The sequence below is a fragment of the Balaenoptera acutorostrata genome, chromosome 10 (assembly GCF_949987535.1).
Source record: "Balaenoptera acutorostrata chromosome 10, mBalAcu1.1, whole genome shotgun sequence".
NCBI classification, from domain to species: domain Eukaryota; kingdom Metazoa; phylum Chordata; class Mammalia; order Artiodactyla; family Balaenopteridae; genus Balaenoptera; species Balaenoptera acutorostrata.
Window position 1 is genome coordinate 53,687,762 of NC_080073.1, and position 144,179 is coordinate 53,831,940.

Genomic DNA, 144,179 nt, shown 5'->3' on the forward strand with positions numbered 1-144,179 from the left:
ATCACACCAAAAGAAGGATTACTTTTTCATTTCAGACACCTGCCATTTCTAACAGACTGCTGTTTCTGCATTCATTCATGACTCCACATACCTCAGTGAGGCCTGGGTAACAAGGCAGAGGGTCTGACAGCACCCACATCAAGCAGCACCCATTCCAAACGAGGAAATTCTGGAGAGGGTTGCACAACAATGTGAATGTACTCAACACTACTGAACTGTACATCTTTAAAATGGTTAAGATGGTAAATTTTATGTTATATATTTTACTACCATTTAAAAAAAGTGGGCAGAGTCTCCAGATTTCATGATCTTATGACCTTAAGCTATGGAAACGATAATACCCTATAGGCTGCTTTTACACCATCTAGTTCTCTGGCCTTTTGGTCATGGCCTGGGGACTCAAAGTTAAAACTCTACAAATGCAAACTCAAGTAAGTAGGTAAGGACGTAAGTTTGAAAAATGAATTTTATCTTTGGACTTGCTGCCTCACTGCCTTATTTATACTACAAAGCACTCAGCTTGTTCAATTCTAAGATGTGGAATAAAAATAAAAGCTGTTTTACTGTCTATAATTTCACTTTTCTGCTACAATAAAATCTCAAGTGTGGTTACAATATAGTTTTTGCTGAGGCAATCCACTGAACCAAAATGGGGTTCCCTAAAACTGGAAAAGGTGAGAGATCATTCCTGCTCTTAATGAGAAAATTATACAAGACTTGGCTGATTAAATGTCGGAACTTTACAGAGCAGGGCTTTTGTTAAGAGTCCTAGCCTCATTTACATGGAGATTAAATTCTTATTTGGCTAGGTGTCTTCCCCTCACTCACACATAAAAAGTCAAAATGAAATTTTCACTCTGGGGTGGAAAGGAAGGCAAAATAAATAATACATTGGTTCAACTTAGACCTTAGACCTAAGTTGAACTAATCTAGCACTTTTTTTCCTACACGTGTTCTCTAAAACCTTTGTAAAAGTGAACAAGAAGTATGTGTTCAATACTGTTAGTCCTTTCAAAAATAAAAGATGTATAAAAGACAACACTTAACACAAAATTTGAATTAACTTTATTTTCCCTACAGTCAACAACTTCTCTGCATTGAATTTTAAAGCAACAAAGTAAAATAAAATCCTCCAAATGACAAGGTATCAGAAATCCAGATTTAGTTACACTTTATTTGTGAAAAGGTTCAACCATTTTACTGGTATGTAAAAGAACCATCATCTGGGTCAAAAATGGAGTCTATGAATCAAAGAATATTCTACACTTTGGAAAAGGAAAATCAGCAGTAACATTCTCAATGAATATTGTAAATTACACTCTTCTTCATAAAAGTTACATACTATTCTGCACTTTTCCATCAAAAGCAGTGGTGTAAATTATGCTTGTTTATATAAAAAAAAGATATCCTGTGGCAGGAAAAACCCTTCTCTTTCACTTTTACTAAACAGGAGAAAATTTTCAAGTCTATATAAAGTTGCCTATGAGATGGAAAGTGAACATGTTCAATCTCCATTTATATTTTAGTGCATTTTTTTGGACAATTGTCACATTTTTAATAAAAGTAAGAAAATGCATATAGCATTAAAGAGTGTTTCATCAAATGCTTAAGGGATTAACAAAATATGGAGCAGAGGACAAAATCACTGTGATAGATGAAACTGTTATAAAAATGAGAGAAATCCAGGCGAACTTTACAAATCCTTTGTCATTTTGAAGAATCACACAAAATGAACTCTGGCTGCCTGTCCACTTTAAGGGTTTCTTCCTTAATCTTCTGCATGTAAACAAAGTGCTAACCTCAGGACTAAGATACCAAACCCCATCCTGGTAATAAGCAACGTTCGGTGCAGTTGCCATGATTTCCAAAGGAAACAAATTTAGCCCTTGAATGAACAATGTATGAGATCTGCTCTGTAAGTACCTGGTGAAAACAACTGCTAACAGCAGCAATAATGTTTCAACATAAAAAAAACTATTTGAATCGATTAGTTAGAGGTCCATCTTTGAAACAGCAGCTTCTTCTCAGAGCAAACAGTAAGCAATAGAAAACGTACATTTGATGAAACATTCTTTGCACTGGAGAAACATGAAAATAAATATAGTTCAAGGAAGTATCATTATTTTTCTAATACCTCTTTCTCAGACCGTACTAGTTTACTGGTTCAAGAAGCTTGCATCACATTTTGTCATTCATATTTTACATATTGCTATCTGGGTAATTCAAATAAAATTCAGGTCTTGTAAAAGAATAAAAACATTGACAAGTATGCATGTGCCAGGGACCAAATTAGAGGGTTCTTTGGTGCGATTAGTCCAAATTCTCAGATTTGAAGGATAACATGTACCAGTAAAAAAAAAAGTCTGCTGTTAGACATTTACAGCAGTGCTCTGTCTTGCTTCACATTACAAATCAAAAACAGCTGTTCTCAGTAAGCCAATTTTATTTTTTAAATCAGGCATTGCCAGAAAGTTTTGTACATTAACCTGGACCAGTGATGGTTCCAGTGATGGTTCTGTACCCTCCATCGCTGTGAAACATGACATGAGCTAAAGGCAAAGACCGGTTCTCACAAGGACATCTGCTTCAAGTTAGGAACCAGAACAGTATATTTAAACAGTCTTCTTAGATATTTTCTTGCCTTTCTTAAAAACTAGCTTATTTTTAATGTAGCCACGCTTCCTTTTCGCAGTCTAAAAAGAAAACAGAACACATGGCGTTAGTGCAGGTTTCCTACGGATTAAAACTACAGATACACACATGGTTTACTGCAGAGTGATGAAGACTGTCTTAATAATCCCTCAGATCTTCCTAGGGCTGGACTCTGAAACAGCACCACGAACTGCTCTATGCCAAGGACGCCGAGATCCAAGATGAACTGCACTAGGGCCTCACCTTTAAGATGAAGGACAACCACAGCAGTCCTCAAACGTCTGTCATACATTCCTCACCATCAAGTGAATGGATCCTCACCTCACCTCCCAACCACTGAACGCTTAGGTGTAATAATTACTCACATTTCCAGGCATGATAGCATATATAACTAGACTAAGGATTCAGAAAATGTTAATGGTGCTCCTAGTTTAGTTTCCAAGAATTAGCTGTGTCAGAAATACAAATTAACTTAGTAACTTTTGGAGCCCCAATTTTCTTATCTGTAAAAAATGAGGATGATTATACCTATCTACAAAAATAAAGAGAAATAAAGTTACTTGGCACGTTCTCCAATTTAGGTAGGAAAATAAGCACTTAAATATTAAAACAAAACCCAAACACCAAGAAAAAAACCCATAACATTTCTTGAGCATCACAGATCTTTAAAAAACTAAGACATTTTTCATTTTTGTTAACACTTCAGGATTCCACTTAAAATACTGTCAACTGATGTCTGTGGTATAAGAAATAAATTACTACAAATGTGGTGGTAGAAATTACTGCAAAAATGTTTGCTATTTTAGAGTCTCACAAAGATAAATCAATATAGGACATGGGTCTGACAATCTGACATATTCATAGATACTGAAAAAAGCAAATTTCTTGGAAATTAGTTCTTTAAGGCATCAGTCAAAGCACTGGGTTAGCAGCAGGTGAAGACTCAAGAGATTGACCCCTCAATTCAATTCTCACATTTAAATACAACTTTTGGAGGAGGTTTCAGAAACTCTGGCAAATGCTATGTCATGTACATATATATTATGATGTTCAGTTTAAAACAATTTATAGTTTTTTTCTAACAGCGACAAAAATACAAGGCAGAATGCAATCCTTCTTAAGGTCACAAAAATTAGCTACTGCTAACTTGCCCACAATATATGTTACCTTATTATTAACTTATTTTATTAGGGCAAAAAGTAAAGAATTTCAGAGGGCACAATTTATAAAAATTCAAACCAGGCCAAGGAGTTGGTTTCTTTATCATCATCACCTACATTATTTCTAACTTGAATCCTTTTCTATGGGATCCTGTAAAATGCCCCAGGTCTCTGCACGTATGTATCTAGGTCCTCAGGGTGTTTCTCTCTAGGAGCAGGTGAGCCATGCAGCCCTGGACTACAATTCCCAGTGCCTCAGCCATGTCAGCTTGGCAGTGGCAGGAAGTGGCTGCTGTACTCACTCACAGCCCCTTCAACACCCGAAATAAAAACCGGGTTGGAGAGAGGAAAACTAAACAAATAAAAAGCATTCCTGCTAGTACAAAACTGAGTATAAAGCCATGGAAACCAGAAATACTAGATCCATGTTGTTGGCTAATAGAATATGTTTTTGGCATACAAGACAGATGGATTTTTATTTATCCATTCACTTATTTGGGGGAAATGATGAGAAGACAAAGAGGTCAGATTAAGAGACTTCACTATCAACAGTTATACAGCAAGTTCAATGCCTTGTTTTTCAAGACTGGGCTGAGACTTCTTAGGAGTGACTGCCTTCAGACGGGCAGCATTTGTTCTGCCTTCTGCACTGATGTGACTCACCAGTTTCTTCTACCACGTGCCTATGAGACACCAGATCACTTGATATGACTGACACAGTGAGTGCCAGCTCTCTGTGACTTATTTAAATACGTTAGTCTAGATATGGTAACCTATTCCTGGCAGAGAAAGTATTCAGTTAAAGTTTCTATTTACATACCATACAGTTAATATTCAGCACTTTATAGTACAAATTGAAATAATCTGTATCCTAAATATATTTGAAGTATATTTTAAGTAATACAAAGGGATAAGACAATTCCTTCAATGATTTAAAATAACTAATCTGAGCAATGTAAACCTAAGTATCTTTCAAGACTTAAGACTGAGATCAGTCTTATAACAATTAGTATTATAAGGGTAGTACCTTAAAATACAATCTTAATATTTCTTCTGACTGCTCATTATTTTCCATCTCCCACAGAGGGCAAACCATATAAATACTCATTTTTCAGCAGCTTTTATAGGAAAGATTAGATCTATTTGGTTTAAGTGAGCCATAATGACCTCCAATAGAAGACTTCATTATCTTATTAAATATTTATTACAAAAGGACTGCAATAGTCTCATCATCATAATTCTACCTACAAGCTTTGTCATGACAATTACATTTAAAAATAATTATCTTAAGATAAATGATTTTTTAAAATTCAAGACTCAAACCAACTCAAGTTTACTTTTTATTCAATGAATAATACAGTAACATCGTACTGAGAACGGAACATGAAAATGCTACATAAATTTGCTTTGACCAAAAGATGATGAACGAATCACAACTGTTATTACTTGTTTGGCATTTTTACTTTCACAAAGGTTCAGAAGCCACAGACACATCTCACTTTACCAACAAGTCTTAATAATGGGAGTGGCACAAGCTAAAGCCAGAACGCCTCTGGAAAATCTCAGCTTGGTTCACTGATAACCACTCTTCCCTATTGAGAACTATCCAGAACAGTTGCTGCTTGGGGTACCTGAAGTGCTCAGTTTGCAAGGGTTACCCTCAGCAGGCTGGCTTTATATCTCCTTTGTATATAAGCCTTGGTCTTTATTCATCTGGCAAATGAAAATTTATTCGCAATTTTCAGTAATTATTTATCAGTCAAACCAACCAATCTTTGAGTTACCCTTTTTTTCTCTTCTTTTTAAATTTTATTTATTTTTTATACAGCAGGTTCTTATTAGTTATCCCTTTTATACATACTAGTGTATATATGGAGTTACCCTTTCATAAACATGACTTCATTTGGCACCCACCTTCTTTGACAAATACTTCTGTTTTGGGAAAATGTTGGTTACTCGAGGTTTGTGGTCTAGTGTCACTCTGTTATCAGGTGCTTTCACTTTATATATCCTTACAAGCCAGTGCTCTGATGTAAAGGCCTCCTCCAAATGCTTGAATTTAATGTCCTTGTTTCCAATCTCAGCATTACGTGTTCGATCAAAACCTGGGGGTGTACGGAAATCCAGCTGCAAAAGTGACATTAGTATTGGATGTTAACCATATTGGAAAGCTTGCAATATTAGAAGGTAGTAAATGTTAGCAGCAGAGTAAAACTTTCTCCTTTTAAACTAGGAAAACACAATTAGAGCAATATATTGTAACAGTTCTTGTATGTTGCTAACCAGATAGGAAGAAATCTGCACGAGAGAAACTAAATACATCAGAATTAGAGTTTCACTGAACCCTTAAAGTGGATGAACAGCCCGCAGGCATAAAAAAACCAAAATAGCAAAATGAAATCCATTAAAGCCCTTCTTATAGGTATTCAGAGAAAACACACAGAAGGGCCTGCTTTTCTGCCCCAGGGCCTTGCACTATACCATCTACTCTTTCAACCTCAAAGTTCTTCATTCAGTGATTTTGCATGGCTGGTCCCTTTCTATCCTTTGGTCTCAGCCCAAATACCATCCCTTCAGGAAAATATTTTCTTGAGATTGATGGTTGAGAAGTCTCCTCCATTGATTCCTTATTCTTTTACTCTATAGTGTTTGTTGCTAAAGGTTTTATTTATTTTTAAAATTACTTATATCCGCCAACAGGATGTAAGCTGCATGATGACTTTACCTTATTCAGTGTGGCTCTATCTCACCAGTACTGCTTGTTAAGTCAGTGCACAAGTAAAGCAGTGACGCTAACAATCCTGAAATTGGGAACCACAAAGGAAGTCAGACAAGCCACACCATGGGAAGATTAACCAAGAATGAAAGGAGGAAAAAATGGGGGGACGCAAGAAGATTTTAAGAAATTCTCAGACTAAGTTTATGTGGCCACACAGAACTTAAATGAATTCAACTTAAAAATAAAACCAAAAACCAAATCTCCTCCAGTGCGAGAATAACTTGTTATTGCACATCTATACAAGAGCAAAGTTATATACTTCATGTCTTAAACATACTATTCTTGAGTAGGGAAAGGCATCAAAATGAATGCATGCTAGACGCACAGCTTAGAGCTCTTGATAAACGTGACAGAAAAAAAAAGTCCTTCAATGCTCTCATTAGTGAACAGAGAAACTAATCTTTCACCCATTTTCTGAGGTAGCTAATTATTATGGCTTAAGTTGCTTCTTTCTTAGCATGAGTTTAGAGACCAGGCAGTGGCCTTCAAAGAAAACACAAACAAAAACCTAAATCTGGTAGTAAAATTTTTGTCTGTTTTTTCAGAGCCACCTGTAGAGTAATTCCAAGCGAATAATGCTGAAACATGATCTTGACCCCTGGTATTTGTATAAAATTAAACAAGCAATTTTTCCTCTGCCACTGATGTAACCTTAGTATGAAGGTGTAACTTGGTGTGACAGTCATGCAATCTGAGAGCTATGAAGAACCACAGAAGCCATCAGTCCAACCCCATTATATACAGACAAGGAAAAAAACAAGTCCAGAGAGAATGTGACTTGTCCAAGGGTTACGTGACCTGACAGAGCCAGATCTGGAACCCAGGTGTTGTGACAGTCCGTTATCTGTTCTTTTTGCCACGATGCCTCTTTGCCCATTCACTCATTTTTGTCGACTCAATCTTTTGTACCATATCATTCCAATTTTCTGGGAAAACTCTGACCCAGAGAGTCCTAGCTCTCTGTGGTAATGGAGAACAGGGAAACAGTGAATATGTGAAGTGACTAAATAATTCATCTCTTTAATTTCAGGCTTTCCCCTACCAGGCAGTGAAGTTAAACTACTTAAGATCACACTGTTTCCCAGCTGGAAGACCTCTCCCCGGTCTTCCAAAAGCATGAAGTCAAAAAGTGAGATGGCAAGCAAAGAATGGATTTGAGCCTATGTTAATTAACAATTTTGGAAAGAAATCTTCGATCTAAAAAATATTTCCTCATTTTTTACATACAAGTTTCAGAAATTAAATTTAACAGAGCAAAGAATCTTTAGATGAGCACATTTTTCTTTACAGCACAACCAAAACATCATTATCCTGTTTTTTAGAGTCAAACAAGGCTACTTAATATTCCTTTGAATAAAGATTATAGAAAAATTGATGTAACTAACCTGCATTTCTCCAAATCTGTAGTATGACATTTTATACATAAGGCAATTCAACAAAGTAGGGGATCCTGCTTTGTCTACACGGAATTCTCCTTGTGGGGTGAAATAGTCACTTTCCTACAGGAAAGAATCCAGAAGTTTGTGTCAGTTTAATATAACCAATTCAAAGCTACAGGTTCCCCTTTTCATTTCCCCATAAGAACTAACTTTTGAGGTATCTTCATAAAGCCATATTTAGTTACATCTCAAAAAAACATAGTATCAGAAGATGAATTTATAAATTTAATGCCATCTCTTAAAAAACCCACAAAACTATCATGGGTGTTTTTTAAAGCTCAGTATAGAAATCATTTATAGAAAATAAACAAGAGCATCCACGAAAACATAGAGAAAAAGAACAATAGTCTGTTAGAGTGAGGGAGGGCAATTATTAATTAATTCTACCAGATTTTAAACCATGTTATAATAAAACCTCAATAATTTAAGAAAAAAAAAAAAGGTACCAATACCATGATTTTGTATCAGGTAGGCCGACTAAATTTGTTCTTTATTTTTCCATATGAACTTTTAAAATCAGTTCTTTAGTTGAGAGGGGAATGTTTAGAAAACTTCTGTAGGAATTTTTATTGGGAGCTCATCAAATTTATGAATTAACCTCTAAGAGGGCTAATCTGACACTATCGATAGAAATTCCTCATCTAGGAATTTATCCTACAGAGATACTTATATGTGGGCAAAATGATGAGTGTAGAAAGTTATTTATCGCACCACTGTTTATGAGATTAAAAAACTGGAATCAACCTAAATGTCCATTAACAGGGACAGGTTAAATAAATCATGGTGCACACACACAATGGAAGACACTATGCAGATATAAAAAAAAAAAAGGAACGAAGGATCCCCATAAGATCTCCACAACATATTGTGAAGTAAAAAAAGCAAGAACAAGGTGTATATTTTGCTACTAGTTATCTGCTTCAATAAGAATCATAAGAAAATAGTAAGAGACTACCATGGACTTTTTTCTTTTCCTTTTCTTGGGGTGGGGGTGTAAACTTTTACTGTATATCCCTTTATATTTTATTTTTTGAACCATGTGAATGTGTAAATTACCTATTCATAAAGCATAGGAATTTAGGATTTTTCTCTATATAAATGGTTCAAAGCATATATCTGGATCTACCACGTCACAGTTTTAACACTGCTAAAGCAAATGCACAAATGAAAATTACATACTAGGAGGATTAAATTAAGACCAATTTAACACAAGGTAATACTGTTTATTAATTGTAGTTAAGGGGAAATGTCACAGCATTTACATTTAAACAGGGAATCTGGGGCTTTACTCGACTTCATCCCTGTCACATAAAACACATTCATACATTTTCCCAAAAGGTTCTTTTATTCTGGATCAGCAGTGAATCTTACTCTCATCTTTTGTGCCTTCACCACGTAAACCACAACACTGGGTGCCCAACCTCTCTGAGCTCACAGCTGAGTGGGAGAGATACAACAGAATCTACCTACAAACCAGGCTGGATGTGATCTGATGATGCACCAGAGAAGGGCTTTTGGAGAGGGGACAAATCTGTGGTAGGGAAGGTACTCCAAGAAGAAAAGAGTATAAACACGTGTGTCAGATGAGCCAAGGAAAGAAACCACGAGGCAAGTTTCATGGGCTAGAGTAGATCGACAGAATGGGAAAAGGTGACAGAAGGACAAGAGGCCAGCAAAGGAAAGTGAAGTATTAAGGGGTTGCATTCTGAGCTAAAGCGTTTGGACTTCATACCACTGCTTCCTTATTTCAATCATCATTATGATTATTTCAAACCAGCCTCTAGGCTGAGGCTTCATCTATGTTACTATAAATTCTCATAACAGCACTACAAATGAATTATTCCTGGCATCTGTTAGTGATCAACTGAAACAGCCGTAATCACCATTATAACTCTAGAACCTAGAACAAGACCTAGTGCTCGAAGCATATAATGCTGACTGGCTGAAAAACAACTTGCCCGTAGCACCAAGCTGACAGTGGCAGGGTTTAGTTCCAACTCATGTCTGTCTGGTTTCAAGTCCCCTTTCCTTAAACTAATGAAGGCTTAAAAAAAAAAAAAAAAAAAAAAGCTGGAAAGTTACATGATCAATGTCATGTTAGACTGGGAGAGGGAACAAGAATAAGGCAAAGATAGCAATTTCAAGGCTACTGTCCTATTGCAGGTTTATGAGCATAGGGGTCAATGCCAGAGTGGAAGCAATGAAAATGGAAGGAAAGGGCAGAAGTGACAGGCTGTAAGGAGTAAAAGCAAGAATTTTGACATGCGATTGCTTTGTAGGGGAGAATGGAAGTACCAGGTATGAGTTTCCAAAGTTTTAAACCTGGGAAAATGCTTATGGTATCTTTAATAAACAGTAAAGTCAGACTGAAGAACTAATTTGGGGGATAGGATAATGAAAACAAACATGATGCAATTAGCGAGGTAAGAGGGCTACTGGGAGCTGTCTTTCACACACCAAGAATGACCTAGTTTCTTACCCGAATGTCTTTTGGATGTTCCCCTTCAGCTATCCTAACCATCCAGAGAAATTTGTTGATATCATCACCAGAATAGCCAATAACCCCTCCAAAAATAACCAAAACATAATCTACATCCAGACTCCTCATGATTTTATAGGCTGCTGTTTCATTTGAAGACATGGCTTTTCCCACCTACAGAATAAAAAAGGAGAATGTGTGTACTTAGTCCCAAAATACACTAAAAATAAAAATGAACGCACATTTTTACTTTAAGATGGAACGCATCTCAAGAGTTTGATTTACATGGAATTCTTTTTATAGAAATGATTTGCTATGAATTCAACAGATTTACTGAGATTTATAAGCACCTCACTTACTACAACCAATTATAGCAGAAATGTCAAAATCAGAAATACATGCTCTAATATTCTGCTAATAATTAGGTCTCATGAAATTAACATTTTAATATGAAAGCAGGCAAGCTTAAAAGAAGTAGAACTTCTCATAACCTCAGGCCAAGGATGACCATCCATCTAGCTAGCACAAATATATCCTTTTCTTCAGTTTACTAAACATCTAATGATTAGCTACAACACTAATACAAAGAGAACTCATTTGGCTAACGCCCAGATATCTATTTAAAATCTTTAAAGAACAGAGAGGTGATAACTTTAATTAACGTAAATTAGTTATTTAATAGCTAGAGCAAACATAATTTGCATGCCCATAAAACACAGTGCATTTGTTTTACATATTTGCAAATACTTTTCTTAACTTATGAAATGGAAAATACAAGACAAATATAATATTTTAAGTTTCAGATTTTGCCTAATTCTCCAGCAAACAGCCTAGAATTCTGAATACTTAAATAAATTCTATTCTTAAAAACAAAATAAGTAAGCATACCTTGAACTCACTTTATTGAATAAATATGTAGAGAAGTATGTTCAAAATTCAGCAAGCAAAGAGTACTTTCACCCACATTTTTCCTACTTAATCACAAGTGAAGTCTGATTGCTAAGTAGTGAATAAAGGTTTGTAACTTTTGATCTTTTGTTGATCAAATTCTTACCAGTGCTATGTGGCTGTTATTCCAGGTGTTATTATCCACCAAAGTAGTTCTATTAGCCATCCCAGCTATTTGATAGCCATAATCCCACCAAGACATCACTCGGGCATGTTCATCTGTATTTTGCCTCAGCCAAAAGTAAGCTTCTCTAAAATCATCTAAGATATTCCTGGTGCTGAAAACAATCACAATATTCTTTTAAATGATATCTTAGAAGTGTGAAGATGGTAACTTAAAACCTTGAGGTGCCAGGCCACTAAGTAATTTCACATTTTAAGGATGGTAGTTAAAAGCCTCCATGGTAGGGAGAAAAAAAAAAAAAATCAATGAGGAGCTAGACTAGTGCTTCTTAGACTTTAATATGCATACAAACCACCAGGCCATCTTGTAAAAAAGCAAATTCTGGTTTAGTAGTTCTGGGGTGGAGCCTGATACTGGGCAAGTCTAATGAGCACCCAAGTGAAGCAGAATCTGGGGTGGGAATGTGGGGTTGCAGTACATAAACCAGCTGTTCTTAAACTGTAGCTGCATCAGAATCACCAGGGGGGCTTATTACACCACGATCGCTGAGTCTCACCCCCAGGTTTCTCATTCTACACACTGAGGTGGGGTCAAGAATTCAGATTTCTAAAGGATTTCCTGGTAATGATGATGCTCTGTGTCCAAGCACGACACTTTGAGAAAGACTAATGTGTATGTTATATATGCAAAGATATTTTGGAAAATAGCAGGAAATACAATGATTATTACCTACTTCTACCAAAGGGGACGGGCAGGGGAAAGGTCACAAGAAAAGCACAGCAGATTCAAATGCAGAGCCTCACAAACATCTCTGAATTCTCTCTTTTGAGGCAGGAAAAAAGGGTAGGCATCAAATCGTTTTGCAGTCAAGCTGTCTTCTTACCCGTCATGATTGTAAGAGGCCAGGACCACACTTGGGCTGGAGTACGCGTTGCTTGTGACCCAGGTACAGTGGACTGCAAACATCATCAACAGCATCAGCATCAACATGGTAACAATGCTTTTTATATTAGGACCTAATCCCTCTTCAGTTTTTTCCTGTTCAGTTACATGCTTCCTCACTTTACCTGCCTGAAAATGCAAAAAAACTGATGAGACAAATTCATCATTTGACTTGCTTTCATTAAGACACTCAAAAGGGAGAAGTTGGGAGAATGTTATCTATCATTTTAATTCTTTCAGAAGGAAAATGTATAACCATCAGGAATTCTCGTGTGGGTCATACAACATTTTCTAAAAGTTATCAAGGTGGATTCTAAAGTCAAATGTGAATAAGAAGGCTTCCTGGAACTAAACCCAATCCAGGAGCAGGTTGCAGAGCAAAAAACCTCCAGTAAGAAGCTGCTTCAAACTCAACTGTCCTTATGTTTTATGTAAATACAAAGGGGATAACCAAATGGTCTCATGCTGGCCACCTTTTCTTATAAAAAATCTGAATTCCTCACCATGAAAACAGCAATGTCCAGCTATAATCCAGAATTATCAGAATCAGTTTTCTAATTTCCAAGCCCCAAACCAACAGACTTGTTAAAATCAAGATTACATTTTTGAAAACAAAACAAAAACCTCACCGAACAGAGAACAGAACAGAGTCAGAGGTTCTAAATTGCAAGGCTAGTTATTAAGAAACCACAAAACAAAACATAACAAACACAAACACAAAAGCAGGTATGTGCCTTATTAGCACTAATCTGTATGAATAATATTGGACCTATCATAGTAAAGAAAGAAAATTTCAAAATTAATACGTATACTGCGAAGCTTCATTGCTTATTGCTACTTAAAAATCTAGTTAATAAAGTTTACTATGTCATCCAAGACAAGTGCTCTGATTCTAAGTCTTTTCCACACTTGCACCAAATATAATCCTGCTCTGTTAGCTGAGAAGTTAAAAGTGAATTACAGTATTATATGGGCCAGCCACCTAGTGCTAACGAACTGGAGACTTATTTTTTTAAGGCACTTATTCCCCTCGTGAATCACTATTCAGTCAACCAAATATTTTAAAAGTTTACAGTGAATATGGACCTCAAGGATAAGCACTTTGCACATGGTTTCAGAAGGATTTATAGTGCTAAATTTTATGTAATTTAGTAGAGCGCCAGCTTTCTGAGTGAAAAGACCAACCAGGATTCAAAATTTGAGGCAAGCAGTAAAGACCAACTGGAAATGTCATAGTTTGCCTAAATTCTTATTTAATCACACTTCATAATATATATATAAGTTCTTACTGTGGTGGAAAAATAAAACACGTAAAAATTTTAAAGGCCTTACTTTAGATTTCCCACCTTATCATACAAATTTCCTGGGTTTCTCTTGTCATCCTCATCACTGCTGTCCTCCACAGGTGGGTTTTCCCTTTTCATGTCATCCCCCAAATAATGCTCAAAAACATTTGAGAATGCAATTGCAGACAGCATACAGACGACTGGAGTCAAGGTCAACATCAGCCGCACCATCACGCCAGCAAAGTAGACAGCACTGATGGCATACAGAGCAACTGCAAAGACAAGTTCTCTCGTAACACTTCAGAAGAGAAAAGGGTTCCAGGAAACTCCACTGACTATTTAAAACTATTTAAAACAAAATCTAAAAACAGACAAACATCTCATAAAAGGGCTAATTGTATGTATGTATGTATGTATGTATGTATGTATGTATTTATTTATTTAAAAGAGGAACTTTTTAAAAAAAATAAATTTATTTATTTTGTTTTTGGCTGTGTTGGGTCTTTGTTGTTGCACGCAGGCTTTCTCTAGTTGTGGCGAGCCGGGGCTACTCTTTGTTGCAGTGCACGGGCTTCTCATTGTGGTGGCTTCTCTTGCTGCAGAGCACAGGCTCTAGGTGCGTGGGCTTCAGTAGTTGTGGCTCACGGGCTCTAGAGCGCAGGCTCAGTAGTTGTGGCGCACAAGCTTAGTTGCTCCGCGGCATGTGGGATCTTCCTGGACCATGGCTCAAACCCGTGTCCCCTGCATTGGCAGGCGGATTCTTAACCACTGCGCCATCAGGGAAGCCCTAATTGTTTTTAAATTGATAATGCTAACCAATTTAAAAGTCATATTTAGAAATTATAACTAGTGTTGACCAAATGAACACTGCATATCAACAGTTTAGAGAAGCATATCATGATTCAAGTTTAATTATAGCTACTATGGGGAATGAGACAATTCATTATTTGTCAGCAGCATCACATATTAGAAAAATATGTAACTGACAGGTGAAAACATGTTTGGTGAATTGTATTTATTAGGCACAGTAAGTTTATAGAATCAAAGTCTATGAAAAGTCTGTGCCAGTATCTGGCATAAAGCCTGCTTTAAAGTAAGAATGGGATGAGAAGAATATAATTTATTACCAAAGGAGGAACTTATAAAGTTATTGCCAAGAAACTTAAAAAAAAAAAAAAAATTGGAAGCAATTTCCAGTAGTCAAAGCTTTCCAGGTAATGTGCTCCCCACAAGGAAAGGCTCTATCATTTCTGTCTAGAGGCTATATGACTTCACAAAGTTATTGAGTCATTTGAGTGCCTATCTCATTTGAAGCTAATTCACATTTTTTTTCTTTACTAAAAAATACATTTATTATACCATATTGTTTATCTCAATGGATTTTTATATATGTACACACCTATGTAATTAGCACCCATATCGAAATACAGAACATTTGTATACCTCCTCAGCAGAATCCCTCATGCCTCTTCCCAGTCAATAACTGCTCCCCTCACCACCCCTCCCCAAAAAGGTAATCACTATTTGGACTTCTAAAGCGATAATTTAGTCTTCCTTATTCTTAAACTTCATAGTGATGAAATTATATAAAAATGTTCTCTTTTGTACTGGTTTCTTTTAATTACCCATGCTATTCTTTTATTAATTGTTGTGTTGTATTCTACTGTACAAATACACAAAAATCTCTTTATCCTACTGCTGATAACCTTTGGAATGTTTCTAATTCGGGGCTATTATGGATAAAGTTGCTATGTATACTCTTAAACATGTCCTTTATGGGACACATGCACTCCCTTCTCTTGGGTATATACCTAGGATTGGGACTGCTAGGGCATGAGTGGGCAATATGTCTAAGCTAAAATCTTTTTGAATGATACAATATTAACATGGCCTTATCCAGAGTCCACTGACCTATACAGAAACCAGAAAAGAAGGAGTGTCATCCTTTGGTTAGAACCTATGCAGATGCTATTTTATCTCTCCTGACTTCACTCTGGAACAGTAACTTCTGAGTGTCTCTCATGGTACAGGACCCATACTTGCACAAACTATTTGCTTGTGTGACCCTGTGCATATTATAAAGCTTTTTCAGTTTCAGATTTTATCAAATGCAAAACAGCCACGGCATACTTCTTGTGATGACTGAATTACATAAAAGTGTTTGGTATCTGTTTATTTTGTCCATTTATATTTTGAATGTCAGATCCTAAACACTGGCTTTAAAATAGTTTGTATCTCTAAGTCTTATAAGTTGGAAATTACACAAATCTATCAGTCAAGAGGATGTTTACTTAAAGGTGATTCTTATTCCATTACAAAATGTACTTTTGCACTGAAATTTGGATCATGGATGCCCCTGCAAACTTCCTTCTACTTAATTGGATTTAACTGAGAAAATAGTCAAGTCTATTCTGTCAACAGTTATAATTTCCAATTCTCAGCCACAGACTATAATTGCATTAACCTCTCAGAAAACAATAAATTGAATGAAAAATTTATATATTAGTCCAAAATGAAAAGTTAATAATTAGAGTATATATAATGCAAATTCACTGAATTTTTCTTGGTTAAGCACTTATGCAAAGTAAAAGAGGAAAGTTTATCTTAAATATGCATAGAGTCAAGCAAAGAAAAACAAAACTTTAAAGTGCAGTGATAATGTCAACAAAAATAAATAAATCAAAGTATTTATTAAAAATCTCTTACCAAATACTCTTTCATCGTTGATATTTTTAATGCAGAACCATAGGCCTGCTGGGAAGGTACACACAAGAATATGTAGATCAAAGAAGAAAGATACCCAAGTTGTAGGTTGATGCTCAGACACTGATGCAATAATTGGAATGTGTATTTTTGCATACCTGGTATTAAAAAAAGTTAACATTATTTAAAAGTAAATGATAAAACAGGAGTTCCTTTTAGATGAATAAACTTTCTCTGATTGTAGATATGGTTCCTATCCCTACCTCTTCTTGCTTAAAACTATATTCCAATGTAACCAGCTAGAGTGGAAATAAATCTGATACACACTGGTAAAACCAAAACCAATATGCCCCTCCTAAAATCAGAATTATCTAAGGCCAGTTATAAAAGTGTTGGCTCTGACTTCTAACACAAAAATCTTTGCTCAAATAGGAATTTGTTTTGCAGTTTTAACTTAGTACTTTTCTAAGTTTGCATCAACGAGTTTCACTATCTTCTGGACTTATTACTAGCAGAAATACCTTATCCAATAAGATATCATATTGCCACAATACCTTTCTTAACAAGGAGATGGCACAGAGGCTGGTAAGGGAAATGGAAAAGACAGGACAAATTTTCCCTGTAATTCCAAAGTGGTCAGTTAAAGTCTGAAAGCAAGAATAAGTATGACTAACAAAAATTTAACCTAGGATTTTAACCTAATCAGAATAACTAACTTCTACAACTGGGGTTTTCCCTCAAACTGTGGTGATGCAAAGGCTGATCTCTGGAAGTTTGTGTCTGTTAGCTTCAGCCATTCATACATAATTTGCTTATGCCCTTTAATTAGTCATGGGCAGGAGCCCTTTTGGTATCACACCAAAGGGCAGGCCTGTTCAATAAATTGTGGTAGGATTTTTATTGGGCCCACATGGGGAGTAACAAAAAAGATGGAATAGCAGAATCAAGGGAGAGAAGTAAATTAACACCAAGAGGTATTTTCTTATCCTTAGGAAAACATTTCTAGAGATAAAAAATTATTCAGCTAATTTAAAACTAAAACTTTTTTACTAACTCTTTTTATAATAGCACTCTTAAAAAGCACAACAAATATTCTCTAGTATATTTGATAGGTTAAAAAATATCAAGAAACTTAGATAATGTGGTATTAAAAAGAAAGTTAAATTTTTCTTCATAGCTACGGCATATAGATGCTATAACATAGCATCTATCCTTAATGATTAAAAATTAAATATTACTAACAGATGGAAACTTTGAATACATTGGTAAAAACAAAAATCAATTACTAAAATGGCACACGTTACCTGAAATGTATTAACAAATAAAACTAAAATAAGGAGTTGCCCATGAACAGAAATGTGACTTACATATCACACTAAAGGTGAATTCCAAACAGGTATTATAACAGACAAAATACAACATTTACTAAACTAGTACATGCTAGATACTTTAGAAATGTTGCCCAGGTATTGACAGAGATACTAACAATAAAGAACAGATGACAAAAGGGAAATAGCATGAGGGCAAATAACTTATATGCACTTACCCAGTATCCCACAATGAGTAAAACCTACCACTCCATGGTGCAATGTAACCTTGGAAGGAAAAACGTAGAGGAAATTAATCTGCCTTTTCACTGTTTTTATGTTTATTGATTATTATGGATTAATTTAAGCTAATATTAAAAGAATTCTTGTTTTTAAAAAAATAGGTGACAACGTTATTTCACACAGCTGGCAGTCAGATAAAATAAGGTTAGGGATCAAATAAAAAAAAATCCACAGACATTACATTTCCAGAGAAATACAACAAGTTGATAGATAAAATTGCAGAATGTTTTCCAATTCTCTCTTAAACCTCTAGTTGACTAGTAAAATAAAGCTAAGATATTAAGATAGCATTGGATAATTTTAAAAAGTGAGAGGTGTCCAGTATGCCAAATTTAGATAAATTACAAAGATGATTTTAATTTTTAAAAAAATTTATTTATTTTTGGCTGCGTTGGATCTTCATTGCCGCGCGTGGGCTTTCTCTAGTTGCATCGAGCAGGGGCTACTCCTCGTTGCGGTACACAGGCTTTTCATTGCGGTGGCTTCTCTTGTTGCGGAGCATGGGCTCTAGGCGCAAGGGCTTCAGTAGTTGTGGCTCACAGGCTCCGGAGTGCAGGCTCAGTAGTTGTGGCACACAGGCTTAGTTGCTCCGCGGCATGTGGGATCTTCCTGGACCAGGGCTCGAACTCGTGTCCCCTGCATTGGCAGGTGTACTCCCAACCACTGTGCCACCAGGGAAGTCCACAAAGATGATTTTAAACATTCGTGCCTTTTATTCCTGTCAATTAATTCTTCATGATTTTATGATGTAGGCTGGTACATTAATTTGGCATACCTTCAGAAAGAATTTGACCTGTTTCTAGGGACTAGTAAAGTCAGGATTAGAAAGTAACTCGGAATCCAGAAGCAGACTGAAACTGATTTGGTTGACTGTTTAAAAGCAGGAGATAGAGTATACGTACACAAGGGAGGGTAAACCTGCACTGTTAACACTGGAAGCTTTGAATTTTATACACTTTGGGCCTATTCATCCATCAAGAGAAGGATGCTTGAAAGTGGATTTATCAGAACCTGAAGCAGCAAAATTAAGATACTGTTAAAAAATCAAAATTTGTAGTGCTATTCATATTTTACAGAACCTCTGACTATTATTTTCATACAGTTTGTAAAGAAACCACAATATTTAACCTACTAGGATAAATGGAACATGTACAAAATTTGAAAAAGAATTACCTTTTGCAATAACCTAGAGACAAGATTCATATCCTACAGGGGATGACACCTACCTGTATAAGTCAAATAGATGACACTAAGGAACACAGCACCTGCAGCTAGTGATACACCCAAAAAGAACAGGGTCTGGAACTCTTGTTTTGTTAATCGGTCTCTCAGATACTGCAAGAAAGCATAAGCTTGCAGCAATGCAAAGACACCTAATTAAAGAAAAGGTTCATATAAGTAATCAACAAAGCATTTTTACCAAGGACATTTACAAACGTTAATTTGGAAGACCTTCTTAGAATACCCTGTACCATTCATATCAAAGACTAGTCATTTGATCTGACATTACCTTTGTCAAATGACAGTTAACCAATTAATACATCCAAAAAATTCTGTTACATATTTTTTTCAAAATGATCAGACTCCCCAAAAAAGGACCAGGCAAGAAAAATCTCATTTCAATAACTGAAGCCTATCCAGCACATTAAATTCCACCCTTTGTCCCATATTTTAGCAACATGTTTTCTAGGAAAAAAAGAAAAAAAATAAAGAAACGTCATTAAAAAAATAATTCTCAGATTTACTGAAGGATACAAATGACCTGGATCAGGAGAATCCTGATATATGGTTACTGTTTATAGTTGGGTGGGGGGTAGAGATGGTTCAAGATTCTTACTGAGAATCTGATGATAAAAGCTATGGAACATCGTCTCAGAAAGTTAAATATACTGATATTTATAAAATGCTACAAACAAAAAAACTACCCACAGACTTCCTATGGATCATGCACCTTGTGTGAAGAATCTCTGATAAAGTTTTATTCACAGATCTCCCATTGTATCTTGTTATTTGTGACCGAGATTAATGGTGGCAAAATGCTCTGCTTTAGGGAGAGGAATTATATTACCTTATAATCAATATGAAAGCCATTAATTCCAGTTAGTAGATACGGATAAAATATTTTAGTGAGATGTACGGAACATAAAAATGAAATGTTCCATCTAAATTTGGTAAAATGAAAACTCAGTGATACAGTAACTCAGTGTACAGATACACTATTTAATTTATACAAAGCAAATGTTATTTAGTGTTTGCAAAAAAGGATGTTTTGCTTTTTCAGAACAGTCACAGCTGGCAAGATAGGCACTTTTAGGCACACAATATCAGAAAATCTCCATAAACTCTATGATATTTGTATTTTATAGTGGTGATGTTTTAGAACCAATACGATGAAAATTAAAAACAACTACAAAACCCCAAAAGAACCCTTCATTCCACTGAAGATTGGCCAGGCATACCTTCACAGATTCTTTAGAAGAAAGAAAATAAATATTTTTCATACCTGCAGCTGCCATGTGTTCACTTGTTCTGATTGGCTGGAATCCCACAAAGGGTATCTGCATGGATAATATTAAGCCCACAATATAGAAAGTGCTATATGCTATAAAGACAAAATAGGAAACAAGGATAATTTACTACTACCAATAGTACTTCAAACAGAAATATATACGCAACTCATATATTTTTAGCAAAGTTTTAACTGAACTTATTTTAAGAATAGAATACTGAAGTGACTATTCTATTTGATACATATTTGATGGTTAATCATACATTATAAATCGTGAAATTCTTTCTGCCATTTTAAAAAATATTATTTTAAGGAGACTGGTGCTGTTTTACTCTCCTGAAAATGGAATCAAGTTTTTTTTCAATCTATCATTAATAATCAATGACATAACCCAAGAAGCTATGTAATATATAAGTAAACACCATTCCTATTGGCATTAACCCAAAGTATGCATGACCAAATGAATACTTATCATCATATATGAATAGCTGCTATTGTCTCAAAAGCTTTTAAGTATTCACACCCTATTTATAGTCTCCTAACACTTTTGTACAGTACTTAACCAGTTAAAAAAAAAAATCTTACGTCCATCCGCTAAGTTTTCTGTGATTAAAGAACAAAAGAACACAGAAGTCAAGCCATAAAACAGACTAGTTACTGAATTTATTAGGATCTAATAAAGGAAACTTATTTGCTCTTGGCACTGAATATACTATATAGTATTCTTGGCTTATATCAACCTAAGTGTATAGGTAAATTGGGGAGGGGCTACAATTTGTATAACAGACTTATTTTTGCATTTAGGTGTTCACAGATCACTACCAGACAAGCTGATTACAGCGAAAGTATTTGGAATCACTGTAATTAAAAATTATTTAGAAATGAAGTTAAAACTCATGTAAAATAAGTTAATGTGAAGATTATTCCATTTATAAAGCTTATTCACATACTTTATGAAGTATAGTCAATATTTAGCTGTTGGCAAATAAAGTACTCTATTAGAAAAAAAAGACTGCAAGAGAACTGTTACAGCAGGCATATCTGTATGCTACACATTGTACAGCACAGCATATGCTTCCCTTCACTCAACTCAGCTGAGAAAGAATGCTTATTTGGGGCTTCCCTGGTGGCGCAGTAGTTGAGAGTCTGCCTGCCAATGCAGGGGACACGGGTTCAAGCCCTGGTCTGGGAAGATCCCACATGCCGTGGAGCAACTGGGCCCGTGAGCCATAACTACTGAGCCTACGCGTCTGGAGCCTGTGCTCCGCAACAAGAGAGGCCGCGACAGTGAGAGGCCCGCGCATCGCGATGAAGAGTGGCCCCCGCTTGCCACAACTAGAGAAAGCCCTCGCACAGAAACGAAGACGCAACACCGACAAAAAAATAAATAAAATAAATAAATAAAAATACCCTACAACTAACTTAAAGAACTATTAAAAAAAAAAAAGAATGCTTATTTGCTTTTAAAAGAAACCCATTTATAGAAGGTAAATTATGTGTTAATGGTTCAAATGTTAAGTTGTCTTCCAAGCTGTCTGATGAGAGATGACTACAGTGTTAGAAAAAGGATAAGAAGCTTAAGTAAATGTAATAGGAAGGACCAATGTATAAAGTTTCTGATGACCTCAAGCTAATAGAGAACCAGTTGTCTAGAGGACGCTGCAGAAGTAACCCATCCAACAATGTACTTTCCAGACATATTAGTGTTGGAATACAATTACCCTCAATAAGACAGTTGAACACAAATGCAATAAGAGTTAAGTAAATATAAATAAGAATTTCTATGTCACATATATTTGAACTGTCAACCAATTTGGTTGATGGGTTATCTAATAACAGTATGTTTCTTTAACAAATCAGTCTGTGTAGACACCCAGACGAAGAGTCACAGAGGCAGAATTAGAAAAAAAAAATAGGAACAAGGTCATTGTGTAACCTTGAGCTACTACTTAAAAACAAAAGTTTGTTTCCTCGCAACAGAATGAGGAGTTTGGACAAGATTTGTAGATCCCTCCCCTCCTCCGCCCCAATAATAATAAGCTAAGATTCTATGATCAACAGGCCTTTTAGACACCTAGAGCTGAGAAATTAAACCCTGGAGAAATATTGAACACACAGAGCACAATTAGAGGGACTTCCCTGGTGGCACAGTGGTTAAGAATCTGCCTGCCAATGCAGGGGATACGGGTTCAAGCCCTGGTCTGGGAAGATCCCACATGCCATGGATCAACTAAGGCCGTGAGCTACAACTACTGAACCTGTGCTCTAGAGCCCGCGAGCCACAACTACTGAGTCCGTGTGCCACAACTACTGAAGCCTGCGTGCCTAGAGCCTGTGCTCCACGACAAGAGAAGCCACCACAATCACAAGCCTGCACACCACAACAAAGAGTAGCCCCCGCTCACCGCAACTAGAGAAAGCTCGCGCGCAGCAATGAAGACCCAACGCAGCCAAAAATTAAAAAAAAAAAAAAAAAGGCACAATTAGAAAGGCCAAGCCTGAGAAAACCTTATGTCATTGATGTGTATTAATTACAGTTAAGTCTACTTACATCCTGAGGCTGGATTTCTCTTTCTTATAAACACAAATGAACACTGAATATTATATAACACTGCCACAGAATTTGGATTAGATATGACAAATGGCACACACTGAACAAAAAAGTAAAGTCTTTTAAAAAAAAACTGAGGTCAAATTCACATATAATCATTTTGAAGTGAACAATTCAGGGGCATTTAGTATATTCTCAATGTTGTACAACCACCAAACCGCTCTAGTCTCAAAACATTTTCATCATCCCAAAAGAAAACCTCATACTCACCCCATCCCCTCTATCCCAGGGCAAGGCAAACACAAATCTGCATCTGTTTCCATGGATTACTGGTTTGTTCTTTTTTGTTTGTTTGGTTTGTTCTTAATTGTAAAGGTAATGTATTGTTTAGAAAAAAAAAAACACAGTAAAAAGTGAAAGTCTCTAGCCCATTTACTTCCCTTTAAGCCACATTTTCCAGAAATAATCACTAGAAGGCATGGTCGGCACACATATACATGATGCGTACACACATCATACTGTCTTTTCAAATGGGACTATACTGTGCTTGGTAATATAAACATTTCAGCGATCACTTGCCTGGAAACTATCAATGAAGTTTCCTCTCAGGGATTTGCTCAAGTTCATTTCCAGGCATATCCAAAAAGAGCAGACTAAACCTGGTAATATTCTCATTTCAGCAGTTTTATGCAACTTCACAGAGGTATTTATTGTCATTAGTGAAGAAGAAAACATTTTATAAAAAAGTAGGTGCACTAGGGCTTCCCTGGTGGCACAGTGGTTAAGAATCCGCCTGCCAGTGCAGGAGATACGGGTTCGAGCCCTGGTCCAGGAAGATCCCACATGCCGCGGAGCAACTAAGCCCGTGCGCCGCAACTACTGAGCCTGTACTCTAGAGTCTGTGAGCCACAACTACTGAAGCCCACACGCCTAGAGCCCATGCTCCACAACAAGAGAAGCCACCGCAATGAGAAGCCCGCACATTGCAACAAAGAGTAGCCCCCGCTCGCCGCAACTAAAGAGCACCCGCGCACAGCAACAGAGACCCAACGCAGCCAAAAAGAAATAAATAAAATAAATTAAAAAAAAAAAAAGAAGTAGGTGCACTAGAGTTCAAGTTAATAAAAAGATGGAGATGAGTTCAAGAAAAAGAAATTCAATCTCGGCAAACATAAAAAAGGCCAGGTGGGACTTAAATTTGTAAACATTACTTTGTAAATATATATTAATGTCAAATAAATCTGAACTAACAGAAACAGACAAGTTCTATCTAAACAATATTTTTCCTATAAATATTCCTCTATCCAAATTAACCTCATTTATACCTACTTACATGCACCAATGATACAAAGCTGATAAATGTGCTATATGCAATAATCCAAAGATAACCATTTCCTTTTCAGAGAACTGGATTCATGTCTTCCCTATTTTTATCTTTATTGGATCACTGATACTGAGATGTTTACATAGGGGGATATATGTTCTACTTCACAGCACTCTTTAACACACCAATATTTCCATTGTTAAAGAAATGACAGGCCCCAAATGGAGTCACCTGGGCTAAAATCAAAACTTAATTCATAACCTTAATTGCAGTCACAACCTTCCCCAGGAATGCAATCCTAACTGGTCAGTGTGGAATTTTTTGGTCAGCACCAATGAGGTAATTCTTTCTAAACCCCCATCACCAAAGAAAGATGAGGTAATCTGACACACAGACCCTTCCCTCCCCAATAGGTAGGTTACCTAAGCCTGAAAGGCATTTCTGTTTGTGAATTTCCTTGTCTTGCCTATGAAAATCTTTCCCTTTCTGAGGCTCTTTGGAGCTCCTTTCTACTTGGCTAGATGTGATGCCGCTCAACTTATGAATCATTCATAAAGCCAATTAAATACTTAAAATTTACTCAGTTGAATTTTGTTTTTTTAACACTATTAAATTCAGGATCGCCTGCCAAGTAATATAAAATGTCACAAGCTCATCTTGCTTTTAATACTGCCCTTCTTCTTGAACCTGTAAAATTAGATATACATCTCCATACCTCAATTTAAATCCCATTTACAAACCCATGTTTTAAAACAATGAAAATAAGAATTAGATATACTTGAGTATTAAGAAATAGTGAAGTAACTTTCAATTCTTAAAAATAAACACAATCTCCACTGCAAAATGAAAACAAGTTTTTCTCCATTCTTTATACCAGAGCATCAAACAGTGTGTTTAAAAATTATCTCTTTAATTAATTCATTCAAATATTAAGTTTATGTCTATCATGGTCAAGACTTTCTAAAAATACAAAATCTTATTAAGATCAATCCTATCCTCTAAGAGTTAGATATCTAATTGGGGAAATCAGAGATGTACACAAATAACCACAATACAATGAAGCAAGTACATGTGACATTAGTGGAAAAAACCCTGGCTCTATAAAAACTTAGAGGGAGAGAGCTCCTCTTCTTGACATGGGCATTGAAGAGGCAGTTGACAACACCTGTACCATTCTCTAATGTTCTCAAAAGACCTCAACAACACAAACACATGGCAATCATTCTCCACCAATTCTTCCTCCGGACTCTTTATGAAATTTGACCAAACTACTATCTACATCTATCACAACCTTCTATCCATCCATCTTAACCTACTTTTCTTACCCTTTAAACCAGACGAATAAAGCTTTCCATCAAAGTAGTAAGCTCTAAGAAAACGCACAAGACCAATAATGTAGTAAATCATTTATTACATCACGACAATGTTCATCACACTGCCATCCTGTGGAAGTACAGTTACTGGCCTTCACTACTGCAGACCACACTTCCAGTGTGTCAGAATTCCCCCCAAATTACCATTAGGAAGATACATACAAAGTCTGTTATTCTGTTTGGTTATTTTTTTTTTTTTTTTTTTTTTTTTTAAAGGATTTTCTTATTTATTTATTTATTTATTTATTTATTTTTGGCTGTGTTGGGTCTTCGGTTCGTGCGAGGGCTTTCTCCAGTTGCGGCAAGCGGGGGCCACTCTTCATCGCGGTGCGGGGACCGCTCTTCATCGCGGTGCGCGGGCCTTTCTCTATCGCGGCCCCTCCCGTCGCGGGGCACAGGCTCCAGACGCGCAGGCTCAGCAATTGTGGCTCACGGGCCCAGCTGCTCCGTGGCATGTGGGATCTTCCCAGACCAGGGCTCGAACCCGTGTCCCCTGCATTAGCAGGCAGATTCTCAACCACTGCGCCACCAGGGAAGCCCTGTTTGGTTATTTTTAACCAAAGAAAATCTCTTTGGTTTGGGACAAATAGTAATCTTCTGAAACAGAACCTAAACATCTTTTCACTCTTAAAGTACTTTATTTGTTTTGGGACTTCCCTGGTGGCGCAGAGGTTAAGAATCCGCCTGCCAATGCAGAGGGCATGGGTTTGAACCCTGGTCTGGAAAGATCCCACATGCTGCGGAGCAACTAAGCCTGTGTGCCACAACTACTGAGCCTGTGCTCTAAGAGCCTGCCAGCCACAACTACTGAGCCCGCACGCCACAACTACTGAAGACAGCACACCTAGAGCCCGTGCTCCACAAGAGAAGCCACTGCAATGAGAGGCCCACACACCGCAATGAAGAGTAGCCCCCGCTCGACGCAACTACAGAAAGCCTGTGCACAGCAACGAAGACCCAACGCAACCAAACATAAATAAATAAATAAATAAATAAAAAATTTTAAGTACTTTTTTTTTTTTTAATCCAAGGGTATGGGGTGGGACCAGATTGATACAGAGAAGAAACAAACCACTGTCCTTGACTTAAGGTGTACAAATGAATTGTTCTATAAAATAAAAGGCACTGAAAGGCCTGATTCGAGTTCCAAAAGAATGTCAAGTTTTCAAGAAGCTCCTGCTGTTCCCCAAACTAACCTTCAAGTACCTGCTTAAACAACTTATGTTGACAGTACCCTTCATGCGTTTAAAGTACTGCTATACTTCCTTTTACTTAAAGTTAGAAAAGGTTTTGTGAATATTATATTCCTGTTAACTTTGATCCACCATTAAATCACCTTACCATTTCTGAGTTGTTTTATCTCCTGGGTGATGATGGAAAGGTCTAGCAAAATATTCCTTTGCCATCCCCTGTCTCTCTCAACCAAAATAGTACTAACCAAAAGAAACATAGTGAGGAAATACTTTAAAATTCAACCAATTTTGCTTTATTATTAACAAATATGATTAAAGGCTTGTAAGACTGTTGAAGCTTTTGACTAATAAAGATACTTTATTACTGCTTGATTACTTGACTACTGTGAATGCTGGTAAATAAGCAGGGTGAAAAATGGTAAGAAACTTATATGCAATTAAAGCTCACAAGATTGCCCCCCACCGCCCCCCAAAAACTAAAAATAAAAAAAACCCTCCACGGATTCTTCTCGACCAGCAAAGAGAAATACAATGACTAACTTAACAGATATACATAATGAGAAAAATAATTTTTCTTTTTCCAGGATGCTGTTCATTGCAAACTATGTAGAGAATGAGTCTTGTAAACTATTATTTTATAAGCTCTATTTGTAAAAGCAGCAAGAAGCAACTTGTTCAAAACACCTGAGTGGAGAGACAATCACAACTTTTAAAAATAGCAAATATACTTCGTACTGATACCTAAAATGAAATCACGGATAGTACAGCAGAAAAAAAACAAAGAAATATAATTTGAAAGTATAAGATGATGTTCCTTGGTAACTTCTAGAGCTAAATATAAACAAGGAGTGTGGGGTGGAGAATTTGAACACCATGAAATTATCTAAGACTTTGCTAATCTAACTTCATACACATCCATAACATCCCTAAACCATTTTATTTTTTCTTCCCTCTGAAAAGCTCTTCTAATATTCTTATATTCTCAAGAGCCAACCAAAGCAGTGTTAACTGTATGCTTTTGTAAAGTGACCAGAGAAATCCTATCCATCAAATACAAGGTCTTTTCTCAACTCTCATCCTACCTGATCTTACTGCTAACACTTAAGAGGACTTGGTCACTGTTCATGCTTTAAACTTTTATGTAGAAAATACTCCCATTTGACCTCCTTAACAATGTATTTATCTGGCTACTTCTAACTCTTCCTTTAGTTCTTCCTCTTCCTGATTCAGGGGCATTTCGCAAAAGTCTATCCCCTTCAATCTTCTCCCTAACTCTGTTCTCCTGACCATTACATTTTCAGGACCCCAATTTTTTAAATTAAACAAAGAACTTCTTAGTTCCTCCCCATAACCATTTAACTTAAAATGTTTTTCCGTGTATAGTTCCAAAACAAAAAGCCGAGAGTTATTGTTTAATCTGTCATCTTCTTTTCTGGATTCCAATTATTGTTTACAGTGTTTTCAGGGTAAAGAGATTTATCATAGGTTGATATATTTCCCCAGTAAGGTATTTATTTATATGGCAGGCACACAGTTACAGTGATTTTTTTGCATTACGGGCTATGGAGCCAAAATATCTAAGTTCAGGCTTCAGCTCCATTACTAGCTACATGATTTTGAGCAAATTATGTCTTCTCTTGTTTCCTCATCTGTAAAATGAGGATAGTAATAGTAACTATCCTCACAGTGTGGTTATGAAGACTAAATGAGTTAAATACATGTGAAGAAATTAGGACAGTTTGTGCTATATAAGAAGAACTTGATACATACAGATGTACTATTTCAGTGGTGATTGTTATAAAGTATGCTGAAATGGTAAATATAATTAATATACTCTAACTTTTTAAAATTGATATAATTTGTACTAAAAAAAAAAAAACCTATCCTTTTAAAATGTACCATTGAGTGGTTTTTATTATATTCATAAAGCTGTGTAACTATCACCACTATCTAATTCCAGAACATTTGCTCACCCCCAAAAGAAACCCCCTACCCATTAGCAGTCGCTCCTCTACTCCCCAGACCCCTGGCAACCACTAAATCAACTTCCTGTCTCTAATCTGCTTGCTGTCTTTATGGATTTGCCTGCACTGAACACTTCATACAAAAAGAATCCTACAGTATATGGCCTTTTGTGCCTGGCTTATTTTAGTTAGCACAATGTTTTCAAGGCTCATGATGTAGCATGTTATCAGTACTTTATTCCTTTTCATTGCCAAATAATATCCCATTGCATGGATGTACCACACTTTATCCATTCATCAGTTGATGGACATTGGTTTGTCTTCACTTTTTGGCTATCACGAATAATCAATGCTGCTATGAATGTTACAGTACAAGTTTTCGTGTAAATATATATTTTATTTTTTAGTTGTGGCCCACTGGCTTAGTTGCTCCGTGGCACATAGGATCTTCCCGGACCAGGGATCGAACCCATGTCCCCTGCATTGGCAGGCGAATTCTTAACCACTGCGTCACCAGGGAAGTCCCAGAATCGCAGTCTCCCTTTTAATATACCTTAAGCCCAAAGAATCCACGGAAAATTGTTACAGAAAATAAGACAATAAAATATTGTAAGGACTATAACAGAAGCATATAGTACACAGTTCATAGAGATACATCCTAAGCAGTTACAAAGTAAATATATATTTTCAATTCTCTTAGGTATATACCTAGGAGTAGAATTGTGGGTCACATGGTAACTCTATGATTAAATTTTTGAGAAACTGCCAAACTACTGTTTTTTAATCAAGTAAATAAGATTTATATCTTTTTGTTACTGTTTTCCAACATTATTATAATGGAATTATATTATTTTACTAAGACACTGGTTTCAGATCATAACTTCTCTGTGATTAATTCAACCCAAAGAAGTTCTGTCTCTCTCACAGAAAATGCGCTCTAAGATTTGAGACATCATCTATTACTAAGCATCTTATTCAAAAGGTATGTTTTAAAACCTGTAGAGCAAATTAAAATTGTGTAGAGAAAATACTCAGTCTCTATTAGGGTTCGATGTTTGTTTCTCCCCAGAATTCAATGCTGAAAACCTAATGCCCACGGAAATGGTATTAGGAGGTAGCCTTTGGGAGGTGATTAGGTAATGAGGGCTCCAAGGAAGCAGTACCCTTTTAAAAGAGGCCCCAGAGAGCTTGCTCATTCCTTCTATCAGGTGGGGACAAAGAAGGTACCAGCTGTGGAACAGGAGAACAGCCCTCACAAGAATGTGAGCAGGGGCTTCCCTGGTGGCGCAGTGGTTGAGAATCTGCCTGCTAATGCAGGAGACACGGGTTCGAGCCCTGGTCTGGGAGGATCCCACATGCCGCGGAGCGGCTGGGCCCGTGAGCCACGGCTGCTGAGCCTGCGCTTCTGGAGCCTGTGCCCCGCGACGGGAGGGGCCGCGATGGTGAAAGGCCCGCGCACCGCGATGAAGAGCGGTCCCCGCACCGCGATGAAGAGTGGCCCCCACTTGCCGCAACTGGAGAAAGCCCTCGCACGAACCAAAGACCCAGCACAGCCAAAAATAAAATAAATAAATAAATAAATAAATAAAAATTAAAAAGAAGAAATACACTTAAAAAAAAAAAAAAAAAAAAAAAGAATGTGAGCATTCTGGTGCCTTGATTTTGGATTTTGTGGCCTCCAAAACTGAGAAATAAATTTCTATTGTTTATAAACTACTCAGTCTCTGGTATTTTGTTATAGCAGCTAGAATGGACTAAGACAGTCCATTGTATATTATACAGAAAGAGCTTTCAAAAGTTTATTAAACTGTTAAGGATCCTTAATCTCTTACAGTGAGTAAGCTGAATTTGAACAATATGTATATGTGAATGATAGAAATGCCCATTCCCCTGAATTAAAATAAAAGGTTGACAAATATTAAATCTAGACTGATTTCGACAAAAACTCATTAAGGGAAAGTTGATAACAACACACTTAGTAAAAATGCCTGACCCTCCTTATTAATACAAAAAGCAAAATAAATCTAAAATTATTTTTACCTCCTCATGAATAATACTAACCTAACAGAAATGTCTGTTCAATGAAAAGAACGTATATGAAACACCTCTTAGAAGTTGACAGCTATCAGAAGTCAAATCACTTACCTATGTAGACTCTTTTGCTGTATCTCTGCATTAGTAACAACACAAATACATGCAGTGGAATAAGGTTGATAATAAACACATAACCACCCCAAGCAGAGACCTATGAGTAAAGAAATGCTAAGTTAAATAATTTATATACTTGCTTTTAAAAATAGATAAGTTTTGTGATGACATGTCATGACAATCTAAACATATAATAAGCAAATATAAACACTAGGATTTTTAGCAATTCTGAGATGCTTAAAAATGGATTTGTAACCTACAAATAACCTATTTTTCTTTATTTTTATTGATAAGTAACAACACAATACCATAAATCCAATACACTTTTATATATTCACTGGAGAAATGGTCAAATTAAATTAAACTTATAAGAACACTGAGAACAATATAATTTGTGAATTGGCAATAAAAAGACTGTCATGGAGATAGACTTTTAGAATATAGATCATAAATTTTTAAAAGAAAAAAAACCCTTTTACTCCCTCCATTTTTGATGATAAATACGTTGCAAGAAACTTCACTAAGAATAAGAAAAATGGATGTTAGCATTAGTCAACAACTAAAAGGAATACTCAGATGATCTGGATGTGCTTTGTGATCCTCAAGACAAAAGGTGCTATACCTTGGGTATAAATTTCTTCCTACCAATGGATACAAATCAAGATCCCAGTTTAATGTTTAGCCTGTAGCACAAAATTAGAATAATTCTATTTACCAGACAATTGAGTATGTTATGTTCTGGTCTAAATCAATAAAGATTCTAAAGATTATGTTTATTCCAAACCAACAGAATTTATTAAGTACATTCAGTAATAGGCAATAAGGTCTGTCAAGATCAAAGTTCTTGCATGTTCTCTAATAACTAAAAGCTTAAAAGAACCATTTGTACCAACAGTCACCTTAGGAGACTATATGTTAACATACATGTTCTAACAATGCTGCCCTTGTCTAAAATATATAAAAACAATTTAAAAGAAATGGCCTTCAGTTTACAATTCACATAAGAACACCAGTTTACTGCTACAGTCATATGCTATTTTTCACCAAAGACAACATTACTCTGGTTGAGTTCCAGTTCTAACTGAAGGACTTCTGGTTATTTCCAAAATTTCAGTCTAAACTTGAAAGAGAATGGGTTTGCTATTATTGAGTACAACTGCACAGAATGTGTCCTAACCTTTAACCACTTTAAAACGGGCATGGATAATATGGAAGCACAAATTCCATGACATTTGTTTAAGAAACAAAAAAAAGTTACTTAAGATTATCATTAATTTTCAGCATAAGACTACTATATAGGCTGTGGTGTGGAAAAGAACGGCAGGAGATTAAAGAGGTAATACTGAACCCCAATCTTAAGTAATCTGTTGAAAAAAATTATGTTAAGTAGTTTACAGGTTAACCTAGAGAATGTGACCATTATTTAGGAAAAGTTGTACATTTGAAAGAAAAGTTTTTGTTTCACTTGCTGCAAGTATTACATTTGAGGGGTTGAGTACTAGCCCTCCCCACTAAAGTAAAAGTCCATACCAGGCCCTGAAGGTGGGAGTAGGAAAGAGAGTGGTAGTAAGTACAGAGAATACATTAAACAAAAGATCTTAAAGACTGCAGGAGAAACGAAGTGGAGAAGTAGCCCTGGCTGAGAAGGGAATGATGAAGAGGAGGCACTGATCCAGCTGCCAAAGACTTGTTTGCCCTCATGTAGTTTGTAACATGAAATCTTACCATATAGAAATATGACAAGCAGCAGCACATCGTCCAAAAAACTGACCCAGTTTTTACAGATTTTACCTAAAAAACAAACAAGCAACTGATATAATAAAGTTTATAAATGTTCCTGCTGAATGAAAAAAGGTTAAATGTTTAGTAGACCTGTATTACAAAAAGCAAAGATTATTTTTTAAAAAGAGTAATGAGGTTATACAGATACTTGGATCCACTTAATATATATCACATTTATAACACTGGACAGTAGTCATACATTTTAGGAATAGCTTTGATTTTTTTTTTTTTTTTAGTTATATAGTTTTTAGTAAAAAGAATCATCTTAAAAGGAACTTCTATTTTTCCATTTGTTATATTTTCTATCTCAAAATGATTAATATCAACAAATTAAGATTTTTAACTAAAGAATAAATTTGTTCAGTAAGTCTACATTCTTATATGGTAGGTTTGCTTAGACATAACACCTTAATCTGTAGTTTTTCTTCATCTGAATGTGATCATCTATATCTCACATATAATTATGAGCATCCATTTTTGAAAACTTATCATTATCTAGAAATTTTCAGATACCACAATCATATCTTCAATAAATTTATATTCTTAAAATTTCTAGAAGGCCTAATGATATGTCAGTAAAATTCTCAATTACTCTGAACTGGAAAGACAACGTGCAATAAATGAAGGTTCAAAAAGTTGACATATCTCTATTGTCTTAAAAAAATTAATCAAAGAGTTTACGTGCTCATTTGAAAAATCAAAATGTATTATTAGCACCTTCAGAAAACAGAATTTAAAATTTTAGAAACATAAGCTCTAAATACTTATGCCAAGAGCAAAGGGTCATCTTTAAGATGAATTGAGTAAGAAATGATAGATGTAAGTCCCATTATAGGTAATTCTGTATTAAACATTATAGGTAATTCTGTATTAAAAGAGTTATCTCCATGTTCAAATTTAACAGTATGCTTTCTATAGAGCTTATTTCAAGGAATTCTTCACTTTCAAAATGGGCTTCTATTTCTGTTAGTACATTAAAACAAACTACAAGTGACGTCCAATCTTTGGGGAAATTGTAAAACAAACAAAAACAAAACAAAAAAAAAGGAAGGGAGGGAGAGAGGAAGAAAAGAGAAAACACTCTTAGTTTTACAGCACTTAGAGCTGTATGAGACTTCTAACAGACTATGAAACACTGCTTTGAATTCAATGTTACAGTGCACATGTGTGACAAAATACACTCCAATCTCCTCCCCCAAACCATGCCAACTTCGACAAGGTTTACCTTTGGACAGGGTCAAATAACAAGGTGGGTCCTATTCTAAAACGTGAATGGGGAGGGAGTATATTAAAATATTGAAAAATTTAAAAGTGAGAAAATTACAACCTTGGAATTTGTGTTATAACTTTATTCATAAACTAAAAGCCACTGAATTGTATACTTTAAAAGGGTAAATTTTATGGTATGCAAATACTATTTCTCAAAAAAAGTCTGTGCAGTGCAGCGAAAACAGCACTTAGGGGGAAACTTACACCTTTAAGTGCTTATATTAGAAGAGATGATCTCAAATGACTAATTTATAATCTAGAAAAATTAAAGCCAAAACTGAGAAATAAAATAATGAAAAGAGATAACCATGTACATGTATCAGAAGACTTCATATTAAGATAACAATTCTCCCCAAACTATCTATAGATTTAATGTACTCCCAATAAAAGTAGAAATCTCAACTCATTTGGGTAGATGTTGATAAGCCAATTTAAAATTTATATGAAGCAAAGGACTAGGAACAGCCAAAATAATTATGAAAAAGAGGAACAAAGTTAAATCACTCACGCTACCTGATTTCAAGACAACACGGTGTAGGATAGATATATAGAGATCTCAATAAAACAGAAGAATCCCAAAATAGACTGACATGTATACAGTCAACCTATTCTGACAAGGCTATCAAAGTGAGTAATTCAGTGGAGAAAGGAGAGTCTTTTCAACAATGATGTTCGAATGATGGGATATCAATATCCTCCCCAAAGAGAACCTCAGCCCTTTTCTTGCACCACAGACCATAATCAACTTGAAACAGATAACAGATCTTAATGTAAAACCTAAAACTATTGAGTTTCTAGAAGTAAAAACATGAGAAAATGTTTGTAACTTTGGGGTAGGCTAAGATTTCTTAGATGACACACCAAAAGCAAGATCCATAAAAGAGAAAATGATAAAGTGGACTTGATCAAAATTAAAAATTTCTACTTAGAAAGATATGTTAAAAAAATAAAGACAAGCCACACACTGGGAGAAAATGTTTGCAAAACACACATCAATCTGATAAAGGACTTATTTCCAGAATATATAAAGAACTCTTACAACTCAGTAATAAAAAGCCAAACAGCCCAACCAAAACATAGGCAAAAGATATGAACAGACATTTCACCAAAGAAGAAAAGGAATGGGAAATAAGTACATGAAAAGATAATATTAGTCATTGGGGAAAAGCAAGTTAAAACCACGGGATACCACTACAAAACTGTTACATCTGAACAAACTATGTACTGGTGATGCAAACAAAATAAATGCAACTCTTCATACTCTGATGAAGGGAATGCAAAATGATACTCACTTGCAAAAACCACTTGGCAGCTTTTTATCAAATTAAACATGTAGTTATTTTACAAACCAGCAATCCCACACCTAGGCATTTATTCAAGAGAAATACTAATTTATTCCATATGAAGAACTGTATGCAAATATTTATAGCCTCTTTATTCATAATTATCAAAAGCTGGAAAACAAAATAAATTATAGCACATCCATACAACAGAATACTACTCAGCAATAAAATGTAACAAACTACTAAAACATGCAACAACATAGATGACTCTCAGAAGTATTATGCTACATGAAGTAAGTCAGACACAAAGGACCACCCCATACTATCTGCTTCTATAACATGGCATTCTGGAAAAGAAACTCCCAGAGACATACAGACAGAAATCAGATCTGTGGTTGCAAGTAATACGGGTTAAGGAGAGGATTGATTACAAAGGCACAGGAGGAAAGTTAAAAAAAACCCCAAAACCCCACAACTATAGGAGGCAATATGGTAATAAGTATTATTCTAAGTACTATTCTGTCTGCACTAGCTCTGTTTTTGGTGACAGTAACAATAGAAGTAATAACAAACATGTACTCATCACTTTCTGTGTTCCTACAATGTTCTATACCTTTACATGCATTAACTTATTTAAACCATATGAGGTAGGTACTATTATTACTTCCATTTTATAGTTGATGAAATAGATATTCGGGAGGTTTAAACAACCCCAAGTGATAGAACTGGAATTCAAACAAACAGGAAGAAGATCCAAGAAAAACAAAACAGTGAAACAAACTAATATTTGAAACTATAATCAAAGACAACTTTCCAGAAATAAAAATTATCAATATACATGTTGAAAGGGGTCACCATTACCAGAAGTGTCAACTTTGGGACATATCCTAGGAAATTTATTAGACTTCAATGCTATAGAGAAAAAACTAATTATTACTTCAGGAAAAAAAGATCATGTTTGTTATGAAACACATAAAATTAGGTTCTTGACAATAACAAAGCAAAATGATCATAGTACAACAATTCCAAGAAATTCAAGTAAAGAACAAATGACCTAGACCTTTCCATCTAGCCAAACTCTCATATATGACACAATAAAAAAACAGATTTAAACATGTGAGGACTTGAGGAATATGATACTCATGGGCCTTCCCTGAGGAGTCCAATTAGAGGAATACCTTCATCCAACTGAGAGATATCATGTATAAAAAATGTACAAATAACATTAATATACAAAATACTATATACTAGTATATAGCATAAAATATATTACATACTTAATAACATGTATTACATGTTAATATATAACAAAAGCCATATATGAAAAACCCACAGCAAACATATTCAATGGTGAAAGACTGAAGTTTTTCCTCTATGATCAGGAACAAGACAAGGATGCCTACTTTCACCACCTCTATTCAACATAGTACTTGAAGCTCTAGCCAGAGCAATTAGGCAAGAAAAACAAATAAAAGGTATCCAAATTGGAAAGGAAGATGTAACATCACCCCTGTTCACAGATATGATCTCATAGGGAGAAAGCTCTAGATTCCACATACACAAAAAACTGTTAGAGCTAATAAATGAACTCAGCAAAATAGCAAGATAGAAAGTCAACACACAAAAATCAGTTGCATTTCTATACTCTAACAATGAACAATGCAAAAAGGAAATTACAAAAAAATTTCCAATAGCATCAAAAAGAATAAAATACAAGTTAACTAATGAAGTAAAAGACTTGTATGATGAAAACTATAAAACACTGTTTAAAGAAAACATAAATAAATGGAAACATCCCATGGTCATTCATAGACTGGAGGATGACAATACTACCCAAAGTGATCTACAGAGTCAATGCAATCCATATCAAAATCCAATAATTTTTTTTTCTTTGCAGAAGTAAAAAACCCACCCTAAAATTCATATGGAATCTCAAGGGACCACTAATAGCCAAAAGAATCCCGAAAAGAACAACGAAGAGAGAGGACAAACATTTCTTGATTTTAAAACTTACTACAAAGCTAAAGTAATCAAACAGTGTGGTGCTGGCATAAAGACATACATATAATACATACAGACCAATGGAACAAAATAAAGAACCCAGAAATAAACCTTTGCATATATGGTCAAATGATTTTCAATAAGGGTGCCAAGTCCTCTCAATGGGGAAAGGACAGTCCCTTCAGCAAACAGTGCTGGGGAAACTAGATATCAATGTGCAAAATAATGAAGTTGGACCCTTACCTAACAGCATATACAAAAACTAACTCAAATACACCGAAATGTTAGACCTAAAACTATAAAACTCTTAGAAGAAAACACAGGGCAAAAGCTTCATGCCATTAGATTTGGCAATGATCTCTTGGATATGACACCAAAGGCACAGCAATAAAAGAAAAAATAGACAAATTGGACTTCATGAAAAATTAAAAATTTTGTGACTCAAAGACAATATTAACAGAGTGAAAAAGGCAATCCACAGAATGGGAGAAAACATTTGCAAATCATGTATCTTACAAAGGATTACTATTGAGAATATATTGAGAACTCCTAAAACTCATCAACCAAAAACCAAAAAATCCAATTCAAAACTGGGCAAGGGACTTGAGTAAACATTTCTTCAAAGATATACAAATGGCCATTAACCACATGAAAAGATGCTCAACCTCACTGATCACTAGAGAAATGCAAATCAAAACTACAATGAACTATCACCTCACACCTGTTAAGACGGCTTACTATCCAAAACAAACAAACAAGTGTTGATGTGGATGTGAAGAAATTAGAACCCTTGTGTACTGCTAATAGGAATGTAAAATATTACAGCTGCTACAGAAAACAATATGGTGTTCCTCAAAAAATTGAAAATAGAATTGCCACATGATCTGGCAATTTCACTTCTGGGTATATACCCCAAAGAATTGAAAGCAAGGTCTTTAAGAGATATCTGTATACCTATGTTCATAGCAACATACTCATAATAGCTAAAGCATGGAAGCAACCAAAGTGTCCATCAACAAATGAATGGGTAAACAAAAGGTGGTATATAAATACAATGGAACATTATTTCAGCCTTAAAAAAGGAAGGAAATTCTGACATATGCCACAGCATGGATGAACCCTGAGGAACCTTGAGGACATTACTCTAAGTGAAATAAGCCAGTCACAAAAAGACAAAAACTGTATGATTCCACTTACATGAAATACTTAGGAGAGCTGTCAAAATCACAGAGACAGAAAGTAGAATGGTGGCTGTCAGGGGCTGGGGAAAGTTAAAATGGCAGGTTATTGTTTAATGGATATAGTTTCAAGTTTTACAAGATGAAAAACTGTGGCGATGGATGGTGGTGGTGATTGCACAACATTATGATCTATTTAACCCCACTGGACTCTACACTTAACAAATAGTTAAGATGGTAAATTTTATGTTACATGTATTTTATCACAATTTAAAAAACACACAAAAAAACAAAAGCAACAACCACGAGATACCACTTCATACCAACAGGCAAGTAAAACAAAAAAACTAGAAAAAAAACAAGTATTGGCGAGGATTAGGAGAAATTAAAACCCTCATACATTGCCAGTGGAAATGTAAAATGGGGAAACCACTGTGGGAAACAGTCTGGCAGTTCCCCAAAAAGTTAATCACAAAGTTATAATGCCAACCAATAATTCCACCCTTAGGTATATATGGAAGAGAAATGAAAATACATGTCCACATAAAAACTTGTACACAAATGTCATTAGCAGCATTATTCATAATAGTCAATGTCATCAACTAATGGTGGATTTAAAAAATGTGGTATTATCCATACAATGGATTATTCAGCCATAAAAAGGAAGTACTGATACATGTCAAAAATATGAATGATTATGCTAAGGGAATGAAGCCATACATAAAAGGTCACATTTTTTAATGTGGGTTTTATTTACATGAAATGTCCAGAATAGGTAAGTCTTCAAACAGAAATTAAATTAATGGAGGAAAGGCAGAATTGGGAGGTACAAGGTTTCTTTAGGGGGTGATAAAATGTTCTGTAGGTACACAGAGGATACTAAAAACCACTGAACTGTACATTTTAAAACGGTTGAAACAGTGAATTTATGTTATATGAATTTGGCTCAATTTCTTAAAGTGAAATTTTAAAATATGTTGAAAGGTAATTAACATGCCAGTTAAGGCACTCCTGCAATGATTCAGACTCATGCTATGTTAAAAGAATATAAAGAATAAAAAAACTATATAAACAATACCACTTTTGCATTTCATAAAAGCATACAAAATTTTAAAAATATGACAAAATGCAAATGTAGTAACACCTGGGTGATGGCTTCTTTAAATTAGTTTTCTGTTTCTAAATTTTCAACATACAGAACATATTATTTTAAAAATTTATTACCAAATGTTTCAAACATATGGAAGAGTAGAGAATAATAGCCATCCAGACTTCCAAATGCAAATACATCATATATTTGCTTTGGATGATTTTATTTAAAAAAAATTTTTTTTTTTTTTACTGACAGTGTTGAACCGCCCTTCATACTTTCTTCCTCAATATCACCCACCCATACTCAGGAGTAACCACTATCATAAAGTTGGTATATATGTGGATAAATGCCATATTTTTATACTTTCATTATAAATAGGTATAAACAAACAGTACACAATATGGTTTGTACTATTTAAAATTACTGTATGTATTCTACCTCAACTTATTTTTCCATTTGGCATTATACTGTCAAGCTCCATCCATTCATATGTATTGTCAAGATATATACTTAATATGTAATTTAAATTCTATTAGTTAAAAGACCTCAAAAGGATGTTCCAAATTTTAAGGTTTTTTCTCAGTTGTTTTTAAACATTTTTTGGTGAATACAGCAGCATCAGCAGCACCCTGCTGCTTGTCATCATCTTCATCACCATGGGTGCTTTTCTTTCTTCTCTCTTAAACTCAAGATCAAGCAACTGTCTATGTTGATTGACGGCAACAATTCTCCTCTGAAATTCCTTGCCAAAGCAAAAATATCCACAAGCTAAGGAGCTTTAAAAGATGTAAAATATAAAAGAGAAAAATAATGCTACCATTCACCTAGCTACCTAAAAATATGTAAGAGTATTCATATGTAAAAATTTGGAGCAATTTCCAACATTGAAAAAGTATGAACATAGGCTAAAATAATAAAGAAGAAAACAATTAAGTATATGCAAGGTTTAACTTGAAGCTAGTACTAAGGAGCATCCTTTTCCTTGCAGGAAAAACATTAAGTTTAGATAGCTTAGCAATAAATAGACTTCTGGTTTCTGGTTCTACACGTAAGGAATTGGACGTCACCACTCAGTCCTAACAAGTAAAAAGCTGAACAGACTGAAATATCAACAACTCTTCCTGGATCTGTGAGTGAGGGAAAGACACAGGACAAACTGCTGCTCTCAACAATGGAGAGACACACATGCAGGAATCAATACTGCAAATAACTGGGGGCAGGGAGGTGGGTAGGGAAACCTAAGTCTCAGTGTGGAGACTTAAAAACTCCAGGGTGGACTCAGTCATATGGTGGTCCCCACAATTACGCTGGATTTGCCTTGAGGATCTTAACCAGGTTCTCACAATAAATATATGGAAAAACAAAACCCCCTTGTTGCTTCTGGCACAGGGAGGGGAACAGGAAACGTTTTGAAAAATGCAAAGGCATTCTGTTCTTAACAAGGCCTGTCCTCAGAAGAAACTATTAACCAGAGCCTGACCTGCTGGGGTGTTATCAGAGCCTAACTGACCTGGGGAAGGGAAATACATAACTCCAGTCAGCTCTAGCCATCCTTTCCCACCTAAGTGGGGAGAGAAAAAAAAAAAACAAATTTGTAAAGTTCACAGTCCAACTTACTAAAAGACTTAGACCTAATCATAGGACTATATCTTACCTCCTGATTACTAAAGGCTTATTCACAGCAATTCCTTTTACCAAGTGTATCATGTCTGGCTATGAAGAAAATATTGCAAGGCATACCAAAAGGCCAAAAAACACAATTTAAAGAGACAGAGGAAGCATCAGAACCAGATATGGCAAGGATTCTGAAAGTATCAGACCAGGAATTTAAAACTATGATTAATATGCTAGGAGTTCCAATGGATAAAGGAGATAGCATGCAAGAATAAATGGGCAATGTAAGCAGAGAGCTGGAAATCCTAAGAACCAAAAACAAAACAAAACAAAACAAAAAACAAAACAAAAAAAGAGGCTACAGATGAAATGAAGGATGCCTATGCTGAGTTTATGAATAGACTGGCCACAGCTGAGGAAAGCATCTCTGATTAGAGGCTACATCAATAGAAACCTCCAAGACTGAAAAGAACAAAGACCAGAAAAAAAATAAAACAGAATATCCAAGGACTGTGGAACAACAACAAAAGGTGTAATATACATGTAATAGAAATACCAGAAGGAGAGGCGAAAAAGGAACAGAATATTTGAAATGAGAATGATTGATAATTTCTCCCAGTAAAGTCAGCCATCAAACTACAGATCCAGAAAGCTCAAACACTAAGCAACAAATGCCAAAATAACCAACCACAACCAGGCATACCTTTTTCAAACTACAGAATGCCAAAGATAAAGAAAAAAATCCTGAAAGAAGCCAGAGCAAAAGATACCTTGCCTATAGAACGACAAGGATAAGGATTACATGACTTCTACTCAGAAATCATACAAGCAAGACAAGAACAGAGTGAAATATTTAAAGTACTGAGAGAAAAAAACCACCAATCTAGAATTTTGTGCCCTGTGAAATTATCCTTCAAAGTTAAAGGAGAAATAAAGACTTTCTCAGACAAACAAAAATTGAGGGAATTTGTTGACAGATTTGCCTTACAATAAATGCTAAAAGTTCTTTAACAAGAAGGAAAATAACATAGATCAGGATCTTAGATCTACATGAAGAAAGGAAGAGCATCAAAGATGAAGTAAAGGTAAATTAAAAACTTTTATTTTTCTTATTCGTAATTGATCTAACAGATAAGTCTGTTGAAAATAATAATACCAACAATGTATTCTATTATGTATGCTCATATAAAAGTGAAATGAGTGACAGTTATGATACAAGGGAAAAGAGGGAGGAATTAGGATTATTTTGTTATTATAAGGTACTCACTGCCTATAAAATGATACAGGCAGACCTCAGAGATATTGTGGGTTTGGTTCCAGACCACTACAATAAAGCGAATATTGCAGTAAAGCAAGTCACACGAATTTGTTTCCCAGGGCTATAAAAGCTATGTTTACACTAAATTGTAGTCTATTAAGAGTACATTACGGGGCTTCCCTGGTGGCGCAGTGGTTAAGAATCCACCTGCCAATGCAGGGGACACGGGTTCGAGCCCTGATCCAGGAAGATCCCACATGCTGCAGAGCAACTAAGCCCGTGCGCCACAACTACTGGAGCCCACGTGACTAGAGCCCATGCTCCGCAACGAGAGAAGCCACTGCAATAAGCCCGCGCACCACAACAAAGAGTAGCCCCCACACACTGCAACTAGAGGAAGCCCGCACGCAGCAACAAAGACCCAACGCAGCCAAAAATAAATAAATAAATAAAATAAATGTAAAAAAAGAGTACATTATGCTTTAAAAAACCAACACATATACTTTAATTAAAGAGTACTTCATTGCTAAAAAATGCTGGCCATCATCTGGGCCTTTAGTGAGTTGTAATCTTTTTGCAATAGTAACATCAAAGATCTCTGATCACAGATCACCATAACAAATATAATAATGAAAAAGTTTGAAATATTGTGAGAAATACCAAAATGTGACAGAGACACAAAGTGAGAAAATACTGTTGGATAAATGGCACTGACAGACTTGTTTGATGCAGGGTTGCCACAAACCTTCAATTTCTAAAAATGCAGTATCTGTGAAGTGCAATAAAATGAGATATGCCTGTATAGTATTCTTTGAAAGTGAACTTGGATTAGCTGTAAATGTATGTTGCAAACTCTATGGCAACTGCTAAAAACAGTTTTAAAACAAAGCATAACTAATATGCCAGAAAAAGAGAGAAAATTGAACATATAAAATGCTCAGTTAAAACGACAAAAGGTAGAAAAAGAGTAGAGAACAAAAATAAAACAAAGAACTAAAGAGTTCCAACTAGAAGACAGTAACATACATGGTAAATATTAATCCAACTAATAATAATCATTTGAATGCCAATGGTCTAAATGCACAAATTAGAAGAACAAATTGTCAGGGTGGATCAAATCCAAGACCCAACTATATGTTGTCTACAAGAAACCCACTTTAAATATAAAGATATATATAGTTCTAAAATAAAAAGATGGCAAAAAATATACCATGCTAACACTAATCAAAAGAATGCCAAGAGTAGCAATTTAATCTCAGACAGAGCCAACCTCAAAGCAAAGAAGTGATCAGAGATAAACAAGGGCATTACACAATGACAAAAGGATTAATTCTCAAAGACTACATAATCCTTAAAGTGCATGTGCCTAACAACAAAGTGTCAAACTACATGAGGAAAAACTAATAGAGCCACGAGGGTAAATGGATGAATCCACTACCATAAATGGAGACTTAAAACCTGCCCTCAGATGGATGAATCCAGCAGGTAGAAAATCAGTAAGATTTTCATGATTTAAGAAAATCATGAAACTCACCACCACCAATCAACTGGATATTGGATGTAATGGACATCTAAACTTGATTTCATCCAAGGACAGCAGAATACATATTCTTCTCAAGCCTACATGGAACATTCACCAAGGTAAACCACATCTGGGCCATGAAACACATCTTAACAAATTTGAAAGAATAAAAATCATGTAAGGTGTTGCTCTCAGCCCACAATGGAATTAAACTAAAGATCAGTAACAGAAAATTAACTGGAAAATCTCAAAATAAATGGGGATTAAACAACATACCTTTAAACAAATATATGGGTCAAATAAAAAAATCTCGAGAAAAATTTTAAAATATTGTTAACTAAATAAAAATGAAAACAACTTACCAAAATTTGTGGGATGTAGAGAAAGCAGTGCTCATAGGGAAATTTACAGCATTGAATGTATATAACAGAAAAGATAGATCTAAGACAATTATCTAAGTTTCCACCTTAGGAAACTAGAAAAAGAAGGGCAATTTAAATCCAAAGGAAGCAGAAGAAAAGAAATAAGAATCAGGGCACAAATCAATGAAGTTGAAAACAGGAAATTTATAGAGAAAAATCAATGAAATCACAAACTGGTTCTTTGAAAGATGAACAAAAATCAATACGCCTCTAAGCCAGGCTAAGAAAAAAGGAAGACACAAATACTAATATTGGAAATAAAAGAAGGACCATCACTACAGATCCCATGGACATGTATTAAAAGGATAATAAAGGAATACAATGAACAGCTCTATGTGCACAAACTTGATAACCTTAATGAAATGGACCAATTCTGTGAAAGAAATCTCCCAAAACTCAAACAAGAAGAAATAGACAATCTGAATAGGGCTCTGTCTATTAAAGAAATGGAATCAATCAATAATTAATAACCTTCCAAAACAGAAAGCACCAGGCCAAGGCGGGTTCACTCGTGAATTCTACGAAACATTAAAAAAAAAAAAAAGACAGCAATACTCTACAACCTCTTTCAGCAAACAGAAGTAGAGGGAACACTTCCTAACTCATTCTACAAGGCCAGCATTGTCCTAACGCCAAAATCAAAGACACTACAAGAAAAGAAAACTATAGACCACGATCTCTCTCATTAACGTGGATGCAAAAATCCTCAACAAGACATTAAGAAATCAAGTCTAACAACGTATTATAAGAATTATATATCAATATCATGACCAAGTGAGATTTATTCCAGGTATGACATAGCGACTCAACATTTGAAAATCAATTAATGTAATTCATGACATCAAAAAGTCAAAAGAAAAAGATCATGTAACTACAGTTGACCCTTGAACAAGGCAGGGGTTGGGGCAGTGACCCCCTCACCCCCCTTGGTATCAAAAATCCACATGTAACTTGACAGTAGGCCCTACATAATCTGTGGTTCCATATCTGTGGATTCAACCAACCTTGGATCATGTAGTACTGTAGTATGTATTTACTGAAAAACAACCCTGTGTATAAGCGGACCTGCAGAGTTCAAACCCGTGTTGTTCAAGGGTTAACTGTGTATCAAAAGATAGAGAAAAAGCATTTGACAAAATCCAACATCCATTCATGATAAAATCTCTCAGCAAACTATTGACACAAATAGAGTGGAACTTCTTCAACTTGATAAATATTACCTACAAGACAAGGATGTCTCCTCTCACTACTCCTTTTCAACATCATACTGGAATTAGCAGCTAATACAGTAACACAAGAAAAGGAAATAGAAGGTATACAGATTGGCAAGGAAGAAATAACTTGGCAACAGTAAAATAATACAAGTTTCACAAACAGAATTCAACATCCTAAGCCACTGAACCACATTTCATTTTCCTAAGTATCTGACTCCTCTCTCCCCTACAAAAGAAACAAAATCAAGAGCTTAATTTTTTGATAGCCTCTTTATTGGAGCTATGACTTACTTGTTACAAACAGTAACAGAGTTCTCTGTATACAACTATAATTGATAAAAGACAAATGCTGCACAACAGCATTTCAGCAGAAAGTTCATGGGTATTAACGATAACAAAACATTAAGTGTTACTTACCCACAAGTAATATGTGAACTGAAGGGCAAAAATAGCAATGCCTTCATTATCAAAGGATCCAGCTACTGACCGAGAAATGTAACCTGGTACAATAGCAATAAAACAGGCAGCTAAAAGTCCTGCTCCTTGGTTCCAAAGTTCTCTGGTAAGCAGGAAAGTAGATATAGATGTAAGGCCGCTAAAAGTTGGTGCAAGGAACACACATACATCTCTTATGTGAACTGTTATGTTCAGTGTATTTAAAATCCAATGGATAAGGCCAGCTGTTATCATCAACCCTGGGTAAACCTAGGAAGAAAAAAAAAGGACAATTTAATTACATATAAAATGAGGTAGCTGAAAACACTAATGTAAGCTTCTTTCTTTATTATTATATATTGTTTATAGTAAGTTTGAGAATAAGCTCTTACAATAGTTTGCCTTCACACATTACAAAATTAAATGTTCTTGTGGATTAGATACAAATAAAAATCTGATATTCAGATACATACTTAAGCAAAAGAAGAAAGATCATACTGAATGAATGATTAAAAGTGAAGAGGTTTAACAATGAAAAACTACGTAACTTTCTTATTGATCCCACTAACTCTATCTTTTCACTATAAAACAGGGTCCTAATCTAACATATCCTTAAGTTTGGAGTTTTAACGTGCTCCAACATTGCCTACTGAGAAAAGGACGGAAGATGAAAGAAAGTTACGTGCAATATTATTTAAGTGGTATTTACAAATGATTTTTCCCTTCTTTCAAAGTCAAGATTTGGAAAGTAAACAATTTTAGCTAGGAAAAGAAGGACTAGTTAGTTGGTGAATTCAGATATAATATTTTTGGACTCCTGGAAGATTAGACCTTTTCACACTTCTTAAAATATTTAAGGATAGAAAGGAAATAATAAACTAGAATAGGCCAGTTAACAGTTATATTCTGCACCCTCCCTCTAAAAGAGAACATGAAACATTAAGAGGATTCAAAGAACAAGAAATAGGACATTAATTCTGAGCTATTCTTCAGTGATTAAAATGTGTATTTATATTTCCATCCTTATCTAAATCCTAAAAGATTTTTCTTTCTCCATCACTGAAACTACAAAGAATGTTATAAATTTCCTTTCCTAGCTATCCTATTTAAACTTGCAAACTCCCATGGTCTTTAACCCAACTCCATTGCTCTTTTCTCCATAGCACTTATCACCATTTCACATACTATTTATTTTACTTATTTATTGTCTATTAACTAAACACCCTCACAAGAATATAAGCTCCAGAATAGCCAGAAAAATTTCCCCAGCATCCAGAGAACAATGATTGGCACAAAATGAATGCTCGATAGAATGTATAGAAGGAGAATGGGATAATGGAAGGGGGAAAAAGTATGGCAATCATCACCATTCTTAAAAATCAAAATTTTGTTCCATTTCATATATGATACCAGGCCTCAGTGTATGATATTGTTAGCAATATTCAAAGAAAATGGAAATGAATTTGAAAATACTCTAAATTTGGCAGACTGAACTGACATATGAAATACAGCCAAAATAGGTAGAAGTACTAGATGAAAGGACCAAAAAACTCTAAACAAACAAATAAAACCACCCAACAACAAAAAAGGCATATTTAAGCTCAAAAGGAAGGGAACCCTCCAGGTTCCAAACATAAAGAAGAAATTCAAAGTAGGTACTGATGCCGTGGGAATCTAAAAAGAGAAAAAACAAAAACAAAGCAGGCTTGATATATAGGCACCCGAGGTTGGGGGGTAGTTACCACTCACCACAGGGATCAAAGAAAAGGCCTAATTCCCAGCACAAAACCAGGGCCCGTTTATGAAACTAGACTAGACAAATTCTACCCATCCATCAAGGGAAACAGTAAGGAACTCTTGCCTTACTTCCAAAGCTCTGAATAGAAACAAAACAAGAAATAAGAAACTCATTCATCACATGGGTGAATATGGGTTCCACATTTATAACAGCATCGTGTATAAAAAACCTCAAGCTGAGAAATAACCTCTAAAAACTGTCCTAAAAGCAGTAAGACCTCTAAGGGCTCCAACAAAGGCAAGTGAGAAAGATTATTATAAGGATGGTCCCAAATACCAAGACACCAGGAGTCTCAGAAAACAAGCCTTCATTGAGGGTGAATTCAAGATAAAAATTTATATACACACCAGGAAACAAACTATAGTAATCAAAGACTAGTACAATGAAGTAATGATAGCATTCATCCCACAAGAAGTACAGATACAGCCATCTACCACATCTCTCACCATTCAATACCTTTCTCATTCACCCTAATTCATGACTATTGTCCTGTATCTTTATCTCTGTTTACATCAAAGATAAGAAGATGCCCCAGATTATAACACAACATCTGACTACCACGGAGAACCTATTCCTTCCAAATACAGAGGAAACATTTATAAAAGTTGGCTATATCTTGGGCCACAAATCATGCCTCAATAAATTTCAAAGGATTAAAATTACAGGATTTGTTCTTTAACCATAATATATTGGAAGTATAAAGCAAAAAAAAGATAACTAGGAAATTCTATTATGTTTAAAAGTTAAATACAAGTAACCCATGAATCAGGGCAAATTATAGTGGAAATTAAAATACACTTTGACCTGAACAATAATGAAAATACTACATATCAAAACTTATGCAATGTAGTTAAAAGTGATTATTGGGAAATTTATAGCTTCAAAATGAACACATTAATAACAAAGAAATGTTGAAAATTACTCATCAAACTGTATCAGGAAGACAGATAAAAACATCAAAACAAACTCAAGAAAGTGGGAGGAAGGAAATAAATGGAAATTAACACAAGAGAAGGCAAATATTTAATAATCAACAAAGTCAAAGTTTCTCTGGGTTAAGAAATCTACTAAAATTGATAAACCTCTGACAAAACTGATCCAGAAAAAAATACTACACATATATATTGCCCAAACAGGTGTCTTGTCTTTCATTTTCTCTTCAGCATTCTCCTTACATCCCAAATCCTAAAAATATTTTCTCTTATATCATCTTCTGGACATTATAATTCCCCACGAACTATGATCAATACTCAATTACCTCGAGTAATTGGGACCTGGAAAATTAGAATTATCTGATTCTTCTACATTTCTATTTCCTTCCCAAAATTTTTTTTCAATAAAGTTGTTACAGAACAAAACAAAAACATACAAATAACCTGAACTTAAATGTGTGACAAGAGATCCACTTGTCAGAAATAGTGGCTAGTATGAGGTAACCCAAAAACAGGTTGGGGGGTGAGAGTGGGAAGAAGAGGGTCAAGAAAAGAGATTTAGCAAGTTAAATACTAATCAGCCACAGAAAAATGTGTTAGTTAACTATACAAAGCTTTCAAGAATTGCCACCACCTTAGGGCTTCCCTGGTGGCGCAGTGGTTGAGAATCTACCTGCCAATGCAGGGAACACGGGTTTGAGCCCTGGTCTGGGAAGACCCCACATGCCACGGAGCAACTAGGCCCGTGAGCCACAACTGCTGAGCCTGCGCCTCTGGAGCCTGTGCTCCGCAACAAGAGAGGCCGGGATAACGAGAGGCCCGCGCACCACGATGAAGAGTGGCCCCCGCTTGCCGCAACTGGAGAAAGCCCTCGTACAGAAACGAAGACCCAACACAGCCAAAAATAAATAAATAAATAAATAAATAAATAAATAAATAAATAAATAAATAAATAATTTTTAAAAATCAACTGTATTTCTATATGTTAGCAATGAACATGTGGAATTTTAAAATACAACGCACCTTATTATTGCTCAGAAATACTTAAAATACAAAAAAAAAAAAGAATTGCCACCACCTTAGTGATTAATATTTACTCAAATAACCGCAAAATTTTAAGATTAACATAAATAACTGCAAATATACTTACAGTACCACCGACTATTCTTCCTAGTGGATACCATGCTCTTTCATCAAACCAATTTAAAAATTCATAGAACCCATGAGATGCAAGATGATGTGTTGATCTATAATTAAACCTAGAGAAAACAGGAAAAAAAGAAATGTTATAAAACTTTACTAGAAAGAAATAGCTCTCTTTCTAATATTATACTTTATATTTAACTCTTTATATATAGCTCTATGGCTACATAAATACATCTTTTGTAACAATTTTCCTTAAACCTAAGTAACACATTATTTTCCAAGAAATAGGCTAATACCTCTAAATATAACTAAAAACAAAGTCCCTCCCTCCCCCCCCCCAAAAACAACTCTACCAAACTAGTAATGCTCAAATTAACATTTGGCCATTGCCTGGGGTACAGATGGTAGACAGCTATGCATTTGAATTTTTAAAAAGTGAGGGTACATACAATTTACCAAATGGTCAAAGAAGTCAATGACTCTCAAAAGATTAAAAACCACTGACAGAAAATAGCATCAAAATGAAGGATGCACATTCAACATAATTGCCTCCAATCCTATAACCCTAAAAATTACAGAAATAAAGAATAAGTTATAATAGCACTAAAATCCTGGGAGATGAACTGTAACAGCACTTTAAAACGAGAACATGACCTTAACGAATGAGAAATTTCCTCAATGAAAGACAAAAAACCAAATGAGAAGAAATGAGATGGAAGAAGCCACAGCCCAAACTGCAACCAGAAGTAAACTGCAAACCATGGTATGTGTGTGTGTGTTGGGGAGGTGGGGGAATGGGAGGAGTTTCCAGGATGTTCCATGTTTAGTATAAAGTTGCTATGGGGCAGGGGGTCAAGAGAAAATCCTGCAGCAATCCTCAGGGTAATGAGCATTAGGAAGAGCCAGGCAGGTGGATCCCCTTGCCCTACCACTGCCAAGCAAGGAAGTGGGCCTCAAAGGTATCTGCAATACACGTAGACAAGTGATTCAAAAAGTGGAATAGTGCTTGACGGAAAGAAGATGAATAGGAAATCCTCATATCCAAATTCAGCTTGATATATCCTTCCCAATAGCAAGCCATGACTCTCCCTCCCATAATCACCAGATACAAACACTGTAGTATTTGTAGACAGACTTGATCAAATACAAAAATAAGCACACATCCAAAAACCAAACATTTAAGAAAAGTAGACAATATGAAATCTAAGCATCAAAATCAATGAGTGGAAGAACTAATACCATAGAAAACAGAAATAGGAATATCTTCAGAGATAAGACAAGCCACAGCAGCCTGAAAGGAAGCATATCCGAGAGGTTAAGACTACGAGTGTTAGAATCATACTGCCTGGGTTTGAATATCTTAGTTCCATACTTATTTGCTATGTGACCTTGGCTGGGCAAACAACTCATGGTCTCTCTGTGCTCTAGTTTCTTCATCTGTGAAAAAGGGATAACAATAGTACCTATGTCAATAAGGTGGCTATGATAAGTAAACAATATAATATCTCTAAAGCACTCAGAGGCTACTGCTACTATTACTGTGAAATAAAGATCTATGATAAAAGCACTATTTAAGTTTTTGAATGTCAAATGACTGTTAAGATATACAAAATAAAGGATGGGTTAAATAGTAAAAAGGTCAAAGATGCAAAGCAAATTAGTAACAAGACAGAAAGTATTCTGAGGGGTGGCATTAGAAAGATGGCACAATAGGAGATACCAGCCTTCATACCCCCAACAAAAAATAAGAAATAGACAGCTATCCGTGAAGGAAAATATCCCCAGGAGGCTCATGCAGAACTGAGATCCTACAGCAGCACAATGAAGCAAAAAATGGAGAGCAACCACACAGAAGGATCACTAGGGAGACAAGCTTAGCTGAGACATCTAGAGACAGCCAGGAACAAAGAAGGGTAGAGGCTATCAGTATCAGCCATGTGGTAGTACCACTGCAGTGCCCAGTGTGGTCTGCTCTGTGGAGGACCTAGGCAGGCTCTTCAACTGAGGACAACAGCACCCATGACAGCTTTCACAAAGGAGGACCCTGTAAGTATTCATCAGGACAAACTCCAGTGGCCTGCTCTGCAGAGGACAACAGCAGCTTTCACCAAAAGCCATCACTGCCACAGGGCCCCTGGAGAGGGAGACACTGCTGTGTCCTCAGCAAGAAAGAGCTACTGCTGCGCTGCCCCAGGACCAGGGCTGCCACAACCCCCTAATCCCACAAATGCTCTGGACTCCAGAACCACTGCTGCGCTGTAAGTGCTTACACTTCAGACTCCAGCTCTGCAGCTGCTTTGTGTGTGCCTGAGCTCCAGACCCTAGCTCCATGGCTACTCCATGGGCACTCATCAGTACTACCACGATTAAGAGGACACCTGTGAGTTGGACCTGGTGCCAAGAGAGATCCCCTTGGCCACAACAACTCCCTGTGGGAGAAAGAGAGACCAGAAGGTCCCCAACAGCCCTTACCAGCCCCGTGGATACTTGCTGCCTTGGCCATTGAGGACCCCTGCAATCTTCACTAACACTGACCTCAGCTGTTGGAGCTGCACAAAGACTACACCCCTGGATCTTCCCCAGAGTAAGAACTGCCACAGCCTATTCAGCTGGCACCCTCACACTTACCCGCAGATAAAGGTCTTTCCCGACCAAAACCACTCCATCAAATGGGCAGGCATAAATGCAAGGCTACAACAAAAGTGAAAAAAATCAAGGAAACATGACACCACCAAAGGAACACAATTATTTTCTAGTAACTGACCACAAAGAAACAGATCTCTGAATTGCTTGACAAAGATTTCAAAGTAATTGTTTTAAGGAAGCTCAGTAAGCTACAAGAGAACCCAGAAAGACTACTCAACAAATCAGGAAAACAATACATGGTCAAAATAAGAAGTCCAAAAGAGAAACAGAAATTATAAAAAAAAAACCAAAGAGAATACTGGAGCTGATAAATACAATGAATAAAATGGAAAAAAAATGCAGCAGAGAATATCAACAGCAGACATGAACAAGCAGAAGAAAGAATCTGAGAACTAGAAGAGAGGTTACTTGAAATTATCAGGGCAGAGGGAAAAAAAAAAGTGAAAAATAGCCTACATTAACTATGCATCAAGGGTAGTGATGGCTGCATTATTAGAGTTCTAGAAGGAGAGAAAGGGGTAGAAAGCTTATTTACATAAATAATGGCTAAAAACTTTGCAAATCTGGGGAGAGAAACTGACGGTCATCCAGGCATGTGATGTTCATAGGTACCAATACATATTCAACCCATACAGGACTCCACTGAGAAACATTATAATAAAACTGTCAAAAATCAAAGACAAAGAGAGAATTTTGAAAGCAAGAGTAAAAAACTTATACATGGGACCCACATAAGGCTATCAGCAGATTTCTCAGCAGAAACTTTGCACCAGAATAGCGTATATATAGTCAAAGTGCTTGAAGAAAAAAACTGCCAACCAAGAATATTCAGCAAAGCTGTCCTTCATAAAGACGTTCCCAAACAAACAAAAAACCAAAAAAAACCAAACACTGAAGGAGTTCATCACTACCACACCTGCCTTATAAGAAATGCTAAAGGGAGTTCTTCAAGCTAGCATGAAAGGGCAATAATTCGTAACATAAAAACATATAACAGTATAAAACTCACTAGTAAGATAAGTAGGTAATCAAATTCAGAAGATTCTACTATTGTAATGGTGTATAAATCACTTAACTAGCATAAAGGTTAAAAGACAAAAATAAAAATATCTATAGCTACAATAATTTGTTAAATACACAACATAAAAAGATTATGACATCTATAACATAATTGAAGGGGTGTGTAAAAGAATAGAGATTTTGCATGCAACTGAATCAAATTATTAGCTTAAAGTTGACTGTTATAATCATACAATGTTTTATGTAAACCTCACAGTAGCCACAAAGCAAAAACCTATAGTAGATATAAAAAGATAAAAAGAATCAAAGAATACTGCTAAGGAAAACTATCAAATCACAAAGGAAAACAGCACAAGAAGAAAGGAACAAAGGAACTAGAAAACAATTAACAAGATGGCAGTCATTAAGTCTTTATCAGTAATCACTTTGAATGTAAATGGATTAAATTCTCCACTCAAAAGACATAGAGTGGGTAAATATATTAAAAACACAAGACTCAAACATATGCTAACAGAAACTCACTTCAGCTTTAAGGATACACATAGGCTGAAAGTGGAGAGATGGAAAAAAAATTCCATGCAAACAAAGCAGAAGAGAGCAAGAATGGCTATACTTTTATCCAACAAAATAAACTCTAAATGAAAAATTATAACAGAGACAAAAGGTCATTCATTATAGAATGATAAATGGATCAACTGATTAAGAGTATGTAACAATTGAAATAGACAGCAATGCAATAATAGTAGCGGGCTTTAATACCCTACTTTCAGTGAATAGATCAGAAAGATAGAGTATGAATAAGGAAATACTGGACTTGAACTACGCTTTAAACCAAATGGATCTAACAGAGAACATTCCATCTAACAGCAGAGCACACATTCTTCTTAAGTACATACAGAATATTCTCCAGGACAGATCACATATTAGGTCACAAAACAAGTCTTAACAAACTTAAGACAGAAAATTATACCAAATATCTTTTCTGACCATAATGATATAAAATTAGAAATAAGTAACAAAGCTAGAAAATTCACAAATATGTGGAAATTGAACAGTATTCTCCTGAACAATCAATGGGTCAAAGAAATAAAAAGAAAAATTTTAAAGTATCTTTAGATAAACACAAATGGAAACACAACATACCAAAATGCTGCAAAAGCAATCTAAGACAGAAGTTTATAGCAATAAACACTGGCATTAATAAAAAACAGACCTCAAATAAACAGCCTAACTTTATACCTCAAGGAACTAGAAAAAGAATAAATTATGCCCAAAAAACAGAAAGAAGGAAATAACAAAAATCAGAGCAGAAATAAAGACTAGAAAAAGAGAAGAAAAAAAAATGAACAGTTTTGTTCAACTTTTTTTAAAAAAAGATAAGCAAAATTGACAAACCTTTAGCTAGACTAAGAAAAAAAAAAAGACAAAATCAGAAATGAAAGAGGAAACGTTACAACTAATACCACAGACACAAAAAGGATCATAAGAGATTATTATGAACAATTATACACCAACAAACTGGATAACCCAGAAGAAATGGACAGTCTTAGAAACATACAACTTACATCCAAGACTGAACCAGGAAGAAATTTTAAAATCTGAACAGATCAATAATGAGTAAGGTGATTGTTGGGGGGTTTTGATCACTGATTCAAAGAAAAGCCTAGGACCAGATGGCTTCACTGGTGAATTCTACCAAACATTTAAAGAAGAATGAATGCCAATCCTTCTCAAACTCTTCCAAAAAATTAAAGAAGAAACCCTTCCAAAATCATTTTACAAGGCCAGCATTACCCTGATACCCAAGTCAGACAAGGACACAACAAGAAAAAGACAGGCCAGGGTCCCTGATGAACAAAGATGTAAAAATCCTCAAGAAAATACCAGCAAATTGAATTCAACAGCACATTAAAAGGATCATACACCATAATTAACTGGAACTTATCCCTGAGTCAAGGATGGTTCACCATACGAAAATTAATAAATGTGATACCAAATTAACAGAATGAAGGATAAAAATCATATGATCATCTCAACAGAGGCAGAAAGGGCCTCTGACAAAATTCAACATCCTTTCATGACAAAAACTTAAAAAATTAGGTATAGAAGAAATGTACCTCAAAATAATAAAGGCCATAGATGACAAGCCCACAGCTAGCATCATACTCAATGGTGAAAAGTTGAAAGCTCTCCCCCTAAGATCAGGAACAAAACAAGAATGCCCACTCTCACTCTTTTCAACACAGTCCTAGCCTAAGCAATTAGACAAGAAAAAGAAATAAAAGGCTTCCAAATTGGGAAGGAAAAATTTGTCTGTTTGCAGATAACATGATCTTATACACAGAAAACTCGGAAGGCTTCACCAAGGATACAAGATCAACATTTAAAAAATCAATTGCATTTCTATACACTAACTATGAATTATCTGATTGAGAAATTAAGAAAGCAATCCCGGGTTCTCCCACTGCCCCCGCTGCGGGTCCCAGCAGCTCAGGCGGCGGGAGGAGCGGCAGCGGCCAGGCAGCCCAGCTTTGCAAAGGCTCTCGGCGTGCTGCGGCCCGCAGGAACCTGGCACATGCCCGCTCCACCGCCACGATGCCCAAGAGGAAGGTCAGCTCCGCTGAGGGGGCGGTGAAGGAGGAGCCCAAGAGGAGATTGGAAAGGTTGTCAGCTAAACTGGCTCCTGCAAAAGTGGAAATGAAGCCAAAAAAGGCGGCAGGAAAGGATACATCTTCAGACAAAAAGTGCAAACAAAAGGGAAAAAGGGGAGCAAAGGCAAAACAGGCTAAAGTGGCTAACCAAGAGACTAAAGAAGACTCACATGCAGAAAATGGAGAAACCAAAAATGAGGAGAGCTCCGCTTCTGATGAAGCAGGAGAGAAAGAAGCCAAGTCTGATTAATATCACACCCCTGGTCCTATCAGTGGTCCCTGTCTCCCTTCTTGTACAATCCAGAGGAATATTGTTATCAACTATTTTGTAAATGCAAGTTTTTTAGTAGCTCTAGAAACATTTTTAAAAAGGAGGGAATCCCACCTCATGCCATTTTTAAAGTGTAAATGCTTTTTTTTAAGAGGTGAAATCATTTGCTGGTTGTTTATTTTTTGGTAGAACCAGAAAATACTGGGATATTAAATATGGGAGGCTTTGATTGTCTTGGGTGTCAGCTTAACATTCCACAGATGGAGGGTAGCTTTTATATCTTATAATACGAAGCATACTAAACGGCAGTTTGGAGTCAGCTGTGCATTTAATGTCTTAAACACTAAATTACTTCTCTTCCCATGTTATTTTTGGTATAATTGTTTCCTAAAGCAAACCACTTTACCTTGGTCTTGGCTCTCCTGGGCAGAATTTTGTGCACTATGTAACATCTTTGGTCGTGGTAGTCCAGTTCTTCTAGTAACTGTTAATGTGCTGTGAATGACTGACAATTTGAGTATGTAGTGTATATGATATTAAATTGTGAATTAGTGGGACTTATGATGTAACAGCATATCAATATTTGAAGATATTGGTACTTGATATACTGTGAAGGAAAATTTGCCTCCAAATTTTAAGCTGGAAAGTCACTGGAATAACTGTTCAGAAAAGAATCACAACTACATGATTTTTTAGATTTTTGGTACGTATGTTGAGAATTGTGTACAAATTGAAATATCTATGTATTGATCCTCAAAACAACCAATAAAATCTCGATTATGAAAGACTTTCTTGAAGCACATAAAAAAAAAAGCAATCCCACTTAGAACAGTATAAAAATCAATAAAATATTTAACAATAAATTTAACCAAGACGGTGAAAGACCTGTACACTGAAAACTATAATACACTGATGAAAGAAGACACAAATAAATGGGAAGATTTTATGTGCTCACGGATTGGAAGAATTATCAATAGTATTGTTAAAATGTCCATATAACCCAAAGCAATCTACAAATTCAGTGCAATACCTATAAAAATTCCAATAGCATTTTTCACAGAAATAGAAAAATAACCCAAAATGTGCATGGAACTCCCAAAGACACTGAATAGCCAAAGCAGTCTTGAGAAAGAACAACAAAACTGGAAGTATCACACTCCCTGATTTCAAACTATGTTACAAAGTTATAGTAACAAAACAGTATGGTACTGGCATAAAAAAAGACACACAGACCTTTGGAACAGAACACAGAGCCCAGAAATAAACCCACACTTTCACAGTCAACTAATCTTTGACAAGGGCACCAAGAACAAACAATGAAGAAAGAATAGTATCTTCAAATAAATGGTATTGGAAAACTGGATGTTATTAATATATGCAAAAGAATGAAACTGGACCCTTATCTTACACAATACACAAAAATCAACTTGAAATGGATTATTGACTTCAATGTAAGATCTGAAACCATAAAACCCCTAGAGGAAAACAGAAAAAAATCTCCTTGACATGGGCCTTGGCAATGATTTTTGGGCATACAATGCCAAAAACACAGGCAACAAAAGCAAAAATGAACAACTGGGACTATATCAAGCTAAAAAGCTGTGCATAGCAAGGGAAAGAATAAACAATATGAAAAGGCAACCTATGGAATGAGAGAAAATGTTTGCAAACCATATATCTAATGAGGGATTAATATCTAAAACACATAAGGAACTCATACCTCTCAATAGCAAAAAAAAACCCCCAAAAAACAAAAACCCACAAAAACTCTGATTAAGAAATGGTCAAAGAAGTCAAAGAACCTGAAAAGACATTTTCTCAGAGATATACAAATAGCCAATTAGGTATATGAAAGGTGCTCAATATCAGAAAATGCAACTGAAAACCACAATGAGAAACACCCTCACATCTGTTAGCGTGGCTACTATCAAAAAGAAAAGAGGTAACAAATGCTGTCAAGGATGTGAAAAAAGGGAACCCTTGGTATACGGTTGGTGGGGATGTAAATTCATACAGCCATTATGGAAAACAGTGTGGAGATTCCTTAAAATCTGCATATAACTTATAGTGAGTTCTCCATATACTTGGTTCCTCCACATCTGCAGTTCCTCTGCATCTGCAGATTCAACCAACTGCAGGTTGTATTTATCAGTGACAAACATCCACATATAAGTAGACTCATGTAGTTCAAACCTGCACTGCTCAAGGGTCAACTGTATATGCAAAGAAAACAAAATCAGTATATAGAAGAGATATCAGCACTTCCATGTTCACTGCAGCATTATTCATAATAGCCAAGGTGGGGACTTCCCTGGTAGTCCAGTGGTAAAGAATCCGCCTTCCAATGCAGGGGACGTGGGTTGGATCCCTGGTTGGGGAACTAAGATCCCACATGCTGCAGGGCAACTAAGCCTGCGCGCCACAACTAATGAGCCCGTGCGCCTCAACTAGAGAGCCTGCATGCCACAAACTACAGAGCCCACGTGCCACAACTAGAGAAGCCCATGTGCTGCAACAAAGAGCCTGGGTGTGCAACGAAAGATCCTGCATACCGCAACAAAGATCCCGTGTGCCACAACTAAGACCCGACATAGCCAAAAATTAAAATAAATACATACATAGTAGTCAAGATATGTAAACAACTTAAGTGTCTGTTGATAGATGAATGGATAAAGAAAATGTCATTATACATTTATATAATTAGGAGTACTATTCAGCCACAAAAAGGAAGGAAATCTTGCCATTGGCAATTTGTGACAACATGTATGAACCTGGAAGGCATTTATGCTAAGTGAAATAAGCCAGACAGAGAAAGAAAAATACTGTATGGTATCACTTATATGTGAACTCTTTTTTTAAAAAAAAGTTTAACTCAGAAAGAGAATAGAATGGTGACTGCCAGAGGATGGGGGATGGGACAAATGGGGAGAGGTAGGTCAAAGGGTACAAACTTCAGTTATAACATGAATAAGTTCTAATGATCTAATGTATGACAAGGTGAGTGTCGTTAGTAATACGTACTGTACTGTATACTTGAAATTTGCTAAGAGGAGATGAGATCTTAAGAGCTCTCACCAAAAAAAAAAAAAAAAAAAAAAAAAAGAAAGGAAGGAAGAAAGAAACTATGTGAGGTGACAGATGTGTTATGATTGTGGTAATGATTTCACAATGTCTATGTATATCTCAAACCATCATGCAGTACACATTAAATACACACAACTTTGTCAATTATATCTCAATAAAGCTGGAAAAAAGTATTATGAAAAAATTAAGAAATCTAAAGGTAAATCCAGTTTTTACATTTAATCTTAAAAGAATCATCATTATGCCCCACAGATGATTAGGAAAAAACACAAAAAACTTCATATACCTCTCAATACATTTCAAAACGCTAAGGATAAAGTGCAACTTAAAATCATTCATAGAAAATAAACAGATTTTCTCCAAAGGAATATATCAGTCAATTGGAATCACTGAATGCTATAAAGGCAATGGAATAATATACCCAAAATTCTGACTAAGGAAAAAGGATTTTAAACTCAGAACTTAAAACAACATTTGTTTTCCAGAAACAATTCTGGAAATCTAAGCTAGTGCTAGAAATGCTACACACCCTCTAAAAGAAAGTACCAGAGCTAATTTTAAAAGTGAAACCTCCAAATGCTAGAAACAAAGTATTTATTGTACTTAAAGGTGGGACCATGGGAAGACTATCCCTTCAGAGATGAAAAACGATGTATCCAACAGCATGGAAGTGGCTAAATTTTTCTCCTCCCAAGGGAAGAAAGACTCCCATAAAAAAGGTAAAGTCTTCACCTTTGTACCACGCATGTTAGTCTAAATTTACAAGGGATCTCCAAATCAACAAGTTAACACTGAAACCAAGGTCCAAAAACTTGGATTAACAGTAAAAGCAAAAACCAAGAATAACTTGAGACTCAAATGAGCTCATAAAGGACAGTTACAAACTATAGGAGGTAGAGGAGCACCATTAGGAAGTACACAACAGGAAAAGTAAGTAACATCCCCAAAACCTGTGAAAATAGTTCAATGACAAAAGGATCAGGATTTTAAATTTTAAACGCAATTTTTCACTTAAAAAAAATGGACTCCAAGAGATTAATATGTTCTTAAAACTAAGAAACATGTGGTTCCAACTTCATAATCAAAATTGTTCTGAGTGGTATTTTTAACTTTCCATTTTGTATAATTCTTGGTCTCTCCCTCTCTGTTCAATCATTCTCTTCCTTGGCTTTTATAACTACAATAGTCTCCTATTTTTTTACCCCACGTCTCCAACCCTCTTCTCTGCTTTCTGTACAGGCAGCCTCCTCTACCCAAGATCCTCTCATTAACTGTAACTCTCCCCCAAAAGATGTCAGTCATACCTGGGTCTTCAATTATTATCAGTATTCCCACAATTTGCCAATGTTATCTCCCTCTCTACATTTTTTTCCCCTTGAATGTCACAAAGGCATCTCAAACTCAATATCCAACTAACTCATGATTGGACACCACTTATCCACCCCCAAAACAAATACATACACTGTGTCTGCTTTTAGTACTTTCTATCTAATTACCACCTAATTGAAAAAGCCAAAAATCTAGGTGTCATCCTGGAGAGCTCCTTCCCTCTCACATCCTATACACAAATCATAACCAGGTTATTTTACTACCTAAATATCCTTGAAATTTGTCCACTCTTTCCTACTCTGATACTAAGCACTGTAATCCAAGCTATCATTTTTTAACTAGACTACTGCAGTAGCCCCCAACTCATCCCCCTACAGCCGTTTTGCCCATGTCCTAATTCTCCAATCTGTATACTGTTTCTCAACAAAGAACATCTTTTCAAAATGCAAATGTGATCATATTGCAACCCTCTGCTGAACTATTCAAGGGCTTCATCTCTTAAAATTAAAAGGAAGGATACTTCACTTAACATAATCAAAGCCACACACACTCTAGCTCTTACATAACTCTAGCCTCATCTCACACCTTACTATCTCCCTACTTTCCATATACCCATCCCTCAGTCCTCCAGACTCACCTTATCCCCTCCAACCTCAGGAACTTCAGACTGCCAGTTCCTTCCCCCTGGATCACTGCTATCTCCCCTCTTAGCCTAAATAACTAATTCTTCAAACTTCAGCACATTTCTAAGGGATGCTGTTGACAGAAAAGGTTCAATGTACTTTTTTCTTCTAGCACTTGCCACAGGTGCAATTTCACATTAGTTTACTTGATTAATATTTACTACACTAGATAAATACTCCCACGAGGAAACCACATGTCTCCAACACCTCGCATAGCACCTGGTACATAGCAGCCCTCAAATATTTGTTCAATGAGTAACTGATTTCATAAATATGTTTTTAAATGGAGATGAAATACACTCTAGATAGCTTCCCAGATAGCTACCTAAGGTCAATTTTAAATGGTAGCCCCAAAGTTAAAGACTAAAACCAATTTAACTATACTTCCTGAGATCTAAGCCTGAAGGCAAAATTAAAGTGTTAAAACAAACAAGCAAGCTCATTAAGATTCTACTGAAAACCTAGTCAAAGTATCTAAAAACTAAACATAAATGGATGTAGAATGTGTTTAGTCCTATTTTATCCCCAGAATCAAGTCAATCCTGGTATGCAAGGCTCCCACAACTCCCTTAACTCTTTTTTTTTTTTTTTTTTGGCCACGCCATGCAGCTTGTGGGATCTGAGTTCCCTGACCAGGGATCGAAGCCGTGCCCCCCTGCACTGGAAGCACGGAGTCTTAACCACTGGACTGCCAGGGAAGTCCCAACTCACTCTTACAAACCCATTTTCTTTGATTTTCAGTTAACTTCTTCCTGTCTGATTTGCCGTTCATTTTTCTATCCTATTTTCTGGCCCAGTTTCCAACCCAGCACTGTGAATAGTTTACTGAATGCCCTTATGGGTTTCCCTTCTTATCGCCTGGAAGTGAAATAACAGGACTTTAGTAAAGGGCAGCACACTCTTATTTCACTGAGCACTTTGAAGGTAGTAATAGTCACTATCTTCTTCTTAGGCCCGTAACACAGTACCTCCCCCCTATTCTCCCCCCATACAACACACCACTACCACTAAACTAATCAGCCCTGTCTGATAGCTAAATGAACTGACTATAGAGATAAATAAAAGGTGGACACCCTACCCAAGAGTGCTTGTTGCTTAGTAACATTACCAACATTTAGGATTATCAAACAATTTTTGCCAACAATGGTAATTTGCATTTCTATGATGCCTTGTGAGGTTAAACACTTTTCATGTATTTAATGGTCATTAAATTTCCTCTGAAGTATGTATTGAAGTACTCTGCACATTTTTTCTAGTTAATTTGACTAAGTTCTTCATATTGTTCTTTTGTCGGTTATGTGAGTTGTAAACTGTTCTCATTCATAGCTCCTCTTCACTCATGATGGTATTTTTTAAAGAACAGAAATTCTTGACATAAAACCTAATTTATCAATTTTTTTTTGCTGTGAGTTAGTGCTTTTTTTCTGGTTAAAAAAGTCTTTTACTGTCCCAAGGTCAGAAAGATATTTTCTTTTTCATGATAATTTAGTTTAAACTTACTTATTTAGGTATTTAATATACCTGGAATCAATTATTTTATAGGGTGAGAAATATTTCTATATTTTTATTTCCCCTGTATAAATAATTGTTCCCACATCATTTACTGAAAAATTATCTTCTCTCCATTGCTGTACAGTTCTACCTCTATCATACACTAAGAGTTCATTAATGGGCACATCTGTTTCTGGACCCTATTCTGCTCAAGTGGTCTTTATGTCTATCCTTGCACCAATAATATGCAAACTTTATAACTAGAGCTTTAAATAAAATCTTGACATCTGGCAGAACATTCTAAATCTGTGCCTTGTACTTTGTCCTTTTGCATCTCCACATGAATTTTAAAATAAGCTGTCAATTCCACCAAAAAATCCATGTGGGGTTTTGACTAAAAGTCCATTAACTCCACATGTTGATTCGGGGAGAATTAGTATCTTTACAATACTGACTCATCTAATCCATAAATAGAGTTTATCTCCTTCTTATAGGTCTTCTTTAATGTCTCGTCAGAAAATGAATAATTTCAACCTTAGAGATCTGACACATCTTTGCTTAGATTTATTCTTATTTTTAATAGTATTTTCATTTATTTTTTAAAAATCCTGTTTGACATATTGACAGGTATCTCTTTTTTAACATCTTTATTGGAGTATAACTGCTTTACAATGTTGTGCTAGTTTCTGCTGTATAACAAAGTGAATCAGCTATATGTATACATATATCCCCATATCCCTTCCCTCTTGCGTCTCCCTCCCACCCTCCCTATCGCACCCCTCTAGGTGGTCACAAAGCACAGAGCTGATCTCCCTGTGCTATGCGGCTGCTTCCCACTAGCTATCTATTTTACATTTGGTAGTGTATATATGTCCATGCCACTCTCTCACTTCGTCCCAGCTTACCCTTGCCACTCCTCGCGTCCTCAAGTCCATTCTCTACGTCTGCGTCTTTATTCCTGTCCTGCCCCTAGGTTCTTCAGAACCATTTTTTTCTTTAGATTCCATATATATGTGTTAGCATATTGTATGTTTTTCTCTTTCTGACTTACTTCACTCTGTATGACAGACTCTAGGTCCATCTACCTCACTACAAATAACTCAATTTCATTTCTTTTTATGGCTGAGTAATATTCCATTGTATATATGTGCCACATCTTCTTTATCCATTCATCTGTCGGTGGACACTTAGGTTGCTTCCATGTCCTGGATATTGTAAATAGTGCTGCAATGAACATTGTGGTACATGACTCTTTTTTTTTTTTTTTTTTTTTTAAAGTTCAAATTTTTTTTTTTTTTTTTAATTTTATAGCTACTTTATTTATTTATTTATTTATTTTTGGCTGTGTTGGGTCTTCGGTTCGTGCGAGGGCTTTCTCTGGTTACGGCAAGTGGGGGCCACTCTTCATCGCGGTGCGGGGACCGCTCTTCATCGCGGTGCGCGGGCCTTTCACTATCGCGGCCCCTCCCGTTGCGGGGCACAGGCTCCAGACGCGCAGGCTCAGTAGCTGTGGCTCACGGGCCCAGCCGCTCCGCGGCATGTGGGATCTTCCCAGACCAGGGCTCGAACCCGTGTCCCCTGCATTAGCAGGCAGATTCTCAACCACTGCGCCACCAGGGAAGCCCCACATGACTCTTTTTGAATTATGGTTTTCTCAGGGTATATGCCCAGTAGTGGGACTGCTGGGTCATATGGTAGTTCTATTTTTAGTTTTTTGAGGAACCTCCATACTGTTCTCCATAGTGGCTGTATCAATTTACATTCCCACCAACAGTGCAGGAGAGTTCTCTTTTCCCCACACCCTTTCCAGCATTTATTGTTTGTAGATTTTTTGATGCTGGCCATTCTGACTGGTGTGAGGTGATGCCTCATTATAGTTTTGATTTCCATTTCTCTAATGATTAGTGATGTTGAGCATGCTTTCCCTGTGTTTGTTGGCAATCTTTGACAGGTATCTCTTGATATTTTTACATTGATTTTATAACCAGAAACCTTGCAAATGCTTATTAATTCTAATAATTTACCACTAGATTCCTTCAGACTTTAAATTTGAAAATCAATAAACATTCCTGTGATTATGTTAAAATGAGAGAGATGTCTCAAAGACTACTTGACAAACTTCCAAGTTTTTAAAGCCCTGTTATCAGAGGTAATGTTTTGTTCCCACATCATTCTATCCCATTACCTATCCCTTATAATTGCCAATCTTTTCAATTATACAGAAAATACAGATAAATATTAACTTCATTCAAAGTAAAGACATTTAACTGAAATACTTAATATTAAGATATATAATATGAAATTCCAAAATGGAATAAGCCACTGCATTTCAAACTTTAAAGGCTTGGAACCTTTATTCAAATAAAATCTTCATAAAAAAATAAAGGAAAAATAAAAATATTTTTTAAAATAGAAATTTAAGCCCAAATTTATAACATTTACTAATAAATCAATCAGTAAGAACAATTAGGTTCTTTCAGTAAACACAGAATCTTAAACTCGAGGTTATATTTCATAGTTGCGAAGATTCTAAACATCATCTAAATTTATTTTGGTATTTTGTTTTGGTTCACAAAATTGTAAAATATTTGACTCAGAAGTAACCGTCAAACAGTAATCATTTTTTAAAAAGTTTTCCTTGCTGTTAAAGATATTATTCAATTAAATGATGCAGAAGTTTGTTCAGAGCCTAATAGAAAATTTTAGTAATGCTTGTATTTCTCATTGTGTGTATATAAACACACATATATAAATTACACTAGAAGCACCCAAATCTAAATTTGTAACACTGTGTTGCAGATTCATTTGTTATTACAAGTATACTATAAGTATAGTCTGGTTATTTACTTTTATGTGAATTCCCAGAAAACCTCAGTTGAAGTATTAAACACCCAATCCAAACTGATTCAGACATTTTCCCAAAGAAAACCAAATACCAACAGGTACATGAAAAGGTGCTCAACATCCTAATCACCAAGGAAATGCAAAGAGGTTATCATCTGACACCTGTCAGAAAGGCTATTACCAAAAAGACAAGTATTGGCAAGGATGTAGAAAAAAGGGAACCCTTTGCACACTGTTCGTGGGAATGTAAATTTATGCAGCCACTATGGAAAACAACATGGAGGTTCCTTAAAAAAATTAAAAAAAGTACAACCATATGACCCAGCAATTTTACTTCCAGGCATTAATCCAAAGGCATTAATCCAAATCACTATCCTGAATAGGTATCTGTACCTCCATGTTTGTTGCAGCATAACCAAGACATGGAAACAAACTAAGTGTCCATTGACAAATGAATAGATAAAAGAAAATGTGGGGTGTACACACACACACACACACACACTCTCTCTCTCTCTCTCTCTCTCCCCCCCTCTCTCTCAGGAATATTATTCAGCCATAAAAAAGAAGGAATTCTGCCATTTGTAACAACAAGTATGGACCTTAAGGGCATTATGCTAAGCGAAATAAGTCAGAGAGAAAGACAAATACTAGACGATCTCATTTATGTGGAGTCTAAAAAAACCCCCCAAAACCAAAACAAACCAAAACACCTAAACAACTCAGATATAGAGAACAGACTGCTGGTTGTCAGAGGTGGGGTTGCAGGGGTGGGGGAAATGGGTGAAGGTGGTCAAAGGGTTCAAACTTCCAGTTATAAGATAAATAAGTCGTAGGGATGCAATATACAACATGGTGACTACAGTTAATGATATAGTATTGTATATTTGAAAGTTGTCTAGACCTTAAAAGTTCTCATCACAAGGGAAAAAAAAGGTGCGGTAATGAATGTTAATTAATTAAACTTATTGTGGTAATCGTTTCACAATATATACATATATGAAATCATTATGTTTTACACCTAAAATTAATACACTGGTATATGGTAATCATTTCTCAATTGAAAAAAACAAAAGAACCCGGGGCAGGGGGGGAAATTAATAACCAGGGGAAAAACAAAACAAAACAAAAACCAATCCAAAACAAATATAAAAGGCATTTAGATTAATCATACAATTACTCTTTTCCATTACAGTAAATAACCAAAAAAAGAATTGTATCTATTAATCTTTTGTTTCACCTTCTTATTGAGCAATTTTAGCATGGTCTTTCTTAGCTCTTTGTTCCATCTACATAGAAACCCACCACAGCCGTGCATTTTATTCTCCTTTCTTCCTGAGATCCCCTCAAACCTGAAATTCATTCTTGAAGCCTTCTCTAATACTCCATCCTCCCCTCCCCAGTCCACTTGAATTTGTGCTTTAAAAACATCACGTTGGAACCTCTATTCTAATTTACCTGACAGTGGATTATTTTTTTCTTAGTGACTTTTGTATCCTTGAAGGTCTCATATAGTACCTGGCACTTCACTTATGAGGGTCAATTAATTCTTTCTGGCATACTAGTAATGAGTAGTAACACTGACTTAAATTTTGGCTTCTATTTCCTTCTTCATTAAATGCAAGCAATTGTGTGCACAAAAGCTGTCTTCAATTTTAGCATGTCCAATTTACATATTTAAAAAATTTAAATAGCTGGGGAGGATGTTATAGATGAAACAAGATGGACCATAAATTGAAAACTGTTGAAGCTGGGTGATGTATACACATTCGGAGGTTCATTACAGTATTAACTCTACTTTTGCTTATGTTAGAAATTTTCCACGATACTGCACGTGTGTATGTGTGTGTGTATATAGAGCTTACATATACATGCACACATATCTATATATGCAATTATAATACTTACATATACATAGATGATCTACATAATTATATATATGAGTAATACATATTGTTAAAAATTAATAAACTTCAATTAAATAGAGTTGGGAGACCAGAAAGGGGAGCTCTCATGCCCTGCAAGGACGGCAGAGCCCAACAGAAGGAAGAAAGGTTCCTCTTCTTCCCTGGCAAGGACTCAGCAGCCAATGAAAAGCCACAGACTCTGTTTAGCCCCTCCAACTTCCTTTTCCTCTCTATAAACTGGCATGCTGGGACTTGCACATGGCCTGCTGTGGTTGCAGATGCTGAACTGCAATTCTCTGCTGATCCCAAATAAACCCATTTTTGCTGAAGAAATATCTGGCAGTCTATTTGTTTCAAGTCAATTATATGTAAACTTTATTATGGAAAATTTCACACACACACACACTCATACATACAATTTACAGTTTTCCTCAAGTAAAACTAGGTGAATTGACTGAGAAATGATGTATTAAAGGTTAGGAGACATCAAAATAAAACTGAAATAAAAGAGAAACAGAAGTGGTAAAATAATATCTAACTCAGTCTGAGAAAACTACCAGATTTTACATATACTTTTATTAATATTGTCAGAACAACTTTTGGTATTTTAAATTCAATAAAATGATTTGTTTTGAAACAAGTGTGAAAAAAAGGTGCTAATTATTGAATACTCTGTATAGTAGATACATGTGGTTCATTGTGGTCTTCTCTACTTTTGGTTTATTTATTTTTCATAAAAGTTTTTAAAAAAATAAATGAACGCCTTCCCCCAAATTCTCTCAACCCAATTTCTAGAGCCAACCTGAAATTCCAATAGTGTGTGTAAGAATGACTTATTAAGCAGACAAAATAATTCTCACATGAACTTTTTCATTCTAAAAGGGGCATATAAATAATTTTACTGCTTTCCAGTAACAAGCAAACTGCTTCAAGATGTAAGGAGAAACTGGGGATCACAGGAAAATGTGAGTTTTAAATCTGATAAACAGCCATATTACAAATTAAAAGAGGTCTTAGAGACCCACCTTTACAAAGAAGCTAAGATATATAAATTTAGTTTTCTTCTGCAATGTATATTCCTAAGACCTCCGTGTCCTTTGGCTATTCAAAGACACCGCCATTTTATAACGGCCTTTCCCGATATCTATAAGAGACAAATGAAAAGTAACAAGATAGGAGTAAAACGCTTGCTTCTGAAAGCCACACACTTGTTTGTTTTTAATCCTTATAAATTCCTAAGTATTAATTCTTCTTCATCCCAAGAAACCCTTCAAAAGCTAAGAAAAGTCTATGTGCTTGAAACAACCTCTTAAAGTAGCAAGATGAGATTAAATTATGGAAGCCCATTTATGGAAAAATGGTTATACCTCTTGGGTTCTAGTAGAGATTAGCACAATACTTGAATTCAGAACATTACAGCTTAAATAGAACTTTACGGCTTATTCAACATATACGATATTGTTTCCTTAGGAAAACAAACACTCAGCACCAACCCATTTGTAAACCAGGCCCGCCCTTCTGAACAAGGAGGGAAACTGCTGCCTCTGCGTTTTCCTTCTACTGATCTTGTTGGAGACCTGACCACTTCATACATTTCGATTTAGGTTTGTTATTTCACCTTATGTTATACTGAAACACTTAATGTACACTCAAAAACAATAACGAAATCTCACGATTATGTACTGAAGCAAAATACCACAATATACACTTAAAGGTTAAAAAAATTTTATACCTCAGCTCTAAAGTTAACGAAAGGCTTTTCTATCTTCAAGAGGAAACTTTTGAGGTGGGAAAGGGTTTTGTATGTTTAATTAACATTTCCAGTTCTCTATAAAAATATGGCACTGTATCAGAAAAAATATTAATTGGAAGATGTCTAAGAATAAGTAGAATAGTATATATATTCCTAGCCTTAAAGCTATGACCAACCTGAAGTCATCTAAGACCCCTGTGACTAGCTTTTGTAACAGAATATATGGTACGTGTAGAATATGAGCTAGAAAAGCTGAGAAATAAAGGTCTCAATTTATAGCTAAGAAGTAAAGATAGAGAAAGTTCCAGCGTAAAGAAATGGGCTAAGGCAGTGCTAAAAGTAAAACACAAGCAAGTCTCCCAAGGGCCAGTTCTCCTTTTCCCTAAACCATTACTTCTCTAAAACTATCTACCAAATGCATATAAATATAATTAAACCTTTAACTAAAGTTTGCTAATTGACATTTTCCAGGGCCTATGTCATTGCTTTTTTGTAAGACTGGCATCAAAATGACTGTCTCAAAATAAGTGCTTGCTGTAATAATCCCTACTCTTTTCACTTCTATATTAAATTCTTATACAGATTCAAGATTAACACACTTTTAGATGAACACAGTAGAAACCTCAGAAATTTGGAAACCAGGCTTTACAGAAATAGATTCAAATTAGGAAACAATAGAAAAAGACTGCTTTTGGCAATGAAAGAGCAAGATAAACACAGAGGGGATGGTAGACAAACATGTCCCACACCCCACAAATGTTCAGTGCACAAATCTAATCTCCATAAGACAACACAAGTCTAGTTTAGCTTAGCCTTTGCAAATAAAATCTATAAAGCAGAAGAATAAATCAGAAACAATGGAGTTACAAACAAAGGAAAGGCAAGCAGCTTTGCTCCATGATGGTGATAAAGAACAGCAAATATAAGTAGCAAAGAAGGGAAGGAGAGGAAAGAGATAGGGCAAAAGGGGAGAGAGGAAGTAGAGCTCTGTATCAAGTACTACCACATCTCAACATTCCCCTTAAGGTCAAAGCCTTGAATCATCCCACTATTTTAATTTGCTTTGTGGTGAAATACCAGGTTAACTGAAGTTTCATTCAAAAATAAGGATATGTGAGGGCTCATAGTTGTCTCCTATGAATAGAGAACCTATGTCAATTTGACAGCACGTCTTTCAAAGCCTCCCCAAAATTCTCGTCTGTCAAGACATTATAATATGTGCCTCTAAGGATAGCTATTCTACATTGAACATTAGTATGGTTTTCATTTTTAAAAGGTAATAATCATTTACCATTTAAAAAAAAAAATTCTAAGCAACTAATGTGTCCCAGGTTTCCATTCAGCACTAGAAAGAGAGCAGTGAAAAAGACAGGCAAAGTCACTCTCTCCTGGAGCTTAAGTACAATAAACACAAACCAGATAACTATAGGTTGAAGCAACAGCTTTGGAAGACACTAAAGGGATGGGATAAAAGAGTGAAATAGGAAGAAGGGGAGGAAGGGGTAAAGATGGCTTTAAGCAACGTATAAATGAAGTCTTCTAACATTTGTGAGACCTTAAGGATGGGAGCAGCCAACCATTCCAAGAGGTGGGGAGAGCTGTCCCTAGGTAAAGAAACTAGCAGTGCAAAGACCTTGAGATAGGAGAGGTTAGCATGTTTAAGGAGAGAAAGGGGTCCAACAGGGGGAGTAGTAAAGAGATGCATTTTTAGCACTATTTATTTAAATGCAATTATTCTTTCTTTAAAACATTTATTTATTTCTTTTCATCTGCGTTGGGTCTTCGTTGCTGCACGCGGGCTTTCTCTAGTTGCAGCGAGCGGGGGCTACCCTTCGTTGTGGTGCACGGGCTTCTCATTGCAGTGGCTTCTCTTGTTGTGGAGCACGGGCTCTAGGCGCCTGGGCTTCAGTTGTTGTGGCACACGGGCTTAGCTGCTCCGCAGCATATGGGATCTTCCCGGACCAGGGCTCGAACCCGTGTGCCCTGCAATGGGAGGCGGATTCTTAACCACTGCGCCACCAGGGAAGCCCATAAGTACAATTATTCTTTTAAAAAATTGTTAACAGTTGTCAGGTACTGTGATAAGAATAGTTGTTATTTAATCATCACAAAAAAAGAAACCTTTGAGGTAGGATACTACGCCCAATCTATCAGACTAAAGCACAGAGATGTTAAATACTTATTCAAAGTCATACAGCCATTAAGTAGCCAAGATGGGATCTGAACCAAGCAGCTCTGACTCCAGTGCCCACATTCTTGAGCATGATCACAAGATGATTCCAAACAGCAAGAGAGTAATAAATGCCAGTAATAATTTGCATCACCTTCCGGGCACTGTGAACCTTAAAAGTGGATCTTAAATCATTCCCTGTACCTCAGATTCCAAAGAACTCCTCTCATACTACCTTTCTGACAGGAGTGGGGTATACATTTTGAAGCGAGTAGAATATATACTTTTGAAGGGAAGAGGGTACCATCCCATTTAATCCACACTTACCTGTATATTAGGCTCTTGTGTAAACTCTCATTTGAAGAAAGGGTTCAAGAGCTAAAACAAGTGTTTAAAAAACACTGGCATATGTTTAAAATTATATAAGCAAAACCATTAGCATAGTTCTCTTAAGATGTTTTAAGATGCAACTTTGAACCTTGAAGCTTTTGCTTTCTTAAGTTACTTTGGAAACAAAAGGACAGAGAAGTCCAATATACCTCTGACTATATCATTTCAGATTTCAACTCTGTGGTACAGATATTACCTTTTAAACAACCATAGCCTGAATGGTCACTACCTTGAATGTTGCAATCATTCTGCCAGAGAAGAGAATTTTGGAGGTTTAAGCACAACGAATTTTCAGGTGGAAAGAAATACACATCATTTACACTCTTGATTCATTGGCTAGTACTAGTCACGTGGCCCCACCCATGCGCTAAGAAAAGAGGGAAACCAGATACTGGTGAATAGCACTATCAGCTACCATATATGTCATGCTATTTTGTAGAAGAAGCAAAATTCATTATTCTGTATAGTATGATCGTACTTATGCCAAAAACCTTAAAGGTTATGTGTGCATGTACACTTACATAAATTTCAAAAACTGTGTATCCTTTGAAGAAATCCTAGCAGAATATATAACAAGCGGTTAATAGATGATGCCTCATTCTTTGATTTTTTAAACAATGAGCAATTTTTAACAAAAAAAGAAGAAAAAAAATCAAACCCAAAAAGGCTAGGCAAAGAAAAAAAAAATCATAGCCAGAAAACTTATTAAGTACTGCATGACCAAAAATAACAACCATCACTACTACCTTCAAGCTTCACACAAAACCTATAAAATGCTTTTTTACCAAATCCTCCAACAACTATTAACTATTACTCTCACAAAGGAGATACAAAGCAAGTGGTCCCCATCTCTGCCTCATATTTCTCCCCTTCTTGGCACCTTTCTCATATTTAATATATTAACCAATTCAACCACCACTGTCAAGCTCCAGATAACCACTCTTACCAGTAAGCTAAAATTTCTAATCTTTACTCCCTCAAAGTTTATTTCTCATCTTATAAACGTATGTGTAAACCTGGGTAAACTTCCTTTTCAAAAAAGACTTGAAATCCCTCCTTCCACTTCTACCCAGTACAGGTTTGCTTTACCCAAACCAGTCTTCCCATCATAGACAAGCTTGCCACATAAATGTTAAAGAACTATTTCGGGAGAATGTCTCATGATAACATGACATTGATGTCTGTTATCATTTGCATATTCAATGTCTCAGAAAGGAGAAAGGATGGGAAAAAAGTTTTTCTCACGCAGAAATTTTCCTTCATGCTTTTAAAACTCTGTTTACAAAGTATAAAGAGGGAACTAGGAATTTCTATTTGATCTTAAAAGGCCAGTTCACTTTTATAATATACCTGTTATACATGGATCAAAAATATATCTGATAGAAAACAAAGTCTCAGTTCTCATGAAAAGAATGCAAGACAGACTTGTTAATAGGTTGCATCTATTGTCCATTATTGCAGCATCTTTCAAGAGATGTATACAACTTTCAGTATTAATTATCACCACAATCATCTATCAGTATTTTGATTTGAACAAATTACTTATGACACTTAAAGTGTAACAATTTATTTTGAATATCTTCCTCTTTCTCCTGTTATGAAGCATTTTCTAATTCCACAGGACTTTCAAATATAGTTGTTTCTCTTCCTTTAATGAATTTAAAAATCACAATTTACTCTTTATCCCATTTTTTCCTTAGATCTTTAAATAGTCTGGTTACTGACAAGTGAGAAAATTATTCATATAACCATTTCAGAAATGAAGTCTATGAGACTTATTTAATCTGTCTTAATAAGTCATTCTCCCTCTCTTCCTGAGGAAAAAATGTCCAAAATGTGTAGGGGTGGGTAATTTTAGCTCCTTTTGACTTTCACTCTTAGATTATTCAAGTAATATATTACACTACCGAAAAGTAGAGTCTCTACCCTAAATGAAACAAGGGAAGCTCACCTTCTCCATTACATACTTCTAATACTTAACTACTTCAATTAGTCTCTTTTCTCTCTTGCATTAGTCTAGGTCTTCTATAAGAGAAAAAGACTTTTCCTGTTTCCTCAAATACTGTAGTAAAAACTGTAATATGAAAACATAAGAAAAGCACTGTCTTCTAAAAAAGATATTGGCTTTATGGAAAAGATCTATTTTTCTAACTTCAGAGTTCTACATTGCTTCCTAAAGAACCCTGTTTAACTATCATCAGCTTTATTAGAGTAAGAAAATCTATGCTAAGCTATGTAGAAGCTTGATCTGTCCTAAGGGAGACCATCTGTACACCAAAATTCCAAATGAGACACCCCTCACCAAAGGCAAGCATCTCAAGGTTTACACTGTAATTTCTGTCCCTGAAACTGACCTCTGTCCATTTTTTTTCCCTTCTCATTTATACTGACTTTTCTGCTCTATTTCATGCTTTAGAATTAGTAGGATAGTGTTAATAAAAATTTTTAGACTTACCCTCACAAATATCTCAGGATATGTATTAGTTCTTTCAAGATAAATTTGCTACATTCAATCTGTTTAGATTATGATCCAACAAATAAATTCCTGAAAACTCAAATTCTCAGAAAGAATCACGGAGTTTCCTCTGTGACATCTCCATGACAGATACCTGATTTGCTCTCTTTGAGAGAAAGGACAGTATCTCCACACGAACATTGTGAACTGTGCTGTGCCTTCATTTGGAAACCTAGAGATTTTTATACCTCAGGGCAACATATAGGGACAGGTGAGTGGTATGCTTTCCTTTTGTAAAATGGGAGATGCATGACTGTGCAATTAGAGATGGGGAAAGAGAATCAGTATGATGCCTGGACCTCAGTTTTAAGAAAAAGCACATAAAGAAGCTAAGAACCTGACAACTGATTCTCTTCCAAGTGCCCATTTCCCTAAGTCCTTTAGATGAAAAAAATTTTTTGTGTACCACATACATTTGATTTTCTTGGTCACTATGCTCCAAAGATTGATGTCAAGAGTCTGACTGATGCCAGACTCTTTTCATTGCTACCTCTCCTCTTTCCCTCGTCCATTCCCTGAACTTTGACTACTATGGATTATTCCTAAGTACACAATTCCTTTTTCTAAATTCTAAATCCTCATATTGAACAACCCACCAGAATAGCTGCTGAGATGTCTTCATGGGCACATCATACTCAACATACCTAAAACTGAACTCATTTTTACTCTGCTCTCCACTAGTAAAGTTGCTCGCTATCTTAAAAATTTTACCATTATCACAGAGAATCATCTTAGACTACTCACTCCCTAAACCCAGCTCCTAAAATTTCCCAATAAGAAGTCCTTTTCAGTAATCAAAGTGGCAAAAATTAAAGACAAAGAAAAATTATTGAAAGCAGCAAGGGAAAAACGACAAATAACATACAAGGGAACCCCCATAAGGTTAACAGCTGATTTCTCAGCAGAAACTCTGCAAGCCAGAAGGGAGTGGCATGAAATACTTAAAGTGATGAAAGGGAAGAACCTACAACCAAGATTACTCTACCCAGCAAGGATCTCATTTAGATTTGATGGAGAAATCAAAAGCTTTACAGACAAGCAAAAGCTAAGAGAATTCAGCACCACCAAACCAGCTCTACAACAAATGCTAAAGGAACTTCTCTAAGTGGGAAACACAAGAGAAGAAAAGGACCTACAAAAACAAACCCAAAACAATTAAGAAAATGGTCATAGGAACATACATATCGATAATTACCTTAAACGTGAATGGATTAAATGCCCCAACCAAAAGACATAGACTGGCTGAATGGATACAAAAACAAGACCCATATATATGCTGTCTACAAGAGACCCACTTCAGACCTAGGGACACATACAGACTGAAAGTGAGGGGATGGAAAAAGATATTCCATGCAAATGGAAATCAAAAGAAAGCTGGAGTAGCTATACTCATATCAGATAAAATAGACTTTAAAATAAAGAATGTTACAAGAGACAAGGAAGGACACTACATAATGATCCAGGGATCAATCCAAGAAGAAGATATAACAATTATAAATATATATGCACCCAACATAGGAGCACCTCAATACATAAGGCAACTGCTAACAGCTATAAAAGAGGAAATCGACAGTAACACAATAATAGTGGGGGACTTTAACACCTCACTTACACCAATGGACAGATCATCCAAAATGAAAATAAATAAGGAAACAGAAGCTTTAAATGACACAATAGACCAGATAGATTTAACTGATATATATAGGACATTCCATCCAAAAACGGCAGATTACACGTTCTTCTCAAGTGCACACGGAACATTCTCCAGGATAGATCACATCTTGGGTCACAAATCAAGCCTCAGTAAATTTAAGAAAATTGAAATCATATCAAGCATCTTTTCTGACCACAACGCTATGAGATTAGAAATGAATTACAGGGAAAAAAACGTAAAAAAGACAAACACATGGAGGCTAAACAATACGTTACTAAATAACCAAGAGATCACTGAAGGAATCAAACAGGAAATAAAAAAATACCTAGAGACAAATGACAATGAAAACACGACGACCCAAAACCTATGGGATGCAGCAAAAGCGGTTCTAAGAGGGAAGTTTATAGCTATACAAGCCTACCTAAAGAAACAAGAAAACTCTCAAGTAAACAATCTAACTTTACACCTAAAGAAACTAGAGAAAGAAGAACAAACAAAACCCAAAGTTAGCAGAAGGAAAGAAATCATAAAGATCAGAGCAGAAATAAATGAAATAGAAACAAAGAAAACAATAGCAAAGATCAATAAAACTAAAAGTTGGTTCTTTGAGAAGATAAACAAAATTGATAAGCCATTATTAGCCAGACTCATCAAGAAAAAGAGGGAGAGGACTCAAATCAATAAAATCAGAAATGAAAAAGGAGAAGTTACAACAGACACCGCAGAAATACAAAACATCCTAAGAGACTACTACAAGCAACTTTATGCCAATAAAATGGACAACCTGGAAGAAATGGACAAATTCTTAGAAAGGTATAACCTTCCAAGACTGAACCAGGAAGAAACAGAAAATATCAACAGACCAATCACAAGTAATGAAATTGAAACTGTGATTAAAAATCTTCCAACAAACAAAAGTCCAGGACCAGATGGCTTCACAGGTGAATTCTATCAAACATTTAGAGAAGACCTAACACCCATCCTTCTCAAACTCTTCCAAAAAATTGCAGAGGAAGGAACTCTCCCAAACTCATTCTATGAGGCCACCATCACCCTGATACCAAAACCAGACAAAGACACTACAAAAAAAGAAAATTACAGACCAATATCACTGATGAATATAGATGCAAAAATCCTCAACAAAATACTAGCAAACAGAATCCAACAACACATTAAAAGGATCATACACCACGATCAAGTGGGATTTATCCCAGGGATGCAAGGATTCTTCAATATACGCAAATCAATCAATGTGATACACCATATTAACAAATTGAAGAATAAAAACCATATGATCATCTCAATAGATGCAGAAAAAGCTTTTGACAAAATTCAACACCCATTTCTGATAAAAACTCTCCAGAAAGTGGGCATAGAGGGAACCTACCTCAACATAATAAAGGCCATATATGACAAACCCACAGCAAACATCATTCTCAATGGTGAAAAACTGAAAGCATTTCCTCTAAGATCAGGAACGAGACAAGGATGTCCACTCTCACCACTATTATTCAACATAGTTCTGGAAGTCCTAGCCACGGCAATCAGAGAAGAAAAAGAAATAAAAGGAATACAAATTGGAAAAGAAGAAGTAAAACTGTCACTGTTTGCGGATGACATGATACTATACATAGAGAATCCTAAAACTGCCACCAGAAAACTGCTAGAGCTAATTAATGAATATGGTAAAGTTGCAGGTTACAAAATTAATGCACAGAAATCTCTTGCATTCCTATACACTAATGATGAAAAATCTGAAAGAGAAATTATGGAAACACTCCCATTTACCATTGCAACAAAAAAAATAAAATACCTAGGAATAAACCTACCTAGGGAGACAAAAGACCTGTATGCAGAAAACTATAAGACACTGATGAAAGAAATTAAAGATGATACCAACAGATGGAGAGATATACCATGTTCTTGGATTGGAAGAATCAACATTGTGAAAATGAGTATACTACCCAAAGCAATCTACAGATTCAATGCAATCCCTATCAAATTACCAATGGCATTTTTTACGGAGCTAGAACAAATCATCTTAAAATTTGTATGGAGACACAAAAGACCCCGAATAGCCAAAGCAGTCTTGAGGCAAAAAAATGGAGCTGGAGGAATCAGACTCCCTGACTTCAGACTATACTACAAAGCTACAGTAATCAAGACAATATGGTACTGGCACAAAAACAGAAACATAGATCAATGGAACAAGATAGAAAGCCCAGAGATTAACCCACGCACCTATGGTCAACTAATCTATGACAAAGGAGGCAAAGATATACAATGGAGAAAAGACAGTCTCTTCAACAAGTGGTGCTGGGAAAACTGGACAGCCACATGTAAAAGAATGAAATTAGAATACTCCCTAACACCATACACAAAAATAAACTCAAAATGGATTAGAGACCTAAATATAAGACTGGACACTATAAAACTCTTAGAGGAAAACATAGGAAGAACACTCTTTGACATAAATCACAGCAAGATCTTTTTCGATCCACCTCCTAGAGTAATGGAAATAAAAACAAAAATAAACAAGTGGGACCTAATGAAACTTCAAAGCTTTTGCACAGCAAAGGAAACCATAAACAAGACCAAAAGACAACCCTCAGAATGGGAGAAAATATTTGCAAATGAATCAACGGACAAAGGATTAATCTCCAAAATATATAAACAGCTCATTCAGCTCAATATCAAAGAAACAAACACCCCAATCCAAAAATGGGCAGAAGACCTAAATAGACATTTCTCCAAAGAAGACATACAGACGGCCACGAAGCACATGAAAAGATGCTCAACATCACTAATTATTAGAGAAATGCAAATCAAAACTACAATGAGGTATCACCTCACTCCTGTTAGAATGGGCATCATCAGAAAATCTACAAACAACAAATGCTGGAGAGGGTGTGGAGAAAAGGGAACCCTCTTGCACTGTTGGTGGGAATGTAAATTGATACAGCCACTATGGAGAACAATATGGAGGTTCCTTAAAAAACTAAAAATAGAATTACCATATGACCCAGCAATCCCACTACTGGGCATATACCCAGAGAAAACCGTAATTCAAAAAGACACGTGCACCCGAATGTTCATTGCAGCACTATTTACAATAGCCAGGTCATGGAAGCAACCTAAATGCCCATCAACAGACGAATGGATAAAGAAGTTGTGGTACATATATACGATGGAATATTATTCAGCCATAAAAAGGAACGAAATTGAGTCATTTGTTGAGAAGTGGATGGATCTAGAGACTGTCATACAGAGTGAAGTAAGTCAGAAAGAGAAAAACAAATATCGTATGTTAATGCATGTATGTGGAACATAGAAAAATGGTACAGATGAGCCAGTTTGCAGGGCAGAAGTTGAGACACAGATGTAGAGAATGGACATATGGACACCAAGGGGGGAAAACTGCGATGAGGTGGGGATGGTGATGTGCTGAATTGGGCGATTGGGATTGACATGTATACACTGATGTGTATAAAACTGATGCCTAATAAGAACCTGCAGTATAAAAAAACAAACAAAACAACTAATACTAAACTTTCATTGGGTTATTTGTATGGAAATATGTTAATATAAATGTTTCAGACATTACATGAAATTTCTAAAAATCTTATATTTGTATTTATATGGAAATATGTATGGAAATATGTTAATATAAATGTTTCAGACATTACATGAAATTTCTAAAAATCTTGTATTTGTATGGAAATATGTATGGAAATATGTTAATATAAATGTTTCAGACATTACATGAAATTTCTAAAAATCTTATATTTGTATTTGTATGGAAATATGTATGGAAATATGTTAATATAAATGTTTCAGACATTACATGAAATTTCTAAAAATCTTATATTTGTATTTGTATGGAAATATGTATGGAAATATGTTAATATAAATGTTTCAGACATTACATGAAATTTCTAAAAATCTTATATTTGTATTTGTATGGAAATATGTATGGAAATATGTTAATATAAATGTTTCAGACATTACAGGAAACGTCTAAAAATCTTATATGTTCTGGTATAATGTTATAAGTAATAATCCTAGTTATTACTTTAAAATGTATATCTCAGAAATAACTAATTTTCTTGTCAACTGCATTATTATGAACTTTCATCAAATCTTTAACCATGGTCATTTTTAAGTCTTTTGTCATTTACAGACAGTTCTGGGTGTACTCTGATGATTTTGCAAATATGTTCCTATAAAAGAGTTTCATCTTCAAGAAATTCATGGAAAAGACTCTGACAAGTACAGGTTTCTGGTAACTGACTGTACTGCTGAACTGAATGAATAAGCATTTTCAGAACTCTAATGAAAAACTGATGAACTCATAAAACTGCTAACAAAAGATCAAGATGAAAAAAAAGAAATTAATTACATGGGACTGAGTGAACTGATGAGGATGAGTATAATTTTTGTGACTTTCTGTCTGAATTAAAAAAAAAAATCCCACAAGGACTCAGAGGAAAAGAATATACAAATCAATTTTCACTGCAAAGTAAAGGAGCTGTTACAGTGGAGGATTACTGGACTGAATGTCAATATTATGACATAGTATAAGTGTGTTTCATGTTTGGTAATTGCAATCATTGTTGCTTTTGTTGTGGTCATCCAAAAAAAAAAAAAAGAGTCTGACTGATGCCAGACTCTTTTCATTGCTACCTCTCCTCTTTCCCTCGTCCATTCCCTGAACTTTGACTACTATGGATTATTCCTAAGTACACAATTCCTTTTTCTAAATTCTAAATCCTCATATTGAACAACCCACCAGAATAGCTGCTGAGATGTCTTCATGGGCACATCATACTCAACATACCTAAAACTGAACTCATTTTTACTCTGCTCTCCACTAGTAAAGTTGCTCGCTATCTTAAAAATTTTACCATTATCACAGAGAATCATCTTAGACTACTCACTCCCTAAACCCAGCTCCTAAAATTTCCCAATAAGAAGTCCTTTTCAGTAATCAAAGTGGCAAAAATTAAAGACAAAGAAAAATTATTGAAAGCAGCAAGGGAAAAACGACAAATAACATACAAGGGAACCCCCATAAGGTTAACAGCTGATTTCTCAGCAGAAACTCTGCAAGCCAGAAGGGAGTGGCATGAAATACTTAAAGTGATGAAAGGGAAGAACCTACAACCAAGATTACTCTACCCAGCAAGGATCTCATTTAGATTTGATGGAGAAATCAAAAGCTTTACAGACAAGCAAAAGCTAAGAGAATTCAGCACCACCAAACCAGCTCTACAACAAATGCTAAAGGAACTTCTCTAAGTGGGAAACACAAGAGAAGAAAAGGACCTACAAAAACAAACCCAAAACAATTAAGAAAATGGTCATAGGAACATACATATCGATAATTACCTTAAACGTGAATGGATTAAATGCCCCAACCAAAAGACATAGACTGGCTGAATGGATACAAAAACAAGACCCATATATATGCTGTCTACAAGAGACCCACTTCAGACCTAGGGACACATACAGACTGAAAGTGAGGGGATGGAAAAAGATATTCCATGCAAATGGAAATCAAAAGAAAGCTGGAGTAGCTATACTCATATCAGATAAAATAGACTTTAAAATAAAGAATGTTACAAGAGACAAGGAAGGACACTACATAATGATCCAGGGATCAATCCAAGAAGAAGATATAACAATTATAAATATATATGCACCCAACATAGGAGCACCTCAATACATAAGGCAACTGCTAACAGCTATAAAAGAGGAAATCGACAGTAACACAATAATAGTGGGGGACTTTAACACCTCACTTACACCAATGGACAGATCATCCAAAATGAAAATAAATAAGGAAACAGAAGCTTTAAATGACACAATAGACCAGATAGATTTAACTGATATATATAGGACATTCCATCCAAAAACGGCAGATTACACGTTCTTCTCAAGTGCACACGGAACATTCTCCAGGATAGATCACATCTTGGGTCACAAATCAAGCCTCAGTAAATTTAAGAAAATTGAAATCATATCAAGCATCTTTTCTGACCACAACGCTATGAGATTAGAAATGAATTACAGGGAAAAAAACGTAAAAAAGACAAACACATGGAGGCTAAACAATACGTTACTAAATAACCAAGAGATCACTGAAGGAATCAAACAGGAAATAAAAAAATACCTAGAGACAAATGACAATGAAAACACGACGACCCAAAACCTATGGGATGCAGCAAAAGCGGTTCTAAGAGGGAAGTTTATAGCTATACAAGCCTACCTAAAGAAACAAGAAAAATCTCAAGTAAACAATCTAACTTTACACCTAAAGAAACTAGAGAAAGAAGAACAAACAAAACCCAAAGTTAGCAGAAGGAAAGAAATCATAAAGATCAGAGCAGAAATAAATGAAATAGAAACAAAGAAAACAATAGCAAAGATCAATAAAACTAAAAGTTGGTTCTTTGAGAAGATAAACAAAATTGATAAGCCATTAGCCAGACTCATCAAGAAAAAGAGGGAGAGGACTCAAATCAATAAAATCAGAAATGAAAAAGGAGAAGTTACAACAGACACCGCAGAAATACAAAACATCCTAAGAGACTACTACAAGCAACTTTATGCCAATAAAATGGACAACCTGGAAGAAATGGACAAATTCTTAGAAAGGTATAACCTTCCAAGACTGAACCAGGAAGAAACAGAAAATATCAACAGACCAATCACAACTAATGAAATTGAAACTGTGATTAAAAATCTTCCAACAAACAAAAGTCCAGGACCAGATGGCTTCACAGGTGAATTCTATCAAACATTTAGAGAAGACCTAACACCCATCCTTCTCAAACTCTTCCAAAAAATTGCAGAGGAAGGAACTCTCCCAAACTCATTCTATGAGGCCACCATCACCCTGATACCAAAACCAGACAAAGACACTACAAAAAAAGAAAATTACAGACCAATATCACTGATGAATATAGATGCAAAAATCCTCAACAAAATACTAGCAAACAGAATCCAACAACACATTAAAAGGATCATACACCACGATCAAGTGGGATTTATCCCAGGGATGCAAGGATTCTTCAATATACGCAAATCAATCAATGTGATACACCATATTAGCAAATTGAAGAATAAAAACCATATGATCATCTCAATAGATGCAGAAAAAGCTTTTGACAAAATTCAACACCCATTTATGATAAAAACTCTCCAGAAAGTGGGCATAGAGGGAACCTACCTCAACATAATAAAGGCCATATATGACAAACCCACAGCAAACATCATTCTCAATGGTGAAAAACTGAAAGCATTTCCTCTAAGATCAGGAACGAGACAAGGATGTCCACTCTCACCACTATTATTCAACATAGTTCTGGAAGTCCTAGCCACGGCAATCAGAGAAGAAAAAGAAATAAAAGGAATACAAATTGGAAAAGAAGAAGTAAAACTGTCACTGTTTGCGGATGACATGATACTATACATAGAGAATCCTAAAACTGCCACCAGAAAACTGCTAGAGCTAATTAATGAATATGGTAAAGTTGCAGGTTACAAAATTAATGCACAGAAATCTCTTGCATTCCTATACACTAATGATGAAAAATCTGAAAGAGAAATTATGGAAACACTCCCATTTACCATTGCAACAAAAAGAATAAAATACCTAGGAATAAACCTACCTAGGGAGACAAAAGACCTGTATGCAGAAAACTATAAGACACTGATGAAAGAAATTAAAGATGATACCAACAGATGGAGAGATATACCATGTTCTTGGATTGGAAGAATCAACATTGTGAAAATGAGTATACTACCCAAAGCAATCTACAGATTCAATGCAATCCCTATCAAATTACCAATGGCATTTTTTACGGAGCTAGAACAAATCATCTTAAAATTTGTATGGAGACACAAAAGACCCCGAATAGCCAAAGCAGTCTTGAGGCAAAAAAATGGAGCTGGAGGAATCAGACTCCCTGACTTCAGACTATACTACAAAGCTACAGTAATCAAGACAATATGGTACTGGCACAAAAACAGAAACATAGATCAATGGAACAAGATAGAAAGCCCAGAGATTAACCCACGCACCTATGGTCAACTAATCTATGACAAAGGAGGCAAAGATATACAATGGAGAAAAGACAGTCTCTTCAATAAGTGGTGCTGGGAAAACTGGACAGCCACATGTAAAAGAATGAAATTAGAATACTCCCTAACACCATACACAAAAATAAACTCAAAATGGATTAGAGACCTAAATATAAGACTGGACACTATAAAACTCTTAGAGGAAAACATAGGAAGAACACTCTTTGACATAAATCACAGCAAGATCTTTTTCGATCCACCTCCTAGAGTAATGGAAATAAAAACAAAAATAAACAAGTGGGACCTAATGAAACTTCAAAGCTTTTGCACAGCAAAGGAAACCATAAACAAGACGAAAAGACAACCCTCAGAATGGGAGAAAATATTTGCAAATGAATCAACGGACAAAGGATTAATCTCCAAAATATATAAACAGCTCATTCAGCTCAATATCAAAGAAACAAACACCCCAATCCAAAAATGGGCAGAAGACCTAAATAGACATTTCTCCAAAGAAGACATACAGACGGCCACGAAGCACATGAAAAGATGCTCAACATCACTAATTATTAGAGAAATGCAAATCAAAACTACAATGAGGTATCACCTCACTCCTGTTAGAATGGGCATCATCAGAAAATCTACAAACAACAAATGCTGGAGAGGGTGTGGAGAAAAGGGAACCCTCTTGCACTGTTGGTGGGAATGTAAATTGATACAGCCACTATGGAGAACAATATGGAGGTTCCTTAAAAAACTAAAAATAGAATTACCATATGACCCAGCAATCCCACTACTGGGCATATACCCAGAGAAAACCGTAATTCAAAAAGACACGTGCACCCGAATGTTCATTGCAGCACTATTTACAATAGCCAGGTCATGGAAGCAACCTAAATGCCCATCAACAGACGAATGGATAAAGAAGTTGTGGTACATATATACGATGGAATATTATTCAGCCATAAAAAGGAACGAAATTGAGTCATTTGTTGAGAAGTGGATGGATCTAGAGACTGTCATACAGAGTGAAGTAAGTCAGAAAGAGAAAAACAAATATCGTATGTTAATGCATGTATGTGGAACGTAGAAAAATGGTACAGATGAGCCAGTTTGCAGGGCAGAAGTTGAGACACAGATGTAGAGAATGGACATATGGACACCAAGGGGGGAAAACTGCGATGAGGTGGGGATGGTGATGTGCTGAATTGGGCGATTGGGATTGACATGTATACACTGATGTGTATAAAACTGATGCTTAATAAGAACCTGCAGTATAAAAAAACAAAAAAAAAAAAAAAAAAAAGAAGTCCTTTTCATATTCTATCTAGACTATTTCACTTGTCTCTTTACTGACTTCTTACCACCTCCCAATCCATCCTCCACACAATTCTCTCTTAAATGAACTATTAACCATACTAATCCTTCACTGTTTCCCAAAATCCATAGGACAAAGTCCTGATGTTTTTGAGACTCCCTTCCCTATCCCCACCCTGAAATGTCTCCTCCCTACTTCTTTTTCACCTCATATATTCCAAACTTTTTTTCCTTAAATATATACTATTCATGCTTTTTCATACTTCTATACCTTTGCACAAGCTGTTCTTGTTTCCTGAAGAGCAAATCCTCTTCCATATCCTCCCACACTTACCCATCAGGACCTAACTCAAAAGACACTTCCTCCTAAGTCTTAACTATCCTTTTCAGCTAAGGGCTGGCACTCCCTCCGTTATGCCTCTACTGGATATTGCACTTTGCATTTTACCTCTCTCCAACCAACATACTAAATAGCATAAATTTACCTATTAGGCTCCATCGTAAGTGAATAGTAACAAAATTAACTAACAGTGAACATTTAATAAGTGCTTATTATGAATTACATACTGTTCTAAGTACTTTTATTTGTATTAGTTCATTTAATCTTTGTGGTAACTTATTGAGACAGGTACTATTGTCATCCCCAATTTATAGACGAGAAATCAACTGCAAAGAGGTTAACTTTGCTGAAAGTCACTCAACTAATGAATAGGCAAAGCCAGGCGTCACACAATTTGGTCTCTAGGCAAAGATGAATGAATAGATCTTCCTACCCCTACCACCAAGCACCCAGCATATAGTAAGTTCAATAAATGTTAAAGCACCTCTGAACATTTTATATATGATCCAATTTTAAAACATTTTCCCACGAATGTCCCCTGGGTAAGGTGATTTAATGCTAGTGTGAAGTTATGAGTTGTGTAAAATGTTTTAACTCCCACTCCAAGGTAAACTATTCTTTCTATAGAAATATACCATTCAGGTAGAAGGAAATAAAAATAGTGTAACTGGTTTACTCAAACTTTCATTGTGTGAACACTCCACAGTCATTGCTATTTCGGTCCCTCTTCATGTTCTGGCCTCTAAAGTCTTTCATCCATCCTTTGTATCACCCACAAAACCATTCAGTATTATATACAGAAATGAAAAACATCTGCTACAGCCAAATTAACTTCTGCTCCACTTATTTTTTAAATTCATCTGAATAAGGGTTTAACTCCCACAATTATCAATCTCCATACTTGACCTGGCCCTATCCTATCCCTATTTACATTATATCCTTTCTCATTATATCCTGGCCATAGGGGCCTTATTTTCCTTCAGCATGCCAAACTTGTTCTTGCTTGGAGAGATGGTCTTAATTCAGATCTTCACAGGGCTAGCTAACTCCTTGTCATCCTGGTCTTAGCTCAAATATCACCTCAAAAGGGCCTCATTCACTTCCCTCTCTAAAGTGATAGGCCCACAGCCACATCCCGGACACTAGCTAGCATGTTACTTTATTTTTTCTTTTTATTTGTTTACATTTTGCTTGCCAGAAAATAAGCTCCATTACAACAGAGACCCCGTATATATTCCAAACACTTGGTACAGTGCCTGGCACATATTCAATAGTTATCACACAGTAAATATTTGTTAGGTAATTTGAACATCGAAGGTACCATTTAGTACTAAAAGCATTTGCTCTACTATAATTCAGATATGCAATCAAAGCCTATGGGGGGAGGGGGGGAAAAATCAATGCTTTTCCAAGTTCTAAGATCTGTAAGACGCCTTAACTTATCACCATTTTGTTCCACAAAAATACATAATAAAATAAAAGTAAAATAGAAAGATAAAAGACAAGAGAAATATAGATTAAAAAATTCAAGACTAGGTAAAAACATACCAAAATGTAAGTCATAAGGGCCTACAAGTTCAACTTCAAATCTGACTTCATTTCCCATCAGTCAAAGCCAAATAGGATAGACCTAGAGTCTGTCATACAGGGTGAAGTAAGTCAGAAAGAGAAAAACAAATACCGTATGCTAACACATATATATGGAATCTAAGAAAAAAAAAAAAGTTCATGAAGAACCTAGGGGTAAGATGGGAATAAAGACACAGACCTACTAGAGAATGGACTTGAGGATATGGGGAGGGGGAAGGGTAAGCTGGGACAAAGTGAGAGTGGCATGGACATATATACACTACCAAATGTAAAATAGATAGCTAGTGGGAAGCAGCCGCATAGCACAGGGAGATCAGCTCTGTGCTTTGTGACCACTTAGAGGGGTGGGATAGGGAGGGTGGGAAGGAGGTAGACGCAAGAGGGAAGAGATACGGGAACATATGTATATGTATAACTGATTCACTTTGTTATAAAGCAGAAACTAACACACCATTGTAAAGCAATTATACTCCAATAAAGATGTTAAAAAATAAATAAAACATCCTAAAAAAAAAGCCAAATAGGAGAGGCATGAGTAACATAACTCTCAACAGAAAGGATAAAAAATGTCATTTCCTCAATCAAATTAAATTTTGATCGAACGTATATCAATATGACAATGTTTTTGAACTAAAATAGAATACAGATATCAAAATGCAGTAACTCTAACATGACTTTTCTTAAAACATGAAGCTTATCCTAATTAATTTTTTGCAAGAATCATGCTATTTTATCTTTTTATAGGTTATTATAGCTAGGTACCACCTCAAGGATAAGAGTAACAAGATTAGAAACAGGAGAGTCAGGACAATAAATTAACAAGTGACAGAATACGCATGTAGCCACAGATTTAGATTTTGACATTCCTGAACATCTTGCCAAGAAGTATACATTTTCCTACAAAAAAATGGTGTTATAATTGAGAACAAGCATTTCTGATCAGAGAAAAATCAGGTTTACTAATGGAAGTATTTCTTTTTCATCATTCTTACACCTATATCTGGGATGGTTTAGAATGCAGAAGCAAAGAGGACAGTCTGTAGAACCCAGTAATTATGATTTAGTTGTGCAACCAAAAAGGTAAGAAAAACAGTAAAAACAATGAAGAAATGAAGGGAACCACCAGACATATAAAATATTACATTTTCACAGTGTTCAGTACAGGTGAACACTCAATACAGAGTAATTTCTTGCCAACTTAGAGCTGGTTATGTTTCTGAAAAGTTGGCAAAACCATCAGCTGGCAATGAAAAATAACCTCATAAAAAAAGGAGGGAAAGGCGGGGTTTTTAATCATTCTGGATGAGAGCCTCTGAGAATCTGATGAAAATATGGATTCTCTCACCAGAAGAATGTGCATAAAAATTCCGCAGAATTTTGAATTTATTTTTAGAAGACCCCCAACATATAAGTCACAATAGAAAGGCATTTCTTTCCAGCACTGAAAAACCTACTCTGAGTTATCTTCTTCAAGAGTTCAGAAAAACTACACCTGTGATCTACCAGTTTCGGGAAATCGAGAGTACACTTATTTTTCAAGTTTCTGACTCAGCCATTAAATCGTTTAAAATTTACTGTTATTTTCATCAGGGAAAAAAATAACACCGTGACTACAAGGGATAGCACCAGTTAGGCAAAGTGCTATGTAACCACCTGGTTCTTTTTCAAATTACTGTGGTGCTTAAGGGCTTTTTGTATCAAAACAGTAAAACAATAGTGTCTCCATTCTTTGCTTCATCTCAAAAAATTAAAGAGAGGTGGCAGAAAGAGGAGAAAAAAGAATAAATATTTAGTTTTCATTTGTTTAAGAGGAATATAATAAACTTCACATTTACAAAAAAGATCTGATTTTTAAATTTTGGTATATAAATAAAGCACTGTGCTATCTCAAACTGTGGTTGGCAAAGATATAGTTGGAGCGAGATTACTCCACCAACACTTAAAACAGATGTCTTTTGTGCATCCTAGAAAAGAAAAAACTAGAAGCTACATAAAGAAAAAACACTGATTACAAGATTCTGAAATAATACAAATATTTTTCTTGAAAAATGCAACCATGAAATGTGGATACCAACTTATGAATAAACTATAGTTCACAAATAACTTTTCACTCAGAGCCAATAAGCCTGGGCATTATGCATACAAGCACACAATTCTAACTAAGAACCAGAGGCGGGCTTCCCTGGTGGCGCAGTGGTTGAGAATCTGCCTGCCAATGCAGGGGACACGGGTTCGAGCCCTGGTCTGGGAAGATCCCACATGCCACGGAGCAACTGGGCCCGTGAGCCACAGTTACTGAGCCTGCGCGTCTGGAGCCTGTGCTCCGCAACAAGAGAGGCCGCGATGGTGAGAGGCCCGCGCACCGCGATGAAGAGTGGTCCCCACTTGCCACAACTAGAGAAAGCCCTCACACGGAAACGAAGACCCAACACAGTCATAAATAAATAAATAAAAGAACGTGAATTTCTAAAAAAAAAAAAAAAAATACCCCTTTATAAACAAACAAACAAAAAAAAAGAACCAGAGGCAAACTTGGTCCCTGACCTCAGGAAGCTGACAACCTTTGACAATCTTACAGGAGGGATAGTCAACAAGCAAATACAATCAGAGAAAAGAACACATAGGATACTAAAGGACATCTGACATTTTTTTCATTTTTAAAATCTGAAGTATAATTTAATGCATTAAAATACACTGATGTTATGCTTGATTCAATGAGTTCTGACAATTTTATAATCTCATCAACCATAACTATCACCCAAAACCATCACTGCAGAAAGTTCCCACAGCACCTTTAAAGTCATTTCCCCCTCCCACTTTCTGAGTTCTTTCATCACAGATTAATTTTGCTTGTTCTCAGATTTCATATAAAAGGATATTTTATTTTCTATAGGTGTCTGGCTTCCTCCACTCAACATAATGTTTCTTATATTTATTCTTGTAGCAGCAGTTTGTTCCTTTTTTCTTGCTGAGTGGTATTCCATTTTATGAATACTACAACTCATTCTCCTATTGAAGAACATATGGGTTGTTGCCATTTGAGGCAATAATTAATAAGGCTATAACATAGTTTTCATAATGCTAATAGAAACTAAAGCTAGATCAAGTTTTGTGATGGCAAGAATATACTAAAAGGAGAGAGAGAAAAGCAACCTAGGAAGAATATTTTAAAAAGTTGAGTAAGACCTAAAGAGATACTTGGTGTTTCATTAAGTCTATTAGATGCTCTTGTGGTATGCACCTTCACAGCATTTGTCATTCTTAACTGTTTCAAATCTGTCTCCCCCACTAGACTAGAATCATGTCTATCTGGGTTCACACCATTGTATCCACAGCACCTGGCAAATAGGTAACATTCAGAGATGGGAAAGATTTTTATTAAGGGTATTTGTATTCGTTTTCTATGGCTGTGTAACAAATTACAACAAACTCGATGGCTTAAAACAACATGTATCATTATCTCATGGTTTCAGGAGTCAAGAGTCCAGGCACAGCTTAACTGGATCCCCTGCTTAGTGTCTCACAAGGCTGCAATCAAGGGGTTACCAGGGTTGGACTCTCATTTGGACTCAATTAGGGAAAGAATTCACTTCCAAGCTCACTTAGATTGCTGGCAGAATTCATTTCCTTGAGGACCCTGGTTTCTTGCTGGCAGTTCTTTGGAGCCTCATAAGGGTCTGCCTGCAGTTCCTTGCCACATGGACTTCTCCAACATGGCTGCTTAGTACTTCATAATGCCAACACGGAGAGTCTCTGGTGTGAGTCCAGTAGTAAGATAAAAATCTTATATAACGTTAACATAATCATGGAAGCTACATCCCAACCACCCTAGACTCTGTCCACCACTCTATTCTTCAAAGACTACCAATAGATAAGCTCTTTCAAAAATAATTCATTCTGTGAAAAGATTCACAGTCAATTATAATTCTAAGAGGTTTTTTTTGCAAAGTGTAGCATAAGATTTTACAAAATTGGCTGGGTTAACACGTATTCACCTCGTAAATGAGAAGGCAACCAGTGCCACCAACAGAAATGATCAATTATGGATGCCAAATGTAAGCGTAAGAGAATCGAGAAATAAAGGAAACAGAATTTCACAGAGATAATAGAAGTGAAAACCAAAGTGTTAGAACACCAATGATTACATCCAGGATTAAAGGTTTTCTGTTCCTTCTCTTTTCCTTTAACTTGTCTAAGAACTTTCAGGCTACACAAGGTACCAGATCTACATAAATCCCACTAGTTAGGAGACTACATATATACCCAAAATTCACACTAAAGGGAATAGAAAACAACCAAGGCAAGGGAAAAGTACAAAGCAGCAGCTCAAGCTGGCATTTCAATCTACCTTTTATTATTCCTGCCATCTAGTGGCAGGATCAAAAACAAAAGCATGCCACAATGACATGCTAATAAATAAGTACATGAGAGGAAAAAACCCGAATTTATTAAATTATTAAAATGAACACTCTAAATCCAATCCTACCATGTGATACATATAAACACTGTTTATATAATCATATTAAACACAGCCAATTTTATAACAAACTATGGAAACTCATATGTGAGGATATATTCAAGCCTAATACGATTACAGAGATTCATATCAATATTTAAGCAACAACAGCACAACAATAAAATTTCAAAGGATTACTAATGATATAGAATAAAGAAGTCATTTTTTACTATTTTATTATTACTAGGTCAATTCTGAAGTTTGAAAAGACCCACAAATGCAGACTGACCACTACCACACCATCAAATCATGACTCATTTATGTAAAAGCAGTTGCTACTGGGTCGTAAGACAACTCTCACTAACCTCCCTGGCTCTTACAGCTGATGGGTGGGTCATTTTGACTCGAGGTCTTCCATAAGCAGAGAACATGCTGTATGTATCAGATGGACAAACTACCTGCTTCTCTACTCCTGAGCAACACATGGAAAAAACACAAGGGTTGTTCAAAAGCTGGAAATGTCCTGCAGAACTTCTCTGTACCATCCCACTTAAGGTGAAATGCATTACAAATCAAAAAGATATCAGATCTCACAAGAACACACAGAGCAAAACTACCTTCAAACACATATCCATATTTTAGTTCTCTCTCAACTTCTGCCTTAACTGGCAATGACAGCTATCAGTTTTCTTAAGTATCCATTTGAAAAAGGAGTATGTTGTGCTTTATAAAGGACACTTAATAAACTGAAAAAAAGGAAACAATGATGAGAAGCTGGCACCAAAAAATTATATCAAAGTAAGTATCTTAATGCCATTTAAGAAATCTAAAAAAAATTTCTAGGGTCACATATAAAAGAGTGTATTTGATAAATTAAAATTATCCAATGATATTTTTTGCTCAGTTAAATACAATACAGACTGAAATCTAAAAAACCTACACAAGAGAGGCAGATGCACACGCCTTCGTGTATTCTTTCTCCCTATAAAGCGCACGTGTACACACACACACACACACGTGTATGTGTAATACACATTTTAGTCAGGCACACATTCACATATAATTGCAACAAGATCTCCAACAAATGTTATATATATAAACATGTTGATTTACATTTATTTATTGTTATTAGATACTATCTAACATTGCTATTATATAATTATTATGTAATATACTATATAAATAAGATTTCCAGCTAATAAGCATTTGATATATAAATATGTATTATAATACATATATTTAAGTCAAGACACATATTCATATACTATAGAAATAAGATTTCCAACTAACAAGCACTATCTATAGTAATAATATCCCATGACCCATAATTTGCTGTGATTAAAGAACCAAAGTGGTTTTGGTCAACTAATAAATTCAAAAGCTAAGCAAACATTCAGGGGGAAAGCAACACCAAGAGATAAACTAAAATAAAACGGCCACTCAAAATAAGCAATGTATACAGGCCTTCTCCGGAGATCTTAATTTTTAAGACCTAAGGGAAGGCATATTCATAAGCCATACTGCAATGTTAAAATCTGACAAATTTCCAAGTACTGAAGAGCTGGGTGTCAAAATACTCAACTTAGTCACCAAGACAAATCGGGGTGATGGTATACATGAGCAGATACTTGTTTACTTATGAAAAAATATATACGCTCCCATTATAATGTGGATATACTCGATGTTCACAATGCAGTAATTCTTTCAAACCTGCAAGCCTGTCAGTCCTAGTTGTAGCTCTGTGACTTTGAGAAAGTCACTTAGTATCATTAGGCCTCAGGTTCCTCATCTATCAAATAAAGCAACTAGATCAGTCTTTCCCAAACTGCAATGCACTCAACACTAATTAAAAAAAAAAAAGCTACAGTGATTCCTAAATTAAACACGTAAACACTATATTAAATAAAATCAATATTGTGTTCAAGAACTTCTCAGCTTTTAACATGCTAATGTGTATTGTAAATAAGTGGATGGGGTATTCAGTTTTTTCCAAATTTAAATTATCATAGGTTATTTAGTTTTGAACTACAGTTCCTGGGATATGTGTTCTGCAGAATACACTTTGGGTAAGCACTCTAACAAATAATTTCTATGTTCTCTTCTAGGTATGAAGTTCATTCTACATTCCAGAGCGGGGGAAAAGTGATCCAGTTTACCTAGTTTTAGTGACCCCATTTTCAAACAAAGTGTCAGCAAACATACTCAAGCAGTTATGAAAGAATAAAAGGAGAGTGATTCAATTTTCTCCTCCCTTTTGACCCACATTTCAGGCTTGAGGAAGAGGTGCTAGGAAATAGTGAACTATAAGAAAGTTTTAGTATCCTTCACATATCAAAGGTAATTTTATTAATTTCTATAAACTAATAACATGTATTGAACTCCTCAAAGAATAGAATGTTTTTGGTATACTTTTATTTTTAAAATGTGTTTATTCTGAGAATTACAAATGTTACAAATGCATTTATTGAATTTTAAATGAACTTAATTTTTTCCCTCTTTTCTACAAATGGTGTTGTACTACTATACTCAACCTGGTGGAATCTAGCTTTACACTTTTTGCCAAATTACGTGACACCTATACTTTATCATGGGAACATTACAGCAAATGTTATACGTCAGTTTACTTCTTGAGGAAGGGTAACTAATTCTCATGCAGGACACTGGAATTGGAAGAATATGGGGCTGGGAAAAATAAAAATGAATGAGAGGCTCAGTCCTGTGATGGCTGGTATCACTGGTGGAAAAAAACATTTCTGCCTCAAAGTCCAAAGATGCTCTGAATTCCACTATATGTCAAAAATCCCTCCAGTTAAGTACAACTACTATTATCACTTTCATTTCCGCCTTTGAATCTTGGACCCAAGAAACCTGAAGTGACATGAAAATAAGTCATGCTGCCTGAAGCATTGTTTTTACACTTGAGAGCTGTACTGAGGTGTCTGTCTTCAACATATAGAACTGTAATGATCAGAAACTATACTTGTACAAATAACAATTTTCCTAAATTTGAGGGTTGGGAAGAAGTGTCTACAAGTTTATTTCTGTATACTGTGCATTGGCTCTGGCATGAGAGAAAGCTGCCTCATTTTATTCAGTCTTACATTGTAGAATTCAGAATTGCTCTGTGGCATTTTCAGTTTTAAAGCAACTCAGCTGCGCTTGATGCATGCCTACAGTGTTCTTTTTAAAGTACATATGGCAAATATTTGAATATTAGTTGTGAATCTCTAGCTTTATTAGAATTCTTATTAAACATTCTGACCACAACGCTTATGAATCTTAATTTTCATGATAAACTTTGTAAGTAGGGTTAGTCAAGGAAATCTCCAATATCAGCCAATTCCTTTCCGCTGTGTTCTGAGAACTCCAGCAAACCCTCAAAGTGAGAGACTGAGTGCAGAACTAGTTTGGCTATCAACACAAGTGTTTGAAATGTACTGGCAGATCGTGAATGAATGATCCAACTGAATAATTTAGAGGAAGAAAAGTGAGGACTGGGGAAGGCAGCAAGACTAGAGAACTTGGACCTGAATGTACTGGTTCCAGCTCCGTCACTCTGGCATCACCAGGCCTGTTTCCTAACAAAAGCCAAACTTTATCTAAAACATTATAATTGACCATAAATGAATTTTAAAAACTTGTAAATTTTTCCAAGCGTCAATCTTTTTTTTTGGGGGGGGGGTGTAACAAGCAGATTGATGCCATTTCATCATGCCATTTCATAATTGTACATGTTTGCATATGCTATTCTTTATACCAAAAATATCCCGAGGCTGGTTGACTTCAAGGCCTACTTTCTTAACATACTAAGCAGTACTGACTCTTCTCATCTGTAAAATGGGGGTAATAAAATATCTATCTCACAGGACTGCTTAAGGACCAATAAGCCACAAAATGCAGTAAGATTTGCAACAACTTTAACCTAGACTTAGTATCACCTCTCCCTCACACACCAAAATACAAAACAACCCAGTAAAAAAACTGACCAAAGACGTAACAGGTATTTTACAGAAGAGGAGATAAAAATGATAAATACACTGTGGTAGCCAGTCTCCTAAGATGGTCTGAAACAATTGTCCCTACTGGTATATGCATCTTCTCCCTTGACTCAGAGATTGGCCTGGCAACTTCCTCTCTCAGGCCACTCTTTCTTAGCACCCAGCCACCATGCTGTGAGGCAGTCCTAGCAGCCCCCCGTGAAGGAGTCAAAAAAGAAAAAACCCAGCTGACCTCCCAATCAAGACTCCAAATGACTCTCAGCCGTCCACAGCCCAGCCATTCTAGCCCCGGCTGACTGCAGCCTGTTGAGCCTCCGATGACTATAATCATCCCAGCACCAAAGCTGAAGCAGAAGAACCTCCCACTCAACATACAGATTGCAAAATAATGAAATGCTGTTTTGTCACTAAGTTTTGGGTGGTGTTTTATATTTTTATAAACAACTGAAACATACTTTGACAAAATTCCCAGGTATATACCCTAGCAAACATGTACACATATGCATCAGAATATACAGTTTTTAATGTTCACAATAGCATTATTTATTCATAAAAGCAAAAAACAGGAAACCCAAATGTTAATCAACTAGAAAATGTATAAATGCAAGTCAGAGAAGCTTATATGTAGGATACTATTTTTTAAAGCTCCAAACAAAGCAAAACTTAGCAATATACTGTCTAGAAATACACACATGAACTGTTTTTTTTTTTTCTCCAAAGGAAATGTTAAATAGAACTCAGGATGATTGTTTCCTAGTGCAAAGAGGAAAACCAGGAAGATAGGTTAGTCACTAATGAAGTGACTCATTTTTAACAAGCTTCAAAAAATATCCTTATATTTAAAAAGATTTTAGTTGCGCCTCAAGTTCATTTTTCTACTTTGAACAAATGACTGGACTTTACACAGTTTTCTTTTTTCATTAATAAATTTATTTATTTATTTATTTTTGGCTGCGTTGGGTCTTTGTTGCTGCGCGTGGGCTTTCTCTAGTTGCTGTGAGTGGGGGCTGCTCTTCGTTGTGGCGTGCAGGCTTCTCATTGCAGTGGCTTCTCTTGTTGCGGAGCATGGCCTCTAGGCACGCGGGCTTCACTAGTTGTGGCACGTGGGCTCAGTAGTTGTGGCTTGCGAGCTCCAGAGTGCAGGCTCAGTAGTTGTGGCACATGGGCTTAGTTGCTCCACAGCATGTGGGATCTTCCCAGACCAGGGATCGAACCTGCGTCCCCTGCATTGGCAGGCAGATTCTTAACCACTGCGCCACCAGGGAAGTCCCTTTACACAGTTTTAAGATTACAGTTCATCTGCTGCACATTGTTTCATTATCCTGTTCTTTCTAATGTCAGAAAGCTGCTTAGCATATTAAAACAAAAGTCTTCTTTAGCTAACTAGAATAAAAATATTAGGATTGAAATTAAACTTCCATGAAGCAAGTTCATTAAATTTTTAAATTTAACATATTCAATATTTTAATTGTCAATTTATTCAACAAACCCTACTCACTATGACAGATTTTTTTAAAGGCACACTGATGGATGAAGGCTTAAAAAAAAACATTTTTAAGCAAAAACATCTTGTGAGATCATTACAGCACATCAGGTTTAGGACTCACAGGAATGCTGCTATTATTACATGGAATAATACTATAATTAAAGAGCTGACTAGTCATTTTGTTAGAGCTCAATCCATAGTAAAAGAAGATAAATATATATCTTGGTTTATTTAACTCTTAAGATCTACAATATTCAATGATCCTCCCAATGACTAGACATAGACAAAACTATTTCCACTGCAGACACTTTAATGGAGACAAGCAACTTACTTCATCCCTAGTGAGTAGTTTTATTTAGTATCCTTCAACCTCTTATGGTAAAGTTTAAATGAGATCAGAGCTGGGATGGCTTCCTAAAATGTTGCTTCATTTCCATATAAATTACCCATTATCATAAAGTTAAGAGCCAAGAAACTAAATGGATCATTAATCTAATCCCACCCAAACTCATCATTTGTATGATTTGGTATATTCTAACTAGTGCCTGTGTATACAATGATCATTTCTATTCTTCCACATTAAGATATTATTTCTCATGTTCAAACAAAATGCCAGCTTGTGAATTTTACTTCTGTTGCTGATATCTTTTTTCATTTATCATCTCAAAAGTTAACAACACTGGAACTTTTATCATTCATATGGTTATTGGATATTAACTTGTCTGTCTTTTCTTATTCAATGTTCCTTAACTAGTGAGTTGAAACTTGAGACAGAACTTTTACTCAAGAGTTGTTTGTATTTGGAAGAAATACTTCTGTAACTAAAATCTCCCTCCCTTAAAGTTCTTCCTAAGGTATCCATCTATCCAACTAGCCATCTCTCAATTGCTGATGGCAATCACTGATGCTCACATAAACTACTTCTATAAGCATTATCACCTCCTTTCTTCAACTCTTTTCTTCTTAAGATTAAAATGACACTTTTATTGAGAGCAAGATTTTGATGTTCACTATAAGAGGTTCACCATAGCAATTCTAGTGTGTGTGTGTAGGGGCTGGGGGTGGGTGGTGTTTTTCAACACCACCAAGCAATTCTCTGACACCATCTGCGTGTTCTACAATTCAACTGACACTATCTACCTGGAGAGAGCATCAGATCCCACAGGTTAAGGGCTCAGTCCTGCAAGACTGTGCACCCCATCAACTTCAGATGCCAATCACAAGTCCAGGTTGTCACCTGTGCTTCTAACCAACTGGCTACAGATGGGAGGTCCAAGAATCCCTTTGTTTGGATTAATATACTAATATACTAGCTCACAAAATTCAAAGAAATATTTCGTTAAGTAGATCACCAGTTTATTATAAAAGGGTAGAACTCAGGAACAGCCAGATGGAAGAGATGGTACATGGGAAGGGGTGCGGAGCTTCCATGTCCTCTCCGAACCCACCAATCTTTCTCTCAATCTCCACATGTTCACCAACCTAGAAGCTCTCCAAACTCTGATCCTTTTGGTTTTTATGGAGACTCCATTACATAGTCATGATTGATTAAATTATTAGCCACTGGTGATTCCAGTGATTAAATCACCTCCAGCTGCTCTCCCCTCCCAGAAGTCAGGGCGTGGGACTGAAAGCTCCAACCCTCTAATAACCAGGGTTGGCTCCACTGGCAACCATCTCTGATCCTTAGGTGACCCAGGGACTTTCCAAAAGTCACTCATTAACATAAAAAAGACACCTTTAAAGCTCTCAACATTTAGGAAACTCCAAGGGGATTTTAGACCAAATATGTACTTCTTATTATAAATCACAACATCCCAACTACACATATGATTTTCCCAACAGCACAGTCAAGTCCAAGGTTTATCAAGGTATTACACAATAAGCACTTCCTGTACTATTACTATCATCACCAAAACATAAAATGTGGTTATCATTAAGGATAAAGGATCCATGTATATAAATTGAACACTCACTAAGTTCCCAATATAATGTAGATATTCTGGGAAGAAAATTTTCTTAAGGATCTTCCGTTTGTCTTTCTATAGTAACAGTAACAATAAATTGCTGTTATTATTATTCATTAGAGGGGGAAATGAGCACCATATCACCACAACAGTATCTCACCAATTTAGGCAAAGAACGAATAATAACTTCGTCTCCTTGAGTATTTTTACATTACACATGTTAAAATCTTCTTCAAAATGGCTCTGGCCTATTTAGTTAAATGAACAGTCATAAAATTTAACTGAAGTAAGTCTATTTTATACTGGAATTAATAAAACTTGTACCTATACCTCACATAAAGCAGATAAGCTATACTGGATTGTTATTTCTGAAAGAAGTATGCTGGGCATGTTTCCTAATAGTTAATACATTTCAGAAAAATATCCCTACTTCCCTGAAGAAGTCACACAAGAGGAATACTAGAGGTGTTAAAATAGCTTAAATCATTAAGTTGGACCATTATCCAAACAGAGCCTAATTCAAAGTTTCTCTCTGGCATGTATTACATGGGATTTGGGGGAGAAAGGGTAGTAAGTATATCTTCCTTATGATACTTGATTTAAATTTTAAGTTTGAATTCTTTAGAAATATTGATTGACTACATTGGAAGTTTGAAGAAAGACAGTCCTAGATTTAAATTCTTCTTCAACTAATAATGAATTAACCATACAGTCTTTTATTTGTTCACAAACGAAATCAACTGTTATCCATTCAAGTAGCATGGGTTCCATACTAATGCACAGCAGAAAAATACCACCGAATTTGATCAAAATCATTCTGACCAACAGATAGAAATGCATTAGCAGCATTCATGTTTATTTCACTTAAGAACTGCTTTCTAATTAAAAGCTCATAAGCTGGAATCACGTTTCCAATAGTATCTTTAAATCACTTGCTAATATATAATGACAAATTCTCATATCCTAATAGATTCTAAGTTCCTACCTAAAGATCAATGACCTTTTACCATTCTCTGAATACAACTTTTTATCCCCTCAAGACTTTCTGAAAGGATCCTACTACTATCACACCTCTCCCATTCTTCCTGAAGACTAAGACAACTATTAAATCAATAGAGATAAAGATATTGAGACAGGCTGGGACCTGGGACCCTTTACTGCAGTGCTTGCACCTGGACAAACATCTCCCGGAGCAAAAGAATACAAAGAAACTGTAAGGGACTAAAAATAACCCTGTGCATGCTCAGTTGGGGCAAATTATGAACAACATGATACAAAACAGCCAAAACCCAACTGCCATTTCTGAGGTGCCAGGACCAAAAGCAGGTACTGAGAATGATCCCTGCACACAGCATCACCAAGGGGGTAGAAAGACCCCCTAAGCCACCCCTCTGGCCCGACCCACCAATCGCCCCTACCATCACCCCTAAGGGACCAGCTCGCCCCCGCTCAGGGAGCAAGCAAGGGATCCCGTTACTTATTTTTGCTCCCTCCTGCTGCAGCACAAGTCCCAATAAAGTCTTGCCTGAATTCCTCATCTGGCCTTGTATCCGTATCTACTGATTAAAGAGGCCTCGTATCAATTTCTACTGATTGAAGAACCCAGGTCGCTAACAATATGGGAAAAGAACAGAAGTGGTGGCCAAGGAAGATTGGAAGAAAGCAACAGGAAAACAACATTCAGAGAAAAGAAAGCTATTCAAGAGCCCATGATATCAACACAAACAAAATCACACACAACCCAGGGTCAACAGTCCTCTACAAAAATACCAATACATTAAACAGTCCAGTCTTAGGGTTTTCCTAAATTCCTGTAGTTCAGATCCCCTTTCAACACTCTCTTTCCTTCTTTCTTTCAAGAACTAACTACAGCAACTCTTTTCCTTACATAAATTTTAATACACATTCTTTAAAACGAACAATAGTTGGTAAAAGCTACAGTTTAAAATCCAGTAATTTTGCATTTATGATTATTTGATTATCATTTGGCTCTTGAAAGTGATGTCTCCTCCCCCCCCCCCATCCCCAACCCTCTTCTTTGCAGTCTCAGTGTCTGTTGAAAGATTAAATCTCTCTGGTCAGTTAGTACCTTTAAAACACTTGTCAAGGTTATCTAGAGACCAGGTTGACTAGAGCTCAGTGTTCAACCATGAGACAATCTTTTTATCTCAAGTGAAGAGAAGGATGCCTTCTCTTTCTAACAGATACTTCCTTCCTGCTGCAAAATAGCAGGCAACCTCCTCGGTGGGTGAGAAGCCTGGTTAATCAAATTATTGCTAAACCTTATTATCCACATACACTCAACAACTCTTTGATCAGTGAAGATGAATCTTAAAAACAATGATGAGCAAAAAAAGCAAGACACAAAAGCCACAAGTGCATTTTTCTAAAGTTTTTAAATAGGCAAAACTAAATTATATTATTTAGGAATGCACTCAGAATTATACCACCTAGGAGAAAAAGCAAGAATGTAATTATTGTAAAGTGTGTGGCGTGGAAGGGGATGGATTGAGAAAGTACACACCAAGAATTCTGAGGTCGTGGCAATTTTCTTGATGATGTGAGTGATGGTCACATGGGTGTTTATTTTATAATTAGTCATTACACTGTATATTAGGTTTAAATACTTTTCAGAATGTTTTATATTTCACCATAAGTGAAAAAATTTTTTAAAGGCTGAAACTGAACATCTTCTCACTGATAATAAAAAGCCTCTGTAGAATACATTTCTTTTCCCGTTTATGTAAATATTTAAGACATTTTCAAAGAATAATTCAAAAACGACAAGAGTGCTACCTTCCAATAACTCTGTACTCCATTATTTTTCCTGTGGATTACACAAGTAAGATCATATAATAATTTAGTTTAACAATAAAAACTTCTTAAATAGGGTGTATTTTTCTTTACAGGAGTTACTGGTGTTATAAGAATAAGCATGAACTGCTAAGAGAGTAGATCTAAAAAGTTCTCATCACAAGAAAAAAAAATTGGGGGTAACTATGTTAAGGTGATAGATGTTAACTAGACTTACCCTGGTGATCATTTCAAAATGTATACAAATATTAAGTCATTATGTTGTATATCTGAAACTAATGTTATATGTCGACTCTACCTCAATTAAAAATAAAAAAGCATTATGGTCACAAGTGAGTTTCCAGGCATGATTCTTTTCACCAACTCCACTCATCTGGCCAGCAACAAACAATAATTTAAGCTGCACATATACTGGCACTTTAGAAATTAATTATGAATTACTATATTTTAATTTTTAAAATAGTATAGAAAACAGTATGTGCTGTAATATTATCTATCCATCTATCTATAGAAAGAGAGAGGAGTCCAATAATTTAAGTTTAAAAACCAAATTCTCTTGAAGTCATTTGCAGGTTGGAGAGTTTGCTAGATAACATTAAAAAAAAGAACACCCATAGTATGAAGAAAAATCTTTACCTGAGAATAGCTAATAAACCTTCAAGGCATGAAAAAGAAATTAAAAGGAAGCCCCAAAAGAAACATTACCAACTTGGTCATCAGCAAATCGCTAATACTTTACTAAGAGAAACAAAATTTCTTTATGTTTTTATGCATTAATATTTCCCTTGGGATAAGAATGGAGAAAAAATTAAGAATGAAGGAAAAAAGTCAAAAAATAAAAGTTTGAAAAGTTAAACTATGGAAACTATTAACTCATGGAAATTACAGATAACTGATGCAGTTTTTAAAATCACTAGTTCTAAAGAAGTCAAACTTCACACAAAAGCTGTTTCCATGACTAAACTTGAATTGCCAACATCTCCCAGACTGTCAATTTAAAGTGAATGGTAGGGACTTCCCTGGTGGTCCAGTGGCTAAGACTCCTTGCTCCCAAGGTAGGGTGCCCGGGTTCGATCCCTGGTCAGGAAACTAGATCCCACATGCCACAACTAAGAGTTTGCATGCCACAACCAAAGATCCCGCATGCCACGGATTTGATGACCTAAGACCTGATGCAGCCAAATAAATAAATAAGTACTTTTTAAAAAAGTTATCTCTAAAAAAATAAATAAAGTGAATGGTAGACACTAACTTCCCCTCATCTTCTGAAGTAACAATTTTCAAACAACTTCTCAAAAACTTCCTCTAATGCAAACACAGGTGCAAAGAAAATAGAAAAGAATCTAGCCAAGCCACAACTGTACCACCTTAGAAAAAGTACTTCACCACTCTGGCAGTCAGCTTCTTCACCCAGAAAACAAGCCAATCCAACCAACATATACTCTAAAAGTACTTTAGACTATAGAATTCTGAGTCTACTCCAAAAGTTTAACTTCCACCCCATAATTCTCTTAACTCAAATGGCTTAATATTTCCAACCTCATTACTCTGAACTTTTTACGGACGAATGTAAATGAAAACAACATTCAGTTGGATTCAATCATCTTTCCCTCTCATTCAGCTATTCCCTTAAAAGCCCCTCTCTGAAAATTCCCTAGTCATTCAGGTATAACAACTTTAAGCCACCATCAACTCTTCTCTCTTCCCTACATCAAAACAAACAAAGTAATTAGCCATCATCCAACTAGTGAGTGTGGTTAGCTAGAGCAGGGACTGTGCCCGGGGCATTCTGATAGGTCAATGTGTTAAGACTTAAATCAGGGCCGCTGATTAAAAAACATTAAATTAAATGGAAGACACGTTCATTTAAGCCTGCCTTGGAGGCAGAGAATGCAATAAAAAGGACAAGATTTTGTAGAACAGGTGGAGACATAGATTTTGGAGAACAGGTGGACCTGTATTATTCAATCCTTGAAAGGAATACTGAATTGAAATATTTTTTATCTACAGAAAGAAAAGATGTTACCTGATCTCTTCAATTCTAGGATCTAAAATCAAGTTATAAGACAAGGTAAAAACTAAGCATCTACCACTATTTAGAACATATGTTAAAGTTACCTTGCAATACTAAGTTCCAAAGAAAGAAAAAAAGTCACAGATGATATGGTCAACTTAGTGTACCAGCCACAATTTTCTAGAAATTTGTTTTCCTAAAAATAGTACAAACTTCTCCAACATAAAGACACCAACTTACATACAGGTTATACTCGAAAATATGTTTAAATGTCTTTCATTAAAAACTACGAAAGCACTTTTCCAAAGAAATAAAGCTCCAAATAGTAGTTAGGTTTCCTGGAATGTCTACAAATGCCAGTTAACCTACATTTATCAATACTAAAATATGAGAGCCTCAAGCAGTTGCTCCTATTTCTTCCAACCCTGACCTAACAAACTTTTTTTTTTTTTAAATCTTATGGTATTGCCACTTTCTATCAATTTCTAAATCCTTGGAAATTATTCATGTAAGAAAAAGGTAAAGTAAGGACACAGAAACCTTCTCAGAAAAGAGTAAGAGGTTTAAAAACAAAAAATGTCCACCAGAAAAAGGTAAAGCAAATAAAGGGGTGAAGCTGCAGTAGCAGGTTAACCATTTAGATTTTTTCCCTTTCAATAGTATTAATTTGCCCATATAGTATAGTTGTGGGTCCTACATTATTTGAAAATGTTTTCCTGTCTTCCTATTTATTGTAGGGACTGACAGAGCCACTTCTCCAATCATACATAAAACTCCATTAAGCATTCCATGTGGATAAAACATGGCAAAGAAAGAGCATAAGACTCATCACAGTAAGCAACAGGCTGACCAATAAAAGGCTTCTAATAATTCAAAAGAGTTTAGGAGTTCCACATAAACTAAACCTAATAAAACCAACATCAATATCTTTCTAACAACTTCAGAGCTTCTCCTGAGACACCAGATTCAACAAAGTCATTTAACAGACGTGGGCTAATGCAATGACTTATGATGCAGGTTAGGTAAGTTACTAACCAAAACCTAGGATGATTCAATCTGGTTCTAACCTGCACTCCAATCAAAGACGATATATAAACAGTATTTATACTCATTATATTCAAGTATTATAGAAAATAAATGCTACCCGGAAATAAGAGCTCCTCTTTATCATGGAGTTCAGGAACAAAGATGACATTCTTTACATTACCGTGAACAGTACACTATCGGTATCCTACGAGTAAGATTTAAAAACAGTAATGGACAGATAAAAAGATATGATAAAGCAAATAAAGTAAATACTAACTGTAGAATCCACATGTTCAGTATGAGTGTTCACTGTAAAAATCTTTCAACTTTTCTGTATGCTTGAAAATTTTCATAACAATTAGCATTATACAGGTCTATTGAATTGTAGGGTGCTTTATAATTCAAGTTAACTGCAATATTGTCTTTCTCTAATAGCACTAAGTTTGCAAAGTAAACAAATTGAGGAAAAAAATATGATTCAGTCACTGGAGAATATTAATCCTTCCGTTATTTCTGAGAGCACATATGCACTGATTAATAAGATATCACGATGAAGAGAACTTTTAACATTTTCTCTCATACCCCAAAGCACCCAAAACTTACTGAGAGCATAAAAATCAGAGATAGACCATAGACAGACTAGTAAGTTTCCTCATATTCATAATAACTGGGTCAGAGCATATAATGCAATTCCTTATTCTAAGTTTCTACGACCAACGTTGTCTTTATGCAAACTACTCATGGCAGTACGTGGTGTGCAGTATTATTCAAGTTAGCCCTCAATGTATGAATACTCTAAAGAAAGAAAAAGTTCCAAAGTGGTTGCTGACAGAGCCTAACTCCCCCAGGACATGCCTCAGGAAACCCAGGATTACTACCTATAGGAGCCACCACACTCACCCAATGGGAGCAGGTCCAATCCCATCATCCAACCCAGCAGCTCAAGGCACTCCTTGCACCTCCTCCCTGAGTGTTCGTATAACGTAGAATGATCTCAAGAGCTCAAGGCTAGAAAAGTTTTAAATTACAATGAAATCAGTGACAGTATACAGGAAGTCCCCTACATACAAATGAACAAGTTCCGTTCCAAGAGCACGTGAGTTAAGTCACATTTGTTCCTGAGTCCAACAAAGTTAGCCTAGGTACCCAGCTAACACAATCAGCTACATAGTACTGTACTGTAATAGGTTTATAATACTTTTCACACAAATAATACATAAAAAACAAACACAAAAAATATAGAAAACATTTTTAATCTTACAGTACAGTACCTTTAAAAGTACAGTAGTACAGTACAACAGCTGGCATACAGGGGCACGTTCCCATCTTTGAAAGTTCCCAACTTGAAGGTTCGTATGTAGGGACTTACTGTACCTGTTCTGAAGTGCATTTGGACTGCTGTTGCTAATGATTCCATAAAGTGCCTTTTTAAGATTGAGGGATGTTTCTGATCTAAAATTTGTTTTATTACCCATTTTGTCTTCTTCAGAACTGAGGTCAATAGCCTCTTTTTGTCATCTGCAAAGTGAAGAAAAACATGGAGACCTCAAAGTACAGGAAGTACCCCCAACTTACAAACAGCTTATGTTCCAAAGGTTTATCACTCCTTTGAAAACATGTTTGTACTAATTAACCTATTTATACCATAGTTTCTATGAAAAATTGCATCCCAAGTTTCAACTCTAAATTGCAGCTTTCTGCCCTGCAAAAAGGCATCTGCTGCCCTTTTACAGCTAACTGCAGCCAAAACTCAAGGCTCAGAGAATTCTTCTTCTAGGGGTCCAAGGAGAACCCCCTACAACCTGTGCAGGCAGGGAAAAATGCAACTCTTTTATAGGGAGCTTTTCCATTGTCTCTGTGGGAAACGCTACCACAATTTAACAAGATAATGGTTATGGGAAAAGCACCTGGTTAATATGAAAGTATTAATAGTTACAACAATAATAAGTAGAAACTACATTCTGCTCCAGATAAAAAGAAGATAAAATTAGGTGCTGTTAAACTAGTTGGTCAACCAAATGTTTGCCAAGTACAGACAACAAATTCTCAAACTGTGTCCTCATGTCTGATCAAGTCAACTGATAAGGGAGGAAATTACTAAAGTGAAGTGGTGAAGAGATCATTACCAAAAATGCAGCGAAGTGCTAAAAAAGTGCAGTGTATTTTAAAATTCAATAAATACTATTGAACATCACATACCAAACCTTGTAACAACTGGTAAGATTTATAAAATAACCTGAATGACAAACTTAAAAAACAAGTATAACTTTGTGACAATGAGTCACCTTTGGCAGCTAACTAGAGTCTTACGCAATTTAAGTACTAATGTTAAAATTTACAGAAATAACTCACAATCAAACAGAGAAAGTAAACTTTTCACTAAAAAGATTTCAGAATTGAAGCCAGTACAGAGACATGAGAAAAAGGGATCAGGAAAGGCCAGAATAAATTGGTTTGTGGATACACAACCTGAGAGGAACATTTAAACATTATTAAAGGTTCATGTTACTACTACATGTTAAAACAGTAATCCGAGAGACTCCCAAGATAGTATAACACTAGAATGTTTGTAGAATCAAAGTGCTGGTACTATTAGTAGCTTTGAAGGAAAACCACTTTAAAATCCAATTTTTTCAACAGGAATGGATTATAAAAATAAGATGCCTAACTGAGATCTTTGAACGACATGAAAAGAAAAACATCAGTGAGCAAACAAGGGATTTTTTTTTTTTGACTGAAAATTCTCTCATTAAGTCACCTGAATTATATTTAAGACATTAGATTTATACTGGCAAATCTCCATTCACAATAAAGGATAGGGACAATTCCTTTATTATAAAAGGTTATTTACTACTAGTCAGAATTACCTAACATTATGAACATAAACGCTTAACCAGGAATATAATAAAACGTATATATTAAAACTACCAGTAAGCTGAAAACCTACATTAAGTAGGTCTTTAAGACCGAAGAGGTTTATATACCTTTAGAGTAGAGTATATGAATTAAAATTCGAATTGTAGAATGTTATTCGTTCTACTAAAGGATGTTTCTGAAATGTGTTTTATACACAGAAAGACACAAACAAATTGTGTGAGTAAAAAAGGGTTATGCTCTCCAAGCATATTCTTGAAACTAGAGAAGAAATCAACTTTTAATTTTTTGCCATACTGAAAAAAAAAAAACTTATCTGTGAAGCAACCCGATAAGACTTTTCATGATTATAATACTCATTTTAGTAGAAACTCTTTGGCTCACTTGATGCAGATTTCTAATCTTCCTTCAAAATTAGGAAAAATATCCATCATCTCATCATTCAGTTGTGAATTTTTCTGCAATCCTTAATTTAAGCCTCAATGTTAGTACTAAACATTATGCAGCCTTCTGTTTATAAAAATGATACTCTCCAGAAATATTATTCACAATTTTTGTTACCCGTAATGTTTGGTCAACCATGCACTTCTGCTCTTGTAAACTGAAAAAACACAACTTTCTCTTTTTACACGTTCAGCAAAACATTAGCAGTTTTCATTTTCTGGTTTCAATTTCATTTTTATCTAATTTGCTTATGTGTTTCAAAGCTAAGACTAAGAAAACTCTGTCTAGTTCATAAGCATCATAGTAATTTATTTTCTTCTGTGATTCCAAGTAACACAGAAGTTGTTTTTTTAAAAAAATCAAACCTCTAAAATGGAATGGAAACGTTGCAATGGAAGCATGTCACAGCTGTTAACTGTCTACCTAAATTGGATTCTCCAGAAGTGGACCCCTCTGGTGTTCAACAGATGATGCACTACCAATTTTTCTATCTGTAACAGAACTTCAATTGGTATTTTAATATATGGGTAACTCACTCCCCCAAATATTTGTTATCCATATATTTAGTAACTCTCAAGAAGATTCTCTCTCTGTACTTCCAAAGACAAATACCCTCAAGGTTAGTTGGGCCTAATTATAAGGAAGTAAGATGAACTCAAGGGTGATGGGTCAAGAAGATGAATTAAGTCAGTTTAAAAGGCATAGACTAGGGCTAAAACAAAAAACAAAGAAAACTGAACCCAGGTTGGTCAAGTTGGAAAAAAAAAATTAAAGCACTCTTCCTATCTAAATAATTCACAGACCAGTAAATTAAGTTAGCTAAATTAGCTAGTGCTCTTTATGCGGTAATTTCCTAAAACATTCAGGTCAGTCCCTGATACCATGTGAAACTTCAGTATTACAATCTAGGGCTCCCCATCACTATGGAACTGTTTGTTCTCTAATCCACAAACCTTCCTGCAGAGACCAATAAAGGAACTAATGCAACGCTTTCGGATACTGTGCATAACATACTGAGGGTGACAGTTTGGCTCACAGAGTAATGAGCCTGCTCTAAAAAGTAGCCCAAGATAATTGTGGACCGCTGAGGTGCAGAGTGCACTTAAAGGCTTGAAAAAAAGCCACTCTTGAAAATATCTAACGTTAAGTAAGCGTCCCTAGCTTTCCGATCACTTTCAGGGATCTTATTTCCTTTCCTCCAACACCTCACTCCCTCGCTTTTTCCCTTCCCGTCTGAGAGCCAAGAGAGTACACGGTAAAAGCGTGCAACTGCGAGGCTGCGCCGACGAGGCTCCTGCACATCTGGACTCACCTCCAACTGCAACAGGGCACCCCCTGGGCGAGCCCATCCCAACCAGCCGAAAACGCGCGCGAGAAGCTGAGAGCAGGCGAGAGCCGCGGGCGGGGAGGCGGGTAGTCCGCCGCCCGAGGCGGCTGCGAAGAGAAGCGTTCGCCCTCCTGGGAGTCTGCAGACTCGCCCGACCCGGATCAAGGTCCCGCTCGGGCCCCGACGCCCCGCCTCGAGCGGCGCAGGGGAAACTTCGCTTGCAGGCGGGGGCGCGCCCGAGCTCGGAACCAGTGGCGGGTCCGGGCAGAGCGCGGGGGGTGGGGGGATTGGGGGGAGGGAGGCGCCGGTCCCGGGCCCGCGGCGGGGGAGGGGCGGCGGGCACTTACCACGGGTCGAACTCGTGGATGATGCTTTCGAAGCGGATGACGGCGAAGAGGCGCGAGCTGAAGCCGGCGAGCCAGGCCAGGAAGAGGATGGTGAAGGAGAGCAGCGACTGCCAGCCGGCCGGCTGCGACAGCCCCCCGGACAGCCCCGCGGGGGCCGGCTTCGGCGCCGCGCCGCCCGCCGCCTTGTGCGCGCACTGGGCCCCGGGCCCATGGTGGCCGTGCCGGCTGTTCCCCAGGGCCATGAGGCCGCTCCACGGGGATGAGTTGAGGGACGACTTGTGCTTGCTCTCCGGGGCCGAGGGCTCCGCCATGTTGTGCCCCGGCGGCGGGTCTCGCTCCGCTCCGCCGCCGCCGCCGCCTGGTCCGAGGGGTGCTGGGCGGGGACCCGCAGGAGGAGGAGGAGGAGGAGGAAGAAAGAGGAGGAGGAGGGAAGAGAGCCGCGCGCGCCCGCCCTTAGCGCCGCGAGGCCGGGGGACAGGGGGTGGAGGCGGCGGCGGGGAGTCTCCGCCTCAGCAGCGGCCGCGACCGCCGCTCTCTCAACTCGGATGGCCCCTGCGCCCCTCTAGCCATCCGTCTTCCCAGTGCAGTTGCGGCAGCGGCGAAAGCCGACGGGACGAGGGCGCCAGAGAAAGAGCAGGAGCAGACGGAGGCGGCACCACGGCTCGGAGCAGCAATGACATTCCCCCCACACCCGCCGCCCACCCCGCCGTGAGGAGCAGGAGGAGGAGTCCCCCGAAGTCCGGGCGGAGCTCAGGCTACATCTGACTCCGCCCCCGACCCAACAGGAACTGGCCCCTACGCCTGTCACAATGCGACAGGCCCGTTAGGGGGCGGGCCCAGAACCGCGGTGCCGGCCAATGGGTGCGCGAGCTGGGGCGGGGCTTGGCCCAACCGTTCTCCCCTCCCCCTCCCGGCCTCGCGCCCGTTCGCCCGGAGCGGCCTGGCTGCGCGGTTACGGCTTCATTGTCAGTTGAAAGACGCAGTTTCGCGCGCCTGTATTGGCGGCCAGGAGGGGCGCTAGGCGGCTCCGCGCGTTGCTTGGAGCTGAGCCGGGCCAAGGGGGCGGGAGGTGGTCGAGGACAGACGGGCGGCCTCCTTTAGAACCAGTTTAGGTGACGCAGAGAGCGCCGCGCCAACTAACCTGGCGCTCGCGGGCGCTCCGCGGTCGTGACTTTTAACCCGCTTTGCGCGGAGCGCCCGTCACGTGACCGGGCGCGCAGGCGCGCAGTCCTAGTGCCCCGCGCGTGTGTCTGGCGCGTAGGGATCCGCCGCCTGGGGCTCCCCGCTCCTGGCGCAGCGAATCACCAGCCCGCGGCCGCTCCACGACCAGCCCAGCGAGCTGCGCCTGGCGGCCTGCCTCCGAGGTCCCGGGCGAGGGCTCGTTTGCCGGCGCTGGGAACTCATCGGAGCGGGCAAACAAGCCTCTAGCTCGGGAACGACCCCGTGGGACAAGCGAAGGGCGACTTTCTCCGGCTTTTTTCACGTCTTGTATTTTCCTGATTGCAAAGATGAGGTTTGTTCACTGGAAATGTGGGCAAATGTAGGAAATTGTTAACAGTTGCATACATTCCATCAGACGAGTGAAACTTTCTGTGGACTTTAAGCTGTTACCCAATCCTCTCTTCATTAGGTGATAGCGAACTGCAGATCCCTGTACACGAATATTTGCACGTCTAGTTTGTATTTTTACACCTTTCTCCCCCTTTACCCACGCCCCTGCCCCCCAAAAGAAAGTGCTACCCGGTAGACTAAACTCAAAGCAAAATGAGTTTAAATATAAGTGGAGCAATCAACTTTATTTCAATAAAAATTTCTATATATATATATAATATATGGAGACTAGAAGTGCTCTGATATAAGCCCCAGGAAAGGCACGGAGCTTTCAGTATGATCAACACTCCGTAAATACTTGATTAACTTTTCATGTAAATTAACATTTACGTAAAATTGTCCATTTTATTAGGTAAATAACATCTGAACTTAAAAGCGTGTATTCACGTAATATTATAAAGGTACTCAATTACTAAGTCATTAAAAATTTTAGTACAGAAAATGTAAACACATTTAGAAGTTGTGTTTAAATAGTAGGTCTTTTCAAAATGTTAGCTAAATGAATAAGTAGTCTTGGTTAGCGGCTGCTCTTTGAAACAACTGGACCCAGCTATGTACTCAACCTGCTAAGTGATTAACTTTTCTCTCATTTACTTACAAAATTAAATAAATAAATAGTCTCATTAAGGAAAGGATGAAAAGGTTTCCAGAAATAGACTTTCCCACTAATGATTTAATAGCCGACATTTATTGAACATCTAAATTTTAATGAGAATTATGATAGAATATTAAATGAGTCCTGTTGTACCAGAATTCTAGGTGACTTGCTCTATGTCAGAGCCCAAACCTTCTAGGCTAAAATGCCAGCATTTAGAGAACTTGTGCCCGTGTTCCATGAACCAAAGTTCTATCAGCCTAAAATAAATCTTATTTTGTGTTTTTATTTGGATATCTCAATTTTATTGTCTTTTGTGTAGATGCTGCCTATTAAGTTGTATGTTATCTTCTTTTGCTTCCTTTTTGGTTGTTTAATGGCCAGAGCCCTGGTCTGAAAAGTGACAAAGCTTGGTTCTGGTCCCATTTTTTTGCTTACTAGCCATGTAACATTGGACAAGTCACCTGCATGGGTTACCCTTTCTACTCTTCGAGTCAATTGTTAATATCAAATTAGATCGCTTATCTGGAAATATTTTGAAAATTTGTTAAGGTACATATGCAAATACAGAGTAGCCATGAGGGTAAAAGCAGCAGGGAAAACTCCTGTTATTCTTTCTTTTTTTTTCCCATTTAACATCTTTATTGGAGTATAATTGCTTTACAATGGTGTGTTAGTTTCTGCTTTATAACAAAGTGAATCAGTTATACATATACATATATCCCCATATCTCTTCCCTCTTGCGTCTCCCTCCCTCCCACCCTCCCTATCCCACCCCTCTAGGTGGTCACAAAGCACGGAGCTGATCTCCTTGTGCTATGCGGCTGCTTCCCACTAGCTCCTATTTTACATTTGGTAGTGTATATATATCCATGCCACTCTCTCACTTCTTCCCAGCTTACCCTTCCCACTCCTTGCGTCCTCAAGTCCATTCTCTACGTCTGCGTCTTTATTCCTGTCCTGCCCCTAGGTTCTTCAGAACCATTTTTTTCTTTAGATTCCATATATATGTGTTAGCATATGGTATTTGTTTTTCTTTTTCTGACTTACTTCACTCTGTATGACAGACCCTTAAGTCCATCCACCTCACTACACGTAACTCCATTTCATTTCTTTTTATGGCTGAGTAATATTCCATTGTATATATGTGCCACATCTTCTTTATCCATTCATCTGTCGGTGGACACTTAGGTTGCTTCCATGTCCTGGCTATTGTAAATAGAGCTGCAATGAACATTGTGGTACATGACTCTTTTTAAATTATGGTTTCCTCAGGGTATATGCCCAGTAGTGGGATTGCTGGGTCGTATGGTAGTTCTATTTTTAGTTTTTTAAGGAACCTCCATACTGTTTTCCATAGCGGCTGTATCAATTTACATTCCCACCAACAGTGCAAGAGGGTTCCCTTTTCTCCACACCCTCTCCAGCATTTATTGTTTGTAGATTTTTTGATGCTGGCCATTCTGACCGGTGTGAGGTGATACCTCATTGTAGTTATGATTTGCATTTCTCTATGATTAATGACGTTGAGCATTCTTTCATGTGTTTGTTGGCAATCTGTATATCTTCTTCGGAGAAATGTCTATTTAGGTCTTCTGCCCATTTTTGGATTGGGTTGTTTGTATTTTTGATACTGAGCTGCATGAGCTGCTTGTAAATTTTGGAGATTAATCCTTTGTCAGTTGCTTCATTTGCAAATATTTTCTCCTATTCTGAGGGTTGTCTTTTCGTCTTGTTTATGGTTTCCGTTGCTGTGCAAAAGCTTTTAAGTTTCATTAGGTCCCATTTGTTTATTTGTGTTTTTATTTCCATTTCTCTAGAAGGTGGGTCAAAAAGGATCTTGCTGTGATGCACATATGGTCACCTTATCTTTGATAAAGGAGGCAAGAATATACAGTGAAGAAAAGACAGCCTCTTCAATAAGTGGTGCTAGGAAAACTGGACAGCTACATGTAAAAGAATGAAATTAGAACACTCCCTAACACCATACACAAAAATAAACTCAAAATGGATTAAAGACCTAAATGTAAGGCCAGACACTATTAAACTCTTAGAGGAAAACATAGGCAGAACACACCATGACATAAATCCTGTTATTCTTGATCTTCACTCACTCACTCACTCGCGGATTCATTCAAGTATTCATTGAGCTCCTCCTTTACGCCAGGCTCTATGTGGATCATGGGATGCAGGAGGGAACATGAGGGATGTGGTTGCAGCCCTAGGGAGGTGGACATTGAACCATCACGTTACTAAGTACCAAAAATGGAATGTGGCAAATACAATGGAAGGGAGATACACAGGGGATTTGATCTTCAGAAGATGAGAACATTACCCTTAGGAAGCAGCACTAGGGGTGAGGACTGGGGGTGAGAATGAATGGACCAGGGGAAGAAGAATGGAAAGAATTATCCAGACAGAGAAGCACATGCAAAGGCCCTGCCGTGGGGCTGGGGAGGCAAGTACAAGGAACCCAGAAAAGGGCCAGTATGGCTGCAACACAGATAGTGGAACAATGTGGGATAGGAGTTGAAGAAATGGCCAGATAGTGTGGGTCATGTTAAGAGGTGATTTTGTTTTGTTGTAACTGCAGAGTAATAGGGAACCATGAAGGGCTTTAAGCAGGATGTGGTGTGTGTGATATGACGTGAGAGATGATCATTGTGCAGTTTGAAAAGATTACTGGTGTGCAATGTGGGAAGCACATTGGAGAGGGGACCAGTGAGAGATCTCATCAGTCTATGAGGGCCAATATCTGAGATTTCCGAGGTTACTTCCGTGAGGAATGTGTTACTGAAGAACTATTAAGGAACCCATAGACATAAATTGCAACACGGTTCATTCTCAGTTTCCAGCTCACCAATATAGAAAAAATGGTTTCCAGTTTGTGCATGAAGATTGGGTGTACTGTTTTGCCTCTCTGCACTTAACTTCTTGATCCTGCTAGGTGCTTATAATGTCCTCACTGAGTTCAAATCTCCGAGGGGTTAGACAGTCAAACGTAAGTGGTACAGTGTGATGAGTGGAGTGGTGAAATATCAGGAGCAAAGCAGAAATTCATCAAGACACACCAGGCAGAGGGATGCAGGGATTCCAAGCAGAAACAAGGAAGTCCTTGGAAGTCATACTCGAAATGCAGTATTAATGAAGGTGCGTTGGAAGATGAGGCTGAAAGGGAGATAAGAACCACATTATCAAGGATTTGTCTGCCTGGTTAAGGAGTTGAGATATTAACCTTTAAGCAGCTGGGAGTCACTGAAGCATTTAGAACAGCAATAAAACCATCAGACTTGGTTAATGGAAAAAAATGTTTGACAGCAGCATGAAGAGTATACTGGAAAGGGTGAGAGTAGAAGGGTGGGGTCCAGAGAGGAAGTGCTAGATTGGAGAGGTATCAAGGGAGCAGAATCCAAAAATTGATGGTGGAAGTCAGGGTTAGGATGAGTCTGGGGTGGGAGGTGGTGTCACAGAAATGGGGAGCACAGGACAAGGCACAGGTTCGGAGGGAAGATGATCAGATCAGCTTTGGACATGTCATGTTTTAAGTCTCTTTAGGATATGCAAGAGGAGGTGTCTAACATAGAGGCACATAGATAAAGAGATCTGATGCTCAAGAGGGAAACGTTTTTCTGGGGATAAAGGTTGAGGACTTCTTGGCCATGGATGAAATTTTGGTGGAACTTAATTTAGAGAGAATGATAGAAGGGTTGAAGACAGAACCCTAAGGAACTCCCAAATTAAGAAGATCGAAAATGAGCCTATAAGGGAGGCAAGACAGGAGCCAAAGAGATGGAAGAACCAGCAGAGAGGGTGATGTTCCAGCAGCTAAGTGGAGAAAGGGGAAAGAAACGAGGCTAGCAGTGGCACAGAGTGGAGAGAAGTGCAGTGTGACACTGCTGGAAAATGTGCCGTGTTTGGCAACCAGGAGTTGGCCAGTTCCTTTCGCAAGGCCAGTGTAGGGAAGCAGTAAGGAGCAGAAACCAGATGGCAGCGGGTGAGGGGGGATCGGAAGCAAAGGATGCAGTGACAGGGAGTGTAAACCACCCTTTTTAGAAGTCTGGCTTAGAAAGCACACAGAGGATCAAGTCAGGTCAAGAAAAGACAAAATGACTGATCCTCAGTGCCTGACATTTCCACTGTGGTCAAGAAAGACCTAAGTGATGATTCCGTGTCTTGGGAGTGGCACAGGTCTTAGAAGAGTTTTCATCCTTCCTAGAGGAACCAAAACGGCATGACAAACATTCTTGTACTAAACACACCACAGGAGGGGGTGGCCAGAGCCTGGCATTTAATTGGCAGCTATAAACATTTGGTGACTGAGGGACTTCACTCTTACATCATCCCCTTCTGATAAGCATCAGTCGGAGTACCTGTCTGGTGACCCGCAGCCCCAGAGGGGAGAGGGAAGCAGAGAGGGAGAAATGTGGGAGAAAAGTGATGAGGTTGTGAGCTCCTAGCTGGGCTGCCTAGAAGCAGTGTTACGTGGTGGTTTAGAGCACAAGCTCTGGAGACATCCTGCCAAAGATCAAATCCCGGCTCGACTTCTGAGTCACGTGGCCTATGGCAAGTTTCTTCACCCTTCTGTGCCTTGGTCTCCTCATCTCTAAAGCATGGATAAGGACTGCACCTTCCTTTTAGGGTCCTAATGAGGAATAAAGGAAACAATCCAGGAGAACTTGGACCAACACTTAGCACAAAGGAAGCACGCAATCCATGTTGGTTTTTGACACTATTACTGGGACTACTTCTATATCTAGAACAATGACAGATGGGCTGTGAGACTTACCTCTGTGGATCTCCTTAAAAATAATCCCCCATGACCTGAGCCCATCTCAACACTTCTCTGTTTCTTTAAACTAGGAAGTACCTGCCTCAAATCAACCACCACCTAGGAATGCTGTTTCACTGAAATATCTGCTAGATAAACTAGTGGGAAGCTAAGGTGGCAAGAAAACCTCAGAGGGCAGGTGTGGTAGGCAGCTTCTAGTGATCCTTGATTGCTGGTGTTCATACCCTGTGGATCTCCTCCATCGGGTGTGGGCTGGATGGAGTGACTTACTTCTAAGCAACAGAATATAGCAAAAGCGATGGGCTGTTGCTTCTGAAATTAGGTTATTAAAAACTAGTCTCTTCTTCTCCTCCCCCTCCTCCTCCCCTCTCCTCGTCCTGCCCCCCTTCCTTCCCCTCTCCCCCCTCCCCTTTTCTCCTCCGTCTTTCCCCTCTCAGGAAAGCAAACAATAGTACTGTGAGTAGTCTCCTAAAGGGGCCCCACGTAGCATGGAACTATTGTCTCTGGCCAGCAGCCTGCAAGTACCTGAGGCTGCGAACAGCCACAAGAGTTTGCTTAGCAGCAGATACTTCCACAGCCCAGCCTTGAGATGACTGCACCCCCAGATGACACCTTGACTGCAGCCTAATGAGACACCCTGAGCCAGAAGACTCAGCTAAGCTGCACCCAGATTCCGGGCCCACAGGAACTGTGAGAAAATACATGTTTATTATTTTAAGCCTTGTGTAATTTGTTACACAGCTATGGATAACTAATACAGGGGAATGATAAGGTTATCAGCAATCTTTTGCATAATTTTCCTAAGAATGTACCTAAATAACCTGCAAAGATGAAAAGAAACAACCCTACTGTCACCACTTAATCACCCAAAGAATATTCTAAGGCACACTCATCCCATAAGATACTTTGGGAGAAAAAAAAAGTTTTCCCGGTCAAAAAACCCAACATGCTTTATTTCCCCCTTGGAAATTTATGATAAACTTTGCCATACTCAATGCTCTGGAAAGTTCTGCAGTAACTCAATTTTACCTCCGCACTGCCCAAGCCTATTTGACCTGTTTCCTCATAACACCTTTTAACAGGCTATGAAACATCCAGTCCTCAGACATAGTTTGGAAAACACTGCATGAGATTAAAGTTGACACTTCAACCTCAGCTCTAGAACTGCAAGCACCTTTCATATGGAAGAGCCCTGGACGGGCAGCTGAGACTTGCATTCTGGGTCAGGCCTTGCCAGTAAGTCAAGTGACCTTAGGCAGGGTTGCCAGTAAGGCAAGTGACCTTAGGCAGGTCACTGAAGCTGCCCACAGGCACCTGTCAATAACTAGAGCATCAGCATCTTTAACTCACCACAGCCCTGCAGGGTTGGTTTTCATTCTCTTGACTGCTGTCTCACTATCCTAAGATAGCTGCTGAAGCTCCAGACATCACATCAGCCCTGCAGCCCTGCAGGGTTGGTTTTCATTTTCTTGACTGCTGTCTCACTATCTTAAGATAGCTGCTGAAGCTCCAGACATCACATCAGCATTTGAGGCAGAATGTCAGGGGAACAGGAAGTGTCAATCACGTATGTCTCCCTTTTTTAAGGAAAACAAAAATTTCCCAGAAATTACCTTAACTTACCTTCTCTTAGGTCATTGGCAAGAACACACTACCCCTCCGCCAACCCCTGTGATCACATTGAGTTTCTATCGCCCCAGGGCTCCAGTGTCACTTCTTCAGGCATGTCTGGCTGTGCTGATAGCTCAAACAAAAATCCTGAAATTGGGTTTCAGTGGGTCTGATTGGCCCGACTTGGATCAAGTGTCAATTCCTGACCAAATGCCTTGGCTAAGAGGATGAGAAACACTCACTGATATAAACCAATGAGGTGGCTGTGTTCCAATAAAACTTGATTTATCAAAACAGGTGTCAGGTCAGATTTGGTCTGCAGGTTGTAGTTTGCCAACTCCTGAACTAGAGTATTCCTTATCCCTGAAATGATGCAAATTGGAGAGCTTGATTTATTATTATTATTATTATTACTACTACTACTATTACTGAATGCTTTACAGAGGTAATACAGTTATGTGAAGACTCTGCCTCCCTCCCTTTGTCCTGAAGCCAAATTCCTTCCCTTTTCTCCCTATAGGTAATCATTTTTATTATTTCCTTTTGTATCCTTTCATAATTCGTTATGAAAAGGCAAGCACATATGAACATGTTTTCTTATTTTTCCATTCTTTTTACATGCTCTACACATTTCTCTCTGTCTTGATTATTTTTTCTAAATATTTATCTTCAAGATCTTTCCACATCAGCTCATAGAGAAAATTTTTATTACTTTTTATGGCTCCTGATATTCCATAGCATGGATGTATCATATTAATTTAATCAATAACCCATTGGTGGGTGTTTGAGCTGTTTCCAATCTTGTGCTACTACAAACAAAGATACAATGAATAGACTTATAAGGAAGCAGTTTTTCCCAAGTGCAACTGTATGGGTTGGAGAAATTACCATATGTGAAATTTGGTATGAGTATATTTGTAATTTCAATAGATAAATTGTCCTTATATGGGCTTTTATCTATTGCCTTACCACAGTGTGTGAGAGACCCATTTCACAGGGCTCACCAACAATGTACGTTAAGAAACGGTTGGCTTTTTGCCAACAAGTGAGATGCAAACTCATAGTTTTAATTTGCATTTCCCTTATGAGTAAGGCTGAGGGTACTTGATTTTATATTTAAGGCAATCTTTTCACATCCTCAATGAGGCAGAATTGCCATCACTGATTGTGTATCTTTAAGCATACTTATTGGGGTAGTAGCTCCAATATTATGGAAACCATTAACATGTATAGTTTTATTTGCTGATTGCTCAGAAAACGAAGCCAATTACAGTGAATTCATGCAAATCTGTTCCTAAACCACACCCCCCCCCAAACTCGTCTACTGTTCAATTTAGCATATCCTCTGGAATATCTATTCTACATCATATACTTCATGAAAGTACCTCTGAGGTAATGACGGGATTTTTTACGGTGCATTAAGAAATTCAGATAGAATTTTTCTAAAGAACAAGTAACTGTTTGCAAATGCCTCCCCTGAAAGAAAGAAGGCTGTTTCATTTTGTTTTAATGTCAGGAAGTTTTGTGCCTTCCTGATATTTAGCTGAACTGTCCACCTCTTCCTGAGAGTCTTATAGGAGCAGATGAGTAAATAGTTTACTTTAGTAAAAAATATTTTCTTTTAATGTATTTCAGGTACAGTCACAGTGATCTGATGCAGTGTCATCACCAATCCTTATACACTGGGGATTTTTTTTTTTTTTTACATATTGTAAAATGATCACAGAATCAATAACTGCATTATATTTGTAAGACAAAGTATTATATTCTTATATAAAGTAAGTCAGAGTGAAGTTCAAAGAAGCTTATAAAATATGAAGATGCTGTTATTTCACCCTAGAGGTGTCTGGAAAACAGGAAAAATTGACATAAGGACTTTTTCTTGCTTAACCAGAGAATTTAATATATATTGAGCTTCAGAGTTTATGTATTCATTTTTTTTTTGAATCTCCCCACTTCTTTCTATTGTAAATTGTTCATATCTCAAACATTTAATTTTAAAATTAGGTACAATAAATATTATGCTGAAGAAATGTCTTCCACTTAATAACTACACAAAACAAACTCATTTACCAAGGAATTAGAGATTTTGTTGGTTATTAAATTAGTGACATAATGAAATGGAAGGCACATTAGCTGGAAGTTATAAAATTGAAAACTACATTATAATTTGTATAATAAAAACAAAATTAAAAGGAGCTGAAGGGATATATTAATTGTAAAAATATTCTGAACATCTAAAGCATTATAAATGCATTTACAATTGGGATGTTCATTTCATTTCTGATAACGTGGGTTTCTTAGGCTCTTTCAAGTTTTCAAAGAACAGAGATGTATTTGGGTTCTGGGTAATGGAATTTATTGAAAGGATGCACAGAGGAGTAAAAGAGAGGCAGGAAGACCTCTCTGCAGATGCACAGCCAGACTGCAGAGAAAACAATAAGTTATTTTGGGATGCACAGCAATTCTAGTGTCTCAACAAAACTCTGCTAGGCCAGTCGTATGACCTGTCATCTTCCTTGCACCATGTCCATATGCTGACGCCACTGTTCTGTCTTGGTTCCCATTGTGACTGCCTTTCCTGTCTTTACCCTCTAACACACTCACGATTCTTGTTCTCAAAGACACTTACTCATGCTTCCTTATGGCTCCTATTGCTCTGGGGCTTACTGCCCTCTCTTGAACATCTTTCTTTTTTATTTTTGAATTTTATTTTATTTATTCTTTTATACAGCAGGTTCTTAAAAGTTACCCATTTTATAAATATTAGTGTATAAATGTCAATCCCAATCTCCCAATTTGTCACAGCACCACCACCACCACCCCCGCCGCTTTCCCCCCTTGGTGTCCATACGTTTGTTCTCTACATCTGTGTCTCAATTTCTGCCCTGCAAACCGGTTCATCTGTACCATTTTTCTAGGTTCCACATATATGTGTTAACATATGATATTTGTTTTTCTCTTTCTGACTTACTTCACTCTGTATGACAGTCTCTAGATTGATCCACGTCTCTACAAATGACCCAATTTCCTTCCTTTGTATGGCTGAGTAATATTCCACTGTATATATGTACCACATCTTCTTTATCCATTCGTCTGTCGATGGGCATTTAGGTTGCTTCCATGACCTGGCTGTTGTAAATAGTGCTGCAATGAACATTGGGGTGCATGTGTCTTTTTGAATTATGGTTTTCTCTGGGTATATGCCCAGTAGTGAGATTGCTGGGTCATATGGTAATTCTATTTTTAGTTTTTTAAGGAACCTCCATACTATTCTCCATAGTGGCTGTATCAATGTACATTCCCACCAACAGTGCAAGAGGGTTCCCTTTTCTCCATACCCTCTCCAGCATTTGTTCTTTTCTGATGATGCCCATTCTAACTGGTGTGAGGTGATACCTCATTGAACTTTTGATTTGCATTTCTCTAATAATTAGTGATGTTGAGCAGATTTTCATGTGCTTCTTGGCCATCTGTATGTCTTCTTTGGAGAAATGTCTATTTAGGTCTTCTGCCCATTTTTGGATTGGGTTGTTTGTTTTTTTAATATTGAGCTGCATGAGCTGTTTATATATTTTGGAGATAAATACTTTGTCTGTTGATTCGTTTGCAAATATTTTCTCCCATTCTGAGGGTGGTCTTTTCATCTTGTTTGTAGTTTCCTTTGCTTTGCAAAAGCTTTTAAGTTTCATTAGGTCCCATTGGTTTATTTTTGTTTTTATTTCCATTACTCTAGGCGGTGGATCAAAAAAGATCTTGCTGTGATTTATGTCAAACCGTGTTCTACCTATGTTTTCCTCTAAGAGTTTTATAGTGTCCGGTCTTACATTCAGGTCTCGAATTCATTTTGAGTTTATTTTTGTGTATGGTGTTAGGGAGTGTTCTAATTTCATTCTTTTACATGTAGTTGTCCAGTTTTCCCAGCACCACTTATTGAAGAGACTGTCTTTTCTCCATTGTATATCCTTGCGTCCTTTGTCATAGACTAATTGACCATAGGTGTGTGGGTTTATCTCTGGGCTTTCTATCCTGTTCCATTGATCTATATTTCTGTTTTTGTGCCAGTACCATATTGTCTTGATTACTGGAGCTTTGTAGTATAGTCTGAAGTCAGGGAGTCTGATTCCTCCAGCTCCGTTTTTTTCCCTCAAGACTGATTTGGCTATTCGGGGTCTTTTGTGTCTCCATACAAATTTTAAGATTTTTTGTACTAGTTCGGTAAAAAATGCCATTGGTAATTTGATAGGGATTGCATTGAATCTGTAGATTGCTTTGGGTAGTGTAGCCATTTTCACAATATTGATTCTTCCAATCCAAGAACATGGTATATCTCTCCATCTGTTGGTATCATCTTTAATTTCTTTCATCAGTGTCTTATAGTTTTCTGCATACAGGTCTTTTGTCTCCCTAGCTAGGTTTATTCCTAGGTATTTTATTCATTTTGTTGTAATGGTAAATGGGAGTGTTTCCTTAATTTCTCTTTCAGATTTTTCATCATTAGTGTAGAGGAATGCAAGAGAGTTCTGTGCATTAATTTTGTATCCTGCAACTTTACCACATTCATCGATTAGCTCTAGTAGTTTTCTGGTGGCATCTTTAGGATTCTCTATGTATAGTATCATGTCATCTGCAAACAGTGACAGTTTTACTTCTTCTTTTCCAATTTGTATTCCTTTTATTTCTTTTTCTACTCTGATTGCTGTGGCTAGGACTTCCAACACTATGTTGAATAACAGTGGTGAGAGTGGACATCCTTGTGTTGTTCCTGATCTTAGAGGAAATGCTTTCAGTTTTTCACCATTGAGAATGATGTTTGCTGTGGATTTGTCGCATATGGCCTTTATTATGTTGAGGTAGGTTCCCTCTATGCCCACTTTTTGGAAAGTTTTGATCATAAATGGGTGTTGAATTTTGTCAAATGCTTTTTCTGCATCTATTGAGATGATCATATGGTTTTTCTTCTTCAAGTTGTTAATATGGTGTATCACATTGATTTATTTGCGTATATTGAAGAATCCTTGCATCCCTGGGATAAATCCCACTTGATCGTGGTGTATGATCCGTTTAATGTGTTGTTGGATTCTGTTTGCTAGTATTTTGTTGAGGATTTTTGCATCTATATTCATCAGTGATATTGGTCTGTAATTTTCTTTTTTTGTAGTGTCTTTGTCTGGTTTTGGTATCAGGGTGATGGTGGCCTCATAGAATGAGTTTGGGAGTGTTCCTTCCTCTGCAATTTTTTGGAAGAGTTTGAGAAGGATGGGTGTTAGCTCTTCTCTAAATGTTTGATAGAATAGACCTGTGAAGCCATCTGGTCCTGGACTTTTGTTTGTTGGAAGGTTTTTAATCACAGTTTCAATTTCAGTGCTTGTGATTGGTCTGTTCATATTTTCTATTTCTTCCTGGTTCAGTCTTGGAAGGTTGTGTATTTCTAAGAATTTGTCCATTTCTTCCAGGTTGTCCGTTTTATTGGCATAGAGTTGCTTGTAGTAGTCTCTTAGGATGTTTTGTATTTCTGTGGTGTCTGTTGTAACTTCTCCTTTTTCATTTCTAATTTTATTGATTTGAGTCCTCTCCCTGTTTTTCTTGATGAGTCTGGCTAAGGGTTTATCAATTTTGTGTATCTTCTCAAACAACCAACCAGCTTTTAGTTTTATTGATCTTACCAGCTTTTAGTTTTATTGATCTTTGCTATTGTTTTCTTTGTTTCTATTTCATTTATTTCTGCTCTGATCTTTATGATTTCTTTCATTCTATTAACTTTGGGTTTTGTTTGTTCTTCTTTCTCTAGTTCCTTTAGGTGTAAGGTTAGATTGTTTATTTGAGATTTTTCTTTTTTCTTGAGGTAGGCTTGTATTGCTATAAACTTCCCTCTTAGAACTGCTTTTGCTGCATCCCATAGGTGTTGGATCATCGTGTTTTGATTGTCATTTGTCTCTAGGTATTTTCTGATTTCCTCTTTGATTTCTTCAGTGATCTCTTGGTTATTTAGTAACGTATTGTTTAGCTTCCATGTGTTTGTGTTTTTTCCGTTTTTCTCCGTGTAATTGATTTCTAATCTCATAGCGTTGTGGTCAGAAAAGATGCTTGATATGATTTCAATTTTCTTAAATTTACTGAGGCTTGATTTGTGACCCAAGATGTGATCTATCCTGGAGAATGTTCCATGTGCACTTGAGAAGAAAGTGTAATCTGCTGTTTTTGGATGGAATGTTCTATGAATGTCAATTAAATCTATCTGGTCTATTGTGTCATTTAAAGTTCGTCTTTCCTTCCTTAGTGATTTTCTGTTTGGATGATCTGTCCATTGGTGTAAGTGAGGTGTTGAAGTCCCCCACTACTATTGTGCTGCTGTCGATTTCCTCTTTTATAGCTGTTAGCATTTGCCTTATGTATTGAGGTGCCCCTATATTGGGAGCATATATATTTATAATTGTTATATCTTCTTCTTGGATTGATCCCTTGATCATTATGTAGTGTCCTTCCTTGTCTCTTGTAAGAGTCTTTATTTTAAAGTCTATTTTATCTGATATGAGTATTGTTACTCCAGCTTTCTTTTGATTTCCATTTGCATGGAATATCTTTTTCCATCACCTCACTTTCAGTCTGTATGTGTCCCTAGGTCTGAAGTGGGTCTCTTGTAGACAGCATATATATGGGTCTTGTTTTTGTATCCATTCAGCGAGCCTGTGTCTTTTGGTTGGAGCATTTAGTCCATTCACGTTTAAGGTAATTATCGATATGTATGTTCCTATTACCATTTTAAAATTTGTTTTGGGTTTGTTTTCATAGGCCCTTTGCTTCTCTTGTGTTTCCTACTTAGAGAAGTTCCTGTAGCATTTGTTGTAAAGCTTGTTTTGTGGTTCTGACTTCCTTAGCTTTTGCTACTCTGTAAAGCTTTTGATTTCTCCATCGAATCTGAATGATAGCCTTGCTGGGTAGAGTAATCTTGGTTGTAGGTTCTTCCCTTTCATCACTTTAAATATGTCATGCCACTCCCTTCTGGCTTGTAGAGTTTCTGCTGAGAAATCAGCTGTTAACCTTATGGGAGTTCCCTTGTATATTATTTGTCATTTTTCCCTTGCTGCTTTCAATAATTTTTCTTTGTCTTTAATTTTTGCCAATTTGATTACTATGTGTCTTGGCGTGTTTCTCCTTGGGTTTATCCTGTATGGGACTCACTGCACTTCCTGGACTTGGGTGGCTATTTCCTTTCCCATGTTAGGGAAGTTTTCGAGTATAATCTCTTCAAATATTTTCTCGGCTCCTTTCTCTCTCTCTTCTCCTTCTGGGACCCCTATAATGTGAATGTTGTTACGTTTAATGTTGTCTCAGAGATCTCTTAGGCTGTCTTCATTTCTTTTCATTCTTTTTTCTTTAGTGTGTTCCGCAGCAGTGAATTCCACCATTCTGTCTTCCAGGTCACTTATCTGTTCTTCTGCCTCAGTTATTCTGCTACTGATTCCTTCTAGTGTATTTTTCCTTTCAGTTATTGTATTGTTCATCTCTGTTTGTTTGTTCTTTAATTCTTCTAGGTCTTTGTTAAACATTTCTTGCATCTTCTCTATCTTTGCCTCCATTCTTTTTCCGAGGTCCTGGATCATCTTCACTATCATTATTCTGAATTCTTTTTCTGGAAGGTTGCCTATCTCCACTTCATTTAGTTGTTTTTCTGGGGTTTTATCTTGTTCCTTCATCTGGTACATAGCCCTCTGCCTTTTCATCTTGTCTATCTTTCTGTGAATGTGGTTTTTGTTCCACAGGCTGCAGGATTGTAGTTCTTCTTGCTTCTGCTGTCTGCCCTCTGGTGGATGAGGCTATCTAAGAGGCTTCAGCAAGTTTCCTGAGGGAGGGACTGGTGGTGGGTAGAGCTGGTTGTTGCTCTGGTGGGCAGAGCTCAGTAAAACTTTAATCCACTTGTCTGCTGATGGGTGGGGCTGGGTTCCCTCCCTGTTGGTTGTTTGGCCTGAGGCGACCCAACACTGGAGCCTACCCGGGCTCTTTGGTGGGGCTAATGGCAGACTCTGGGAGGGCTCACACCAAGGAGTACTTCCCAGAATTTCTGCTGCCTGTGTCCTTGTCCTCACCGTGAGACACAGCCAGCCCCTGTCTCTGCAGGAGACCCTCCAACACTAGCAGGTAGGTCTGGTTCAGTCTCCTATGGGGTCACTGCTCCTTCCCCTGGGTCCTGATGTGCACACTACTTTGTGTGTGCCCTCCAAGAGTGGAGTCTCTCTTTCCCCCAGTCCTGTCGAAGTCCTGCAATCAAATCCCACTAGCCCTCAAAGTCTGATATTCTAGTAATTCCCCCTCTCATTGCCGGACCCCTGGTTGGGAAGCCTGAGGTGGGGCTCATAACCTTCACCCAGTGGGTGGACTTCCATGGTATAAGTGTTCTCCCGTTTGTGAGTCACCCACCCAGCAGTTATGGGATTTGATTTTATTGTGATTGCGCCCCTTGTACTGTCTCATTGTGGCTTCTCCTTTGTCTTTTGATGTGGGGTATCTTTTTTGGTGAGTTCCAGTGTCTTCCTGTCGAAGATTTTTCAGCAGTTAGTTTTGATTCTGGTGCTCTTGCAGGAGGGAGTGAGGCCACGTCCTTCTACTCTGCCATCTTGAACCAATCTCTTGAACATCTTTCTGCTTTTCATAAAATCTTCATACATCCGTTTTAGATCGTTTCCCAGGAAGAAGTCCCTGAGATGGCCTTGTGTGTGATTTACTAAGGAAGTGCCCTCAGGAGAAATTGGCAAGGGAGGGAAAAGTCAAGGAAAGGGAAGAAGCCCAGCAAGGATGCAGCTAGAAAAAAAAAGACCTGAGTGCAAAGGCAGCAGCCAAGCTAAGCTGTGAAGCTAAAGGTGAAGGATTGGTAGAAGAACGTCATCAAGAGACTGACAGTCAGCAATTGTGTTCCAGACACAGTGCGAGTGTGTGTTTGGTGAAATGGTGACCAGTTCAGCACTTCATACTTGGGCCATGTGGTACGGCCAGGAATGCTGTCCTTGATGTAGGATAATCTGAGCATATCCATGGAATTCTGAAGTATTGCTTTTGACCCAAGTGAGAATGCAGGAATCGGATGGGACTGAAGTGCTGTCATATCCAAATTGTAGTGCAGACCTCGCTTGTCAGGACTTGGAACCAGACTTCCTGTGTTTGTATCCTGGCTGTTTTTACGTGCTGTGTGCCCTAGAGTGAATTACTCAACCTCTCTGTGTATCAGTTTTGTCCATCTGTTAAAGAGAATAATAATGATATTAACAATAGGATCTACATAAGAGGGTTGTCAAGATTAAATGAGTTCGTTGAAGTAAAGCATGAGGACAGTACTTAATATGGTGAGCGTTCAATAAATCTTGTCATTATTATTACTGAACCACTTTGTTTTTCACTGAGAAAAACAGTTTCCCAGCTGCAACATCTAACTTCAGCCAGAAATTTTGGACACATGTGCACTGGGTCACAAAGGCAAACCACATGAGAGGGAATAATAATGCAAACCTCAAACCACTCTTGGAAAAACAACTCAAAGGTCATGTTCAGTTGAAAGTGGTCGGGCAGTGTGGTCTTTAGTGGCAAAAGCGAGGGCGTGTGCATGCAAAGTATAAAACGCCAAGCAGTGAGACGTTTGACAAACCACACATGAAATTAAATCTTGAGAGTCCCTCCTCATGTATCCTGTACATAATATAATGTGTTTAGACAGGGTCTTGTTTTTTTTTAAATTTATTTAAGTATAGTTCATTTACAATATTGTGTTAATTTCTGCTGTACAGCAAAGTTGACTCAGTTATACATATATATACATTCTTTTTCATATTCTTTTCCATTATGGTTTATCACAGGATATTGAATATAGTCCCCTGTGATATACAGTAGGACTTTGCTGTTTATCCGGTCTATATATCATAGTTTGCATCTGTTCATCCCAAACTCCCAATCCGTCCCTCTCCCACCCCAACTCCTTGGCAATCGCACATCTGTCTTCTATGTCTTTGAGTCTGTTTCTGTTTCATACAGAAGTTCATTTGTGTCATATTTTAGATTCCACATATAAATGATATCATATGGTATTTGTCTTTCTCTTTCTGACTTACTTCACTTAGTATGGCAATTTCTAGCTCCATCCATGTTGCTGCAAATGGCATTATTTCATTCTTTTTTATGGCTGAGCAGTATTCCATTGTCTATATGTACCACATCTTCTTTATCCATTCATCTGTCAATGGACATTTAGGTTGTTTCCATGTCTTGGCTATTTTGAATAGTGCTAATAGTGCTGCTATGCACATAGGGATGCATGTATCTTTTTGAATTATAGTTTTAGACAGTCTTGTATATTCATGAATCAAGAATTAAAACTAGAATAAAACTGTAGATTTTACTTAACTGACTCTCATCTCACACACACACACACGAAATGTATTTGATCTCTCCTTGGCTACTGAGACTGGAGAACATTCTAGAAAACCCAGTACTTCTTGAACTTTTATTCCTTCTTTTCTAGACCGTCTCTGTGGGGAATGTGATTTATCAGTGACTCTGTGAAGGATTCACGAGCATGATTACATCTTCACTTTCTCCGCAGGGATGTGAGACTGAAAACAAGCTACCAAGAGTTTGCCCACCCTGCCAGGGCAAACTTCTCCCACCTGCCAGCATCTCCTGGATGCACTCGACTCCCTTTCATTTCAACACTGAGAACCCAAACATTTGTGAGAATGAAATCTTATTCAGGTATACCAACAAAACTGGAGCATTAACTTTAAAACTAAATTCATTTCTGCTTGAATTCACGTTTTTTTTCTCTACATCGATAGTACTCATTAAGTGTCTGCAAGCTTACTATGTCACAGAGATAAGAAAAACACTCAAGAGTCTGAGTACACTTCAAAATTTACTTTAAAAAAGTAAGTAATTTTGAAAGAAGACATTCAAGTCTCCTTCTCTGTACATTATTTAACAAAAATCATGAATGGTTAATGGTAACTTCTATGAGTATAATGAGAGCTTAATTTAGTTCTCTCCTATTTTCCCTTATTCATCTTTGTGCCCTTTAAATAAAAGAGATTTATTTTATACTCTGCACATAATTATGGTTTTGTGCCCTGTATTAGTAGTACGGAATGCCTTGTTCCATCTCTACTTCAAAAGAAGGTTTTATAATTTTAGAGAAATAAATAAGCATCTTAAAGGCAGAGCATGTGAGCACAGATTATAAAGTAGACACTGACCCAATACTGTTGATATTAAGATGTAGGCAGAAATTCATAACGCTCAGGGTAATTAGCAAGAAACAGCCCTGAGAAGTCTCAATAAGTTTAAGAGGTTTTAAACTCTGCAGACCAGGATAAATGTAAGGAATATATTCAAAGAATATTTATGCTCCTCTCTACCAGGTACAGGGCATTTCCACCAAGTCAATGGCACATTTATTATTCTAGTTTTGTTTGGGTTCAGGTTGAACTATTCATTTTCCAAACAATAGCCTATAAGAATGAACTCTGTTCTCTCTTTCTTTCTTCTGTTTTTTAGTAACTGTTTCTGGTTCTCCACATCAATTTCCTTTGCCATGTTGTATACCTGAACTATATTTTAAAAAGTGACTTCCTCTCCAAAACACACCAATTTGAAAAGATACATGCATCTCCATGTTCATAGCAGCTCCATTTACAATAGCCAAGATATGGAAGCAACCTAAGTGTCCATCAACAGATGAATGGATAAAGAAGATGTGGTACATATATGCAATGGAATATTAGCCTTAAAAAATAATGAAATTTTGCCATTTGCAGCAACATGGATGGACTTGGAGGGCATTATGCTTAGTGAATTAAGTCAGACAAATACTGTATGATAACACTTGTATGTGGAATCTAAAAAATACAACAAACTAGTGAATATAATAAAACAGAAGCATACTCATAGATTTAGAGAATGAACTAGTGGTTACCAGTGGGAAGGGGGAGAGGCAATATAGGGGTGGGGGAGTGGGAGGTACAAACTATTGGGTGTAAGCCAGGCTCAAGGATATATTGTACAACACAGAGAATGTAGCCAATATTTTGTAATAACTGTAAATGGAAAGTAACCTTTAAAAATTGTATACAAAATTTAAAAAAATTTTAAATGACTTTCTCTGAAGTTATAAAACCTGCTTGAGGTCAAGAAGGCACAACACCTTGGGCACATTTTACCCTGGGCTGAGATGCTGTTGTACAGATTTAAGTAGAGGGATGAATTCTGGGTGGAGTCTTAGCACCACACACCTAAAATTTTGAAGGAGTGGGGGTGGGTTTTGTGTTTAAAATACAGTAACACACCAGGCCCCCCTGTTTCTCTTACCCTAGTAGTTCCTGTTCAACCTTTCTTAGAAATTCCAAACCATGTGAGGAAGAGATGTGAAGGGAGAGAAAAGAGGAATGGAAGGGAAAGAAAGAAGGGATGTAGTTATGGGAGCAGCTGTTGGAGAGACAGAAGAGAAACTTCTAGGGAGTAGGGAACATGGAGGGGGGGGAAGATCTCATATAAATGCTGTTTTCAAATAATCATAGTAACTAAGAATAAAACCACAGCTAACTCTACCTGTGAGATGTCAAATGACTGAAAATAAGAAATTTGTGTGCCAAGGGAAGAAGCAGCCCAGGTGCTGACACAGCAGACAAGCTTGGGCAGCAGGGGAAGCTGGGCATCGGACAGGGAACCATAGTGTCACATCATCCATAGCTTTCTTTTCCACCTTGATCAATATTTTGTTATTTTTCCACTATTGCTAATGGATAGAATCAAAGCTTATTTTTCACAAGAGGTGATTAATGTACTTTAAAATTTATTTGTATTTATTTATTTATTTTAACTGAAGTATAGTTGATTGACAATGTCATGTTAGTTTCAGGTGTACAGCAAAGTGATTCAGTTATACGCACACACAAACACATCTCTATTCTTCAGACTGTTCTCCCTTATTGGTTATTACAAAATATTGAGTACAGTTCCCTATGTATTTGTATTTATTCTTTAATTTTTTATTTGGAGATTCCAGAAGTGTACCACAACAGAGTTCCCATATGCTCTTTACTCAGCTTCCCCTGATACTAGCGTCTTACATAATCATAGTACAATGATTAAATGAGTTCATTTGTACCATTTTTTAATTCTACATATAAGCGATATCATATATTTGTTTTTCTCCGTCTGACTTACTTCACTCAGTATGACAATACCTAGGTCCAACCATGTTGCTGCAAATGACATTATTTCGTTCCTTTTTATGGCTGAGTAATATTCCATTGTATGTATGCACTTACTGTATAGCACAGGGAACTCTTCTCAATACTCTGGAATGACCTATATGAGAAAAGAATTTTAAAAAAGAGTGGATATGTGTATATGTATAACTGATTCACTTTGCTGTACAGCAGAAACTAGCACAACATTTAAAATCAACTATACTCCAATAAAAATTTAGAAAAAATAAAAATAAAAAACAAAGGAATGAACGTTGGTGCCTGATTATTACTAAACTAGAGACTTTCTTTGGATTTCACCAGTTTTTCTATTAATGTCCTGCTAAGCCTATCAGAGCCCTGGGTCACAGTGATCAGCTCAGGGATCGGCCTGTGACCCGATCGGAGCCACTGAGATGCTCAGATGCATCTTTGGGCTTTTGAGGAAGAGGAAGGCGTAGTATCTTATGGGGCTTTACCTCATGGGATATAAGCCTGGAACTGTGGTAAGCATTCTGCTATGTGTGTTAATTAATATTAGGTTTTGCTAAGAGACAGAAATCTCACATTTGCAATAATCTAAACAAGACAGAGATGTATTTTTTTTCTTACATGAATGAAGTCTGAGGTAAGCAATTCAGGGTGGCTCAAGGTCCAGCAGGGAGTGGTTTCTTTCTTGCTCTGTCATCCTTGATAACATGGATGGTCCCAGATGGATGGTTGAGTTTCTAGGCTGCAGGGAGGAGGAAAGGGTGAAGAGGGATCCTTCAAAGACACTTGCTGGAAATTGCCCATGACGCTTCTTCTGCTTGTATCTCATTGGCCACACTACTATGCATAACTGCAGTAGAGGTGTGGAAAATGTGGTCTTTACCTCAGGAGACTGTGCGCCCAGCCACAGGTGAGAGGTTTTATGCTAAAGGAAGTAAAGGGAAAGTAGCTGTGGGTGGACAATGAGCTTTTTCTGCTGCTCTCTCCACCAGCCAAGAGCCTGACTGAGGATAGAGCCTGTCCTGAAGGAGCAAAGTGGAAAGATGAAAATAAATCAATCTTGCCCTAGTGGTATCTTTGAACCTCTGGATCAAACTGCACCTGAAGACAGACTACCCCTGCTACTTAAGCTAATAACTCTCCTTCCCTCCCCTCCCTCTCCACTTCCCTCCTCCCTTCCTCCCTTCCTTCCTTCTCATTCTTTTTTTTTTTTCTTTAACCTGAAAAAATCTCGATGGGTACAGAAAGGAGGATTCTCCCAAAGAGCATTTAAACTCATTTTTATTTCTTTGTCCTCTCGAGCTCTCCATTCCCCTCACAGTTGCTCAGAAAGACAAGTGAATTTTCCCTTATATCTCCTAAGGGCCAAATTATGCGTCTCCATGCTCTATTTCCTTTCAGCCTAAAGGAGAGGGAACTGCTGGTGTTTCTTAGAACTTGCCTTTTTGGATTTGATTAAAAATTTAAAAATATGTTGGCTTGTAAACCTCCACTAAGACTCGTAAACTGGAATTCTCAGCTCGACCTATTCTAGGTATATTTACTTATCTTTAGCAAATGCTTCTTGGAATTCTTTCCCTATTCAGTAAAAACTCCTCTGTCCAATAGCTTGGCTACATACCACCTCCTCTTTCTCAGTTCTGACTTTTACTAACATTAATAGCATCTGTGAGAATTGGAGCTTAATGGATTTCTTTCTGTTGATCCGAGAATCCTGCCATAATAGATCTCATTTTAAAGGACGCCAAACATTTGGTCAGCAGTCCAGCTTTTTTTCTTTTTTTTTTTTTAAGTAACTTTGCTAGTAGAATCAATTTGCCCAGACTGTTCCCTTGGCATCTTTTTTTCTGGGTCTTTCCTTTGAAGCAGAAGATCCAAAATATTAGGTTTGGAAGTTTTCCTTTCAGATTCTGAAAGCATGGTTTTCACTTAAATTATTATGCTTCTCTGTCCCTACTTATATCAGTAAAGTGATTAGGAGTGTCTACCAACTGCAATTCTCAGGCTCTGAAATTTGGCCTTTGGAATTTAAATTATACCGCAGCACCATATGGCAGAGGAGAAAGGAGTGCTCAGTTTCTTGTCTAACGGAGAGCTCCTCTCAAGCAAGGGGTATCGCGGTCACAGCCCAAGTTTCCCCGGCCCTCTGAGGCTTAGCATCTCCTGCTGCCTCTCAAGGCACATGTGCACAGGATTTTCTAAAGCAGCTGCGAGAAAAGTTGCTACAAACCAGAGAGATGAGTAAGAGCCCACCTGAGTCCACCATCACCCATCTTCCCACCGCTGATATGGACACAGCCACGAAGCCAAGCCCTGGAAATGGGAGAACTCTAGGTGTCCTTCACTTATATGCATTAAAAAAAAATGTATTTAACTTGAGGCATATTCAGAACGTCATTCCTTTCCCCGAGGGCATGGTAAGCAGTGGCTACCAGCCTAATGCAGTTTTGCTTGGGAGCACCACGGAGACCCCTAAAGCTTCTGAAGCCCAAGGTCAAATGCTACAAAAGTCCACGTGTGCGGGGCGGGGAGGATGCTGCTAATTTATGATCATGGGGACTCTTCTCTCTGAATCTGTCACAAATAAATGGGACCCAAGGAGCTACACATCCTCTTTAGGATTATAAATGGGATCCTGACGTTTTAGACTCTCTGCCACCGTCGTGACTGAGTGTCCTTTCTCTCACGCCCGATAGTAGGGGACACCTTACCACTTACTGAGATGGCGAACTTGTACTTGGCTTCTCTCAAGTCAGTGGCAAGACTGTTCAGGACTACCCAGGGCTGGAGATCTCTCTTGATTAGTTTGCACAGGAACTGAGCAAGGTCCTCTCGTATGCTGGTGGCACTGGATATCTGCTCTTGTCCTCCAGACCCACTCTGCACATGCGCTCTGCTCCTGGTGGCTGACCTGGATGGGTGACAACCACGGGGCCCTGCCCTTTGGCTTCTAGTAGGGGTGTCCAACAGCGAGTACGGGCAGGGAGGTTGGGGTGCTTGTTTCCCTGGCCCCCTTTCTGTGGGGTCAGCAGTGCTGACACGCCCACAAAGCTCCTGCCCTGTGGCCCTCTCCTCTCTGATTTCTGGTAACCTCTCTCACTCCCTGCCCCTCCAGGCTCTGAACCTCCCCCCTGCTGTCACTAGCCCTGAATATTAACACCATCCATGGCGGTTTCCCTAATCCTGCCCACACTTTTATAAATAATCCATTTCTTAAACTCTCTCCCAATTTCTCAGTTTCAGTGTGCCTCGTGTTTCTTGCTATAAACCTATGTGTTAAAGCAGTGCTGTCTTGATTTGTCCGTTTTCCCTTCTGCCTCTTCCACATGCCCTGACTCAGTCTTTCCCCTTAAGTGTCTGTAAAAGACCACCATCTCTGTTTGCTTGTGCTTGCTTACTTCGTGCACTTTTGCCTCGCCTGGTTTCCAGAAGGATGTGATGGTGTGCCTGCTGGCTGGTTGTGCCCCAGCGCTGACTTTCCTCTGCCCATTTTAAAATGCACTATATCAGGCTTCCCTGGTGGCGCAGTGGTTGAGAGTCTGCCTGCCAGTGCAGAGGACACGGGTTCGAGCCATTGTCTGGGGAGATCCCACATACCGCGGAGCAACTGGGCCCGTGAGCCGCAACTACTGAGCCTGCGCGTCTGGAGCCTGTGCTCCGCAACAAGAGAGGCCACGATAGTGAGAGGCCCGCGCACCGCAATGAAGAGTGGCCCCCGCTTGCTGCAACTGGAGAAAGCCCTCGCACAGAAACGAAGACCCAACACAGCCAAAAATAAATAAAATAAATAAAGAATTATTCTACTTTCCTCATTGAATTACTTATTAAAAAAAAAAAAAAAAGCACTATATCTTAGGTCACCCACACAGTCTTTTAAAGAAATTGGGGGGAAACCTTCAAACTGGCTATTCCCTGTCACGAAGACAACCTCTAAAACTAGATTTTATTGAATTCAGTCCCTTAAAATAGAATTTGATTGACCCTTTTGGAATGGATATAACCTGAGAAATATAATATGCACTTGCCTGGTGACATTGAAGTATGTCCTATTTCGGTTAGCACGGATGTCACTTTGATTCTTTTGAGATAATTGTCTTCTTATAGAAAATGGAAAATTTTTTTCTTAGGTGCCCATTGCCCTATCAGAAAAATAAAATGCCAAGAAAAATAATGCCAATGTCACACTTGTGATAAAAAATAATCCAGATATGGGTGCTAATTTCTAGGTTATTCAAAATCAGGATAGGTTATTCAAGGCTCAAGTAGACACGACATAATTTGTAGTACAAGAGAAGTATATGGTACCTTTAAATAGTGGTAAAATGTTTTGAATCCTAGGTATTCTGACGATGGCTTTGGACCAGAACTTTTACCCAGATGGGAAAAGGAGATGTGGCAGATGCTATAAATGACCCACTCACCTCCCCGTCACCCCTCCACCCCCAGACGTCACCTGCTGCTTCCGTGGAGAATCCCTCTACTTGCACAAAGCTTCCTCTTGCCTGCATCTCTCTGCCATTGGGATGTGCTGGGCCTGGGTGAGGAGGATGCCCCAATAGCAACCCTCAAGTGTATAGGGACAGGAGCTGGAGGATAAATATCCACATATCTTTATCCATCTGGGAGAAGGGACAGTTCTGAGATGTGCTCTATGCAGGCACTAGTGGATCCCCAGCAGGACTGAAACCCTGTTGCCCACAGCAGTAATGTCTTCATCAGCATACCCTTTATTGGTTTTCCTCCCTTTCCTGTCTCACTTCGCTACTCTCTCTGTGCTTCTTGTGATCGCCTCCCAAATAAATGACTTGTACACAAAATCTTGTCTTAGGGACTGACTTTTGGGTGAACGCATTTAGGACAGGAGACTTCAGAAGGACAGTGAGAGGAGAACTACGGAAGATGAGATCAGGTCATTCTTAGCTACAAGAGAATCGTTGTCTTTTATGTTCTTCTGAATCATCTCTGTCTTTAGATTATAAACTATTGAGAACACTGGCCGTTTCTAATCAACTCTATACATCTCTACAGTCTATGTGTGCAATGAAGAAAGACTCGATAAATATTTGATAATAATGACATTTCTAAGATTATGCTATTTATGGTAGCCATTACCCAAGTGAAGGGATATAATTATTGCAAAAGAGCAAATTGAGTTCTGCCTTTTATAAAAGGTAAGTGCCGTCAGCTCCCTTTTTTTTTTTTTTTTTTCAAGTTGAATTTTATCAAGTGTCTATTATCAAAATCTATCTGAGATATTTCTCTGCTTTAATTCTTTTTTTTTTTTTTAAACATCTTTATTGAAGTATAATTGCCTTACAATAGTGTGTTAGCTTCTGCTTTTTAACAAAGTGAATCAGTTATACATATACAATATGTTCCCATTTCTCTTCCCTCTTGCATCTCCCTCCCTCCCACCCTCCCCATCCCACCCCTCTGGGGTCAGCTCCCTTTGAGTCATCTCTAGAAGCTAAAAAAAAGATAGTGTCTTCCTCAGATGAGCACTGTTAGGGGGTGATAAGTTTATACAGTTGTGTTCAAGGCAAACTGAATTTCTTCTCAGGCAGCTTGTCAGTTTTTCACATTCCTCCACTCATGTTGCGCATACGTAGAGTGATTGCAACATCTCCGCGTAGTTCCTTAGACAACACAGGTTCACCAAATGCACATTGAGGGTCTGTATCTGCATGCACAGCTCAGTCTTAGCATTTAGAACTGGCTGCAGACCTTTCTAAATCTTATTGGAAGGAGCCCAATCCAAACACAAATGGCAGAGAATTCAATGGAGAAAACAATAATGAAACAAGAATTATGTGCATTATTTAACTCTCAGCAACTCCCCAAATTCTGGCCTTTATTCTTTGACTTGTCATCCACCCACTTATTCAGTGATATGAATAATGTTTTCTGCATATTGTTTTAGGATTTTTTTCCTATAAATTACTCACCAACATTCATCATATAGTTGAACAGTGAAAAGTCACACCCAGGATAATATCAGACAATTTCTTCATCTAGCTAATATTAGAGAAATTGAATAGGCTCCCACAAGCCACATGGTGCAGCCAAAAAAACAAACAAACAAACAAAAAAACAAAAAGAATTGGAATACTGGAATAAAGTTAATTGGTCAGCCTAAGGGAAAGTGAACCTAGGTGTGTGTTTGATTACCCTCATGACTCTTCTGTGAGTTTGGCATTTTTCAACACAAAAAGTTGGAGAAAAAAAGACGTGATTAGCTAAATAATCACTAACAAATTTGGTGGAATTAACTGGGAACAGTTAAAAAAACCAAAGTGAATTGTGCTTCAATACTAAATTAACCGCATAGCACAGGGAACTATACTCAATATTTTGTTATAACCTATAAGGGTAAAGAATCTGAAAAAGAGTATATATATATGTACTGAATCACTTTGCTGTATACCTGAAACTAACACCACATTGTAAATCAACTATCCTTCAATAAAAAATACTAAATTAACTAATTAATTAGTTAATTGAATAAATCAATGAATGATCTGATCTCCAACCTTGTATTTTTTATTTAGAAGAAAATACTGAAAGTGAGAACTATGAGGTGGAGAATTTGTTACCACGAAGATTTCAGAAAATGGAGGAGTTGGAGACTAAAATGAAGCTTTTCTTCTTAGTTGCATTGTTGAAACTTGCAACCAATTAATTTCCCCAAAAGCTCCCCATTCTATATTAGCCTCTAAGTAGAAACTTGTTTCTGTTTTCATTTCCAGTTAACCCTCCATTGTACAGTAGACAGGGAGCAATACTGTGGACCAATAAAAGCAGCAAGAGGACAGACCACAAAAGATACTGGCTGGTTGTGCTGTTCCTTTCTGGTTACCCTCAGAGCCCACAGTCCCTTTCTGCAGAGGATTTTACCTATGAAACATCATGCTCTGTACCATGCCCGCCCCCCCCCCCCCCGCCGCCATCCAGGCCACACGCTATTGGAGTAGTGAAGGGGTCCAGGTTCAAAGATGGCCAAAGGTCAGCAATCTTCCAGGTGGCCTGGATCTATCCTGTTTTGTGGCTGGCTTCTCTGAGGATGTTGGAAGATGAGACACACGCAGACATACAGCAAGAGGAGGGCAGCACGGAACCAGGGAGGTAACAAAGAGATGTCTCTAAGTGTGGATGCTGTCATGGGAAGAGAAGTGAGTCCTTAGACAATGGCTGCAGCAGTGGAAGCAAAAGCAGAAAATTATTTGTCAAGATTCTTGTCCCTTGTTTTCAAGGGACAAAAACCCACCTTGAACTTACTTAGGCAAAAAAGGGAAATTTATTGGCTGACATAGCCATGAAGATTGGGTATGTGGTTAGGTAGGATGAGAAGCAAGAATTGATCCCAAGCAGAAATTACAGTCTTTGTCTTGTAAGCTTGTTTCCCTTGGTCTTGTGTGTTTTATTTTCTCTACTTGTCAACAGGCATCATCAATACAGGGAGAGGGGACATGGCAGCTCTAACACTAAAACGTTTTAGGGAAAGGCTCTGATTGGGCCTGCTTAGGTCACATAACCATCACTGGACAAATCAGTGTGGCTAGGAGGGCTATGTACTATGGTTGACAGTTTTCGTGGTTTGCACGAGAGAAAAAATGACCTTCAAGAAAAAGAAGGTAAATTTCCCCAAAGAAGGGGGAAACTGGGTAGAGTAAATCACTGATACCCACCTTAGTAGCCATAATGGCAGAATGTTAGAGAAGGAATCAGTGGACATCTATTTCTGAGCACAATAGCGCTTAAGATTTGGTTGTGTCATCAGAGCATCTCCTAATCTCCTAAGGCTACAGCTGTTCATGTGTATTAGTCAGCTATTACCATAATAAGCTGCATAACAAACATTCCAAAGATCTCAGTGGCTTACCACAACAAACATTTATTTCTCATTCATGAATTGGGGGTCATCAGGGATGACTCTGCTTTGTGCTTTGATCCTGGTTTGCTCTGTGCATCTTCTCATTCTGGGATAAGTGCTATCTGGGGCATGCTCTTTTCATGATGAAGGGCAAAAGCTCAAGAGATCAAGCCAAACTCTGCACTAGTATTTTTAAATGTCTCTGCCTCTATTTGCATCATGTTTATCAACATTCCCTTATCCATGCCCATCATCAGGGCCAAAGGAATTCCACAGAGGTGAGGAAGAGAAAGTGGATACTTGCTGGATAATAAGACAACCTACCATAATCCTGAATGGCATTGAAAGACATTCTAGGAAGTCTGCTGAAATTGCTTTTTATGTTTTCTTGTTTTTCTATATATTTATTTAGTGGATGTATATCTCAGTTCAGAAATCCAAGCATTGAAGTATACTTTATTTCCTCTAATGCAACTTAATTCTTTTTGGAGCCCCCATTCAGCTGAGTGGCTGAAACTTGACCTCCTTGAATTCAGAATCATCTGTGTCTTTTTCACGATCGGATCTAAATCCTGGGGGTTTATGTATTATCAAAACATATCTGGAGAGCATCTGGTCTTCGACGCATCTGTCTGCACATACAGCCACTGAAGTGTTCATCATTCTTCTGTCTCAGAAGTCAATCCTTGCAAATGACCACTGGGAGCTCACATCTATGGCTTGCTTTACATGAGAATCATTCAGCTGCTTCTGTGCTATGGCGGGCTTTGTGGGGCGAGGAATGACCAAAGTTCTGCCTGCTTAGATGCACATGACTCTCCCCAGGTCTCTATAGACTGTGCTGCTACAGCTCCAGGCAGCTCCATTTACATGGGCAACAGAGGTCAGGTACCCATCCCTTGGTCCTACAAATCTATCTTAAGTTTGCTGCCTACTGGGGGCTCATACTAGGAAAAAGGGTACAAAGCCAGTCTTGAGGACTTGCTCTTTTCCAAATATTTAATTTGTCCCTGGATTTCTCCCTTTCAGCCAATCAAGAATTTTCCAACGTTGAAGAAACCCTAGTCTACCCAGTGACTTTCCCCCAACTCAACCCTGTTCTCAACCATGGAGTTTCTCTGTCTCTGCTGAGGATGGTCTCCATCTGTCCTCTCCTCCTTCAAAACAGGGCCTAGGACTTTGGAAACCCAACCCAGGAAAACACCACTGTCTCAGCTCTCCACCAGGGCATGTCCCTGCCTGGAGGCAGTGAGCTCAAAACAGCCTAACTGTTTGGAGAGGAAAGAACATAGGGAAGAAATGAACTACTGGGGGAAATAGCTTAAAAATATGACCTTTACTACATTTACAGGGATCCACCGATCATACATCAGTTCTTAGGAATTTGAAGGAAATAAAAATTTAACAACACACTTTCATAAGTCATATCAGTTAGGCTTTAAATGGATTTTGGTACTTATGTTAAAATAGGGATTTGTTTGACATGGTGGAAAATCACAACACTTCTAACTAAATAGCAAACCTATTCACATTATGAAAAAAGGTTCAAGAGGAACTAGAAAGTTGTCCAAAATCCCTGTTATTTTCCATGTGACAAGCTGGAAAGGGTGGCCATTCCCTTGCAGAATGTGAAACACTGGCCTAAGGTGTTCCTCATTTTCCACCCCAATTGCCAAACTTTCTATTGCACACCTTCTGTGGGTCACAGAGTGTTTAAATATTTTGGTATATATATATATACACACACACACACACATATATATATATATATAGCATATATATACATAGCATATATATATAGCATATATATATGCTATATAGCATATATATAGCATATATAGCATATATATATAGCATATATATATGCTATATAGCATATATATAGCATATATAGCATATATATATAGCATATATAGCATATATAATAGCATATATATATATATATATATATATATATATATATATATATATATACTATTCTTTGGTAGACTCTTTTGGAGATGTTTGATCAGCTAATGAGACTGCAACTCCCCATTTTCCTAGGAACGACTCTCATCCTAATAGTTCGTTCTTCAGCCACCGTGATTATTCTGTGCAAACCCATCTCTAGCTATGCCACCTGGACCAAAGTTGGACATAAGCTCTAAACTTGCCAATCTCCTGGGCCTCTGGGGCTGAAATTGAAAGGTGAGTCTGTCTCTTGGTTGAACCTTCAGGTCCTGGAAAGCAGATGAAGCTGGTTTGGGGAGAGAACATAGAAGAAGCCTTTGCTGAATGTGTCCTCCTAGTTTTGTCATTGCCAAGTCTTTTCTCTCCTGAGGTCATGTGTCTTGCTCCCTCCAGGCCTTTGAGACTCTGCACCATCTCACAAGAAAGCCCCTTCCTTTGTGAACTTGATCTCATCTAATTGTATTTCTCTTGTTTGCAACTAAAGAACTTGAACAAACACACTTTTCCTTTTGCTGAGCTCAGTTAAACCAGAACCTTATTTATATCAACAAAGGACTTAATTAAGCTGAGTGGGTAACAGTGTCAAGAAGAACTTGGATAACTAGGAGTAGCTGATCATATTTCCTTTAGAGGAAAAGAGAACATAGTGGTGGTTACATGTTGAGTCACAAAGTCCCAATCTATAATTCTGCATGCATCAAACTGCCAGTGTGGAGTGCTGGTTGTTTATATGAGAGCAGGATCCGAAACATTTATGCCCCTAGTTAACGAACAGTGTGAACAAAGCAAGGGGAACTTTTACAGCCTGCAAGGAGCAGCTGAGGGTTCACAGGTGGAGGGAATACACAAGAGCAAAGTTTGCACTTCAGACACAGGAAGTTTTTGTCATGCTTATTATTTTAGGCTACCAGACTGCCTGCTTTCATGTATTGATATATTGACTTTGCAAAAATAAAATCATTAAAAAAAAGTTTGATCACATGATTCTAGCCATCTGCTTCTGGTGACGAAGTTGGGGGGTGCAGAAAGCCAAGAAAGGATGTACTATCTTTTGTCAACCGAGGCAAAAATAAAATTCACAGATCAAAACTCAGAACTTGGGGGAAGGAGCATCCGGATTTCTCAAATAAGTCGAGAAATATGCAAACTGTAGACCTCTCTCGAATTCTGGAAAAATCTAACTTTGAGGGGTGAATTTTGCCTGCTTTCTAGAAGATGAACTCGGGTCAGTGGATGTGGGTGCTATAGGAAGTGACTGGAGTTTGAAGCCTCAGATCCAAGCGTCACTGAAGAGAATTTCCTCTTTCTCTGGATCACCTCTGCTAGAGGATAAAAATAAAAATGAGTCTATTTGAGTACCCTTGAAATTTTGCCTGATTTCATTTGTTGAGTATTCCATTTAAAGGCCCCAGTTCCCTGGTGCAAGCCCCAGAAAAACACTTGCCCTGAAAAAAGCTGTATTCCACGATCACATCTCACAGTATCGGCCGACAAGAGCATCTGGCAGTTAGCTTTTTATAGAGCGGGGGAAACAATTTCTCTTTTGAACCATTTTTCTGGTTCTTTAAATTAATAGAACTTCTTTTTCTTGAGGACGTTCCTGGAGTGTAGCAGCAGGGCATTTATTCTTCATTCTTCAATTTCAGAATTTATTTAACTTCTAATTCCACTAAGTCTGCCCTCAGCCCTTGACCTCCTTTCTTGCTGTTAAATTGAGCTTTCTGTGATTGCTGTGGACAAGATGACTCTAGACAAAATTGGAAGGAGGTCACATTTGTCATTGGCTCCCTTTCACCCCCTCATTAGCACGATTCCCTTTCTACTCCCCATCCATGCTAAGTCACTCACATTGCCTGGGTGGTCCATCTTATGTAGACCCAACTTCCTCTGTAGTGCCCAGAGATCCCACTTCTGT

At 37.2% G+C, this 144,179-nt stretch overlaps 2 protein-coding genes across 2 annotated transcripts; one reads left to right on the top strand and one right to left on the bottom strand.

Moving 5' to 3' along the window:
- Positions 1-1,042: 1,042 nt before the first annotated feature.
- On the bottom strand, positions 1,043-111,346 carry STT3B (STT3 oligosaccharyltransferase complex catalytic subunit B). The gene is made up of 16 exons (XM_057554690.1): positions 110,622-111,346; positions 50,136-50,244; positions 46,238-46,525; positions 32,910-32,975; positions 31,182-31,281; positions 20,626-20,724; positions 19,349-19,495; positions 18,059-18,107; positions 16,516-16,670; positions 13,870-14,081; positions 12,465-12,652; positions 11,564-11,735; positions 10,510-10,683; positions 7,977-8,090; positions 5,727-5,939; positions 1,043-2,693 (listed from the first exon to the last, which is right to left on the bottom strand). Exons 1-16 carry the CDS (start codon positions 110,930-110,932, stop codon positions 2,613-2,615), a joined length of 2,478 nt encoding a protein of 825 aa, XP_057410673.1. The 5' UTR covers positions 110,933-111,346; the 3' UTR covers positions 1,043-2,612.
- On the top strand, positions 56,393-56,698 carry LOC103005223 (non-histone chromosomal protein HMG-14-like). The gene has a single exon (XM_057554691.1). The coding sequence runs from the start codon at positions 56,393-56,395 to the stop codon at positions 56,696-56,698; it is 306 nt and encodes a 101-aa protein (XP_057410674.1).
- Positions 111,347-144,179: the final 32,833 nt, after the last annotated feature.

Coding starts and splice junctions, on each gene's coding strand:
- LOC103005223 (XM_057554691.1), top strand. CDS start 56,393: ATGCCCAAGAGGAAGGTCAGCTCCGCTGAGGGGGCGGTGAAGGAGGAG.
- STT3B (XM_057554690.1), bottom strand. CDS start 110,932: ATGGCGGAGCCCTCGGCCCCGGAGAGCAAGCACAAGTCGTCCCTCAAC. Junction 31,282..32,909: donor GCTTGTCATATTTCTATATG/GTAAGATTTCAT, acceptor CTTTACTCATAG/GTCTCTGCTTGGGGTGGTTA. Junction 14,082..16,515: donor CAACGATGAAAGAGTATTTG/GTAAGAGATTTT, acceptor TTGTCTTTGCAG/TTGCTCTGTATGCCATCAGT.